The sequence below is a fragment of the Heloderma suspectum genome, chromosome Z, assembly GCF_057233095.1.
Source record: "Heloderma suspectum isolate Gila_16-S chromosome Z, 16-S_ref, whole genome shotgun sequence".
Classification (NCBI taxonomy): domain Eukaryota; kingdom Metazoa; phylum Chordata; class Lepidosauria; order Squamata; family Helodermatidae; genus Heloderma; species Heloderma suspectum.
The window spans coordinates 19,353,364-19,475,259 of NC_139476.1; the positions used below are offsets into that span (position 1 = coordinate 19,353,364).

Genomic DNA, 121,896 nt, shown 5'->3' on the forward strand with positions numbered 1-121,896 from the left:
TGTCAGAACTCTCTGCCATGACCTGTCCGTCTTGGGTGGCCCTGCACGGCATAGCTTATGGCTTCACTGAGTTACGCAAGCCCCTTCGCCACAACAAGGCAGTGATAAGTACAAAAAGTCTCTGCTACTGTCTACTCTCTTCCTAAACTCGCTCCAGGGAAATGGTGGCCAAGATGGGGAATCTTTTCCTTAGGAACTTCAGAATGAACTAATACAGCTTCTCCCAGACTCGCCATTTGCTTCCGGTACCTGATGGTAAAACCACTTCCAGTCCTGGTTGGTAAAAAATCAATCAGCTACTTCATGGAAGGGAACCAGTTCTGAAGGTGGATGTTACCTGCCACAGCTGGACATTCAGAATCCTCTTGCCTTCCCGCACCACTCATGTTCCGATTCAGATAAAGACACGGCACGTAACGCGTGTGCCACAGAATAGACGGCATTGTAGATACTGTAGCTGCAACTGGTCATGCTCATATCAAACATGGGGCCTGGCAGGTCCTCCCGTTTCTCTTCCCCTGTACACCTCTTGTGTCCCCAATAGAAGGGTCTGTGGCCTACAGAAATTCACCTCCCGCCTCAGTCAGAAAAGGTACGAAATGCCTTTTTCATATAACACTCCCTTATATCAGACTCATGCTCAATAGTGTGCACTGAAGGAAAACCCAAATTGTGCAAGCAGAAATGGAAATCTGGGAACTGTACCACATATCTACATGCCTACATATCTACATACATTGTTAGTACAGAAGTACAATAGGTCTCTGCTACTGTCTACCCTCTTCCTAAACTCTCTTCCTGGTGCTCTCTCAGGGAAATGGAGGCCCTGAAAGAATATGTATGGGGAATCGTTTCCTTAGGAACTTTAGGATCAACTAATACAACTTCTCCCAGACTCGCCATTTGCTTCCAGTCCCTGATGGTAAAAAATCAACCAGGCACTTTATATGAGAGAACCAGTTCTGAAGGAGGATGTTACCTGCCATGGTTGGACGTTCAGAAGCCTCCTGCCATCCCCCATCCATGCATGTTGAGATTGAGATGAAGACACGGCATGTAACGCGTTTGCCACGGAATGGACCGCATTGTAGATACTGTAGCTGCGACCGGTCATGCTCGGGTCAAACATGGGGTCTGGCAGGTCCTCCCATTTCTCTTCCCCTGTACACCTCTTGTCTCCCCAATTGAAGGGTTGGCCTGGTTTCAGGAACCGACAGTCAAATAAATACTCCCACCATTTTTGGAGAAAGACGTCTCCTTGTGGTCGGAGTGGATCTAAAGCCGAGAATAAATGTTGGAACACTGGCACATTCCTTCTGTGGACCATGAAGTGCAAAGCACCATGGAAAGGTGTCAGAACAAGACGGCCGAAGCTGGATTCTCTTCCAGCAATTTCCAAATGTGGTGTGAAGATCCAAACCTTCCTAAATGAGGTCTTGGTAAAATATTCATCATCTGCAATTGCCACTGCAACATTTTCAAAGATCTTGGAGTCCCCGAAGACAATAAACACTTGCAACTCAGCCCAAGTATCGAAATCCATCAGTTCTGATAGAGGAACAAAATATGCCACATGGATTGTACGGGTGAAGGCCACACCGATGTCATTCTGCTTGAGCAGTGGTGTCAGTGTCTGGATGAAATGTTCTCCATGGTCATACTCGGGGGCAAACAGCCCAATCCAGTTCCAATGGAAATGCAGGAGCAGCCTGACGATGCCCTCAACTTGAGGCATTTCATTGGGATCAATGCGGAAGAAGGAAGGAAAGACCGTTTTCTCCCTCTGGATAGGTTCAAAGATGCCAAACGTGAGCTGTAGGAAGGAATGTCCAGGAGGGTGGCCGAGTTAGTCCATAGCAGCAAAAACAACGAAGAGGTTTGTGGCATTTCGAGGACTAGGCCTTTCTAACTGTTTAAGATTGCATGGACTATTGCCTACGTCAGAGGCCTGAAGTGTTACCTTGGAGGAAGACGGTCATTTCAAAAATGGACTACTCAAGGTAAGCTGGAGCTCTGCGATCCCTCTAAGACTCCCCCGGGTGTGGTTTTCATCCAAATGTCAGGGCTGCCAACACACTTCTTACCATTGCAATGAATGGGCCTTGGTGAATATAGCAAAAATAAAGATCCTTCACAAGCAACTTGGGGGTCTTTTGAGCACCTCCCAAATCCCTCAGAATTATCTCAGGAGGCACAACTCAAGTATATCAACACATGGCAGCTGTGTGGGTCAGTTGCACCCAGAGCAACAAAGCGACCTGGAAACGTTGTTCATGAAATGGTTCTGGACACACAAAATAAAACACGTGGAACAATGTTTGTGGGGCTGAATCAGACACCTTCAAAGTGCCCCCACTCCAAAACCCTTCTGCTAACAGCCTAAGGCACATGGCTGAAAATAGTTGAATTGTGTATGGAAATGTGTCCCCATACCTAAAACACTGACTGGTTTGAGATGGTGTGTGTGTGGGCGGTCTGTGTGTGCCGAGTTGGTCTTGGCAGCCAGAGCAACACAGAGGTTTGGAAACCTTGTTCATTTCCGAGTCTTTAAGGGGTCACCACACCCTTTGTGTCTCCCAATCCAAATCGTATTGTTCTAAAGAAATCCCAGTGCTGGCTGGGATTAGCCATGTCACAGTGACCTAAGATGAATGGCTTCCGCCAAGGGTACTATATGGCAGGTGGACCGAAGTTGGAAGGTCACCTCCTCCTGCCAGGAAACACAGCGGCGCCACACACCCACTGCATGGGCAAGAGACTGTTGTCAGAGACCGGGTTTTGCATCTCTGTGTTCCTGAGTTCTGCAGAACCCGCTTACCAGAGGGATCTTGAAGATGCCCATTAGAGACGCCATCTGCCGTGAGGATGTGGGTTCGAGACCCCCAATAACAGAGAGCAGTTTATCCCCTCTGTTGCATTTATAATTCGGGACAGCTTGGCCCCGTGTGGAGAGCAGGGACAGGATGTTCATGTAGATCCATCTCCCATTGTCGCTGTGGTCATAGATGCGGAAGCTGAGGGTCACATTGGGTAGGAGAGCTGGGTTCTCGTTGAGCTCCTGGATGGCAAATGCCAAGGCAAGGTACTGCAGGTTGTTAGTGCTTACTGGCCTGCAGTGAGAGGGACAATGAGTGTCGGTGGGCTCCCAATGGCACTTGTGAGAGCAGAAGGAGATAAAGTCGTCCTGGTTCCACCATCTCTGAATAAAGACCAAGGCTTCAGGCCAAAATCCAACAATTCACAATCTCTCTCTCTCTCTCTCTCTCTGTCTCTCTCTCTCTCTCTCACACACACACACACACGTCTTTGTCGCTGCCAGATCCTTCACACGGAACCAGATTATTGCCTAGCTCTGCCTGCCCCCCTTACACCAAACGCCCTCGAGAGGCAAGTCAGTTGTTCTCCAGGTTGGCGAAGATGTGGATCTGGACTGGCAAAGTCTCCCCAAGTCCGCAGCCCAGCCTGACTCCGCAGAGGACTCTGCAAAGCAGGTTTGTGGCCCCTGAAAGAGAAGCAGGCAGACATCTGCCCCAGATTCATCTTGTTGAAACTCACAGTGGATGATTGACCACCTGCGATGGCCCTAGAATCAATACTTCCCCTGTGACGATAGGATAAACCACGCCAAGCGGTGGATTCCCACCAACAATGAAGTCTCCTGGCTGGTAATAGTCTTCTTGCACTTCTAAGGCCTGGCCAAGAGGCAGGCGGTCCTCAGCATCGCCTGCGTGGCCTGAGTCCGGTTCCAAAACAGCAGCAGCAGCAGCAGCTGAACCATCCTCGGTAGGAAGAGGCTTTTCCTCCCAGGCCAGCGTCCAAGCAGAACCTGAAGGAGAGCCGGCTAGACAGGCTCCAGCAGGGGAATGAGGTCTTGGCAAGCAATGAGAGGATGCTGAGTGGTCCGACTTCAACCCAGGCCCCCATGGAAGGGCTCAGGGCGTATTCATGTGAAGCAAGTGTTGGCCTGGAGTTCTCTGTTGTTGACGTGCTGGATGGAAATCCATGGGGGCTTCCTGCAGAATTACTGTCATTACCCTGGTAACACCAGGGGAGAGGAAGAAGCAGGGCCCCGCAGCGCTGGGCTCCCTTTGCACCTCGAACGGTGAAAAACATGTTTGCATCCCTCTTTGGCTCTCTGTGTGGCAGGTGGAGTTCACGTTAGTCATCAGGTTCTGCCCTTCTGTCTGGGTAAAGTTGAGCACCGGAATCCAAGATGGAGCCCAGGCACGTGCGAAGTTCTTTCCCCAGACAGATGGCTGGGGAATTGCGGTGGCAGAGTTGTATCCCGTGCATAAGTCTGCATGATTCCGTTGCCCACACTGCCACCATGCTGCTCCGCTCCTTGTTCTGCCCTGAGAGTTGTGTTTTCCTCGGTCGTGGGGGGTTCAGGGACGCAGTCTCCATAAAAACTATGATGGAGACCCTCTCTGGGCTCTTCCTCAGCCAGGCCATGGGCTCACAGTGTGTCTCGGGAGAATCATGGCCTCGTCCAGCTGATCTGGAAGAGTACAGGCAGGTAGCACAGAATTGCAGGGGTGGCGTCAGGAAGGCTGAAGCTGAGAATGAGCTGAGGTTAGCACGGGATGCTAAAAGCAACAACAAGGCTTTCTTCAGCTACGTGCATCGTAAAAGGCAGAGGAAAGAAATGGTGGTGTTATAGAAATTTCAGTTGTAGTATGTCTGTTATCCCATGATTTTATAAGCTAGGCTATGTCTGTTTTACCTCAGTGTGAGACTGCCATGCTAAACAAAGACACAGCGTCTTATCAGAGACTCAGGAATGCCAAGAATGTGTTTACTAGAGTACAAGGCTACCTCTCTGCGCATGCCTAGATATGTCAAAGGTGCTGCCTGTCTTCTGTTTCCCTCTCAGCTAGACAAAGAGATTAGTACAGCGCAAGCGTAAGACAGCCCCAAAGGTCTTGCCTATATAAACTTTTGAATCACATCACTTGATTGTAACCTTTGATGGAGCGTTAGCCCCAAGGGTTGCCTTATTCTGCAGAATAAAATCGTGTTGGACCAGATCTCTGCCTCCTCTCGTTCTTGGTAAACTAATTGGAAGGTCTACCAGGGAAAAGAACACAATTTTTGTAACAAATTTGGCGACCGCGAAGGACAGCCCTGTGTGACCTGGGAGCTAGGCGAGCGCTGGATCAACCCAAGCGGAGGGCGCCCTGGACCTTGTTTGGTTCACCGTGAGGTTTGAGGCAGCTGTTGCCTGGCAACCCAGCTAGCAAAGGACTCCTGAAGAGACGAGGCGAGTGGCGGTCTTTGGAGGACAGGACGAAACGCTGTCCGACTCTGGGGTCGTTTGGAGGCTGAGCTACGAGGTAAGTTGGATCGCACTGTCTGGGCCGTCTGGGGAGTGCAAATCTCCCATTCTTGTCTAACTGAGCCTTGCTTAAGCAGCAGTTGGGAAAGAAAAAATAAAAAAAATTGGCCAACAGGATAGGATCAAAACTTTCGTAGGAGAAAATAGCCAAGACCCACTGGGATGCATGCTTAAGAATTTTAAGTTGTTTAATGACAAAAGATGAGCTCATAAAGTTTTGTAATGGGGAATGGGTGACATTTAGTGTTGGCTGGCCAACTGGGGGAAGCTGAAAAAAAAAATGTTGGGTCCAAGGTATATAATAAAGTGATTGTTGATAACCATGGGGATCAGCTGCCTTATATTGATGCTTGGCAAATGTGGATATTGAAAAATCCTGACTGAATAAGAAAACATAAAGGTCAATATTGTAAAGTCATGATGGTATGCTCCGAGATGAAGCCCAAAGCCCCTGTTCTCCCTGACTCAAGCCCCACGGAAAGAGCTTGGAGATTAAGAGATCCTGCCCAAGGCTCCCTGGGTTTCCCCTGCCCTAATCGGCCTGTTAGGTTGGGAGGAGAGGTTGCTGGGGGGAGGAGGGAGAGAAGCCCCCCCCACGGAGAACCCATCTGTTACATCCCCACGTCTCGCTCGGTCTAGCTCCTTCTAAGTTGAAACATCTTCCAGTGTATTCAAGTTTGTTAGAGGAAGCAAGAACAGCTACAACAACAACAACAAAGTTGTAAACTCTGAAGAAAGAGATTTGTTCGAAGTCTGAAAGACTGTGGCAAAATTAAAGGAACAAAGACAGAGCAATGTCTGGGTCTGTGTAAGCTTATCTCTGCCAGTCTATTGAGAGCAGAGCTAAGGGGGGGTTGCCCGGCCCCACCAGAAGATGTCTGTGAGGACCTAATAGAAACAGTAAGATTTGCAAAAGAATTGCCCAAGTTGAAGCATCACAGCTGGAAAGCTGAGCAGACCTTGCTCTTATCTGTCGAAGAATCTAAAAGAGGTGTAAGGTTACACCTTCCACTCTTAAATTAAAGAAAAGACAGACAGCCTTTGCTAACATCCCAGTTTTATTGCCCAAAGCTTTTTGTTTGGATCCATTATTGTTTGGATTTTTGAGAGGCACTCTGCACATGGATTAGAACTTTAGACTGTTAGAGATTTGCCATGAACAGTACTGTGAGGCTTGTCATAGCCATAAACTCCGGTTGTTGTAAATTGTGTGTTTGTTTGTGATCAGCTCAGTGCACAGTTTGATTTGTAACTTCAACACTCAGATAAAAAGCTGTATTTCCAAGGCTTTGAGAGATTCACAGACTACAAAGGAAGCAGCCTTCAAAACGTTCAAAGAGAAACTACGAAAGTTAGTTTCCGTTTAGAAAAAAGGGGGCCAATAAATTGTATTAAAAAGTGAGAGAGGAAAATTCCCCCTCCCCTTCTCCTGTGGCATCTCTAAGCCCAGCTGTGCTTCTAAGGCCTGAGAACGTTCCTGCCCCACGTGTTCCAGCTCTTTCTCAAAATCTGAACTGTCTGGACACTCTAAATGCTCAGAGGCAAGCTTGTCACTCTGTCAAAATTCATAAAGTGTGGAGTTGCCGATGCAAAAATGGTGGCTTAAAACTTTTTGCATATATAAAAATGCCCTTCCCTTGATCTTAATGGGCCCTGGCTGTGTAGCCAGAAGAACAGTATGATTGCCAGATCTGCTCCACCATGCCCTGCAATGAAAAAAAAATGTTTTTCAGTCACGCTGTTAGATTTCAATGGTGTAAAGCAGAAAAGGCAAGGAAAAAAAAAGAGAAAGTTGCAGAAGACTGATGGGGCAGTAGCAATGTCTCTGCCCCAGTTGATGGAGATTGCTTATAAGGTGTTTGTGAATCGTGAGAAAGTAGAGAAGAAGGAAGCAGATAAGAAGGGCAGACAGAACGCAGCTTTGATTGCAATGGCAATCACAGGGCAAGTCCCTGATTGGGCAGATAAAGTTTTAAAGAAAGATTTTGGGAATCAGAGAAAGCTGCATTTGGGAAGAGATGAATGCGCTTACTATAAAGAGAAGGGACATTGGCGAAAAGACTGCCCAAAGCGAAAGGGGAAGAAGAGGGGGGCGATGGTGGCCATAAAAGGGAAAGAGGACCAGCTGTGGGTGTCCTTGCTTCAATATTCAAATGACCTTCTTTTGGCCATCAAGACAGAGGACTCATGTGCTAAAGCTACTATCTCCCTCTTGCAAGAATTAAACTTGAAAGGCTATAAAGTGTCAAGAGAAAAGGCTCAGATTTGCCAGACCCATGTCACCTTCTTGGGCTACCTGATTCGAAAGGGAACCAGAGACCTGAGCACTGCTTGTTTGGACGTCATACAGAAGACACAGAGGCCTACAGACCCTCGAGAGTTGCAAGCCTTCCTTGGGCTCACCGGGTTTGTTTTTTTTTTTACAATGTGGATACCTGATTATGGAGGGAAAGCGAAACCCCTGTATGAAGCTTTGACAAAAAAAAAAATATAATCCACTGAAAACGGACAAATAAAATGGAAAAGGCTTTTCTTAAGCTGAAGCAAGCCTTGGTGTCGCCACCTGCTCTGGCCTTACCAGATCCCGACAAACCGTACCGGCTCTATGTACATGAAAATAAAGGAGTGGCATCAGGGGTTTTGACCCAAAGGACAGGTCCTTCCTGGAGACCTGTAGGATACTACTCGAAGACTCTGGATCCAACCGCAAAGAGATGGCCTGCTTGCTTAAGGGCTGTGGCAGCAACTGTGCTTTTATCGGTCACGCCAGTCACGCTATGAGATCTCCCTGCTTTCAAGCCCAGGCCTCATCCTGCCACCTTGCTCCCTAAGCCAGATCTAAATTGTCATGACTGTTTAAAAATTTTGAGTCAGGTGACTCTGATCAGGCCTGACCTCACTGATTCCTTGTTACCAAAGCCAAACCTTGAGGTGTTTGTAGATACACAAGATGTGCAGTAGTTACTCTAGAAAAAGCGCATGGAAAGAGTGCCAATCCCGAAAAAAGAAGAGGCAATGCTTTGGCAGATAAGGCTGCAAAAGAAGCCGCACAAATGAGAAGTGAGGAGGTGCATTATGAAAGAGACCTAATCCCATATTTGAGTACAGATTTGGTTCCAATCTACTCTCCAGCTGAGCATGAGAGAGCTCTTGAATACAAGGCAAAGCAAACTAAAGATGGATGGTAGATAGTCCCAAGAGGCAAAGTGTTCATATCCAGGCCTCTTCTGAGCTTTATAGTGAGAGACTTGCACCAGGCTACACATCTAAGAAAAATTGCAATAGAAGATCTACTCGTGAGATGGCCACAGGCCTTGCCAATCGCCTTAACTCGAATACAGTGCACCCCCAGGGGAAGTATTAAATTGACACCGTTTAAAATGTTATATGGGCGCCCACCTCAGATGTTACCTATGGCTGATAGCTTAAATATAAACTTAAAAGTAAGGGCTTTAAAGATCCATGAATATGTTACTGCCTTGCAGTCTGTTTTGTCTTGTCTTCACAGGTTCCTAGCACCATACGAATCCTTGCCTTTAGATGCTCCAGTGCATAATTTCAGTCCTGGTAATTAGGTGCTGATCCAGTCCTGGAAAGATGAACCACTTACTGAAAAATGAAAGGGTCCATTCCAGGTTCTACTCACCACTCACACGGCTATAAAAGTCGCTAGAAGAAAGAAGTGGATCCATCACACCCACATAAAAGCATCACCTGCACCAGAGGGGGTCACACCGGAAGCTGACCCACCTGAAGGCCACCGTTAAAGTAGCAAACCACTAGAAAAATAGGGCAACTTATAAAACAAATGAATAAAAACTGTGATGACACTGTAATAACAACTGTCAGATTCAGAACCAAACAAGGTAGGGGGTGAACTAGTTACAGGATTGCTTACCCTGGGTTTATACCCAGAAATTATTGCAGAAAAAGTATCCTAGGCCTCACTTGCCATTTAGAAGAGACCATCAGTGCCACAGCCATAATGGTAAGGGCGATGCAATTTGAAATTGAAGATCTCAGCCAGCTAGTGGCCCAGTATCAGTTTGTTTTAGATTATCTCTTAGCACGCCAAGGTGGCTCCTGCACCCTAGTGAAGCAAGGGTGTAGAGTAAAGTTCCATGATTTAAACAAAACCATAGAAGATGAAATTGCCAAACTACAAGATATGATTGGACAGAATTATTCAGGAGCAAGTGATCTTTGGTTATAGTTGACTTCCTGGCTCCCTGATTTTGCATGGTTAAAACAACTTGTAATCAATGCAGTCTTGTTTGTTATGATACTATTGATGCTGGTTTGTGCCTTTAAGTGTGTAGTCCACTGCTGGACCAAAGAGAGGTATGAGATTTAAGAAAAGCCTTTTGAGGGGGGACTGTTATAGAAATTTCAGTTGTAGTATGTCTGTTATCCCATGATTTTATAAGCTAGGCTATGTCTGTTTTACCTCAGTGTGAGACTGCCATGCTAAACAAAGACACAGCGTCTTATCAGAGACTCAGGAATGCCAAGAATGTGTTTACTAGAGTACAAGGCTACCTCTCTGCGCATGCCTAGATATGTCAAAGGTGCTGCCTGTCTTCTGTTTCCCTCTCAGCTAGACAAAGAGATTAGTACAGCGCAAGCGTAAGACAGCCCCAAAGGTCTTGCCTATATAAACTTTTGAATCACATCACTTGATTGTAACCTTTGATGGAGCGTTAGCCCCAAGGGTTGCCTTATTCTGCAGAATAAAATCGTGTTGGACCAGATCTCTGCCTCCTCTCATTCTTGGTAAACTAATTGGAAGGTCTACCAAGGAAAAGAACACAATTTTTGGAACAGTGGTTCACCTATTAAATAAGGAAGGCAACACGATAACACATGACAAAGAAAAGGCAGAGGTGCTCAGTTCCGACTGTGGCTCAGTCTTCTCCCAAAAGAGGGTCTATGACCCCGCTGGCAAAGGCGAAGTAGGGGCTGAAGGGGCAGGATTGCAGCTTGAGATCGACAGGCATATGGTCAAGGAACACCGAATGACTTGGAATGAGTTCAAACCTCCAGGGCCAGATGAACTGCATCCTAGAGTCATAAAGGAACTGGCAGAAGAACTCTCAGAACCGCTGTCTATTCTCTTTGAGAAACCATGGAGGACGGGGGAAGTGCCAGATGACTGGAGGAGGGCTAACGTTGTCCCCATCTTCAAAAAGGGTAAAAAGGAGGAACCTGGGAACTACAGAGCAGTCAGTCTGACATCAATCCCGGGGAAAATTCTGGAGCAGATGATGAAGGAATCCATCTGGAAGCACCTTGACAACAATGCCGTGATGACTCGAAGCAAGAATAGCTTCTGCTTAATTATGGGAAATGGGGGTGGTGGTGGTTGTTCAGTCGCTCAGTCGTGCCCGACTCTTCGTGACCCCGTGGACCACGGCACGCCAGGCCTTCCAGTCCTGCGCTCTCTCCCGGAGCGTGCTCAAGTCCCTATTCATTGCATCAGTGATGCTATCCAGCCATCTCATCCTCTGCCGTCCCCTTCTCTGTTCGCCGTCAGTCTTTCCCAGCATCGGGGTCTTTCCCAGAGAGTTTTCTCTTCTCAAAATATGGGTTAGCTCCATATTTACGGGGTGGCAGTGCCAAATGGATAAGTACGCTATCGTGACAAAACGGGATAATTAGGTGGAGGGGAGAGGCAAGAGTATAACAGATCCCCCCTCCCCCAAAAAAGCTTGGGTACTTTTATTATTATTATTTTGGCGGGGGAACAAATTAATCGTATCCATGTCTACTCAGAAGTGAATCCCATTGAGTTTCCTGTGACGTACTGCCAAGAAAGTGGGCATACGATTGTAGCTTAAGTCTCATTCTTCAACTAAACATATAAGACATGTAATGTTGCTGTTGTTCAGTGGTTCAGCCATGTCCGACTCTTCGTGACCCCGTGGCCCACGGCACGCCAGGCCTTCCTGTCCTGCGCTCCCTCCCAGAGCATGCTCAAGTCCCTACTCATTGCATCGGTGATGCTATCTAGCCATCTCATCCTCCGCCAATGCATGTAATACGCTGGGATTATTCTGACTTGTGTCTGATAAATAAAATAGCTCAATACTTCTCATATTCCCTTTGCATTAGATGCACTCTTCGTCTCAATGGCCAGAAACAAACTTCGTGCCTTTGCTTTTTTCGAGTCCTTCCCTCCTGCCCCAGCTTTTCCGTGTTGGCTTTGCCGTGCCGTTTGGCCGCTAAACGGCAATGGGAAAGCAGAAGCTGAAACGTGGCAGCAGTTGCATCTTCTCTCTCGTAAGACTCGCGCCTTTAAATGTTGTTTGCGTAAAGAGGCTGTGGCGACAGAAACCGGCCAGCGAGACACAGCATGGCAACGGAGTTCCGAGTCACCGTCAACTGTTTGGAAACGGGTGGCCGGAAATAACGGGCAGTTCGCAGTCCTCGTGCGGTGGGTTGCAGGGAGCAGTGGACACTTTTTCCAGGAGCGTCATGCCATGCAAAAGGGTTGGTCCTTTGGGCTCAGAGAAGCGCTTGGGGGCCACATTCCTGTAGCGGATGGGACCAAAGGAGAAACGTGTGTAGAAGCATAGAATCATAGAAGAGTAGGGTTGGAAGGGGCCTGCAAGGCCATCAAGTCCAACCCCCTGCTCAGTGCAGGAATCCAAGTCAGAGCATCCCTGTATGTATGTATGTGTATGTGTGTGTTGGGCGGGAGGGGGGACGGGAGACCCCACCCTCGCCCCCCAAACAGCCACCCAGCCTTTGTAGCTTCGCGTTCTTCCTGCAGTGAACTCAGGGGCATTTCAGCTTTTTAGAATGGGGAGAAAGGTGCCCATCCGGCCAGCCCCCAAACCATCCGTGGGCCAGGGGAAGGGGGCAGAGGCGATCGGGGGGACCCCGGATCGGGACCCCAGGCGGGCCGGATTGGGACCCAGGCCTGAGGCTCCCCACCCCTGTGCAGGGGCAGAGGGAGCGAGGGGAAATGGGGTGCCCACTCTGAAAGAAGAGACGTCCCCTGAGCGCGTGCAGCATTGCATTTGACGAGTCATTAAAGCATGGCGCCATCGCCGTGAGGGAAGCGAGCTGGAGCCTGCGCTCCCTGCCGTGACGGGAAGAGCGCTTTCCTTGGGAAGGAGCGCCGTGTGGTTGCAGGACAGTAGCAACGATGCCGTGGGCACCTGCACCCACGTGGCGCCCGCCCTCCGCTTCCCGGCTTTGGAATCCCTTCACAACTCGGAAGAAAACGGGACTATGGTGAGCCCCAGCCAGGCTCACGCTGGCCCAGGCATTGGGGCTCTTTGTGCTGCCCTGGTCACCGGTCGCGCTCTGGATGGCCACTTTGGGACCCCAGAGCCGCTGGGCCCTGGGCCTTGGCCCTGCAGCCCCCCATGTACGTGTCTTCGAGGTGCGGACAGGAAACAGTGGGGTTCGGACTCAGTCTGAACATGGTTTGGCCGGAGGCAGATGGGAAGAGTGTAAATCGGAACGTGCTTCCCCCTCGTACTTCCCCATTCAGGATCACGGCCACGACCGCCGGCGCTCAGCTCTCTTGCCCGACAAAGGCAGCTCGACACAGCAAGCCGGGGGGGGGGCGTCAGGTCCAGCTGCGGAAACCTCCACCCAGTGGACCCACGCTTCCCCCGCCCCACCTCCTCCACGGTGGCCTGCCGAAGCCGCTTGGGGGCGAGAGGTGGAGAACTCGCTGGAGTTCCGGCGGCACTCCCGGCCTTCCGCTCGCCCCTGCTGCCGGCCCGCCTGCGGGGACGTGGGGGCCTCTTCCGGAGCCGGACCGATGGGGGCGGCCTCCTTCCGGAGGCGGGGTTGGCTGCGTCTTTCCAGGGAGGGAGAGGAATCTCATTGAAAGCCAACTGCCTTTCAGGGGTCTTTCTGGTTTGGATGCCACGGGGACCCCCTTTCCTGCCCAAGCAGAAGTGCCGTATCTAAAGCGACCCTCCAAAGCTCTTTAAAAGTACCGTGGCAGGCTCTGCAGGATGCATTCGTTCTGGGAGGGGGGAGAGGCACTCTGAACAGCCCCCCGTCCATCAACCTGGAGAGCAAAAGGGAGAAGAGGATGACAGCCTGCCTAGGGGTGCACGAAAGCCACTTATCTGGTCTCGCAGCTTGCTTCGCGGTGGGGGGGAGGTGCTTCGCTGCTCCCCCCGAAGTTCAGGCCGGGGGGGGAGGCTTCCCTCCTCGCCCGGCCGAAATTCAGGCCGGGGAGGAGGCGCCTCGCCTCGCCCAGCCGCAAAATAAAAAGTTTAAAAAAAAACAACGCCCCCGTGATAGGCTACATGACGATTAACGTAGCCTATCACGGCTATATCTGCAAAGTCAGCCGTAATAGGCTACGTTAATCGTCACATAGCCTATCACGGGTGACTTTAAATTTTTTTTTTTAAAGCGCGTACGCAAATGGCGGCACCCATAGGGAGCCGCCATTCGCGTTCCTTATTTGGTCGCTGTAGTCTACGTAAATCTTTACATAGACTACGGTGAAAATAAGGGCAACGCAAATAGCGTTGCCCTTATTTTCACCGTAGTCTACGTAATCCTTACGTAGACTACAGAGACCAAATAAGGAACACGAATGGCGGCTCCCTATGGGGGCTGCCATTAGCCGTACGCGTTTTGTTTTGTTTTTAAAGTCGTCCGTGATAGGCTACGTGACGATTTATGTAGCCTATCGCGGCTGACTTTGCAAATCTAGTCATGATAGGCTACGTTAATCATCACGTAGCCTATCACAGGAGCCATATAACATCCGGCACCCTAACATCGCCTCTCTTACAAGGAGCAAACGGAGGCTGATCTCTCCAAAAAGTTAACACCAGTATCCCACCACCCATCTGACTTGGAGTCCTGCATTGAGCAGGGGGTTGGACTCGACGGCCTTGTAGGCCCCTCCCAACCCTTCTAGTCTATGATTCTATGACTCTATGATTCTACCACCCCTGTCCTCCACCACTGTCACAGACTGGAGTCTGCTGGGTCACATTCAGCCCTGGCCCAGGCCCTCTGCTCCCTTGTGGCCCCCCGAGTGGTTCCCCCAAGTTGCAAGCCTCTCAGGGTGGACCGAAAGCCCTGTGACCTTTCTCGCAGGGAGGTGTAGGGCCTCCCTCTCCGGCTGATGGCTACCACAGAATCATTGAATAGAATCATAGAATAGTAGGGTTGGAAGGGGCCTACAAGGCCATAGACTCCAACTGCCTGCTCAGTGCAAGGATCCAAGTCAGAGCATCCCTGTCCAGCCTCGTCTTGAAGGCCTCCAGTGTGGGAGAGCCCACCACCTCCCTAGGTCATGGGTGCCATTGTCGTATTGCTCTAACAAAGGTAGTTTGTTGCTAACTGACTAATCCTACGAACCTGGTAGGACCAGGTTGGTCTCCCCCCGTGATGATGTTCTTCCCGGGAGGCTGGGGGTGCAGCCTCCCCGTGGCCCTCAGTTCTCCAGCCAATGGGTGAGTCCCAGGGAACTGTCGGTTGCAGCTGACCTCACCCCACTTTCATGATTCCAGGGTAAAGTGCCCTCACCCCGCCCCCGGCTTGCCCCGGTGGGGGGCAAGGGCAGGACGAGGCCGAAGGCCATCGGCCTTTGCTCGCGACGTCCCGTTGGGGCAGGGGTGAGCAGGCTGATTTTTAGGCCTCAACGCCCCCCTTTCCTCCTTCATTCCGGTTTTTCTAGCTCCCTCCCTGCCGCCCAACATGCAGCGTGGGCTGTATTAGTCGCCCTATTGGGGGCCGAGTAGGAATTTCGGTTCTTAGCCAGCTTGGCCGGGCTATGGGTTTTTTTGCCTACTTCACACTGCAAGTGGGATGGGGAGCAGCGTCGCTTAAAGAGCATCATCTGATTTCTCCTTTTGCCCAGTCACATACCCGTACCGGGTACTTATCACAATTCGCAGATTGTAATGAGTTAATAAATGTGGCCCTGTTTTATCCCAAACCTGTTTGTGTCGTCTCCTCGTTTCTCCCCCATTCGTCCACAATGCCATTTGGAGAAAGGCTCCATTATGATCTATCTGACCCAGCCGGATCTCCCTTTACCAAAGCACTGCGAGGAAACTGGGAAATACAGCTCCAACTCCGGGTATCAAACCCGCAGCAGAATGTATGTCTATAGTGCGATCAAACTGATCGGGTCCACGTATATTTTCTTTGTAATCATGGTATGTTTCGCATTGTACTCCTGCATATGATGTTCCTCCGCATGGGATTTTCTGTATAAACCATTCCGATCTTCAGACTTCCCCGGTGGCATGATTTCATTTGTCGAACCACTTAAAAGGGTGTTCACTGTTTTCCTGCTCCAGTTTTAAACTGTATCTTCAAACACATTGAACGTTTAGATAGCTTCTTAGATAGCAGGGATCTGTAATGGGACCAATGCTTTTCGATGTGTGGATACAGACAGTGTGGTGTAGGGGTCAGAGTGCTGGACTGGATCCTGGGAGATGTGCATCCCAGTCCCCACTCAGCCATGGACCTCACTGGGTGGCTTCGGGCCGCTCACTGACTCTGTGCCTAGCCTACCTCACACGGTTGTGGTGAGGATGAAATGGAGGAGGAGATAGATGCCCGTGGAAGCTGCCTTGGATTGCTTGCAAGAGGAAAAAGGGCAGGACAGAAATGCAATAATCACAAATGTAGTCGTAGTAATAGTCAGAGGATGCTGACCGTAATAATCCAAAATACCTGGGACTAGGACTAAGCAGCAAGATGACCAGGCTTGCTGATTATGCCAAACTATTTAGTATAATAAGTTGGTATCATTAAACGATTTGGTGCCGGGGAAACAAAGAGGGATTGCGAAGAGATCCAGAAGCGTCCCTCCGTAGTGGGAAAATGGACATCAACATGGCAAATGCAGCAAGTGTAACGTGATGCACATTGGGGTGGGGATGTGGGGGGCAAGCCCAGCTTCACTTGCATGCTCATGACTGGCCAAGGCAGAGATCTTGGGCATGTGGTCGACAGTTCGATGACAAGGTCAGCCCAGAGTGCAGCTGCTACGGAAAAAGGCACATCCCACATTTTCCAAGGCATAAATAGGAAAGGGATCGACTTGGCTATGGGGATGGGAAAATGCGGCAGGGCACCGCTGTTTCAACACACGCAAAGTGTCCCGTCCCCCCGCCCCGATCCATGGCTTTCTGGTTCAAGTCAGGCCAATACTGTATAAGGACAGGAATTCCACATCTTCTCGGGACCATTTCTGAACCAGAAAAAGCATGGCTCTCCCACTCACGGGTGCAGCCAAGGTCCAAAAACAGGAATCCTTGGCAGGGATCCTCTTGATTTGGTTCCATTTCTGCAGAGCACATCCCCCAAACTGCCATCCAGCCGTAGAGTAGATCTGCCTCCACAGACTGAACCGGAGAAGTCACAGATCTGCCACTTGTGGGCACAGCCATGGCATGAAAACGGGGAAAAATGGCTCCCCGCATTCCCCAGAACAAGACAGGTGCTGGCTAGAACTCTCTGCACACCCCAGTCCAGGTTGGCCACTGGCCACTCCCGGGCAGGAAGGAGTATTCAGGACTTGCTCTTCCAGCTGCGCCTTGCTGGAGTAACACGGTCTCCTTCAGCTCACACATTTATTGACTTCTTCTCGTTTCAGCATCTGTCTCTGTCCTGTGATCCTTACTGCTCTTCTGCCTAACTCCTGCCTTGTTCTCTGCCCCTTTCTTCTCATTTGCCCTCAGACCCTGACGGCTTTTTGGGCCTGGCTCCCCATTCGTGCCCTTCCAGACGATGCCCCATGCCCCAGTCCTGACATCTGGCAAACCCAACACAGGCCCTGCACCCCTTTCATTGGTAAAGGGATCAAGAGGGCAGTTCAAAGGGAGCAAAGGATTCTGGGGATTCTGGAAAGGAACATGTCATGGCAGGCAGCGTGTCAGCCCCAGTTGGCCCACAGATGGCTTGGACTGCATGTCCCATCATTCCCAGAGAATACATCTGAAGGGCGGCTGGTCGATATCACCAGGTGACCTTCCACAGTCTCATGTTCAAGGCGTAGTTCTAGTGCTCAGTGGGACCATCCAGGTGAGGAGGAGAAGACAAGGTGTGTACCGACTTGTCTCCCGACTCCCTCGGGAGGGTGCGGCACCGCTGAGAAGCAGATCCCTTGGCTTGAAATATTCATTTCCTGCCATTGCCCATCCAACATTTTTTAAGATCTTGGAGTCCCCAAAGAGAATCATCACTTGCGACTCATCCCAAGTATCAGAATCGATCAGTTCTGTAAAAAGAGGAGCGTACGTCATAGGGACCGTACCGGTGAAGGCCACACAGATGTCATTCTGCTTGAGCAGTGGTGTCAGTGTCTGGAGGAAATGTTCACCACGGTCATCCTCGGAAGCAAACACTGATTCAGTGTGGGGCTGAATCAGACACCTTCAAAGTGCCCCCACTCCAAAACCCTTCTGCTAACAGCCTAAGGCACCTGGCTGAAAATAATGCTATTGTGTAGGGAAATGTGTCCCCATACCTAAAACACTGACCGGTTTTAGATGGGATGTGTGTGGGCGGTCTGTGTGTGGCGAGTTGGTCTTGGCAGCCAGAGCAACAGAGGTTTGGAAACCTTGTTCATTTGCGAGTCTTTAAGGGGTGTCAGAGAATTTCTCCACGAATCTCCGGGAGGCTGAATGCCAACGCATTCGGCCCCCTGAAATTGGTGGAGAAACGGTTGTGCCTTATAGCGTTGCCCTTATTTTCGCCATAGTCTACGTAAATATTTACGTAGACTACCCGTGCCAAACTAAGGAATGCAAATGGCGGCGCCCATTTCTCCACCAATTTCGGGGGGCCGAATGCACTGGCATTCGGCCTCCTGGAGATTCGTGGAGAAATTCTCTGACATCCCTACTGCACACACTTCACAAAGGGGGGCCGCAATTCTCCCTTTCCCTGGCCATCTGTCTGGGGACAGAACTTCACACGGGCCTGGGCTCCATCTTGGATTCCAGTGATCAACTTCACGCAGACCGAAGGGCCGAACCTGATGACTAACATGAACTCCACCTGCCCCACAGAGAGCCTAAGAGGGATGCAAACATGTTTTTCACCGTTCGAGGTGCAAAGGGAGCCCAGCGCCATGGGGCCCTGCTTCTTCCTCTCCCCTGGTGTTACCAGGGTAATGGCAGTAATTCTGCAGGAAGCCCCCATGGATTTCCATCCAGCACGTCAACAACAGAGAACTCCAGGCCAACACTTGCTTCACATGAATACGCCCTGAGCCCTTCCATGGGGGCCTGGGTTGAAGTCGGACCACTCAGCATCCTCTCATTGCTTGCCAAGACCTCATTCCCCTGCTGGAGCCTGTCTAGCCGGCTCTCCTTCAGGTTCTGCTTGGACGCTGGCCTGGGAGGAAAAGCCTCTTCCTACCGAGGATGGTTCAGCTGCTGCTGCTGCTGCTGTTTTGGAACAGGACTCAGGCCACGCAGGCGATGCTGAGGACCGCCTGCCTCTTGGCCAGGCCTTATGAAGTGCAAGAAGACTATTACCAGCCAGGAGACTTCATTGCTGGTGGGAATCTACCGCTTAGCGTGCTTTATCCTATCGACACAGGGAAAGAATTGATTCTAAGGCCATCGCAGAAGGTCATTCGTCCAGTGTGAGTTTCTACAAGATGAATCTGCGGCAGACGTCTGCTTGCTTCTTTCAGGGGCCACAAACCTGCTTTGCAGAGTCCTCTGCGGAGTCAGGCTGGGCTGGGGACCTGGGGAGACTTTGCCAGTCCAGATCCACATCTTCGCAAACCTGGAGAACAACTGACTTGCCTCTTGAGGGCGTCTGGTGTAAGGGGGGCAGGCAGAGCTAGGCAATAATCTGGTTCCGTGTGAAGGATCTGGCAGTGACAAAGATGTGTGTGTGTGTGTGTGTGAGAGAGAGAGAGACAGACAGAGACAGAGACAGAGACAGAGAGATTGTGAATTCTTGGATTTTGGCCTGAAGCCTTGGTCTTTATTCAGAGATGGTGGAACCAGGAGTACTTTATCTCCTTCTGCTCTCACAAGTGCCATTGGGAGCCCACCGACACTCATTGTCCCTCTCACTGCAGGCCAGTAAGCACTAACAACCTGCAGTACCTTGCCTTGGCATTTGCCATCCAGGAGCTCAACGAGAACCCAGCTCTCCTACCCAACGCGACCCTCGGCTTCCGCATCTATGACCACAGCAACGTTGGAAGATGGATCTACGTGAACACCCTGTCCCTGCTCTCCACCCGGGGCCAAGCTGTCCCGAATTATAAATGCAACAGAGGGGATAAACTGCTCTCTGTTATTGCGGGTCTCGAACCCACATCCTCACGGCAGATGGCGTCTCTAATGGGCATCTTCAAGATCCCTCAGGTAAGCGGGTTCTGCAGAACTCAGGAACACAGAGATGCAAAACCCGGTCTCTGACAACAGTCTCTTGCCCATGCAGTGGGCGTGTGGCGCCGCTGTGTTTCCTGATAGGAAGAGGTGACCTTCCAACTTCGGTCCACCTGCCATATAGTACTAGGGATGTACAAAAGGGACTTACCTTGTTCCGCACCTTTTTTCGCGGTGGGGGGGAGGCGCTTTGCTTCTCCCCCCGAAGTTCAAGCGAGGGGGGAGGCGTCCTGCCTCGCCTGGCCGAAATTCAGGCCGGGGGGGGGAGGCGCCCCGCCTTGCCCGGCCAAAATTCAGGCCGGGGAGAAGCGCCTCATCTCCCCAGCCGTGAAAAAAAAGTAAAAAAAAAAACCGTGATAGGCTACTTAACCTATGGGTGACTTTGGGGGGGAGGAAAAGCGCATATGCAAATGGCGGCGGCCCATGGGCGCCGCCATTTGCGTTCCTTATTTTGGCATGTCTAGTCTACGTAAAGATTTACGTAGACTATGGCGAAAATAAGGGAACGCCATTTGCGTACGTGCTTTTTTTTTTCCCCAGTCACCCGTGATAGGCTATGTGACGATTTACGTAGCCTATCATGGCTGACTTTGGAAATCTAGCCGTGATAGGCTACGTAAATCATCACGTAGCCTATCACGGGTCTGAGTGTGTTGTTGTTTTTTTACTTTTTTATTTTGTAATGGCGGCGGCGGCAGCCGGTCGGGAGACCAGCCGCCGCCCCCGCCCCCGCCGAACCGCCGCCGAACCGCCACCGGAACCCGCCGCCGAGAGGGACATTCGCTGAAGGTAGGTCCCATCCCGGGGGGGGCGGGGGGCCGGCGGAGAATTTCCCCAACACTTTCGGGGGGCCGAATGCCTCGGCGCTCGGCCTCCCGAAGATTCGTGGAGAAATTCTCCGCCATCCCTATATAGTAGACTTGGCGGTAGCCATTCATCTTAGGTCACTGTGACATGGCTAATCCCAGCCAGCACTGGGATTTCTTTAGAACAATACGATTTGGATTGGGAGATACAAAGAGTGTGGTGACCCCTTAAAGACTCGGAAATGAACAAGGTTTCCAACACTCTGTGTTGCTCTGGCTGCCAAGACAAACTCAGCACACACAGACTGCCCACACACACACCATCTAAAATCGGTCAGTGTTTTAGGTATGGGGACACATTTCCATACACAATACAACTATTTTCAGCCATGTGCCCTAGGCTGTTAGCAGAAGGGTTTTGGAGTGGGGACATTTTGAAGGTGTCTGATTCAGCCCCACAAACATTGTGTCACATGTTGTATTCTGTGTCCCCCCCCAACCATTTCATGAGCTGGGTTTCCAGGTCGCTTTGTTGCTCTGGGTGCGACTGACCCACACAGCTGCCATGTGTTGATATACTTGAGTTGTGCCTCCTGAGATAATTCAGAGGAATTTGGGAGGTGCTCAAAAGACCCCAAGTTGCTTTTGAAGGATCTTTATTTTTGCTATACGCACCAAGGCCCATTCATTGCAATGGTAAGAAGTGATCTCTTCTTGATCATCCCAGAGTGCAGGACACGGAATAATGGGCTCAAGTTACAGGAAGCCAGATTCCGGCTGAACATCAGGAAAAACCTCCTGACTGTAAGAGCAATACGACAATGGAACACATTACCTGGGGAGGTGGTGGGCTCTCCCACACTGGAGGCCTTCAAGACGAGGCTGGACAGCCATTTGTCAGGGATACTCTGACTTGGATTCCTGCATTGAGCAGGGGGTTGGACTCGATGGCCTTGTAGGCCCCTTCCAACCCTACTATTCTATGATTCTATGATTCTATGATTCTATGATTCTATGATTCTATGATTCTATGATTCTATGATTCTATGATTCTATGTTTCTATGAAGTGTGTTGGGCCTACCTCCACAGCAGCCCTGACATTTGGATGAAAACCACACCCGGGGGAGTCTTAGAGGGATCGCAGAGCTCCAGCTTACCTTGAGAGGTCCATTTTTGAAATGACCGTCTTCCTCCAAGGTAACACTTCAGGCCTCTGACGTAGGCAATAGACCATGCAATCTTAAACAGTTAGAAAGGCCTAGTCCTCGAAATGCGACAAACCTCTTCGTTGTTTTTGCTGCTATGGACTAACTCGGCCACCCTCCTGGACATTCCTTCCTACAGCTCACGTTTGGCATCTTTGAACCTATCCAGAGGGAGAAAACGGTCTTCCCTTCCTTCTTCCGCATTGATCCCAATGAAGTGCCGCAATCTGAGGGCATCGTCAGGCTGCTCCTGCATTTCCATTGGAACTGGATTGGGCTGCTTGCTCCCGAGGATGACCGTGGTGAACGTTTCATCCAGACACTGACACCACTGCTCAAGCAGAATGACGTCTGTGTGGCCTTCGCCCGTATTATCCACGCATTGGGTATTCCTTTTCTATTAGACCTGATCCGTTCTGATGCTTGGGCTGAGTCGCAAGTGGTGATTCTCTTCGGGGACTCCAAGATCTTTCAAAACGTTGGATCGGTAATGGCAGGAGATGAATATTTTACCAAGACCTCAAATAGGAAGGTTTGGATCTTCACACCACATTTGGAAATTCCTGGAAGATCAAACCGCTTGCGCCTTCTTAATCTGAGACCTTTCCATGGTGCTTTGCACTTCATGGTCCACAGAAGGAATGTGCCAGCTTTCAAACATTTCTTCTTGGATTTAGATCCCCTCCGACCACAAGGAGACGTCTTTCTCCATAAATGGTGGGAATATGAATTTAACTGTATATTCCGGAAACAAGGCCAAACCTCCTACTGGGGACGCAATAACTGTACAGGGAAAGAGAAATGGGAGGACCTGCCAGGCCCCATGTTTGATATGAGCATGACCGGTCACAGCTACAGTATCTACAACGCCGTCTATTCCGTGGCACACGCGTTGCATGCCAGGTCTTCATCTGAATCTCAACATGCATGGATGGGGGATGGCAGGAGGCTTCTGAAGGTCCAGCCATGGCAGGTAACATCCTCCTTCAGAACTGGATCTCTCATATAAAGTGCCTGGTTGATTTTTTACCATCCGGGACTGGAAGTGGTTTTACCATCAGGTACCGGCAGCAAATGGCCAGTCTGGGAGAAGCTGTATTAGTTCATACTAAAGTTCCTAAGGAAAAGATTCCCCATAGATATCCTTGCAGGGACACCATTTCCCTGGAGCGAGTTTAGGAAGAGAGTAGACAGTAGCAGAGACTTTTTGTACTTCTGTACCAAGAATGTGTGTAGGTATTTGGGAACAAGGAGGGAGGATTCAAGCAAGCCCCCACGACACACAGCGCTGGTCTCTAAAGCAGTACTGATCCCGCTCCCAAACTTTGCAGTATCAGACAGCAGGATTCCCCCCCACACACACACACACACACACTCCTTTTTGCCAGACAGCAGCTGAAACTCAGATGTTGTTGTCTTGGCTGATAAGAGCCCTGCTCCTTCTCGTGCCCACACAGAGCTATTAGGATGTGTTGAAGCAAGCAGACACGAGCCAAAAAGCTCCAAGGGCTATAGAAGAATTTAATTTCTACTTACAAAACATGAAAAAATGCCCTGCTCACCAGCCCAAATGGGAGTGTGAGCAGGAGAACGTGCTCTCCCAAAACATTTGCAACTTCTCGAACTGGTGCTCGCTTTCGAAAATACATGTTTTTGGAAGAGACAACAGTTTGCAATTGCGCAACGTTGAAAATGCACCATTTCACCCTTTAGTCTACGGAGGAAATTTGTGCAACTTTAGAAATGTATGCAAATGCGAGATTCATCCTTTTTTTTGCACAACTTTCCGATTCATGCCAAATCAAAGGCGAGCACAAACCAAGGAGAGGCAAATATCAGGCTTATGCTGGTGAATTCCCACATCACTTGTTTCCCCATCCCTACACTGGACATGTATATTTTACAGTTAGTGGCCTAGAAAGGGTGCGTTGGAGCAAGAAGGAACCAAGCAAGCCCCCGAAAACACTGGGTAAGCAGCTTCTCGCAGCTAGTGCCCAGTGAAGAAGCATCTTTAGCATTAAACCCCACAACAGAATACAGAACCAAGCAATCCCCAAGCTGAATGGCAGGCACAGTACGTTAGAAGACTTCAGACCCCCCTCACCGTCCCGAGAACCAGTCAGCCCATTTTCCAAGGACCTCTTACATTTCAGATTCTTGGCTCTTTGAAGACCGTCCGCTTTAACAACAGCGCTGGAGATGAAGTCTATTTCACCGATAATTCTGAGATGTCCTCTAGTTACGATATTGTGAACTGGATTTTCCTTCCAAATCACACTTTTGCCCCTGCGAAAGTCGGATGGCTGCATCCAGACGCTCCCCCAGGACAAGACTTCACCATTAACTCTGACGCAATCATCTGGCCTGCAGAGGTGGAGTTGAATCTTCTGGGGTCATGGGAGAAGTAAGGAATGTTGCAGTCTGTCCTTTGAGAACAGAAGTCTTTCTAGATGAGACCAACGTCTTTTTGAGTCCAGGGTGCAGGGTGCCGGTATCGCCCAATGGTCAAACACGATCTTTGGAGGCAGGAAGTTCCAGCTTTAGTCCCCAAATCTCCACATAGGCTGGAGAAAGGCCTCTGTCTAAAACCCTGGAGAGCTGCTGGAATTCATGCAGACTATGCCAGACTAGGTGGACCAAGTGTCTGACTCGCTAGAAAGCAGCTTCCAACTTAGATGGGTGTGTGTATGCATGTATGCATACATGCATACATCTCTCTCTCTCTCTCTCTCTCTCTCTGTGAATATATATAATCAGCCTTGAATACGAGAGTTCTAAGTCACTTCAACCCTCCTCAACTGGTGAAATATCTGTCATGTAATGGGAACTTGAGTCATTCTGAATCTAGCTTGGTGCAATTTCTGTCATCTGGATATCCTGAATTATTTGTCTTCTGCTTTTTAGGAGCCCCCCTTTGCGAGGTGTGTGCAAAGGTGCCGTCCAGGACACTGGCAAAAAGATCCAGAGGAGAAGCCGGTTTGCTGCTACAGATGTGATCGTTGCCCAGAAGGGACGATTTCTACCTGGACAGGTAGCTCAAAGTCTGGGAGCCATGTAGGATGTACTGGGGCAAGAGCCATGTAGGATATACAGGATGTACTGGGGCAAGAGTGGAGCTGGGAGAAGAGCGTAACCTAGACAAGGAGTCTGCCATTTCCCCAGGAATGGATTTTTTTCGGTTAATTCCATTCCAGGTTGCATATTTCTGTGGTTTCCTTGTTTGCAAAGTATTCAGAATTTCTTGAAGAAATCTTCTATTTCTATGTCTACTAATGCTCGCAAAAACAGTATCTGGAACTTCCTCATTGCCATTGGCTCACCTTTCCAGGGGTACGTTGTTTTGGCATCAGGCCTGAAGCTGTTTGGGCGGCACACTGATCCGGGCAGAGGGCTGGTCATCCTTTTAACAACTGGAGCTCGTAACCCCAGTGTCAGACAGATAGCCCCTTTTTCTGTAGTGTTTTCCAGAACCTGCTTCCCATCTTCTACCCCAACTCATGTCCTCAGCCCTCAATCTAAAGAAAATGACAGATGTTGGTTGGTTTTGTTGGTTGGTTGGTTGGTTGATTGGTGCATTCAGAAGGCGCTGCAGGTGACAGATTGTGGCTCAGTTGTTCGTTCCCAGATTTTCATCTCTGCTTACAGAATTTGGGTTTTCCTTCATTGCACGCTATTAAGCATGCGTCTGATATCAGGGAGTGTCATATGAAAAGAAGGCATTTTGCACCTTTTCTGACTCGGTTCTTATAAAATATGTTGCCAAAGCTTACAGAGAGGGCAAGGAAAGGGAGTTTCTGCACTTTGGGGTACAATAAACTTCCGAAAGGAGAATTGCATCGACTCCCTTGTTGGCTGATCTGGCACCAGCATCTGTGTCATGTTCACGGTGCTTCACTAATTGTTATTCATTGCAGATGCAGTTCACTGTACTCAGTGCCCAGAAGATCAACACCCTAATGAGAACCAAGACCAGTGTATCCCCAGAACTATGCACTTCCTTTCGTATCAAGAGACACTCGGATTCATTTTAGCAACTCTTGCTGCTTTCCTCGCTCTGATCACTGTCCTAGTGCTGGCAACGTTCATGAAACATCACGACACACCGATCGTCAAAGCAAACAACCGAGACCTCACCTATGTCCTCCTCATCTCCCTCCTGCTCTGCTTCCTCTGCTCCTTCTTGTTCATCGGTCAACCCACAAACATCACTTGTCTTTTCCAACAAGCAGCTTTCGGCATAATTTTCTCTTTGGCCGTTTCTTCCATGTTGGCCAAAACTGTCACCGTGGTTCTGGCCTTCATGGCCACCAAGCCAGGAAACGTGGCAAGGAAACTCTTGGGGAGACAATGGACCAACTCCATTGTCCTGTTCTGCCCCCTTGTGCAAGGTGGGATCTGTGCTGTGTGGCTGGCAACCTCTCCCCCGTTCCCAAACCTGGACTTCCATTCCCTGGCTGGAGAGATCATCGTGGAATGTCAGGAAGGCTCGGTCACCATGTTTATCAGTGTCTTGGCTTACATGGGTTTCCTGGCTCTCATCAGCTTCACAGTGGCTTTCCTAGCAAGGAAATTGCCAGACAGCTTTAATGAAGCCCAGTTGATCACCTTCAGCATGCTGGTGTTTTGCAGCGTGTGGGTCACCTTCGTGCCAACTTACCTGAGCACCAAGGGGAAGTCCATGGTGGCCGTGGAGATCTTCTCCATCTTGGCCTCTGCGGCTGGTCTCCTGGGTTGCATCTTTCTCCCCAAATGCTACATTATTCTCCTGAGGCCCCATCTCAATTCCAAGGATCATCTAATAAGGAGAAAGATTCTGTGATTTTTACTACTGCAGAGAAGTCACGGTGAATTCATTGTCCAGTCCCTCCGTCACATTTCCCCATGCTATGTATCCTTACAGGAGTCATTGTACTTTATTTTATTTAAAAATACATCTTTCCAATCAAGTCCATTATTTCTGTACATGGTTTATTTACTGGTCATATATTTGTTTGTTTGTTTCAAGTGTGGTGTAGTGGTTAGAGCACTGGACTGGAACCTGGGAGATGTGGGTTCCAGTCCCCACTTGGTCATGAAGCTCCCTGGGTGGCTTTGGGCCACTCACTGACTCTGCGCCTAAGCTACCTCACACGGTTGTTGTGAAGATGAAATGGAGGAGGAGATAGATGCCCATGGAAGCTGCTCTGGGTTACCCGCAAGAGGAAAAAGTGCAGGATATAAATGTAAGAATAACAAATGTAATAGTAGTAGTAGTAGTAGGAACAGTAGGAGGAATACTGACAGTAATAATCCAAATATCTGGGACTAGGACTAAGCAGCAAGGTGGCCAAGCTTGCTGATTATACCAAATTATTTAGTATAATAAGTTAATTTTTGTGAACCGCCCAGAGAGCTTCAGCTATTGGGCGGTATAGAAATGAAATGAATGAATGAATGAATGAATGAATAAATAAATACGTTGGTATCATTAAACAATCTGGTATAGTTGAAACAAGGAGGGATTGCGAAGAGCTCCAGAAGGGTCACTCTATAGTGGGAAAATGGACATCAACATGGCAAATGCAGTTCTATGTAAGGAAGTGTAAAGTGATGCACATTGGGGTGGGATGTGGGGGGCAATCCCAACATCACTTGTATGCTCCTGACTGGCCAAGACAGAGAACTTGGGCTTCTGGTCGACAGTTCAATGACAATGTCAACCCAGTGTGCAGCAGAAAGAAGGCACATCCCACGTTTTCCAAGGCATAATTAGGAATGGGATCGACTTGGCTATGGGGATGGGAAAATGCTGCAGGGCATTGATGCTTCAACACACTCAACCCCCCCCCCCGCCCTTATCCATGACTTTCTGGTTCAAGTCAGGCCAATAGTGTATAAGGCCAGTAATTCCACATCTTCTCAGGCAATTTCTGCCGATTCAAACAAAAAGGAAAGTGCAAACTTCCCAGTTACACAAGATTCTTTGCGAAACTGGATCAGAAGTATGCCTTATCACGCACTCAGGAATTTCCTTTAATTCTTTTTTTTATCACAGAAGCTTCCACACTGCCATACTTTCTCCTGAGCAGTCCAGTCCTTACTTCCTACAAGTAAGCTATGCATTATCTGGGCCCTGTCTACGTGGCACCGCTTTCAGCCTTCACTCCGTCACAACTAGGGGTGCACGAAAGCCACTTACCTGGTCTCGCAGCTTGCTTCGCGGTGGGGGGGAGGCACTTCGCTGCTCCCCCCGAAGTTCAGGCCGGGGGGGGAGGCTTCCCTCCTCACCCAGCCAAAATTCAGGCCGGGGGGAGGCTTCCCGCCTCGCCCGGCTGAAATTTAGGCCGGGGAGGAGGTGCCTCGCCTCGCCCGGCCGCAAAATAAAAAGTTAACACCCCCCCCCCCCCGTGATAGGCTTCGTTAATCGTCACGTAGCCTATCACGGCTAGATCTGCAAAGTCAGCCGTGATAGGCTACGTTAATCATCGCGTAGCCTATCACGGGTGACTTTGAAGAAAAAAAGAAAAGCAAATACACAAATGGCGGCCCCCATAGTGAGCCGCCATTCGCGTTCCTTATTTGGTCGCTGTAGTCTACGTAAATCTTTACGTAGACTATGGCGAAAATAAGGGCAACGCTATTTGCGTTGCCCTTATTTTCGCCGTAGTCTATGTAAATCTTTACGTAGACTACAGGGACCAAATAAGGAACGCGAATGGCGGCTCCCTAAGGGGGCCGCCATTTGCGTATGCGCTTTTTTTTTTTTTTTCAAAGTCACCCGTGATAGGCTACGTGACGATTAATGTAGCCTATCACGGCTGACTTTGCAGATCTAGCTGTGATAGGCTACGTTAATCGCTACGTAGCCTATCACAGGGGCGTTTTTGTTTTGTTTTTTTTCTTTTGAAGTTCGCGGCCGGGGAGATGGGGCGCTTCTCCCCGGCCCGAATTTCGGCCGGGCAAGGCGGGAAGCCTCCCCCCCGGCCTGAATTTCGGCTGGGCGAGGAGGGAAGCCTCCCCCCCCCGGCCTGAACTTCGGGGGGAGCAGCGACGCGCCTCCCCCCCACCGCGAAGCAAGCTGCGAGACCAGGTAAGTGACTTTCGTGCACCCCTACGCAAAATGCGACGTCGGTTTGGGGAAGGGACAGATGGCTCGCAACCGCGGGGAACCCGCAGCAGATTGGAAACATCACAGCAAAGCGCTTCCATGGAAATCCGCATTTCCCAGGAGAAAACCACCGATGGCTGTGAAGTGGCGGCTGCGCTGTCTGTCCCGAGGCACCTCGATTTGCAGCTGCCCCGGAGTAAAATCCTTGTGTAGATGGGGCCTTGGAGAGCTTCGGCTATTGGGCAGGACAGAAATAAATACATACATGCATACAAACATACTTACATGTCTACTGTGCTGCTTCTAAGTAGGCCTGCTGTGGTGGATGCTTTGTGGATGCCCCTCCCTTTGTGGATGCCCCCTCCTAGGTAGGCTTTCACGCATAGCCAACCTGGTGGAGCATCTGAGCTCTGCCCCGAACTTTGCCCCCTTCACTCTGCGATGGACCCTAGCATCTCTCAAATCATGCTCCGCACCCTCCTCTTCCCCCGAAACCTGGGCTTTTATGGAGGAGGAAAGTGGCAGGAGGGGGCGTTCAGGCTGAGCCATCTGCGAGTCAAGGTCTCGGGGAGAAGGCCTTGCCGCAGCTGAGCTCACTAGGGAGGGAGCCTCCCCCTGTTCTGACTGTTCCCATGCTGAATCCAAGCTACTAAACATCTCCAGCTCCACATGCTCAGATTCATTCCTGACAGTTATTAATCCCAGATTTTAGAGGAAAGAAGATCACTTTGAATTTTGATCACTATCCAGATCACTTTGAATTTTGTTTCTGTCTTCCCAAGTATTAGCTGTCCCGCCCAATTTTGTGTCATCTGCACATGTGATCAGCATTCCCTGCACCTCCTCCTCCCAGTCATTCATACAAATGTGGAAGAGCACTGGGCCCAGGACTGAGCCCTGTGGTACCCCACTCGTTCCCTCTCCCCAGTTTGAGAAGGTCCCATTGAGAAGCACTCTTGGAGTCCAATTCTGTAGCCAACTGTGGATCCACCGCATCGTTGTTTCATCTAGCCCACGTTGAGCTAGTTTGCTCATCAGGATATCATGGGGCACTTTGTCAAAAGCTTTGCTGACGTCGAGGTACAGCATCCCCACGGTCCACAAGGGAGGTGACTTGATCAAAAAGTGAGATCAGATTCATTTGGCAGGACTTGTTCTTGACAAATCCATGTTGGCCTCGAGTCATCACGGCATTGTTTTCAAGGTGCTTCCAGATGGATTGCTTGATCATCTGCTCCAGAATGTTCCCAGGGATTGATGTCAGACTGACTGCTCTGTAGTTCCCAGGTTCCTCCTTTTTACCCTTTTTGAAGATGGGGACAACGTTAGCCCTCCTCCAGTTTGCTGTTTTTACTCATGAGAGGACTTTGTGCACAGAAATGGAGACGTGTTTACGGGAAATTGAATACTTAGCTTTTCCTGTCTCTCCTTGCTATTCTCTGGAACTCTGCATTCAGTTGGATATATCTTCCCCTTTCTCCCTTGCTTTTCACTTCCCTTCTTTCCTCAGCTACTTGTAAAGCCTCCTCAGACAGCCACTTGGCTTTCTTGCATTTCTTTTTCTTTGGGATGGATTGAGTTGCTGCCTCCTGAACAATGTTACGGACCTCCATCCATAGTTCCTCAGGCACTCTGTCTATCAGGTCTAATCCCTGAAATCTATTCCTCACCTCCACTGTCTATTCATAAGGGATATGATTGAGGTCATACCTGAACGGTTTAGTGGTTTTCCCGACGTTCTTCAATTTCAGCTGAAATTTTGCAAGAAGCAGCTCATGATCTGAGCTAGTCAGCTCCAGGTCTTGTTTTGACTGACTGTATAGAGCTTCTCCATCTTTGGCTGCAAAGGACATAATCAATCTGATTTCGATATTGACCATCTGGTGATGTCCATGTGTAGAGTCGCCTCTTGTGCTGTTGGAAAAGAGTGTTTGCTATGATCAGCGTGTTCTCTTGGCAAAACTCTATTAGCCTTTGTCCTGCTTCATTTTGTACACCAAGGCCATGCTTGCCTGTTATCCCGGTGATTTCTTGACTTCCTACTTTAGCATTCCAATCCCCTATGATGAAGAGGACATCTTTTTTTGGTGTTAGTTCTAGAAGGTGTTGTAGGTCTTCATAGAACCGATCAACCTCAGCTTCTTCAGCATCGGTGGTTGGGGCATAGACTTGAATTACTGTGATGTTGAATGGTTTGCCTTGGATTCGTACTGAGATCATTCTATCGTTTCTGAGATTGTACCCCAGTACTGCTTTTCCCACCCATTTTGTCAGAACTCTCTGCCATGACCTGTCTGTCTTGGGTGGCCCTGCACGGCATAGCTTATGGCTTCACTGAGTTACGCAAGCCCCTTCGCCACAACAAGGCAGTGATCCATAATTTTCAAAAGTTTGCTGTTTTTACTCATGAGAGGACATTGTGCACAGAAATGGAGATGTGTTTACGGGAAATTGAATACTGAGCTTTTCTTTCTTTCTTTCTTTCTTTCTTTCTTTCTTTCTTTCTTTCTTTCTTTCCTTCTTACCTTCCTAGGGAGGTTGTGGGCTCTCCCACACTAGAGGTGTTCAAGATGAGGCTGGACAGCCATCTGTCAGGGATGCTCTGACTTGGATTCCTGCACTGAGCAGGGGGTTGGACTCGATGGCCTTGTAGGCCCCTTCCAACCCTACTATTCTATGATTCTCTTCTCTTCTCTTCCCTTCTCTTCTCTTTCTTCCTTCCTTCCTTTCCTTCTTACCTTCCTAGGGAGGTAGTGGGCTCTCCCACACTGGAGGCGTTCAAGACGAGGCTGGACAGCCATCTGTCAGGGATGCTCTGACTTGGATTCCTGCACTGAGCAGGGGGTTGGACTCGATGGCCTTGTAGGCCCCTTCCAACCCTACTATTCTATGATTCTCTTCTCTTCTCTTCCTTCCTCCCTTCCTTCCTTCCTTCCTTCCTTCCTTCCTTCCTTTCCTTCTTACCTTCCAGTGTGGGAGACGTTCAAGACGAGGCTGGACAGCCATCTGTCAGGGATGCTCTGACTTGGATTCCTGCACTGAGCAGGGGGTTGGACTCGATGGCCTTGTAGGCCCCTTCCAACCCTACTATTCTATGATTCTATGATTCTCTTTCTTTCTTTCTTTGTTTCTTTCTCTTCTCTTCTCTTCTCCCTTACTGAGTTTTTTCTTTTCTCTTTTCTTTTCTTGGAGACGAGAACTAGTATGTCTTTGTTGAAAGTCATGTTGATTTCGATATGTTTGCAGTCCTTTCCGAAAGCTTATTCCTTCAAATACACAGAGTGCTGCCTGTTAATAATTTCGGCCTTTCGGTATCTGAGCCCTTATTTCTATGGCTACGGAAATGACACGATTGCATCCAGCAGACTCCCCTCCCCACATGCAAAATGACTGAATCAGACAGCCGTGGGGATGCTTTCAATGTTTCCCAAGCTGAATCCCCAGCACGTCTCCTATTTTCCCTGGCATTTGGCCATGGATGATGGGAACTGAACTCCCAAATCTGGGAATTCAAGGTTGGGAAGCAGATCTGGAATGGGCAGACATCAGGTTGCCCACTCCAGGCTTCCGGGATGTACTTTTTTTTTAATTTCATTTTTTTACTGGCACCCTGAAATCCCCCCGCTGGAGCCTGAAGCCAGAAAGACACAGACACTTAGAATTAAAGCATACCGAGTGCAAGGTTTTGTTCTGAGTCCAAGAACTGAAGAACAGGCCTTGGACGCAAAACCCGATTCTTGTCAAATCGTCTTCCGTTCAGCTGTATATTTTAGGGTGGGAGGGAGGGATTTGTTGCTGCTGTTATTATACAGTTGGGAGCCAGAATTGCGTGCTGACCCAGAGATCTACCAGCTGATCGAGACCTACGTTCCCCACCCCTGCCTGAGATGGATTCTGCTTGGGCCACTGGGTGGGTCAGTGGGGTGGGGATTTCTTCATCATTACCAGGCGGCCCCACTCCCAGATACTGGAAGACCAAAACGATGAACAGTCATCATGGAACGAAATTGTCGGTTTCTGCCTCTGCTCCGTGCAGAAGACCCCTCCAAACGAAGCAACCCAAGAACCCTCAGGTCTCCGACTGCCATTCTAGGTTGAAGCCAGTCTTGACAAGCCCCTCAGACTCCTGAACCAAATCGGGGAATTTGAGCATCAGCTGTTGCCTCTCCTCGGAAGGAGCCCTCTGGTCCGAAAGCAAAGCGGGTGAACCGTGGGCCCCTCGCCCCGAACCCTCTTGTGTCAACTTACAATGGAACAGCAGAGAACTTTGATGTGCCAAAACTATGGAAGTCAAGTCTTCTGACTTTGTATAGTAATAATTGCCGAGGGGCAAATTCCCCCCGACAGTAAGGTCTCCCGGCCTGTAATAGTCTCTTCCCTGGATATACAGCGAGGCCGAGCGGCACTTGTTCCTTAGCATCCTCCGGGTGGCCTGAGGCAGGATCCAGAACAGCAGCAGCCAAATCATCAGTGGCAGACCCGGCATTCCCCCCGTAGGTCAGAGCCAGGAAGAACCTGCAGGAGAGCTGCCTATACAGGCCCCAGCAGGGGAATTATTAATTCTCAGCCAGGAATGACCAGGTGCCCAGTGACCAGACACCACCCCAGCCCCACATGGAAGGGCTCGCGGTGTCTTTGTAGTCATCCTGTTTTCTTCAGGCTGCCTTTGTTATTGACCTTCTGGATGGAGGTCCATGGGGGATTCCTCAGAGATTACTGTCATCTGATCTGGGGGTTGGACTTGATGGCCCTGTAGGCCTCTTCCAACCCTACTATTGTATGATTCTACTATTCCATGATTCTATCCGATAATCCCAGGCTACAGGAAGGATGGCAGGCTCCGAGCGCTGGGCTCCCTTTGCACTTTGGAGGGGGAAAGCAGGCTTGCGCCACTCTCTGCTTCTCCATGGGCCAGTTGGACTTGACATTAGTCGTCTGGTCCTGCCCGTGGACCCGCGCACATTCCAAGATGGAGTCTTGGCTTGTGCCAAAGCTGATGGCTGGGAAAGGGAGGCGCTTGCACCTGATTATAGCAGTGGAGGGCTGGGTAGTAACACACTGCTGGATGACAGGCCTGGTCTGTCCTGGTCTGTCGGCCATTACAGCACCTTGTAGGGGCAGAGCACCTCTTCGGATGGCCCACCCACAAAGACCTATGCAACTTGAGGGAGTCCGGAATGGTTTTGGCTGGTCTGGCAGGCGCCCCTGCTGAAACCCTACTCTTGCTGTAGCATCTAAGCATCCTTTCTGGCCCTGTGGAGCTTGGATGGCTCCTTGGATTTCAAGGGAGCTTTGGGCAATGAGGCAGGCTGGATAACAGCTGGCGCCCAAGTGGTGCAGGGATCAGAACAAATGCGACTGAGCGGAGGTGAGAACACATCATCACACCTGCCATGTGGTGGTGGTGGTGGCAGTGAAAGAGGACGATTTCTTGGCCATCGTGGCACCAGGATGGCGATGGAGTTGACTTTAGTTGCCAGGGTTTGCCCTTGGGCCTGCGTGAAGCTGAGCACCTAAATCCATGGTTCACAGCTCAGGAGTCATGGCATCATGGACCTTCCCTGGCCACCCCCAGACAGATGTTCTGGATGAATGCTAGAACGGCAGCCTGAATTTGATCCTGCGGACAGTTTACCTAGAAGATCCCTCAGACTGAGGACAACATGTTGCCTTAACCCTGGCTCAGGTGACTCACCTCTGCATCATCACTGACACCTGGCATTCAGTTTCTTGGTGATCTCTCATGCTACAGATAACTTTGCCGATACCTGTCCTTCCCAATCCTCCAGATGTTTTCAACGGGAGCTCCTACCATTCCTAACCAGTATGGCCAGTGGCTATGGTGTCTGGGAAAGATGGGAGTTGCAGTCTGACACATCTGGAGAGCACCAGGTAGAGGGAAGCTGGCTGATTCCAATTACGCCAGGGATGCAAAACATCTCCAAGCATCACTGCGTTGTGGCCTCAGAAAGTCCTGGACCTTGTCACCTCCACTGTATATTCATCAGGGATATGATTTAGGTCATACCTGAACGGTTTAGTGGTTTTCCCGACGTTCTTCAATGTAAGCCAAAATTTTGCAAGAAGCACCTCATGATCTGAGCCACAGTCAGCTCCAGGTCTTGTTTTTACTGACTGTATGGAGCTTCTCCAACTTTGGCTGCAAAGGACATAATCAATCTGATTTCGATATTGACCATCTGGTGATGTCCATGTGTAGAGTCGCCTCTTGTGCTGTTGGAAAAGAGTGTTTGCTATGATCAGCGTGTTCTCTTGGCAAAACTCTATTAGCTTTTGTCCTGCTTCATTTTGTACACCAAGGCCATGCCTGCCTGTTATCCCGGTGATTTCTTGACTTCCTACTTTAGCATTCCAATCCCCTATGATGAAGAGGACATCTTTTTTGGTGTTAGTTCTAGAAGGTGTTGTAGGTCTTCATAGAACCGATCAACCTCAGCTTCTTCGGCCTCAGTGGTTGGGGCATAGACTTGAATTACTGTGATGTTGAATGGTTTGCCTTGGATTCGTACTGAGATCATTCTATCATTTTTAAGATTGTACCCCAGTACTGCTTTTCCCACCCTTTTGTTGACTATGAGTGCTACTCCATTTCTTCTAAGGGATTCTTGCCCACAATAGTAGATATGATGGTCACCTGAATTAAATTCGCCCATGCCTGTCCATTTCAGTTCGCTGATTCCCAAGATGTCGATGTTCAATCTTGCCATCTCATGTTTGACCACCTCCAGCTTACCTTGATTCATTGATCTGACATTCCAGGTTCCTAAACAATATTGTTCTTTACAGCATCGGATTTTCTTTTCACCACCAGACACATCCACAGCTGAGTGTCCTTTCGGCTTTGGCCCAGCCGCTTCACTCTTTCTGGCGCTACTTGGAAATACCCTCTGCTCTTCCCCAGTAGCATATTGGACACCTTCCGACCTGAGGGGCTCTTCTTCCGGCGTCATCTCTTTTTGCCTTGTGATATGTTCCATGGGGTTTTCTTGGCAAGAATACTGGAGTGGGTTGCCATTTCCTTCTCCAGCGGACCACATTTTGTCAGAACTCTCCGCCATGACCTGTCCGTCTTGGGTGGCCCTGCACGGCATAGCTTATGGCTTCACTGAGTTACGCAAGCCCCTTCGCCACAACAAGGCAGTGATCCATGAAGGGGACCTCCAGGATTATGTTGTTGTTATTATTTCATTTATAAAAATGAAATAAAAATAGATTCCAAAAAAGGGGGGGGGAAGAGAAGGACACCAGAGAAGGAAGGTCCGGCAGAACACACAGGGAGGCACTCCCCCTGGCCAGGCCCTGGTGTAGATCGCCCACCCAGGGCCCCAAAGCGGGGCTGGACTGGATGGCCTTGTAGGCCCCTTCCAGCCCTCCTATTCTATGGTTCTGTGATTCCACAAGCTTCTTAATGATTTCTTTTACCTCAGGCCAAATTCCCTAAACCTTCACCCTAGCCAAATACACCCACAACCAGGTCCAGCTCCTGGGCGGAATCTTTTTCTGTCTCCCAACACTTGTATTTATATTGTCACCAGTCACGCATGTTTTCCCCACACAGAAGGTATAGTTTAATATTCAGGCCTTGGCTGTGCACTACACACTCTGACTCCCAGAGCTTGTATTTATGTTGTATTTATGACCACTGGGACAATTTATCTGGGTTCTGTGCTGCCTGCTTGTGTCACCTCCTTCTGGTAAGATTTTAGGGCAGCCTCCTGGTATAACACAGCCGCCCTACACCTGATCGTCACTAGCCACGTATGGCTGCCCCACAGAGAAGGAATAGTTCAATATTCAGGCCTTAGCTATGCACTGTCTCCTCAGCGTTCCCCTAGTCCTTCTAAAACACCACCCACCAAACAGCAGATCGTCTCCCTCACTGACTACCACAGGCTGACTAGCTCCAGCTGACTTTCCCGCTCTTTTCCACCGGGCTACACTCCCCAGCCCCTCAGAATCGACTTTACCCGCTCCCGATGAGATTTCCTCTCCCCAGCACTGCCACCACCTGTGGGTTAACAAGTTAATGTATTGAAGGGAAATTTTGTACACGAGGGAATGCTAGTATTTACTCGGGTTTTCAAAAGACTGCTTAGTGACAATTCTGGAGGACTCAAGAGACACTGTAGCTCCCACAAGTCTCTTAATGACTTCTTTTACCTCAGGCCAAATTCCCTAAACCTTCACACTAGCTAATTACACCCACAACCAGGTCCAGCTCTTGGGTGCCGTCTTTCTCTGGCTCCCAGAGCTTCTATTTACGTTGTATTTATGACTGCTTGGACAGTTTCTCTGGGTAAATTGTACAGTGTTTTACTGCCTGCTTTTATCACCTTCTGGGAAAATCATAGGGCAGCCTCCGGGCATAACACATTTACTACAGCTTTCCCCTAGTCCTTCTAAAACGCCACCCGCCAAACACCAGACCTTCTCCCTCACTGACTACCACAGACTAACTCCAAGGGTAGGATCCCATGGGGGCCTATCCAGCCCCTACTGCTGGTGGGCATGATGTAGCGCTTCCAGGGGCATCCCCTAAACCAGTGGAGACGAGTTTCTACTCTCACCCAGCTGTCTTTTTGCCACAGGATACACAACAAGCCAGGGAGTTTCAGAAAAACATCTATTTCTGTTTTATTGACTATTCTAAAGCCTTTGACTGTGCGGATCGTAACAAATTGTGGCAAGTTCTTGGTGGTATCCACCAAGTTGTCTTGTCTGCCTCCTGAGGAATCTGTATAACGACCAAGTAGCAACGGTAAGAACAGACCACGGAACAACAGACTGGTTTAAGATTGGGAAAGGAGTACCGCAGGGTTGTATACCCTCACCCTACCTAGTCAACCTGTACGCAGAACACATCATGCGACGTGCTGGGCTTGATGAATCCACGGCTGGAGATAAAATCGCTGGAAGAAGCATTAACAATCTCAGATATGCAGTGAGGAGGAATCATAGAATCATAGAATAGTAGGGCTGGAAGGGGCCTACAAGGCCATCGAGTCCAACCCCCTGCTCAGTGCAGGAATCCAAGTCAGAGCATCCCTGACAGGTGGCTGCCAGCCTCGTCTTGAATGCCTCCAGTGTGGGAGAGCCCACCGCCTCCCTAGGGAATGGGTTCCATTGTCGTATTGCTCTGACAGTCTGGACGTTTTTCCTGATGTTCAGCCGGAATCTGGCTTCCTGTCACTTCAGCCCATTATTCCGTGTCCTGTACTCTGGGATGATTGAGATCCTGGCCTTCCTCTCTGTGACAACCTTTCAATTACTTGAAGAGCGCTACCCTATCTCCCCTCAGTCTTCTCTTCTCAAGGCTAAACATGCCCAGTTCTTTCAGTCTCTCCTCACAGGGCTTTGTTTCCAGTCCCCTGATCCTCTTTGTTGCCCTCCTCTGAACCCTCTCCACTTTGTCTGCATCCTTCTTCAAGTGTGGTGCCCAGAACTGGACACAGTACTCCAGATGAGGCCTAACCAGTGCTGAGTAGAGGGGAACTAGTACTTCCCGGGACTTGGAAGCTATGCTTCTATGAATGAAGCCCAAAGGAGGATTTGCCTTTTTTGCAGCCACATCACATTGTTGGCTCATATTCAGCTTTTGATCTACAACAATTCCAAGATCCTTCTCGCTTGTAGTGTTGTTGAGCCACAGATCCCCCATCTTGTAACTGTGCATTTGGTTTCTTTTTCCTAGGTGCAGAACTTGGCATTTACCCCTATTCAATGTCATGCTGTTGTTTTCTGCCCAGCGCTCCAGTCTATCCAGATCACTTTGAATTTTGTTTCTGTCTTCCAAGGTATTAGCTATCCCGCCCAATTTTGTGACATCTGCAAATGTGATCAGCGTTCCCTGCACCTCCTCCTCCAAGTCATTCATAACAATGTTGAAGAGCACTGGGCCCAGGACTGAGCCCTGTAGTACCCCACTCGTTCCCTCTCCCCATTTTGAGAAGTTCCCACTAATAAGCACTCTTTGAATCCGATTCTGTAGCCAACTGTGGATCCACCGGATCGTTGTTCCATCTCGCCCACTTTGAGCTAGTTTGCTCATCAGGATATCATGGGGCACTTGGTCGAAAGCTTTGCCAAAGTCGAGGTATATGATGTCTACAGTACTCCCACGGTCTACAAGGGAGGTTACTTGATCAAAAAATGAGATCAGATTTGTCTGGCAGGACTTGTTCTTGACAAATCCATGTTGGTTTCGAGTAATCTGCATTGTTGTCAAGGTGCTTCCAGACAGATTGCTTTATCATCTGCTCCAGAATTTTCCCAGGGACTGATGTCAGACTGACTGGTCTGTAGTTCCCAGGTTCCTCCTTTTTATCCTTTTTGAAGATAGGGACAACATTAGCCCTCCACCAGTCATCTGGCACTTCCCCCGTCCTCCATGATTTCTCAAAGAGAATAGACAGTGGTTCTGAGAGTTCTTCTGCCAGTTCCTTTCTTAGTCTAGGATGCAGTTCATCTGGCCCTGGAGATTTGAACTCATTCCAAGTCATTCGGTGTTCCTTGACCATATGCCTGTCAATCTCAAGATGCAATCCTGCCCCTTCAGCTTGCACTTCGCCTTTGCCAGGGGGCTCATAGACCCTCTTTTGGGAGAAGACTGAGCCAAAGTAGGAATTGAGCACCTCTGCCTTTTCTTTGTCATCTGTTATCATGTTGCCATCCTTATTTAATAGCTGAACCACCATTTCTTTCCTCTGCCTTTTACTATGCACATAGCTGAAGAAAGCCTTTTTGTTGTTTTTAGCATCCCTCGCTAACTTCAGCTCATTCTCAGCTTTAGCATTTCTGACACCATCCCTGCAATTCTGTGCTACCTGCCTGTACTCTTCCTTTGTTACTTGGCCTTCTTTCCACTTCCTATATGTGTCCTTTTTTGTTTTCAGCTCATCTCTAAGCTTTTTGAGAAGCCACATTGGCTTCTGTTGTCTTCCTCCTTTTCTTCTTGTTGGAATGGTTTGTAATTGTACCCTGAGAATTTCCTTTTTTAAAAGCTCCCACCCATCTTGGACTCCTTTTCTCATTAGCGTCGCTTGCCATGGGACCTTCCTGATCATTGTTCTGAGTTTATGAAAATCAGCTTTCCTAAATCCAGAGTACGCATTTGGCTACACTCAGCTTTTGCTTCCCTTAGAACCAAGAACTCAAGTACAACATGGTCGCTTCCCCCTAGAGTTCCTGTAACTGCTACTTTATCCACTAAGTCATCTCTGTTGGTTAGGATCAAGTCAAGGATAGCCGATCCTCTAGTTCCTTCTAGCTCCTACTTTCTGTAGGAGGAAGTTATCCGCCACACAAGTCAGGAATTTCCTGGAGGGGCCATGTTTTGCAGAATTTGTCTCCCAACAAATATCGGGGAAATTGAAGTCCCCCATTACTACTACATCATGCTTCCTTAAAACATTGGCTATTTGCTTTTCAAAAGTTTCATCCTCGTCTTCTCCTTGATTGGGTGGCCAGTAGTAGACTCCAACCACCAGGTTCCTTTTATTCTTTGCTCCATTTATTTTGATCCAGATGCTCTCGATGGGGCTACCAAGCTCCTCCTCCTGTATTTCTGTGCAGAGATATGTATTTTTCACATACAGCGCAACCGCACCTCCCTTTCTGTTCCTCCTGTTCTTTTGGAACAAGTTATATCCTTCAGTTGCTGTATTCCAGTCATGAGAGTCATCCCACCAAGGCTCAGTTCCCCCTATCAAGTCATAATTTCCCTCCTGTATTAAGAGTTCAAGTTCGTTCCGTTTGTTTCCCATCCTCTGGGCATTAGTGTATCGGCATTGAAGACCACGTGCTTTGTAGTCTGGCTTCCTTCCTACATGTGTCTGAAGACTATTATTGGGCACTATCAGAGCTGTTCTCTCCGTTGCAGTGCATGCTCCTACGTCCATTGTTACCCCCAACATTACATCTCCCTTCCCCGTAGGATTCAGTTTAAAGCCCTCCTGATGACATTCTTCATGCTGTGGCCAAACACATTCTTCCCATCCTTTGTGAGGTGCAACCCGTCCCTTGCCAACAGTCGATCTTCCAGGAAGTGTAGCCTGTGGTCCCAGAATCCAAATATCTCTTGTCGGCACCACCTTTGTAGCCAGTCATTCACCCGGAGTATTTTTCGTTCCCTTTCTAGCCCTCTTCTACCTACTGGAAGGATGGGTGAGAAAACTATCTGGGCCCCAGAGTTCTTGAGTTTCCTTCCCAGAGCTTCCAAGTCTGACGTGATCTTTTTGTAGCTCCGCTTGGCAGTATGATTTCTTCCCACATGGATGAGAAGAAAGGGATACCTGTCAGTGGGCTTTATGAGTGCAGGCAACCTTTCAGTCACGTCTCTAATCTGTCCGCCTGGGAGACAACATACCGGGCGAGTCCACGGGTCTTCGCGACATACTTGGGTCTCACGATCCCATGCAGCAAGGAGTCTCCCACTACTCCCACTCTTCTTCTTGTAGGCCTGGGTTTCATCGCCTCTGTTTGACTGACCTTCAGCCTCTTGCTCACGCTCATGCAGGTTCCCCTGTGATTCTTCCTCTGCAGGCTGTCCTCCAGTCTCATCCGCAAGTACCTGGAATCGGTTCCACAGCTCCACTGCTTCCACCGGTGCAGAGTGGCGTCTAGTTCTTCTTCTCCTAACTGTCACCCTTTTCCACGGAGTATCCTCTACTCCATTTTTCTTCACCTCAGCATTTCCCACTTCTGCCTCCTCTTGCTGTTGCTCTTCAAGCTTCGGTCTGCCCTTTGCTGCTGTAGTTCCCCCATTCTGTCCAAGAACGCTTCGTGTTCTCTTATTCCCCGGAGGGTCGACAGTCGCCGCTCCAGTCTGCTTACTTTTTCTTCCAGCAGCGTCATCAACTTGCACTTGTTGCAGGCCTGGGCCATGCTGATCTCAGGCAAGAAAACAAACATGGCACAGGCCTTGCAGGCCACCACCACTGGAGAGTCCTGTCCTTTTCCCTTTTTGTGTCTAGCTTTGTGATTGTTCTAGACTAGCTTGTGCCTGCTCAGTATAGGTTAAAAGCAGAGTCCCACTGGTGTGGAAGTGTGTGTCACAAGACAAATAAATGAAAAAAGTTAGTTAAAAAAATAATTTGAAAAAATGAAAAAAAAATAAAAAAATGTTAGGGGCCTCCCCCTGGACCTCCCCTGCCGAACTTCCCCGGGAAGGCTTCCCTGCCCCTGGCAGCACGTCCCATGGTCCTTCTCTCATCCTACGCATTCTCCTCTTGCAATCCTGCCTCTGTCCCCAGGGCCACAGAGTGGAAAGGGGACAACAGGGTCAGCGCCGCTCAGCTTAAGTGGAGGAAAGGAACAGTGCCAGAACAGCAGCCCGGCAACGGACAGGCTAGCTGTGCTTCCTTCGGAGCCAGCCACGGGAAGAAGGCGGTCGTGCCGGAGGAGAGCCCCAGCCTTCCCGTTCCTCCTCCGTTCAGTCGTTCTCAAACCCCCCTCCCGCGGGAGGAAAGCGGCTACCGAGGGGTCGCTTCGACGTGGGGAAAACAGGAGAATGGGAAAGCACCTCCAGATTGGGGGGGGGGGAGACTACGCCCCAGGACAAGCCCCGAAAGCCAGGGAGCCGCAGTTCTCCGGAGACCCGGCAGGAGGCGCCAGCCGCGCCGCGGCGCCCTCGGCTGGCCTCGCCTCCGCCGCCGGCTCCCCCCCGCGCTGCTTCCGCGGCCGCGGCGCTTCCGCCCGCCCCGCCCGCCAATGGCAGGGCCTGCGCACGGCTCGCAGGCCGCGGCCCAGAGGCGGGGCGGAGGGAAGCGCCCGCGCGCGCCGCGCTCCCCGTTCGCGGGACGGGCGCTCGGCGCAGGCTCCGCTCTGCCTGCGGATCTCTGCGGCGCGGCAGCTGCCCTCCGCTTTCCGCTCGGGGCGCAGCCGCGGCCGAAGCTCGCCGGCGGATCGGGGGGAAGCAGCAGGTGGAGCGGGGGCGGCCGGCGCCCGCCGGGGAGGAGCCGGCTCTTCCGCGGCCCGGCTTTGCGGGGAGGGCGGAGCGGCCCGCTCCTGCGCGCATCCAGCGCGGGCGACCGGGAGCCCTTCCGGGGGCGAGCGTGCGGGGCGCCGCCGCCTCTGAGCCGCGCCGGTCGCCGACCGCGTGCCGCGACTTGCGCGGGCTGCGCCCGCCTTCGGCAGCCGCTTTGCCGCGGGGCTGCTCATGCTGCGGTCCCGCGCTAGGCGACTTGAGAGGGAGCAACGCCGGATGTGGTTTTCTTTGAAGACAGCAGCCCGAAAGGCTCCAATCTCACACGTTCTTGCCCAGAATTCCCGCAAGATTTGCAGCGGTTTGACCGATACAGATCAGATGTGTGGGATGCGATGCTCGGCTCCGTGCGCTGAAGCGCGTCAGCGTCCGGAGCGGGGAGGGGGCGTCTAGCCAGTCGTTAAGTCTGATAGGGATTGTTCTATATGTAGCTTATACACATGTAAGCTGTTCCACGGTTTGCATTCCCGAAATGTTTCTTTCGAACTTCAGCATTAAGATGCACACTCCAATCTTGTATAAGTTGGTTCTGAAGGCTACATCTAAGGATTCAAGCTGGCTTAATCATTCAGACACGTCTGCAAATGGTGAGCTGTTTTTACACCTTCCGCGCTTAGTTTCCTCAAGGCCTCCATCTCCTCACACCTGTATCCTCACCATTAAAGTGATTATTAAGGCAATTAAAATTGTGTTTTTTAAATTCAGACAGCTAACAAGGGGTCAGCTATTTTTTTAAACTACACAGTACACATGCCCATACTTTGTAAGGTGGTCAGATACTTCTGCACTTTTAAGAATGAATTTCTGCAACTATATGTTGTTGAAGGGTAAGAAGTTTTGCCTGCTGCCCCTCTTCCCTAACCACTAAATGGGGGGAGGGGACAGGATATGGCTAGAAGCAAAGAAAGAGTGCCGAGGGGGGAGAGATAATTTTGTAGGGTGTGGCCCTCTGCCAAAGCCGTTCATCTGTTCAGAAAAAGAAGCTGACTCCTGTCACTTTATTCAGAGGCTGCAGAGTCACAACATGATTGGCAGAACAGAGCAATAAAAAGCCCCCTCTCTTCAAGGCTCCATTTCTCCAATACCTGCCAGTGGTAAAAATGCCAAAGTTTTCCTGAGGTCAGCCCCCATCAGTGTAATGAGCGAATGAGGTAACACTGAGCTACCTCCCAAGGTCGTTGTGAGGGCTACCGAGATAATACTTAGGGAGATCAGGACATGACTTGGCATTTATATCTATGGTGGGAGGCAGTAACTATCGGGTGGGGGGCTCCTGCATTTTCATGCAGATCGTTCATGCTCGGTTTCCCTCATCCGTCCCACAGACTACGTAGGGGTGGCCCCTAAGGACGCCCACTACCACAGCCAGGGGTGTTGCCAGGTCATTACAAGATCCAGGGCACAGGCCCATAACACAAATTTGCACGCACATATATATATATATATATAGTCTATCTGAGCCTAAGCGTACTTCTAATATATCTATATCTATATCTATATATCTGCATATATCCTAATATATCTATACAGGTGTGGGTGTGGTGTGCGCAGGTGCTGTGCTTCCATGTGTGTATAAATTACATACATACATACATACAAAGTGTGCACTGACCCCCACCCCACTTCAACTCAGACCCCGATTCAACATTTGGGGAAACATCCTGCTTCTGCTCAGGCCAGTTTGTAGTCAGACCACCTCAGCTCAGCACCAAACCCGAGTCAAGGTTTGGCAAAACGAGTCTTTATGCTTCCTGCTGACTACCATGGGAAATAACTTTTTTCTCTTGGTCAGAGCTGGATGATAATTTCAGGCATGGTAGCCCCCTAGAAGGGGATTGCACCTGCCCAATGTCAGGAAAATAGGTGTGGGGTTTATACTTTGATTTTCTTTTAAAGGGAACTGCCAATAACATCTGTGTTACTTGGAAGAACTGGATAAATGTTTCAGGATTCATTGCTACATCAGAGATGATGTCTGCCTAATTTCAGAATGATGGCTACAAGGGTTTTTGTGCAAAGGCAGCCTTGACTTTTTGAGGTCTCCAAAAGAGGACACACGTATCTCCCCGTTTTCCTTGTAGACCGTTCTGAAAATTACAGACCCCCCTAGAGTTGTCCCGAAGTAAGAAACCAGCAAAGTTTCAGAAGGACAGGTGCAGCAGTTGATGTGGAAGGGGCGTTCTCCAATTTGGGGGAGGGAGGGATTTGCTTTCCCTTCCCTTCCCCAATAGTCTTTGAGTAAATTTGTCTGAAAATGCACAGGTCATTAGAGGTGTCCCCCAGGCAAGGAACCTGAAAAGTTTCAGAAGTACATGCATGCATGCAAATTTAGAATGGCTAGAATGTATTTACATTGCACCAACATTGGCAGCAGGGGAACATGGGTGGGAAGGTGCCGTTGCACTCATGTCCTGCTTGCGGGTTTCCCATAGGCATCTGGTTGGCCACTGTGTGAGCGGAATGCTGGAGAAGATGGACCTTGGTCTGAGGCAGCACGACTCTTAGGTTCTTAAATATGAAGTGCCTCTGCCCATGTGCAGAATGCTTTCCTTTCACCATGGAGCACTGAGATTCTCCCCCTACCAATGCTGTTTCCCTCCATGCAACCATCCCTCCTCAGCCTGCCATCCTCCAGCAACTCTTCACAGAAACAGATGTCCTTTTTGTGTAACTCTCCTCCACCTCCTCCTTGTTCTGCACAAGCTCTCGTTGTATCTTCCTCCCAGAACCATATCAATATGGTGTATCAGCATGGTGATACAATGAGAACTAGAGCATGCAGGACAAGGAGGAGGCGCCAGCAGAGGAGCGGCAGCAGCACTAGCACTGAAACCGCAGAACAGTGATGACTTGATGACAATCAGAGAATCAGAACAGGAGGTTGGGAGGGGCCTGCAAGGCCATCCAGTCCAACCCCCGGCTCAGCACAGGAATCCAAGTCGGGGCATCCCTGACAGGTGGCTGTTCAGCCTCGTCTTGAAGGCCTCCAGGGTGGGAGAGCCCACTGCCGCCCTAGGTCATGGGTTCCATTGTCGTATTGCTCTGACAGGAGGTTTCTCCTGATGTCCAGCTGGAATCTGGCTTCCTGTCACTGGAGCCCATGATTCCGTGTCCTGCACTCTGGGGTGATCGAGAAGAGATCCTGGCCTTCCTTTCTGGGACAACCTTTCAGGTCCTTGAAGAGCGCTCTCCTACCTCCCCTCAGTTTTCTCTTCTCAGGGCTCAACATGCCCAGTTCTTTCCATCTCTCCTCACAGGGCTTTGTTTCCAGTCCTCTGATCATCTTTGTTGCCCTCCTCTGAACCTTTTCCAGCTTGCCTGCATCCTTCTTCAAGTGCGGTGCCCAGAACTGGACACAGTACTCCAGATGAGGCCTAACCAGAGCTGAGTGGAAGGGAATTAGTACCTCCCGGGATTTGGAAGCTATGCTTCTATGAATGCAGCCCAAAAGAGCATTGGCCCTTTTTGCAGCCACATCACATTGTGGGCTCATCTTCAGCCTGTGATCAATGTAGGTGTCCATGAAAAGAGAATAAACTAAGAGGGGCAATTCCAGAGTAAATCCTAGTGTGGAAGCATCAAAGGAGTCCCATAGAGTAGAAGTGGGAGAAAAAATACACAGGGTTTAGGTAAAGGTGGGTATTTATTCATGATGATTGGTGAGAAGGAAGGGCTCTATATTACGGTTGACTTCAAAATAGTCAGGCAAGTCTTTGGCTGCAAGTTGAACTAGTTTTATTTTTTATTTTAAACTGAAAGCTTAAAGCTTTCCCCCCCTATCATAGGTGACAGGACACAATAGCAGTTACATCCGTCTTGTGTCGAAATTGACCAGTGCTTTTACCATAGATCACTGGGAATGATCATCTTCTTAGGAGATACCCACAGTGGCATGATGGGCAACCAAGCCTGGTTTAAATCTGTAGTGCCAGCTGTGCTATACTATTCCTACGATATACACTACAGCCTCTATAATGTTGGAGCCAGACAAGAACATTCTTTTCCAGGGAACTGGAGGGGGTATGATAGGGGCATTGTCAAACGCTTGTCCCAAGATTGTTTCTGGGCTGTGCAACATTTTGGCCATATATGATAAAAGACGCAAACATGCAAAGCATATTCTTCGGGCATGCCAAGCTTGCCACCTTCCCTTCGCTTAAGAACTATTGCCTCCCTCCAATGTATGATGGAAAAGCTATTAGGCTTCTAACAACTAGCATCAAGGATAGAGGTTTTACGTGTAAATCTGGGCCAATTTTTGTGGAGAAAAAGGACTGAGCCAGAAGCTTCTTTCCAGTCATGTCACACATATGGAGTGGCTTCTTCTTCTTCAGATGGCTTGCCAGGAACATCGGGCGGGGTTCGGAGGCCTTTGAGCTCGTGGCAGCCTCCATGATTAATGTATGAGGTCTCAATGCCAGAAAGCTCTATCACATCCAGCTTGCACTCCAGTTTCTACAAGAAACAAAGGTAAATGGGGGAAATATAGTTACAAATGTTTTGCATTATAATGTGTATTGGATGCAGGAGGTCCCAGGCTCAATCCCTAGCATCTTCAGGTAGGGTTGGGACAGATTTTACTTGAAATGCCTGAGGCTCTGGGGAACCTCTGACAGTAAGCTAATGTTCCTATAGCGCTGCAACAATTTTGTCTTGCTCCAGCTATCACTTAAACGAGAGAGACATCCATGAAATGAAAGAGGCATCCATGGGATTTAAAAGTGTGGAATCATCGAATCCCACAATAGTAGGGTTGGAAGGGGCCTGTAAGGCTATTGAGTCCAACCCCCCTTTTCAAGCATCTTCCTATTTTTCTCTCTCTCGGGGAGCCAGATGCAAGGGTGGACAGTGCTGCATTAATACTTCCATGAAGGTGGGAACATTGGTAGACGCAGCTTGTTAGGCGTGGATGAGGAAAGCTGCTCCTTCTAACACAAGCTTCTCTGGAAGAACCTCCCTCTGCCCATAAAAATATCTGCGGCCTATGGCCCAGGAACCATAAGATTGTGCCCTAAAGACAATGGGAGACCTACTGCATGTTAAGACCTTTATTCTGGTTAATTTTTAGAGCCCGTAATTATAGCAAGAGCTTCTAACATAGGCCAAATACTTTCTCCACCTCCCGCCTTTTTTTTTTAACAACAGAAGGGGTATGGTCCTTAAAATGATTTATCCAGCCACAAATCTCATTTTTTTTCTTTTTAAGCCATCTAACTTAGTGACCACATCACCAACATTAAATGGGAGACACTCCACCTCTGGGTGTTTTTTGCTTCCCCCCCACAGCTGAAATAAAAAATGACCCTTACTCAGACCCTTACCGTGTGGCAACGTGGCCTACGTGTAGTATGGGCCATGCCAGCGACCCACTTCACCAAGCCACCGCAAAATGGGAACAGTCGGGAGCTGATCTCACAGGGCTCTGCGTGTGCCACAGTCTCCAGAGTCAACTATCACGCTGCAAGTTTTGCTTTACCTGGGGGCGGGGGGCGCACACCTCCAAGACTCACACCCTTCCCTTATCTTCATCAGACCCATCGTAAAAACTTGAAATAGAGGCCTCTTTTCTCACCAGTGACTCAGGTGGTATCTCGCAGTCCTCGAGATTCACAGCCGTGTGGTTATCAGGGCATTTGGCATTCACCACCACTGTATTGATGTGGTACATACGCCCATATATTGTCTGAAAAGCAATCAGATTAATTCTTAAATGGGCTTGTTTCTACCCATAAGGGGTTATTTTGTGTGCTCTTGACCATGTCCTCTTCTGGCTCCAGAACTTGGCAGTGTCATGGAATTGCCGGACCGTCCCATGTAAAATTCACAGCCAGAATAATACCTGCAATTTTTCCTCTAAACCATTTAAAGCAAATGATCTTGTCTTTAGCATCCTCTAGCTAGTATCACCCCAGTCTTACCTGCACCATGATGTGGGTAATCTCTCCTGGTACCTTGTAGTACGTAGCGTTGTTTTTCTGGTTCAGGTAATTCAGTGCCATCTGGTGAGCTTGGACAGCCTGTTTGTGCAAAATGCTAAACTGCTTTTCCCACATTTGATGGGCTGTTTGCCTGAGACGCTCGTTCAGGCTTGGTGGGGGAGACCTAAACAGCACATTCCCTTGAGCTGGCTGCCCTAGGAGCAGCTCTGAACCAAGGAGCAGAAGACCACACACCCAGGAGTAAGACATGGTCTTTGGAACCACTGGGATCCAGAGTGTCTAGCAGGAGTGGTGGGCAGGCACAGATATAAGGGATGAAGCCCTGCCCTGGAAAGGGAGTATCTCAGGGGCTCTGCTAAGAACGAAAGGGAATGCCACCTGCAACAGCAAGGCCCGCCCACGTATGGCGAAGGAAGCAGAAGGAAGGCTCTTCCCTGTTGTGCCTGCCAATGCACAATTTTGTTTTATAACAGGCTGAGAGCACAAGATGTAGCTACTTTTGGAGAGGGCTCTCATGTGTTCATAATTCGAATGGGTCGTGCACGTGCCAGAAGCTCGGTTTGTCCTTTATCTGTATTTTCTGCATCCATTTCTTTGAAAACATATTTCAGTCATAAAACTTAAAAAAATGTGTTCGAGAGGGAAATCGGGGTGCAGACTTCTGCTTGAAGAATGTAAGCCACCTTCAATGCCATCCACAAGCCACACCACCTGATGCTTTCCAGATTTAGCCAAGTCATGTCCAGTACTTTCTAGAATAAGAGCCTTCTAAAAACAGTATCTAAGGGTGCATTCCTGGGGCTGTCAGTCAGTGGCTAGATGGCCAAAGGACTGGTCAGCTCCTGGGAACTGCCCTCAGAGCTGGCACCCCGAGGTCGGTTCCTGGAGTACCGACCTCCATCCTTCCCATACCGCCTCGTAGGCAGGGCGGATTGGCCCTGTGCTCAGGAGAGCAATGTGGAGTGGGGGAAAAGGGGGTTTCCTGGGGGCGGGGAGGTCGGAAGTGCTGGTATGACACTCCCTACTTGTCGTCCGGCCACCCCGCCGAGGTCCCACTGCTAGACAGCCAATTTCGGCTGTCTAGCCACGACAGCAGGGCAGTGGGAGCGTGGCGGAGATGTGCTCCTCACCACTCCTCCCACCCTGCAGTGCGTTCAGAGGCGAATGAAAGGAAGCAGCACCCTCCTTGTAATACGAACACTACTGGAGGCTCCGAACAGCAAGGATGCTATAAAAAACTCTAATGATTTGAAGCTGTATTTTCAGGAGGGATAAAAACTAATCAATACCGTTCTTTTTGGCTAGCGTATTTTACATGTCTAAGAAAGAACCTTGCGGGTCAGGTGAACAATGTGGTTTTGTTGCATGCCAGGATGGACGGTCCTCAAGGGAGAGCTGCTGATGGAGCCATCCGCACAACGCACACGGCTCGTGGCTTCAGAGGCTATGGGAACTGCTCACACAGTAGATGGTGGTGCAGTGATCCTGTGGCATGACAACTACTGGTGGGAGGAAAGCTACTTCATTTAGGTGACAGCACACGAGTGAAGATGCTTGTGAATCACCTTGCTCCTTCAAAACAGACACAGCCAACAGGATGAGGTTGTAAGCTTATCAAGCTTCCCTCGCCAGCTCTAAAATGACGACTCTCAAGGCCCATCTAACCTCCCTTGTCAATAGCAGCAGCCAGCCAGATGCTGCTGGGACGCTCCGGAGCAGAGGAAGTTCGCGTCCTGTTCGCCACCCAGCATCCACCACTCCTGGTCTCTGAGCTAGAGCTGCTCATAAGTCTGAAAATCTCAGGCCTGGACATCTTTTTCTGGAGTTTTGTAATGCTCACCTGAAAGAAGAGGCCCCAAGTTTAGACACCCCAAACTCATCTCTAGTTAAACTCCCAGAGGTTGCGTTCGGATGTCCCTTTAAGCCATAGTGGCTTAATGAACTACTCAGTAGCTTATTTGTGAAATAGTCCATCACGACTGAACGACAACAACAACCATGATGCCCCATCACACGACCGGGCTAACAAGTTACTGTAATTAAGCTACTGTGAGTAATCTGAGTCATCCCGTCCCATAGAATCATAGAATAGTAGGGTTGGAAGGGGCCTACAAGGCCATCCCGCTGCAGTCCTCCCGCCCAAGCTGTTTCACCCATTGACAACATTGCCACAGCCTGTTTCAACCTTCCACAATATCTCAGCGAGGTGTGGGGTGAAGTACAGGGGCTTAATTCAGTGCTTCCAGCATCACCCTGACAAGCTGTGTTTGTGTGTGGGGGGGTGGCTCTAAAGTGCAGGACGTTTCCAGGATTGGGACCAAACTTCATATACAGCCTCTCCAATTGGGAGGCACCCAATACACCATCAGAAACCTGCACAATTACCCCAAAGGAGGGAAAATCCTGGGTGCACCATAAACGGGGTAGCAACTATGACACCTTGGAGGTTTGCAGGATAGGGACAAAACCTGCAATTGTGCATTTCCCCCCATAGCCATTGCTGGCATAGTTGCCTTTAATGTCATCAAAATTGGCCAGGTAAGTCTGGGGGTAGAACCTGCGTGCCATTGCTATGCCCTCCCCCTCACTTGACCACCCAACGTCAGGACACATCCCTGACTCTGTGCTGTTTCCCCACAGGCTCTGCTCTTCCTTTCTGTTGCTGTGGGAAAGCGGGGCAGGTGGGCAGTGTACAGTGGTGCCACAGTTTCTCTGTACGTTCTCAAGGCACAGGCTCTCTAGCCCCGCAGGATGCAAGCATACAAGTATAGGACTCTGGATCACGTTAAAGTGCAAATGCGATATCCGGAAGAAGTGTGTTCGTGCTTTAACAGCAGACATACCTAGAACAACGAAAACTTAATTTGGGGGACGTGGGGCTTCGTATACAGGCAATATCGATTCAGATACTGTGAATCCACGGCGGGATTCATAGGCATCTAGCCCCATTGAAAGGGACTCTGGACAATGCTTGCCCGAAAAAATGGGGGTAGCTCTTTTGCATTCGATTGCTAATGTGCAATTTCGCCTTAGCATGGAATAAGAGAAAATTGTCTATTATGCCTGCAGCGGGGTTTTCCGGGTCCACCGCTGCATTTAAGGTCAATAGCATTTCCAAAAAAAGAAAGGAACAATGAAAGAAAGGCAACCAAAACCACCTCTTAAATTTTGCTTGTTTTTTAAAAAAAGAATCTAGAGAGAAAGAAACAAAGAACAAGGAAGGTTGGCTGAATAATTCAGAAGGGCGGCGGGGGGGGGCGGGAGGTAGCCTAAGAACAAGGCAAGGCAAAGAGGAAACTAACAATGTTGGGTTTTTTAATAAATTACCTAGAACAGAAACAAGGGGAATAGTTGAAATGAAAAGGGCTGGGTGGGAAAGAATAAGAACAAAGCCGCAGTGCAACACGCCCCATAGATGTAGCCAACTAACCCACACAGCTCTCGAACTGTAACCACCAGTTCTCTCTCACGCAATGAAACAAACAGAGGCTGATCTCCAATATATCCAGTATCCCCCCCCCCCTCCCGCTGTCACTGATTGGAGACTGCTGGGTTAAGTTCAGCCCTAATTTGGCAACTAGAGTCGCCATTCGCCAAAGGTCCCTCCCTCCCTCCCCCCACCCCCTCCCCTCCCTCCCCCTCCCCAATCTTTCCCAAGTTGATGCATTTTGGAGACGGGCTGTCTGGGCTTCAGAAGGCATCAGACCAGCTCCGAATCTCCAAGGCAGACCGGGGCGCTTCGGCGGTGACCAGCCTCACGTTGAGCACCCTGGTGCTGGTCGGATTTGCTTCGGATTGCGCTGAGCCAGCCCTGAAGCGCCCCAATTCACGTCAGGATTCAGATTCAGCGCATTCAGATGCATAGCCCTGGTTTAAGGCACCCCTTCCGGAGGGTCCATGCACAGTCATGGAGACCATGAAATCCTGCGCCACTCCAGACGAGGGGCCCTCCGCGTGAAAGCAGACATCCCCCAGGATCAACCATCTGGCGACGTCAACAGCGCCCCCGAGGCCAGCTGTGACAGGGAGTCTGTTGAGCAGCAGGGTGGGCAGTGCACCAACAGAATCCCCAACCCATCCCCTGGCCTAACACAAGGTGAAAACCCTCCGGACCAGTAGTCGGAATGAAGGGAGCCTGCAGAGGGAGTTGGAGCGCCTACACACCACAGCAACTCCCTCTCCAGCCCTCGGGTCGCCCCTGACGCCGAAGCAAGCACCCCGGTGGGCAGAGCTGGGAGAGACTGGCTCCTCCCTGCGCGCCCACCAGGTCCGGTTACACGTGCCAGATCGGCTGCCTCAGCCACTATTAAGTCATGGATGAGGGAGGTCTTACTTTGAACCGATCTGGCATTTCAAAGCAGCATCAGGAGACCCGAGGGCAGGCTGAGAGGGCAACCACCAAACCTGCCAGTGGGCGGAGGGCTGGACATGTACACCAATGCCCTATTCTCAGGTTCTTCTAGTAATCACATGGCTGCATGCGCACCAAATTCAGCTTTCTGGAGAACTGTTTTGAATTCTGAGAGTAAAACTTCTATTTTTCCAGTGAACAGGGAATGTTGGGGTGCACACAGACCAGATTTCATAAGGAAGCAACTGAAAAATGTTGATACTCCCCGCGATTCAGGAAGAGAGCTCTTAATGGATGTATTGTTCACCTATCCAAATTTGGGTTCACCCACCCATAAGTGGATGCTAAGTGCCAAATAAAACTTCCCATGCCACCATCATCCAAAGTAAATGCAAATCTTGTTTTCAACTTGAACTTTTCAAAAAGGCCAAAAGCCGTTAGGAACAGTCATTAGACTGATACCAAGTTTCCTTATTTATTTCAGAAACGGTAACTTTCAAGCTGCAAAAGAGCCAAAGTCCCAAGGCATCGTCTGAAGGCACATGAGGCAGCCACCGTGCTGAAGCTAAGCGGGTTTGGGTCTGGTCAGTGCTTGGAGGGGAGACCCCTGGGAACCACATGCAGCCACCTTGAGTTCCATGATGGAAGAAAGGTGGGAATACAAATGTAATAAATAAATAAATAAATAAATAAATAATCATAAAGTAAGATTAAACTGCACTGTTTGCCAACAGTGGCCAATCCGGGTGACCGGTGGGCACTACATTTGCTCCATGTATGGGGAGGAGCTGAGGGTGCCCCAGGATATTTGCAGTCACTGGGGTGTAAGATACGAAGTACACGTCCTCCTCCGCCATTTCAATGTCACCATGGCTGGCACAGTGCCAATGTCCCGTCTGCATGATGGGCTGGTTGCTCTGGATTCATTCCTGCCAAGGGTTCTTATCAGTTTAAACACTAAACAAACACACGGGTGTAGTTATCTTAATCGCCAGTAACATTACTGACATCAGTTTAAGGCAGGTAAATAACAGACGTGACGAGGGAGAAGCCACATCACACTGTTGGCTCATATTCAGCTTGTGATCAACAACAAACTGGGGAGGGGTAACGAGTGGGGTACTGCAGGGCTCAGTCCTGGGCCCAGCGCTCTTCCACATTTGTATTAATGACTTGGAGGAGGAGGTGCAGGGAATGCTGATCACATTTGCAGATGACACAAAATTGGGCGGGATAGCTAATACTTTGCAAGACGCGGGCGGCCGTTCCTGCGGGGCGGGAGGCCCTGCAGGGAGAATCCTAGAATCCTAGGATAGTGGGGTTGGAAGGGGCCTGCAAGGCCATCGAGTCCAACCCCCTGCTCAATGCAGGGATCCAAGTCACAGCGTCCCCGACAGGTGGCTGCCCAGCCTCGTCTTGAACGCCTCCAGTGTGGGAGAGCCCCTCCACCTCCCTAGGTAAATATCCTCCTTAGGATATTGTAGAGTTGTGAAAAGTGCAGGAAAGGGCAACTAAAACGATGGTGGTGCTAGAGCAACCCCCCAGTGAGGAAAGGTTACATCTGGGACTGATTAGCGTAGAAAAAAGGCGGTTGAGACATGGCAGATACAAAAAAATCTATGCCTAGTGTGGAGAAAGTGGGTAGCGAGACATTTTTCTTCCTCTCCCATAATACTAGGACCCAATGGGGTCCTCCTATGAAGCTGGATGGTGGGAGATTCAGGGCAGATTAAAGGAAGGACTTCCTCACACAGCTAGGGATGGCAGAGAATTCCGCCACGGATCTCGGTGAGGCCAAATGCCAGTGCATTCGGCCCCCCGAACTCCGTGGTGGAAAGGCCTGCCACCCCCCCGCAGATCCCCCCCGGGACGAGACTTACCTGGGGCGGATCTTCCAGGCGGCGGCGGCTCCGGCGGTGGCTCCGGCCGGTCTTCTGACCGGCTGCCGCCACCGCCATTTCCAGTGTTAAAAAAAAAGAAGACATGATAGGCTACGTAAAGATTTACGTAGCCTACCATGGCTAGATTAAAAAAACACACACGCACACGACGTGATAGAGATTTACGTAGCCTATCATGTCTGACTTAAAAAAACACACACGTCCGTGTATGCAAATGGCGGCGGCATACATTTGCATATGTGCATTGTTGTTTTTTAAGTCAGACGTGATGGGCTATGTAAAGATTTACGTAGCCTATCACGGCTGACTACAGGGACGCAAATGGTGGCGGCTACGGCCGCCGCCATTTGCGTCACTGCTAGCCAGCGGCCAGATGTCCGGCTGCTGGCGGAGCCGGCTGGTGGCTCTGTGGAATCCCTGCGGAGCGGAGCCAGCTGGCCAGGATTCCGGGGGGAGAGACGGAGCACCTCCCGCCCCCAACGGAACCCGGCGGAGCCAGGTAAGGCCAATTTCGTACATCCCTACACACAGCAAAGTTAAACTCTGCAAGCTGCTCTGGCTGGTCCAGGGACTACAGAAGCAAGCAAGCTCCCAGAGAGCGAGCGACCAGAGCGAGCGGACAGGGGGAGCAAACAGGAGTTGGCCAGGGGAGTTCGGCAGGGGAGGTCAAGGGGGAGGCCCCTAACATTTTTTGGTCTTTTTGAACTAACTTTTTTTCTCCATTTATTTGTCTTGTGACACACACTTCCACACCAGTGGGACTCTGCTTTTAACCTCTACTGAGTAGAGGAACAGGCGCAGGCTAGTCTAGAACAATCACAAAGCTAGACACAAAAAGGGAAAAGAGGCAACGGAAGGACAGGACTCTCCAGTGGTGGTGGCCTGCAAGGCCTGTGCCATGCTTGCTTTCTTGCCTGAGAACAACATGGCCCACGCCTGCAACAAGTGCAAGTTGATGACGCTGCTGGAAGAAAAAGTAAGCGGACTGGAGCAGTGACTGTCAACCCTCCGGGGAATAAGAGAACACGAAGCGTTCTTGGACAGGATGGGGGAACTACAGCAGCAAAGGGCAGACCGAAGCTTGAAGAACAACAGCAGAGGAGGCAGAAGTGGGAAATGCTGAGGTGAAGAAAAATGGAGTAGCGGATACTCCGTGGAAAAGGGTGACGGTTAGGAGAAGAAGAACTCGACGCCACTCTGCACCAGTGGAAGCAGTGGAGCTGTGGAAGCGATTCCAGGCACTTGCGGAGGAGACTGGAGGACAGCCTGCAGAGGAAGAATCACAGGGGAACCTGCATGAGAGCGAGCAAGAGGCTGAAGGTCAGTCAAACAGAGGCGATGAAACTCAGGCCTACAACAAGAAGAAGAAAAGAGTGGGAGCAGTGGGAGACTGCTTGCTGCGTGCGATCGAGACCCAAGCATGTCGCGAAGACCGTGGGCTCGCCAGGTGGCTGGGATCCCTGCATTGAGCAGGGGCTGGGCTCGATGGCCTTGCAGGCCCCTTCCGACCCCCTGTCCTGGGATTCTAGGATGCTCCCTGCAGGGCCCGCGCCAGCCCACCGACTGAGGGCGCCGCCTGCGCCGCGCCGCGCCCCCGCCGTCCCCGCGGCCTCCGCGGCTGGCGCTGCCGGGGCGCGACGGGATCAGCGCCGCGCTCGGGCTCGCTGGCGCGGGGCGAGACGCGGCTCAAGGCCGGGCCCGCCGCGGGAGGCCCCCCCGCCCCGCCGGGGAGGGCCCGGTGCGCCCCCGCCGGCCCAGCCGCGAAGCGCAGCCGCCTCCCTCGGCCGGCGGGGGCGGCGGCCCGCTCTGCACGCGCTCAGGGGCACGCGGGCGCCCTCTGGCGTGGAGCGCCTCTTGTCGAGCCCCGCCCCTGAAGCCACACGGGGCGGCCACCGCAGAGGCGGCGGCGCCGCGCGCCTTCCTCGGACGTCTCCGGCTCGGGGTGGCTGCCCGCCGCAGCGCTCTGCTCCCGCGGCCCCGGGCGCGGCGGCCTGCTCGCGGGCCCGTCTTGTCCTCCGCCCCGCGGGGCCCTTGTTGCACAGGCGGCGGGGGCTTCAGGAATTGGACAGCGCGGCATCCCCGCGTCCAGGCCGCCCATCGCGCTGGGGAGAGCTGGCTTCTTTCCAGGCAAGAGACCTGTTCCGGGGGGGCCCCTGCCCACCTGAGATCTGCCCCAGCACCCGCGTGTGTGAGCCTCACGATGAGCTGCTGCTTCAATCCAGGGGTCTCGCCCGCATCTAGCCTGACCCTGCATGGAGCAGGGGGTTGGACTGGATGGCCTTGTAGGCCCCTTCCAGCCCTGCTCTATGACCCATTGTCCAGCTAGACACTACTACTCTCATGTCCCCCGCTGCGCCCCCCCGGAACCGGTGGAGACCCCACGGCCCCGACCTCGCCTGGGGACCATTCCCCATGGCGACAGCAGCCCTAACCCTCCCTCGTCCCCCTCTAGCCACGCCCGCGCAGCGCAGCAAGAAGTCTCCAGCACTCTCACTCAAGATGCGGAATAAAGTTCAATTTATTTCAAACAGACTCGCAGGCAAGACAGACAATGACCTTTTGCGGGCATGACAGCAGGAGAGCGGGTGGGTCGGGGGGCAGTGCCGGTCTCATGCCTTCGAACCAATTTCTGCGGGTGACCCCCCCCGCCACCCCAGCAACGGCACTGCGTTTTTCACACAGAACCTTGTAAGTGCAACCGCAGAAAATCCGCTGCCCACAGCAGCCCATCCACAAAATGCGGAGTGCCGTCAGCCCGTGCAGGGGAGGGGGCTGTGACAAACCGCTCCACACACGGAGGCCGTTGTGTTCCCAAACTCGTCCGTGTTTTTTAGAGTCCGCTTTTCGAAAGCAAAAGAATCCCTTGCCCTCCCATCAGCTGCAGCAGCAACACCAGCCCGCCCCAGCTGGGCACTATCGACGAACAGGGCGGCACTCCAGAACACGTGCATCCTTTGGGGCCTCCGTTCTGGATCTGAATTTCTTCGCAAAAGAGCTCGGCCCGCTCGATAAAGCTGGCTTTCGGGACGAACTTCAAGCTGGGATTCGCTGGGATTCCCTTGCATCGGCAGCAGGCATTTCTCCAGCGAGAGGAGCTCACCCGGCACGCGCAAAGCTTCAGAGAGCAGGCGCAGAGGTGTGCCTGGGCTGCTGGAACACAGAAATAAGACTGGCCAGGTTTTCCCTGAGGCCGGTTCCTGGCCTCCTCTCAGGGCAACAGCGACTCCTAACATGAACAACACTGAACAGGGCACAGAGGGAAGGGCAGAAAAGACACATTCACAGGCTCTGCTGGGCGTGGCCTGACCCCCTCCGGCCAGACCCCCAGGCCCAGACGTGGTCCTCGGCTGGAAGAGGCACAGCTGCCGTGGCCGTGGCAGCTGGGTCGGCGTTACTGCGTCCGCAGTTGATAATCTAGGACAGACAAGGCGGTGAGTGAGTGACGTGGCCAGGAAATGGCTCTTCCATGCTGAAAGCGCCCCGCCCCAATCCCTGGCCAAGCAGGAGTTCCCCCGGGGCACTGCCCGGCACCCAGCCCCAACAGCTATTCCAGGGAGGGGCGCACACCAAGACCCCCACTGCTCACACTGATGCAGCCGCTTTTTTTTCCTCCCCCCCCCCTTTGTTTCCTTTTGTTGAAATTGTACAATACGTTGCTTTAAAGGACCCCCGTTCTCTGGCTACACAGCCAAGCTGAGTCTGCCCCGGCACCCAGCCACGTGGGAACCACCTGCCCGCCGGGGCGCCTGGGAGGGGCGACAGAGGCTGGCGAGGGGCCTCCTCACCCACCTCCATTCTGGGTGATGTAGCGCACCCAGGGCAAGGCTTGATAGCCGCTCTTCTCGATTATCTTCAAGTAGCGGACCTGGAAAAGGGACAAATGCAGAGAAACGGCCACGATGTGGGCTGAAGACTGGCTGCCTAGGCCTTTCCTTGCATTCGAAGGTGCGTGTGCGTGTCCCTGTGGGAGCCCCTTGTTAACTCAGAAGTATTTCAAGATGTCTTTTTCTTTAAACTGGAGGCCTCGGAGGAAGGTAAAAGTCATGAGGGGTGGGGGACTGCCCTGGAGCTCCCTGCCCCATGCGATTTCTCCTGTAGTTGCATTTTCCACCCAATTATTATTTTCTCCCCCCTTTATTTTTCCAGGGTTACAGCCTGGTGTCTTGGGGGCGGGGTTGTCCCAGAAGCTATTTTCCCTGTTCTTTTCCTACTGTGGCCAGTGACAAAACACTCATTTCACAGAAAGGTAAACTGGGAGGGTCAAAGAGAAGGAATCTGCCCAAGGTCCTGGCTGCAAGGCGACGGCGCTAGGAGCAGGGCCCCCAACACAAAACCACTAGTTCGAACCCAGGGCCTTCTGCTCCACTGGAACCCCATTTCGCAACAAAGCAAATGAGTGAGGCTAGAAGACAAATCACTTGCCCGAGCATCTGAATTCGTAGCCGAAGCGGGAGCACAGCTGCAAACACAAGCCCACCCCTCCCAATGCACAGTTCTCTCTCACTCGGAATCGCCTTCCCTCTCTCTCTCTCTCTCGCACGCACACACACACGCATTAAGGGGTGAGGACATTTTTCCTAATGTAAGGAGCCATTGGGAGAAAGGCAGATGCATTTTGGTTGGCTGTGAAGCCAGTGTGGCGTAGTGGCGAGAGTGCCGGGCTGGGCGCTGGGAGATCTGGGTTCGAGTCCCCACTCGGCCGCGGAAGCTCCCTGGCTGACTTTGGGCCAGTCATGGCCTCTCAGCCCAGCCTCCCTCGCAGGGTTGCTGTTGTGAAGATAAAACGGAGGAGTGGGAGGATTATGTACGCCGCCTTGAGTTCCTTGGAGGAAAAAAGGCGGGACATAAATGTGATAAACAAATAAACGAAACCCAGCAGGGCGAAGCACACACAGACGCACGCACAGGTGAAGTGCTGACTCACCTGGATACCAGAGGTGGTGAAGTACGGGATCTCGAACTTCACGCTGATGGGCGGCTTCCCCTCCTTATCCTCAGCTTCCACGCTGGGGAGCCCAAAGTGGGCCCGCATCAGGTACTCCTTCCCACCCTGCAGGGAGCAGCAGGTCAGAACTCACACCCCATCAGAGCAGCAGTTCCCCGGCCTCACCAAGACCACCCACCCAGCGGGACCCTGGCTGGGCGCAAGGCTCGAGGGGATCTGTGCCAGCTGGCCACACCACCTGGGCAAGGCAAAGCACGGCCTCAGCCAGGCCAGCAACCAAAGCCCATGGCCTGCTTTGGAGGGGCCGGCCGGCCTAACAAAGAGCGGCCCAAAAGGTTTCCGCAGAAGCCCCCCCAACCGCACAGAGACCCCCTTCTCTGTGTGCCCGGCCCTTTCGAGGCGCCCTGGCAGCCACGAAGGCTCACCGGGAAGGACTTGACCGACCACACGATGGCGCTGTTTTCCGGCACCCACTTGACGCTCCCGACAGTTGTTTTGAACTTGGGCGAGTCGGCGTCGTTCGGAACCGGGATGTGGATCTCCACGTTGTTGGCCGTGGATCTGCGCTTGAACTGGCTCTTGGCCTAAGGAGATCCAAGCCCCGGTTGGCAGCCTGTCAGTTGGTCCCCGTCTCTCCACAGCTCAGTGTGCAAACATATTAAGAACACCGCTAGTGTGCAGGAGGGCCTTGTCAGCAATACAACGATGACATTTGAAAGCGGAGCCTCAGACTGAAATGGGCACATTGTAAAACGTCACAGCTTTATTCCTTGGCCAGGCGCTTGAGAGTGGTTCCATGGGGCTCCGGAGCAGGGCAGGGCAGGCTTAGTGTGAACAGCATCAGGTACCCTCCGGGCCAGGCTCCAAGAACAGCACAATTCATTACCAGTGTTTACTGGGCCCGGAGGCAGAGCGCAGCGCTTACTGGGTACCCTGAGCCCTCGGAAACCAGTGGGGCTTCAGAGCAGCTTCGGTGGGCTGTAAGCCAACAGAACCCATTCCCTAGGACGGTGGGGGGCTCTCCCACACTGGGGGCCTTCAAGACGAGGCTGGACAGCCTGCTGTCAGGGATGCTCAGACTTGGATTCCTGCATTGAGTAGGGGGCTGGACTCGATGGCCTGGTAGGCCCCTTCCAACCCGACTACTCTATGATTCCAAGAGACCTCCGCCCACCACGCCCCCAGTGAACAGGAGCCACCAGCATCCAAGAGGTCTTTGAAGGGACCCATTTGAACGTCCTTGCTGCAGGCAGGAGAGGATGGGAGAGGTGGAAAGCCCTCCCTGGGCACCACTGACCTTGATCATGTACTCGATGCGACTGTGGGAATGCTTTTCGATGACCGACTCAATCCAGATCAGGGGCTTTACCTGCAGGGGAAAAGAGATAGACGTGATGCTGCACTGGTGCCAGGCTGGCGGGAGGAAGTGTGGCCTCTCCATTGATTCTAGAGAAGAGGGAAGGTCCTGCCAGCAGAACGCGAGAAACACCAGCAGAGCCGATCTGGTAAGTGCAGAGACACTTGCTTTGCAAGATGAGGCCCGACAGCCATCTGTCGGGGATGCTCTGACTTGGGTTCCTGCACTGAGCAAAGGGGGTTGGACTCTTATGGCCTTGTAGGCCCCGCCCAACCCGACTATTCTCGGATTCTATGATTCTATGAGGGAGGGAGGCCCCAGAGAGGCTCAAAAGCAGCCCCGTGGCTCCAAAGGATGTCTGCACCGCTCCACGCCTAGGACTACCATTCTTCACGGCAACAATCCGACACAGACAAGTCCCTGCTCCGTTTCCCGCAATCCATTCTGCCGGTCAGGCTGATGGCAGCTGTCCGCCCATCTGGCCCGAGTGAGCACGGGAAGGCACTTGGACGACATGAAGCACACAGAGCACGCCAAGGCAGGCCTCGGCTTGGACCTCCAGGTCACCAAACTCACGTGAGTATTGAGGCGGTAGGACATGAGTTCAAACTCCCCATCAGGTGGGATGAAAGAAATGGTCCGGTCATTTTCAAAGCGAGAGAGACGGACACATTGGTGGAATTTCACATCTTCCAGTTCCACGGATTTGCTTTTGCCACCTGCCAGGAAAACAGAGAAGGTCCTGTCACAGTATCGGCAGCAGACGGAACCAAGCGGAAGGCGTTCCCCAGAACAACAAGCAACTGTGCCAACGCCTTCTCTGTTCCTGGCAACACATTCACACCCCCTCTTTACCCCACTGGGAGGCTCATGCCTGGCCACATGTCTCCCATGATGCCCTGCGTGCAAACACACCTCTCCACACAAAAGAAGTGGGCACCTACTCTTGGAGAGAATACTGGGGAGGGACAGAGGGGACCAGTCTGGGCTCATTCCCCCAGGGGAGCAAGAGCAGCATTCTCTCCCCCTGCCCTCCCCGCAACGGTGAGCTTTTGTGATTAAGGGAATAACAGAAGGCAGAACGACGCTGGCCGAGACAGGGCACTTCTGGAAGGATCCTGCTCCTGGCGGGGGGGGGGGGGGCACATGAGAGCCCCACAAGGCCCCCACAGTAGCGCTGTTCAATGACTGGACAGCCGTCTGTCGGGGATGCGCTGACTTGGATTCCTGCACTGAGCAGGGGGTTGGACTCGATGGCCTCGTGGGCCCCTTCCAACCTGACTATCCTAGGATTCTACGAGGGACACTGACCTTTTACAGCCGAGGGACACTGACCTTTTACAGCCCAGGGGCAGAACCTCTGCCAGCCCGGGGGCCGAATTCCATATTGGAGAAACTCTCCCGAGCGGCTGTGTCTCAAAGGTGGGAGGGGCCACAGGGAAGAGGGGCGGGGCCAAAATACCCACACACTTCAACTCGGCACTCTGCCCGCCACTCAGGCCCAGGAGAAGCATGTCAACCTTTGAGAGGGGGCTGGGGAGGAGCGGTGCAAAAGCCAGTGTGGAGGTGGGCCTGACTAGGCCGGTAAGTAGTTTGGCTCAGGCGAGGTGCCTGATGGGATTGAGAGAGTGTGCATGTGTCTGACCATGAGACGGTAACTGTAACTTGCTCATTATAAGCAGGAAATCCCTATCCGTCAAAGTAGCTCATCCCTGAAGAGAAGGCGGCAGCTGTTCTGATGAGGCTGTTGCTCAGCGAAATGAGCTCCTGAGCATGTGTAGTGTATTTCCTTTGTTCTCCAACTAACAGTCCATATAACAGTCCACATAAATGGCTGTTTCTTGTATTTGAGGACAGCCAGTTTCGACTGACTCACCCACAGCTGTGATGGACTTTGACCAATTCCTAACCTGTTCAACTGAACCAGGAAAACATGCAATAATTGGTGGTGGCGGAAAGGGGGTGGGGCCAGGGGACGGGGTGGACTTCCTGGGGACCCTCAGAGGGCTGGAATGGGACCCCAGGTAGGCCAGATTTAGCTCCTAGGGCTCAGGTCCTGCACCCCTGATTTACAGGGACCTAACTGCGAATGACATGAACCAGTTCAGGGCTGGTTTGGGACGGGGACGGGGGCGGGGAGAAGAGGCTAGTTCTCATCCACCCTCGAAGTGCTTCTGGAGTCACTAGCCAGGATCCATTTCCCCCCAAAGAGCCCTTCACCCCAGAGGAGCTCCTGCAAAGAACCCACAACACAGAGAGCTGCTGCAGACATACTCACGGCCAGTGTTATCAAAGAGGACTTTGTCATTCAAGCCCAGGCGAAGCTCTGGCATTCCAGACAGGAACACCCTCATCTTGATGGACCCCACGATCTCGCTGCGCAGAACATTCCCATTGGCACTCACCTGGAGGGAGGAGGGGGAGAGGAGTCACGGAACAGCGACTGGGACTCTGGTGCCGAGAGGCAGAGGGGCTCATTCCCACGGACTCAGTGGCTATCAACAAGCAAGAGAACTTGTCACAGGAGCCCCAAAGACGGTTCTGGGGGGGACTTCTGAATGGCCAGTTTAGTTCTTTCGTGTTCTCCCTGTCGAAGTGCTACAGAGCTTAACGCAAAATGCACAAACAATACAACCACACAGAGCTTTGGCTATTGGGCAGTTTAGAAATGTAATAAATAAAAGGTTATTTCGCTGGTTGGGAAAGTGATGGACTTGGGGGGGGGGAAGCACGGTTAATGTTTTTACTACGAAAAGTTTGCTTTCATGGATCATAGAATCATAGAATAGCAAGGTTGGAAGGGGCCTACAAGACCATCGAGTCCAACCCCCTGCTCCATGCAGGAATCCAAGTCAAAGCATCCTTACAGAATCACAGAATAGCAGGGTTGGAAGGGGCCTCTAAGACCATCTAGTCCAACCCCCTGCTCAATGTAGGACTCCGAGTCAGAGCATCCCTATAGAATCATAGAATAGTACGGTTAGCCTACAAGACCATAGAGTCCAACACCCTGCTCAAGGCAGGGATCCAAGTCAAAGCATCCCTGACAGATCAAAGAATTAGGAGCTCCGGGCAGGAGACGAAGGGAGGGCTAAAGGCAGCAGACAGGCAGAACGGCACCAAGACGGGGAAGGATGTGATTGGCGGGAATCTTGCAAGGCTGACAAGGCAGGGCTTTGGACTACATCCTACAGGGAGGGAGGATGTGTGTGCACCCAGAGCTAAATGCTGAGCCAAGGATATGGGAGCAGCACAGATGTGATCAAGGTAACAGTGGTGCCCAGTAATTTGCAGATCAATACAGTAGTGAAAACAGGAAGGACTTGAGGGAAATGGGTTTCAAAGAGTTCCAGGAACCACTGGGCAGGATCCCATGGCTAGGAAGTCTGAAGGTGAAAAGATCTCAAGAGGGATAGGAGCGTCTGAAAAGGGCCATGCTAAGGCACAATTGCAGAAGGAAAAATGAGAGCCGGTGCTCTCTGACAAGCGGGGACTTCAAAGCGACATGTATAGGAGATGGAAGGGCGAGTACAGCGGAGTAGCCAGAACCTGTAAGGAAGGTGAAAGCTAAAAGAATAACAAGGAAGGAGCTGATGCTTGGGGAAAAGAGTCAAATGTTAACAGGTGTCAGGATGGAACCCAGGCTTCCTGGTTTGGTTTCAGATCCTGAGTCAGATTCAGAGCTGGAAGAAGCCCAATTGAGATCAAGAATGGGGGAGGACATTCCCCAAGACCCTCCAGGAGTCAGGGATGAATATTGCCAGGAGCTTATCAAACAGGAAGCCCAGGTTCGGAGACCACTGTCCCCCTCCCCACACCCCCGTAGGAACTCAGCCTTTGTCGGAGGGGGCGGAGCACCAGAATTGGCAGATCCAAGTTTAAGCGGGTGGAAATGGGAGGTGGTGGGGAATTGGCTGCATGTCAGAAGTTGGGTCAAGAGGACCCTCCCTGAAGGAGGACTCCAGTAAAAGCCCGCCAGGCAGGGCAGGAAACTGTCCATTTAGGCAATAGGCAATTGCCTTGCTTCATTTTGTCAATTAGAAGAACGTCGGGAAAACCACTAAACCGTTCAGGTATGACCTAAATCATATCCCTGATGAATATACAGTGGAGGTGAGGAATAGATTTCAGGGATTAGACCTGATAGACAGAGTGCCTGAGGAACTATGGACGGAGGTCCGTAACATTGTTCAGGAGGCAGCAACGAAATCCATCCCAAAGAAAAAGAAATGCAAGAAAGCAAAGTGGCTGTCTGATGAGGCTTTACAAGTAGCTCACGAAAGAAGGGAAGCGAAAAGCAAGGGAGAAAGGGGAAGATATACCCAACTGAACGCAGAGTTCCAGAGAATAGCAAGGAGAGACAAGAAGGCCTTCTTAAATGAACAATGCAAAGAAATCGAGGAAAACAACAGAATGGGAAAGACTAGAGATCTCTTCAAGAAAATTGGAGATCTCAAGGGAACGTTTTGTGCAAAGACGGGCATGATAAAGGACAAAGAAGGCAGGGACCTAACAGAAGCAGATGAGATTAAGAAGAGGTGGCAAGAATACACAGAAGAACTATACAGGAAAGATCTGAATGTCCCTGATAGCCATGATAGTGCGGTCACTGAACTTGAGCCGGACATCCTAGAGAGTGAAGTCAAGTGGGCCTTAGGAAGCATTAGTAACAACAAAGCTAGCGGAGTTGACAGTATTCCAGCCGAGCTATTTAAAATCCTAAAAGATGATGCTGTTAAAGTGCTGCATTCAATATGCCAACAAATCTGGAACACTCAACAGTGGCCACAAGACTGGAAAAGGTCAGTTTACATTCCAATTCCAAAGAAGGGCAATGCCAAAGAGTGTTCAAACTACCGCACAATTGCGCTCATTTCACACGCCAGCAAGGTGATGCTCAAAATCCTACAAGCTAGGCTTCAGCAGTATGTGAACCGAGAACTACCGGAAGTACAAGCTGGGTTTCGAAGAGGCAGAGGAACTAGAGATCAAATCGCCAACATTCGCTGCATCATGGAGAAAGCAAGAGAATTCCAGAAAAACGTCTATTTCTGCTTCATTGACTACGCTAAAGCCTTTGATTGTGTGGATCACAACAAACTGTGGCAAATTCTTAAAGTGATGGGAGTACCAGACCACCTTACCTGTCTCCTGAGAAACCTGTACGAGGGTCAAGAAGCAACAGTCAGAACCAGACATGGAACAACCGATTGGTTCAAAATTGGGAAAGGAGTACGACAAGGCTGCATATTGTCACCCTGCTTATTTAACTTATATGCAGAGTACATCATGAGAAATGCCGGGTTGGATGAATCAGAGGTCGGAATTATGATTGCTGGGAGAATTATCAACAACCTCCGATATGCAGATGATACCACCCTAATGGCAGAAAGCGAAGAGGATCTAAAGAGCCTCTTGTTGAGGGTGAAAGAGGAGAGTGCAAAAGCTGGTTTGAAACTCAACATTAAAAAAACTAAGATCATGGCATCTGGCCCCATCACTTCCTGGCATATAGAAGGGGAAGAAATGGAAGCAGTGACAGATTTTACTTTCTTGGGCTCCAAGATCGCCGCAGACGGTGACTGTAGCCATGAAATTAAAAGACGCTTGCTCCTTGGGAGGAAAGCTATGGCCAACCTAGACAGCATAGTAAGAAGCAGAGACATCACCTTGCCGACAAAGGTCCGTCTAATCAAAGCTATGGTTTTCCCAGTAGTAATGTATGGCTGTGAGAGCTGGACTATAAGGAAGGCTGAGCGCCGAAGAATTGATGCTTTCGAACTGTGGCGCTGGAGAAGACTCTTACGAGTCCCCAGGACTGCAAGGAGGTCAAATCAGTCCATCCTAAAGGAAATCAACCCTGACTGCTCATTGGAAGGACAGATAATGAAGCTGAAGCTCCAATATTTTGGCCACCTAATGCGAAGAGAAAACTCCCTGGAAAAGACCCTGATGCTGGGAAAGACTGAAGGCAAAAGGAGAAGGGGACGGCAGAGGATGAGATGGCTAGATAGCATCACGGATGCAATGAATATGAACTTGAGCATGCTCCGGGAGAGAGCGCAGGACAGGAAGGCCTGGCGTGCTATGGTCCATGGGGTCACGAAGAGTCAGACACGACTGAACGACTGAACAACAACACAGCTCCTAGCCTTCACAGACACTACAGGTGTGAAGACGTGTTTTAACCGAATAAAGACTTTGTGGACTGCACAGCGTTGCCTCGCTATTTGTTGGGAGGGCTTGAAATCCTGACAACAGGTGACAGAAAGAAGGCAGAATGACTCAAAACCTATTTTGCCTCCGTCTTCTCCTACAATGGGACCTGGACTGGTGCTTGACCTGGGAAAGATAGGACAAAGGACATGCAGTGGGACTTGCTATCCAGAGTATGACAGTCAGACAAGCTGACAGTCAGACAAGCTGACAGTCAGAGAAGACCTGGCTATTTTTAAGGAGTTCCAAGTCTCCAGGGCCAGATCAATTACATCCCAGGGTGCCAAAGGAGTTTATGGACATTTACCTAGGGAGGCAGTGGGCTCTCCCACACTGGAGGCATTCAAGACGAGGCTGGACAGCCATCTGTCAGGGATGCTCTGACTTGGAGTCCTGCATGGAGCAGGGGGTTGGACTCGATGGTCTTGTAGGCTCCTTCCAACCCTACTACTTCCAACCCTTCCAATCCTACAGTGTGGGAGAGCCCACCCATTGCCTAGGGAGATGGTGGGCTCTCCCACACTGGGGGCATTCAAGATGAGCCTGGACAGCCACTTGTCAAGGATGCTTTGCCTTGGATTCCTGCACTGAGCAGTGGGTTGGACTCGATGGTCTTCCAACCCTACTATTCTGTGACACTGATACTAGAAAAAAAATCTAGGAGAGATTAAGGAGTTGGTCTGTCATCCAGAAAAGAAGGGCCCACCATGGGTTTGTCCAGAATAAGTCAGGACAAGCCAAACTTACCTCCTTTTCTGATAGTTACTAGTTTGGCAGATTACAAGAACGCCACGGACACAGAGTGCCTTGATTTCAATGAAGCATTTGACCAGGCCTCCCATGCTAACTCTCTTGACAAGACGGCAAAATGTGGGTCACAGAATCATAGAATAGTAGGGTTGGAAGGGTGCTACAAGGCCATCGAGTCCAACCCCCTGCTCAATGCAGGAATCCAAGTCAGAGCATCCCTGACAGATGGCTGTCCAGCCTCGTCTTGAACGCCTCCAGTGTGGGAGAGCCCACCGCCTCCCTAGATAATTGGTTCCATTGTCGTATTGCTCTTACAGTCAGGAAGCTTTTCCTGATGTTCAGCTGGAATCTGGCTTCCTGTCACTTCAGCCCATTATTCCGTGTCCTGCACTCTGGGATGATCGAGAAGAGATCCTGGCCTTCTTCTCTGTGACAACCTTTCAAGGACTTGAAGAGCGCCATCCCATCTCCCCTCAGCCTTCTCTTCTCAAGGCTAAACATGCCCAGTTCTTGCAGTCTCTCTTCATAGGGGCTTGTTTCCAGTCCCCTGATCATCTTTGTTGCCCTCCTCTGAACCCTCTCCAGTTTGTCTGTATCCTTCTTAAAGTGTGGTGCCCAGAACTGGACACAGTACTCCAGATGAGGCCTAACCAGTGCTAAGTACAGAGGAACTAGTACTTCCCGGGATTTGGAAGCGATGCTTCTATTCATGCAGCCCAAAAGAGCATTGGCCTTTTTTGCAGCCACATCACATTGTGGGCTCATATTCAGCTTGTGATCGACAACAATGCCAAGATCCTTCTCGCTTGTCGTGTTGTTGAGCCACATATCCCCCATCTTGTAACTGTGCATTTGGTTTCTTTTTCCTAGGTGCAGAACTTGGCATTTATCCCTGTTAAATGTCATGCTGTTGTTTTCTGCCCAGCGCTCCAGTCTATCCAGATCACTTTGAATTTTGTTTCTGTCTTCCCAAGTATTAGCTATCCCACCCAATTTTGTGTCATCTGCAAATTGGATCAGAATTCCCTGCACCTCCTCCTCCAAGTCATTCATAAAAATGTTGAAGAGCACTGGGCCCAGGACTGAGGCCTGTGGTACCCCACTCGTTCCCTCTCCCCAGTTTGAGAAGGTCCCATTGATAAGCACTCTTTGAGTCCAATTCTGTAGCCAACTGTGGATCCACCGGATCGTTGTTTCATCTCGCCCACTTTGAGCTAGTTTGCTCCTCAGGATATCATGGGGCACAGGATATCATGGGTCGGACGATACTACAAGTAGATAGATCCACAGCTGGCTGGGCAGCTGTACTCAGCGAGTGGTCGCGAAGGGCTCCATGCCCATCGGGAGGGAGGTCTCAAGCGGGGTGCCACGGAGCTCTGTCCGAGGCGTCACACCACTCAACATTTTTACGAACGACCTGGACCATGGCATAGCGTGGCTGCTTACCAAATTTGCAGATGACACGATGTTGGGAGAATAGTCAACGGAACACTGGACTGAAACGAGCCAAATGAAATGCAACAGAGATCAATGTCAGGCCTTTCATTTAGGGACGAAAAGCCCTAAAGCACACATGTAGGATGCCAGAGAGCTGGCTTGGTAGCTGTACATGGGAGAAAGGCCCAGGGTGGGTCACAAGCTGAACATGAGCCAGCTAAAAAGGCGAAGTCAGTCTTAGGCGGCATCAAGTCTGGCCACATTTGAGTACTGTGTCCAGTTCCGGGCACCCCGTTTTAAGGACAATGACAAGTTGGAGCATGCCCAGAGAAGAGCAACCAGGACGGTGGGGAGCCTGGGACGTGAGTCCTCTGAGGAACGGTTGGAAGAGGAGTTGGGTCTGTTTAGCCTGGAGGAGACAATTAAGGGCAGGCACGACAGCAGTCCTCAAATATCTGAAAGGCCACTGCACAGAGGAGGGAGCGGACTTGCTCTCTGTGGCTCCCAAGGGCCGAGGGGTGGAAGTTGCAGGGAAGCAGATTTCAGCTAATCGTCAGGAGAAATTTGCGGTGAGCCCTATTTGACAGCAGGATTGACTGCCTTGGGAGGTGGTGAGCTTTTTTGGCAGGAGGCATTTTAGCAGCGAGTGGACAGCAGCCTGTCAGGGGCGCTGCAGGATTCGTCATGAGCACGGAGTCAGGCTAGATGCCCAAGGCCCCGTCTATGAGAATTTGCCTTTTATAATTTCTCAGTGTTTCACTCCACACATGCAGCCACAAAGATTGTAGATGAAGAGCATTGCATGTTGCTGTCCTGCAACACATGCAACAAACACTTGGCACGTGACAGGATCCACTCCGAGTATCTCCACAACCCTCTTGCCTGCTTTTCCCCTGGAGTCTTCCCCCACTTTTGTCTGGCCTCCTGCAGTACAGAACAGCCACGTGACCCATCTGTGGCCCGGTTTCATGAGCGAAGTATCTGACCATTTTTGCCCTGTAAGGGGGGAACTGGAATTCACTGTAATAAACGCAATGAATAAAGACCAGCGACTGTCCAAAGAGCCTTCCCAAGGAAAGGATCCCATCATGGTGGACCTGATTCTGAAAGCTGGCAGACAGCATGGCAATTAGAGAGGCCCCCGAGCATGTTGTTTACCCGAGTACAGCGACTGGCGCTGGGCCGGGGAACAGAGCCTCTCTCAGCCTGAGCGCTGATGCCACTCAGAACACACGAGACATGGGGCCACGGGTACCTCAGACAAGGCCAGACGATGCATTCACATTCATGCTTTAAGGGCCTGCAATTAAAAAAAAACCTGCACACACCAAGAGATTCACAGATTCTATGACGTCCAGGAAGACCTCATTTTTCCGGTACTTGATCCCTTCAGACCGCCACGACACGGCGTTTGTCACAGTGGCAGGAGGGCGCGGCGCTCCAGTTTCTAGTTTGTGGCCTTCTTGCGTTATGTACCTTTACAAGCACAGGCAAGAAGTTCAAAATGTGAATATCTGGACAGTTTGGCCCTAGAGACACATTTAAACTAGACTGATACACGAGCCAGAAAATGACAGAGATCCCAGTTGAGTCAATCTCGGCCACGTGTCCACATTTCTGGTCAGGTGAACGTGTCTGTGCCAGGCAGACACACCAGTCAAGTGGAAACTGCTGACGCTGTCTGACAACAGTATCCTTCCTGCTCCCAAGCTCCTCTGCTATGGGTAAGGACTCACCAATTCCCCACTAAACATCACCGACACAGCAGAAACAAGGCACTTCCAACTCTCACATGCTCACCGGTTCATGGAGAGAAATACCCTCCGTTTCATGGAGACGACACCCCCAAATACCATCCACCTGCCCTCTCCTACTGTGGAGCCAAGATCCGTGCTTCAGCTATCCTGTCCCGCCTCCCACCCTACCCTCAGTCACTTAACACTTACCCTCTGTCCCAGACTTTCATCTTCCAGTGAGCCATGTAAGTCTCTCTGGCTGCTACCCTTGAGGATCCAAACCAGATACTTACTCTTGTAAAATTTTGCTGTCAGTGGTCTGGGGATATCCAAAATCCATCAGCTCATCTAAGAGTTCATAAATGATCACAAAGTTGTCCCTAATGCTCTCTTCTTCCAGTTCTTTGAAATATTCAGAAAACACCTGAAACAAGGTCAGAAAAGAGCGTAAGTTTTCCAAGACCCATATATTCAAAGTGGCAGTGCTCAAAGAGCTTACAGCAAACTCTTCCCAGAAGAAGAGTTTTGTCAAGGAAACGACAGTTGCCCAGCCGCTTCTTGAAACGTGCTTCCACGCTGAGCACTGTCGCAAAGGGAGAAATACACTTGACCCCCCCATTCCTTCTCCAGACGGCAACCCCCCACCCCGCCGTTGAGACCGTTTCCTGCATTATACCTCGGCAACCAGGCACATGACAGATTCCACAGAGAAAACAAGAACAAAGCGCCACACACCTCTCTTAGTCAGGGAGCCTGAACAAACTCACCTGAACAACCTTGTATAGAAATGAGAACACCAAAGAGACACAGGCATTCTTCTTAGAGGTAGCAACCACTGGAACAGGTTCAGGAGCTTGCAGACATTTTCAAGTCATCATTTCTTATCTCTATTGTAAATGTTGCCACCTTGTTTTTAAACTGACTTGGATTCCTGCACTGAGCAGGGGGTTGGACTCGATAGTCTTGTAGGCCCCTTCCAACCCTACTATTCTATGATTCTATGAAACATCCCACAAACTGTTTAAAGATGTCACGTCTCAAGATCCTACTGGCAGATGCACTTAGTTCAACGGCATGAAAGCGGCTATGCCAGTTTTAGTAGAACACAAGCGAATGCAATTCTAGGCTGTATCAACAGAAGTACAGTGTCTTATCACAAGATATGATGTTTGTGATCTAGTCTGCTTTGGTCAGACTTCCCCTGGAGTACTGGGTCCAGTTATGGGCACCAGCTTAAGAAGGCTATAGACGAACTGCAACATGTTCAAAGAAGAGTGCTAACGTTGGTGAAGGGCCTGGAAATCCAGTCCTAGGAGGAAAGGTGGAAGGAGCTGGGTATGTCTGGCCTAGAGAAAAGACAATTGAGAGAAGACGTCATAGCCATCTTCAAATGTCTGAGGGCTGTCTGTCACAGGGATGAGGAAGCAAATTTATTTTCGTTTGCTCCAGAGGCAGGACCTGAACCAACGGGTTCAAAGTAAAAGAAAGGGGATTTTGACTAAAGGCTAGGAAGAACTTCCCGATTGTGCGAGCTGTTCAACAATAGGCTGTCTGGAAGGTGACAAACTCTTTTGCTATAGGGTTCTTAAGCAGAGGCTGGGTGGTCACTTGTTGGGGATGTTGTCATTGCAACGGAGTTCCTCCCTTGGCAGGGGGCTGGACTGCATGACCCTCGAGGTCCCTTCCAACTCGCAGGCACTAGAGACAATCCACACTTGTCTCAATGTTTTCCTGACACTGGATTTAACTGAAGGTGACGAGCGGAAACCTTTGCAACTTCTTCTCTGCTGGAACCTATCCCTCCAACAAATGCCTATGTCTGACTAGGTCGAAGCAAACCTCTCAGATGAATGGGCGAGTGATGCACAAGAGTTGTATGGAAGCTGAGCATGGACGGCCAAGCAGGCGTGGGGAACTGGGCTGTCCATCTCTTGATTAGAGCAGGCATCTTATGTTTGATATGTTTTCGCAGGCATGCAAAAACTTTTTTGTTCCAGCAGGCCTTTGGACTAGTCTGGACCTGGAAAATGCGACGTATGGATACCATTTTTGTTGTTCTGGTTGTCTTTTAATGTTTTAATATCTTTACAATGTTAATATTGATGATTTAATTATATTTTTAACTTTTATACAGTTGTATTTATATTTCTATTTATAGGTTTTAATTGTAGCAGTTTTAACGTTGTAAGGCCGCCTTGAGTCCCAGTATTGGGAAAAAGGCGGGATATAAATAAATATAATCATCATCATCGTCTTATGCAGCCATTTCTTGAGCAACACAACCCTAAAAAGTCTGCTTAAGAGGAAGGCTAAAAATGGTCACTCAGAAGTTGCCTCCTTCAGTTGTCTGTACCCAGATTCCTGCTCATCATTTCTGCTCTGATCACCACAAAGTCAGGCCTGTACCCTCATCCCGCTGCCTCAAAACTTTAACGGCCTCTTATTTTGACAAAGGATACAATATAAATTGTTGTGTTTAATCCACATAAAGCGAACACCTCCGTGAGCTAGAATGGGCGAAAGGGTCCCCTCTTCCTCCTTCTCCATAAGGATGGGCATGAAATGCTCCACTTCTGACATGTCCACATCTCCACGGTAATTTCTACAGATGAGAACCTAAAAACAAAGCAGGGCAGGATGGAGAGACAAGGCTGTTAGCTGCTTGAAGAGAAGTAAAGTGATGTTCTCCACCAACAGGTCAGCTCGTGCCCCTTCCAGTGATAGGCAGAGACCAAAAGCCAGCAGCCCATCCTCCCCTCTGGGCTCCTTGGGACTCAAAGAGGACCTTCCAGCCTTAGCCAGCCTTCTTGCTTCGGGGGGGGGGGGGGGGAGAGTCAGAGCCAAAAACCTGCAGGCATCTTTAGGGGTACTGCCCATAAAAAATGCATTCTCTTTCCAAGAAAAGTACGGGGCTTTCAGCCTCAAGCCGCTCCAAGGGACAAAGGATTTGGGTTCTTACCTCTGTGCTCTGCTCTCAACTGACCCACTTGTCACCAAGATCAGAATGTGTGGAAAAGCAGCCCCAAAGTGTAAGCTCCAGGATCTCGTGGGCAAGCAAAACATAGGGAGCAATGTCCATCGGACAGCCACGTGACTGTTGCCACAAAAATAACAAAACGTGTCGTGGGGCACCTTAACGATGAACACACATATTCTGGCAGAAGCTTTCATGGAAGCTTTTGTCAGATGCAACTCAGCTGTCTGAGGGCAGAACCGTGTGGCGGCAGGAGCAGTCTGACCCTGCTGCCTGGATGTTACTTGTCCTTCTCAAATTTGGCCTTGGGGAGAGGAGTGGGTGGAAATGGGGGCTTCCTGGGCAGGGTTCCTCTCTAAGACAGCCAGAACCTCCGTAGAGACTCGGGCATCCTGCTGAGATGATGGTAAACCACTTCATTGGGACATGCTTGGATGCCACCTTTTACTATATCAACTGCTTTTGGGAACTCTTTGTGGTGGAAAAGCAGCATAAAAATACAGACTCCAGGCCACAAAAGCTCAGGACCCGGTCTCCACTTTCTGCTTTCCCTGTTTTTTCCCTACTCCCAACAGCTGATGAAGCCTCCTGAGCCCTGAGCGGAGCTGACTGCTAACAAGGTTTATGCAGTCCTAGAAGCTCTACGGAGCTTTGCACTGTTCTGCTCAACATCCCTCCATCCCTGCCAGCTGTCGGAGGAGGCACCAGGAGGCGGGGGGGAACGGGGCGGGGGGAGAAACAGAGACGAGGAACAGAGAAAAGCAGAGAAAGAGAGTGAGAGTGGAGCAAAAAAGCAGACTAAGGGTGGACTCAAAGTATGTTAGAAATAGCGACTAGTGGGCGGGGGACAGGGAGAGGGAAAGGTGCCAACGTTTGTGGGGATCGGCCCGAAGAAAAACCTGCAGCTTGGGCTCCCCCACCCAGGGCATGCAGCGCCTGACATGTTTCCTCAGAGGCCATGTGGGACCCTTATTGGGGGCAAAGATGGCTCCCTACACCTGGCTTTGGCTGTAACACACAGGAAGCAGAGCAATACAATGGAGCCAATGACGTAGGGATGTGGTGGGCTCTCCCATTCTGGAGGCATTCAAGCTGAGGCTAGACAGCCATCTGTCAGGGATGCTTTGTCTTGGGTTCCTGCATTGAGCAGGGGGTTGGACTAGATGGTCTCCCAGGCCCCTTCCAGCCCTACTATTCTATGATTCTGTAGGGATGCTCTGACTTGGATTCCTGAATTGAGCAGGGGGTTGGACTGGATGGTCTCACAGGCCCCTTCCAGCACTCCTGTGATTTTATGAGAACGCCAAGCAGAATCTCCTCAGCACAGCATGGCTCGCAGGAGAGTGACTGGACCCCACCCAGGCAGTGGTATTTGACCTCCTGGCGGCCAGGGCAGGCACCCTTTTTGCCCCCAAGAGCCTCCCCCACCCCCTCTCAAACACTCCCACACACAGCTTCCGCTCCCTGTGCGCCCAGATCCCCTTGCCTCTTCCCCCAGCACCAACCGGCCGGGTGGGGAGAGAGAGGGCAGCCTGGGCAGGGAAGTCCGAGGGCAAAGAGGACCCCCCCGCGCGCCGCCGCTGCCTCCCCACGGAGGCCCCGCTCCTCACAGAGCGGGACACAGCTACTCGGGGGCCTGTGAGGAGGGCGGCCGGCTGCAGACGACGCGCCCCGCGCCCTCGCAGCAGCCGGGTGGAGGACGCCGGGGATGGGGCAGCCGCTTCGGGCCCGGGGCACGACCACAACGCCCTCCCAGGGCTCGGCCTCTAAGAAAAGGCGCCGCTGAGGAGCCGCAGCGCTGCTTCTGGCGCTGGCACGGGGGGCCGCGGCCGGGAGGAGCCGGCGCGGCATGCCAGGAAGGCTCCGCGCCCGCTCCGGGCCCCGGCAGCGAGCGGGCGCGGGGCCTCCCCCGGCGCAGAGGCCAGCTCGCGCTGCCCGGCGGCGGAGGCGGGAGGGCGGCTCCGAAGCGCCCGAGGAGCCCCGCGCCGAGGCTCCGCGCAGCCCTGTGGGGCCGGCGGCCCGCGCCGGCCTTCCTGCGGGCTCCCCCAGGCCGCGGGGGGCGCGGGCCCGCCCGGCCCGAGGCGCCCCGCCGCCGGCCGCGAGCCGGCCCGCCCTCACCTTCCCCTTGAGGTCCAGCACGTAGACGGCGCTGGCGGACATGATGGCGGCGACCGCAGCGAGCGCCGCGCAGGAGCCGCCGCCCCCTCCCGGGCCGCTGGGCGCGCTCGCATCCGCTTCCGCCGGCTGGCGCGCACTTCCGGCGCGGCCGAGGAGGCCCGGCCATAGAGGCGGGAAGTGGGCGAGAGCGGCTGCCGCCCTGGCCTCCCAGGCTCTGCGGCTGCCGGGGAGGCCTGCGCTTCCGTCCGCTCTGCCGCGGCGGAGCTCCGCGGCGCCGGCCAGCCAATGGCGCGCTTCGGCGCAGACGTGGCGGGCCGCCGACCTATGGGGTTCTCCGTCCCGGCTCTTCCTGCGGGCGGCGGGGGAGGGCGGGCGCCGCGCGGCGGCCAATGGGCGCTGGGCGCCGCGCGGACGAGCAGGGCCGGCGGCCAGTCGGAAGCCGCCGTGCCGCGCCGCTCGGCCGAGGAACATGGCGAAGACCTACGACTACCTCTTCAAGCTGCTGCTCATCGGCGACTCCGGCGTGGGCAAGACGTGCGCGCTCTTCCGCTTCAGCGAGGACGCCTTCAACGCCACCTTCATCTCCACCATCGGTGCGTCGTCGCCCGGCACCGCCAGGGCCCGCCCCGGCGCGGTCGCCATGGCGACGCCTCGGCCCCGGCCCCGGCCCCGGCCCCGGCCCCGGCCGCAACGCCGCCGGGCCTCCGCGCGGGGAAGGTGGCGCCCGCCCAGCGCCACGCGCGAGGGGCCCCGGAGGCCCCCGCTCGCGGCTCCCCGGGCCGGGCGGCGGGCAGGCCGCGGCGGCGCAGAGAGCGCCGGCCCCGCGGCTCTCCGGCCCGCCGCGCTGACGGGCGGGCGCCCTCTTTTGCAGGCATCGACTTCAAGATCCGGACGATAGAGCTCGATGGGAAGAGAATCAAGCTGCAGATCTGGTAGGGGCCGGCTGGGCCGAAGCCTCCGGCGGGAGACAGGCCTGGGGCGGGCCTCCGGAGCGGGGCCTCGCGGGCGTCCTGAGGCCACCAGGAGCCGGGGCTTCCGGGCGCTGGAGCCGACCCGCGTGCGCAGCGCGGGAACCCGAGCCAGGGCATCCCCGTGCAATCACGGGGCAGCGGAGTTGGCAGGGGCCTGTGGGACCACCGAGTCCAGCCCCTGCGCAACGCAGGAACCCGAGCCAGGGCCACCCCGTGTGGCTCCAGCTCCGTTAGGAACAACTTCGCCTTTTGTAGAAGGGCCTGCCCGCGTGCGTGAGGAGGCAAGAGGGGGGAGGATCCCTCGGAGCGCCTGCCGATGTTCACGCCTGGCCCTTCCCCCTGGGGTGGTGCCGGGGCGGTGTGTGCGCAGTGACTGCTGGCTCTGCTCCGTGCAGCCTGGCCGTGCACCTGCGAGGCCAAAGTGCTCCTGAGGGCTGGTCCAGCAGTAGCAATGGGTGGGGAGGAGGGCCTGGCCTTGGCCAGGTGTGGGGGGGGGCAGGGGCCGCCATTGGCGTCGGGGCGGCTTTTCTGTAAGCCTACCCGACATGAGTGGGAGGGAAATCCTTTGGGCTGGCCAGGTCCAGAACTGGCTGTGTTGTCGAGAGGGGTGAGACCGTGGTTTGGAGGCTGTGGCGAAAGCATGCTCCTCCTGTGCCCCGCTCCTCCAGAGCACCTTCTAACAGGACAGCCTGGCTTCTGCCGAATGCTCGAACCCCTCAGCCAGCATGACTCGAGGAGAGGGTCGCAGCATCCGTGTCAGACGTCAGCTCTTGCTTGGCTCTTGTCACAGTGTCTTGTCCAATTCCTCTAGGGACACAGCTGGGCAAGAACGGTTTCGAACGATCACGACCGCTTACTACAGAGGAGCGATGGTGGGTTCCATTCTCTCTCGACTTGGCTGAGCCCTCCCCCCTCTTGAGACATGCTGCTACTCCAACGTTAATTCAAGCCACCCTGTCCGTGTTCCGTGCTAAAAGCATCATACCTGCCGGGAGCTTATTTGCGTCTTCCCCTCCCTCCTTCCTCTCCAGCTGCTTCCGATTTGAGCTCCCTTTCTTCACCCATCGTGTTGCCCGTTCCTTCTCTGCTACTTTCCACATGGCTTCCCTGTAGCTTTTTGGATTTAAAACTCCGAGTTGATGGCTTTCGACACAGCTCCCTCTCCCTGACCCCCACGTCACTCCTTCCACGCAGTCAGCCTCCTCTGTTCCCTTCTGCGAAGCTGCTCTCGAGAAAAGCTCTTCTACTCTCAGCTCAGCAACCACCATCAGCACAACAGCAGTCCTCATGAGATCCCACAAGAGCAGCAGAAGCGGCAACCGTTGACTTGGTCTTGCTTGTCGTTTCTGCCTCTTTAGGGAATCATGCTGGTGTACGACATCACCAACGAGAAGTCATTTGAGAACATTCGGAACTGGGTCAGAAACATCGAGGAGGTATGTTCCCGCAGTCGTTGTGCGCAAGAGGGCCCCTCTCTTTAAAAGGCCAGGGTCTCCAAGTCACTTCCTTCACACTGAGGACTAGTTCTCACAGACTGCAAATGAGGGGCGCGGGGTGCAAATATGCACAAAGGGTTCCCTGCGTATAGAAAGCCAGCTGTCTGGGAGAGGCCCTTGCTCGATCTCAGTGGTTGAACGGTGCATGCCTTGCATGGAGAAGACACCAGCTTCAGTCCTGGGCCTCGCTCTCTCTTTGCCTGAGGCTGCTGCCAAGCAGACGGTTCTGGCCTAGAGGGACCAAGGCACAGGGCAACTTCCTGGGTCCCCCCCCCCCACATTTCCACATCACCTTCTCCCTGATACACCGGTTTTGCATGTGCAAGGGAGAACCTCTGTCACATGCTGTCTGAAATGGTCCCACCAAGGTGCAGCTGTAGCACCTCATCCTGTGAGAAGCCAGACCAAGTGCAAAGGCATTCCTCAGTCAGACCTCTTTGATTCCTGCTGCGGCATAGAGGAGGGGATGTGGAGGGGCAGCGGAGCTTCTCAAGGGTTCCTTTTCCTTGCTCCACAAAGTATTTCTCCATCCTGACAGAAGAAACTCCTCAGAGGTGCTAGAGGACTTCTCGGTTTCTTGCAGAAGGCCCTTTGGGAGAGGGAAACTGCCAGTCAGTCATGCTGCTTGCCTGCCTCTTTGGGTAAAACCCTACAGAAAATGCATCTCGTGGATGGCACATGCCAAAATGTGTTTGCTGGGACGGCCGAGTCCTGCGACTAACCCCTAAATGCTTTTGCTTTGTTGACTTGTCTTTGATTTAGTGGCATTGCTTTGTTTTGTACATGTCTGAAGTGCAGTGAAGTTTCCAGAACATTCCTCCTCTGCATTTATAAAACCATACTTTCAAAGTAATGGAAATGCTCCACATTCCACACTAGTGAGACCTCATCGCGAGGGCCGTACCCACTTCTGGGTGCTGAACTTTATAGATTAATTTGAACAGGTTCATAGGAATCATAGAATAGTAGGGTTGGAAGGGGCCTACAAGACCATTAAGTCCAACCCCCTGCTCAAGGCAGGACTCCAAGCCAGAGCATCCCTGACAGGTGGCTGGCCAGCCTCATCTTGAACGCCTCCAGTGTGGGAGAGCCCACCACCTCCCTAGGGAATTGGTTCCATTGTCGACTTGCTCTGACAGTCAGGACGTTTTTCCTGATGTTCAGCTGGAATCTGGCTTCCTGTCACTTGAGCCCATTATTCCGTGTCCTGCACTCTGGGTTGATCAAGAGATCCTGGCCTTCCTCTCTGGGATGACCTTTCAAGTCCGTGAAGAGCGCTATCCTCAATCTTCTCTTCTGAAGGCGAAACATGCCCCATTCTTTCAGTCTCTCCTCATAGGGCTTTGTTTCCAGTCCCCTGATCATCCTCGTTGCCCTCCTCTGAACCCTCTCCAGCTTGCCTGCATCCTTCTTAAAGTGCGGTGCCCAGAACTGGACACAGCACTCCAGATGAGGCCTAACCAGTGCTGAGTAGAGGGGAACTAGGACTTCCTGAGGTTTGGAAGTGATGCTTCTGTTCATGCAGCCCAAAATAGCATTTGCCTTTTTTGGAGCCAACAAAGAAGCTCAGCAGTGTGGAAAAGACATCTTGTGAGGAAAGACTGAGGGAACGGGAGAAGAGAGTGATAGCACTCTTCCAGGGTCTGAAGGTCTGCCACATAGAAGAGGGCAAAAACCTGTCCTGCCCTACTGGTGAACAGTAGGAGAAACTTCTTATCAGTAGGAGCAGTTCGACAGTGGAGCCTATGGCCTAGGTGGGTGGTGGCCTCTTCCTCCTTGGAGGTCTTCAAGCAGATGCTTTTCAACTTTCTTGGGCCGAGGGGCAGGGTAGAGGGGCTCTAGTGCTAGATTTCCAGCCTTCAGACTGTGGCCTTCAAGGCTCCCTCCAGCTCTGTGTCTTGTGGCAGGGAGTTTGCCATGCTTATGAAATAGCTGCAGCAGCCCTGAAGTGGCTTCTCCCTCAAACTGCGGGAGGGAAACGTCGTGTGACAAGTTAGTCAGCTTTCCGCACCAACCAGGCTGTGGTAGTTTCTCACAAACTAGGCTGAGTTCTCTTCTTCTCCCAGCATGCGTCTCCAGATGTAGAAAAAATGATCCTGGGAAACAAATGTGACATGAATCACAAGCGGCAAGTTTCCCGAGAGCAAGGAGAGAAGGTGAGGGCAGACCCAGCATCCAAATACGGGGGGCGAGGGGGGAATGTAAAAGGCAGCTTGTGACCACCCAGGTCACTGCTGTGAGGCTCGGGTCTTCCCTGCTTGTCTTGGGGTTCATACAGCACTTGCAAAAGTTTGACCAGTGGGCTGTGACTAGGGCAGCCACACCTAGGCGGTGTGAATGGGCCCTTTTGACCTAGGGGTTGTGGGGGGTTTGCCTTCATGGGGTCACTTGGTTTCTCAAGGGGCTGTGCTGCAGGAGGGCGAGGCACACACCACTTTGGACCCCGTAACTGACCTGAGATGTCTCCTCTTTGTTCAGCTGGCCGTTAGCTTTGGAGTTAAGTTTATGGAGACCAGTGCAAAGGCAAACATTAATATCGAAAATGTAAGTACCGCCCTTTCATCTTGCCAAACATCTTCCTCTTTATTGTTCCAACCATAAGTCGCAACAGAAAGCAAAGACAAAAAAGCATAATAAGTACAACAACACACAATATTCACAACAATAAGTGGTGTAACTTCTACTGCTTAGAAAACTGGCTGGAACTTCGAAGCCAATGAGGTGAACCCAGCCACTGCTCTTTTATGAGACGCCAGCAGAAAGTCAATTTTCCTCCATTCAGAACAAATGACTTTCCTCTCAATAGCGGAATTTAAAACATTTAGAATCATAGAATAGTAGGGTTGGAAGGGGCCTGTAAGACCCTCGAGTCCAACCCCCCACTCAGTGCAGGAATCCAAGTCAGAGCATCCCCGACAGATGGCTGTTGAGCCTCATCTTGCAGTTCATTTGTATGAACTGCAAAAGAAACAGGGCAATCAAACCAATAAGCAGGCACATCACAGAACCATAAGGGGCAGAGTCTAGAATCAGAAGCTCTTTCTCAAAACAGTCTTCTAAAATGGCAGTTGCATCCCTCAACAACACAGTTCGGACAGTAGGCTTAGGAATAAGCTTCACATGGTCTTCATATTCAAGCGTGAATTAAATGTCACATACCAAGGGATTACTTGCAATCGCACGTCAGTCAGATTGGACAGAAGCACCATAAACCCATGCTCCAAAAATGTGTTGGATGGCAAGGAGGTTAAGATAAGACAAACGTAATGCTGGTTTTGATGAGCTAATCTTTGGAGCCAAGTGAAATGTTTTACTAACTTGACCCTCATTTTCTCCAAAAGACACAGTGTGGGTAATCTAGTATTTGAAAGGAGGCCTCCATTGTGTTTGGGCTGTCATTCTTCAGACAAAGCTTCTGGGGCTTCAGAAGCAACGGGAGCATTTTTGCATCCTGTCATAACCCTCCTGTATATCTTGCTTTAATTTTAGGCATTTTTTACTCTTGCCAGAGACATCAAAGCCAAAATGGACAAGAAACTGGTGAGTAGCTTGACCATAAGGGAGCCCCCTTGGGCCGGGAATATCAGTCACGGCCCGTTAATATGCTGCGCAGATGAAGCCAGACTGCTAGTCGTGTGGCTCTTTGCATTCTCCTTGGTGCGCTGCCAGTGTCTGACAAGGCCTGTTTTCAGTCATCCGAGCCGCTGGCTTCCAGCCCCAGTCGACCTGACTGGGGCTGGAAGCCAGCGGCTCAGATGACTGAAAACAGGCCTTGTCAGATACTGGCAGCGCACCGAGGAGACTTGCCAAGATCCCTTGGGTTGCACAAGGAGGCATAGCCTGGGGGTACAGATCAGGTGTCAGTGGCGGCGGGTCCCTGACGCAGTCCCATTCTCACAACACACAGTAATTGCATCTGGCGAAAAGAGACAGCAGTTGTAGCCCCCCCCCCCCCAAATGCCAGTCCCCATAGCCGCTTCCCCCTGCTCCTTGGCCCTCCCAGGGTGCTGGCATGGAGGGTGCTGCTCGGTGTTTGTGCCTGGAGTCCTGAGGCAGGGTAGCTGCGATGGTGTGACGTGGACAAGATCCCGCATGTGTTCAGGAGGCAAACGGGTTGCAAAATACCCCCCCCGCGCGCGCGCCGTGCAGAACGTTCCCACGTTGTGAGAAGAGCGCTTCCCCCAGGAACACATCAGCACCAGTTCCTCCGTGGGGGTCTCTATGTGTGCGACGTGAGGCCAGGGAGAGAGCAGCTCACGCCACCTTCCCTGTCGGGGGCTGATACCCTGCCCGAGGCATGCTGTGAGACCAAAGGAGGGACAGCCCCCCATCCCCCTTCGTGCCATGGGAAGGGGGGCAGTTTTGCTTGCTTTTTGAAGAAGTGCTTTCCCCAGCACCTTGCCGGGTGCAAAGTCCTGCCGTTGCCACCATGGCGGCTGTGTCCGGGAAGCGAAGCAGCTTAAGGCGTGATGTAGCGACACGTCTGCACCCATCCGCTCGGGGCGCTCCGCGGCATGGCTGCGCTGGCAGAACAGCTCCACCATGGGGCAGCGCAGTGGCAGGCTTTGGCCTTCTCCCCGTCGCCTGCCCGTTGGCGGAAGGCGAGCAAAACATCGTTGCCTAAGTTCCAGGGTAACGGGCTCCTGCTGTCCTGCTTCCCCTCTGTAGGAAGGCAACAGCCCCCAAGGGAGCGGCCAGGGCATCAAGATCAGCCCAGACCTGCAGAAGAAAAGCAGCTTTTTCCGATGTGCTCTTCTCTGAGGGGCATGGCCTTGGTGTGAGCCCAGCCTGCTCCCCCTTCCTGGACTGTGCCTGCTTGCAAGGGGGCCTTCTCTCTCTCTGGATCCAGCCCTCTGCAGCACTCCCATCAAAATGAAACGGAGAACGTGGCTTCTTTTCACGATTGACTCTTTGTGCCGGAGAAACACGGCCGCTCCCTGTTGCTTCTGCCAGGTGGGAAATGTGTCATCTAGCCTGGGTGGTGGGAGTCTCAGGGGAAATGTGTGGGGCAAGAGATCAGGTGCTGGAAATTTCCTATCAGGTTTCTCTCCGGGATGTCTTTTGTTAACTGTGTGGACTCTAGTAGAAAAAGCAAGTTATGATCAGAATAACTCTAAAATGATTTCCCACTGAATTCCCGGTCGAGGAATGGTCTGAGCGTGGGGCATAGACAGGTTTCTAGGGCTGAACTGTACAGCCAGCTGAAAGCACTGAATTTTGTAGCCGCTCTCCTACCCGCCCCCTTACTCTGGGGCCAGAAAACATGCTTCCCGTTATCAGAGCATGGCATTCTAGTCTGCTCATGGCAATCATTCTGCACGCCCTTGTGGTAGAAGTTGCACAAGGCCTGGATATAAAAATAAATCTATTTTTTTAGAGAAACCAAAGTCTGCTCTTCAGTGGTGCGCCAAACGCTGGAGAAAAGGGCAGGGTTTTGGACGTGTCCAGGGGGTTGATGCACGCCATTAACGCCTGCCCCGATGAAGGCGCATCTGGCCTCATTTAGAGGGGAAGGGCGGCTGTGAGTGGCAGTCTCCATGCAACCGTCCCTAGAGAAGCAGATTCCATGGTGGCGACGGGACCTCGTTCTGTCTCTGCTGCTCACCCCGCACGTCTTCTTTGGCATTAAAAAAACATAACTAATACAGAGCTCTACGTTGCAAAGCAACACAAAGGACCATGGGCATCCCGTGTAAAAATCGATAGATTTAAAAATGTGTAGATCGGAAATGTCTAATATAAAGGTTTTAAAATGTGAACTGTTTCAGTATCAAATGCCAGCCTCAGTCACAATCAGCGTTCAACAGCCAATCAAGCCACATGAATGAATGTCAGGGATTGTTTCATCTCATCCTTTCCACGGATGTCAGGTTTCACTGTATCAATAAACGTTGGCGCCTTAATCACAGAATCATAGAAAAGGGGTTGGAAGGGGCCTCAAGACCATCGATCCAACCCCCTGCTCAATGCAGGAATCCAAGTCAGAGCATCCCTGACAGGTGGCTGTCCAGCTTCATCTTGAATGCCTCCGGTGTGCCCACCACATCCCCAGGTCATGGGTTCCATTGTCATATTGCTCTAACAGGAAGTTTTTTCCTGCTGGTCAGCCGGAATCTGGCTTCCTGTCACTTCAGCCCATTATTCCGTGTCCTGCACTCTGGGATGATCGAGAAGAGATCCTGGCCTTCCTCTCTGTGACAGCCTTTCAAGTACTTGAAAATCCCCTCAGTCTTCTCAAGGTTAAACATGCCCAGTTCTTGAATCTGGCTTCCTGTCACTTCAGCCCATTATTCCGTGTCCTGCACTCTGGGATGATCGAGAAGAGATCCTGGCCTTCCTCTCTGTGACAACTACTTGAAGAGCGCTGTCCTATCTCCCCTCAGTCTTCTCAAGGCTGAACATGCCCAGTTCTTTCCATCTCTCCTCATAGGGCTTTGTTTCCAGGCCCCTGATCATCTTTGTTGCCCTCCTCTGAACCCTCTCCAGCTTGCCTGCATCCTTCTTCAAGTGCAGTGCCCAGAACTGGACACAGATGAGGCCTAACCAGTGCTGAACAGAGGGGAACTAGGACTTCCCGGGACTTGGAAGCTATGCTTCTATTAATGCAGCCCAAAATAGCATTTGCCTTTTTTGCGGCCACATCACATTGTGGGCTCATATCCACTTGTGCTCGACAACAGTGCCAAGATCCTTCCTGCTAGTAGTGTTGTTGAGCCAAGTCTCCCCCATCTTGTAACTGTGCATTTGGTTTCTTTTTCCTAGATGCAGAACTTGGCATTTATCCCTATTCAATGTCATGCTGTTGTTTTCTGCCCAGCGCTCCAGTCTGTCCAGATCACTTTGAATTTTGTTTCTGTCTTCCAAAGTATTAGCTCTCCCGCCCCATTTTGTGTCATCTGCAAATTGGATCAGCATTCCCTGCACCTCCTCCTCTTAAGTCATTAATAAAAATGTTGAAGAGCACTGGACCCAAGACTGAGCCCTGCGGTGCCCCACTCATTCCCTCTCCCCAGTTTGAGAAGATCCCGTTGATAAGCACTCTGAGTCCGATTCTGTAGCCAACTGTGGATCCACCTGACAGTTGTTTCATCTAGCCCACTCTGAACTAGTTTGTTCATCAGGATATCTTGGGGCACTTTGTCAGAAGCTTTGCTGAAGTCGAGGTATACGATGTCCACAGCATTACGATGTCCAGAGCATTCCCACAGTCCACATGGGAGGTGACCTGATCCAAAAATGAGATCAGATTCGTCTGGCAGGATTTGTTCTTGACAAATCCATGACGGCTTCGAGTAATCTGCATTGTTGTCAAGGTGCTTACAGATGGATTGCTTTATCTGCTCCAGAATTTTCCCAGGGATGGATGTCAGACTGAGTGGTCTGTAGTTCCCAGGTTTCTCCTTTTTGTCTTTTTAGAAGATAGGGACAACATTAGCCCTCCTCCAGTCATCTGGCACTTCCCCTGTCCTCCATGATTTCCCAAAGATAATAGACAGTGGTTCCGAGAGTTCTTCTGCCAGTTCTTTTCTTAGAGTGCAGTTCATTTGGCCCTGGAGATTTGAACTCACTCAGATTAGGTGTTCCTTGACCATATGCGTATCAATCTCAAGCTGCAATCCTGTCCCTTCAGCCTGTACTTTGCCTTTCCAAGGGGGCTTATAGACCCTCTTTGGGGAAAAGACTGAGCCAAAGTAGGAATTGAGCACTTCTGCCTTTTCCTTGTCATCTGTTATCATTTTGCCATCCTTATTTAATAACTGAACCACCATTTCTTTCCTCTGTCTTTTACTATGCTCATATCTGAAGAAAGCCTTTTCGTTGCTTTTAGCATCCCCGCTAACCTCAGCTCATTCTCTGCTATAGCCTTCCTGACGCCATCCCTGCAATCCTGTGCTACCTGCCTGTACTCTTCCTTTGTAGCTTGGCCTTCCTTCCATTTCCTGTATGTGTCCTTTTTTGTTTTCAGGTCATCTCTACGCTTTTTGAGAAGCCACATTGGCTTCTTCTGTTGTCTTCCGCCTTTTTTTCTTGTTGGAATTGTTTGTAATTGTGCCTTGAGAATTTCCTTTTTTAAAAACTCCCACCCATCTCGGACTCCTTTTCTCGTTAGAGTCGCTTGCCACGGGACCTTACTGATCATTGTTCTGAGTTTATTAAAATTGGATTTCCTAAAATCCAGGGTACGTGTTTGGCTACACTCGGCTTTTGCTTCCTTTAGAACCAAGAACTCAAGTATAACATGGTCGCTTTCCCCCAGAGTTCCTGTAACTGCTACTTTATCCACTAAGTCATCTCTGTTGGTTAGGATCAAGTCAAGGATAGCCGATCCTCTAGTTCCTTCCTCCACTTTCTGTAGGAGGAAATTATCAGCAACACAAGCCAGGAATTTCCTGAAGGGGCCATGTTTTGCAGAATTTGTCTCCCAACAAATATCAGGGAAATTGTAGTCCCCCATTACTACTACGTCATGCTTCCTTGAAACACTGGCTGTTTGCTTTTCAAAAGTTTCATCCTTGTCTTCTCTTTGATTGGGTGGCCGGTAGTAGACTCTGACCACCATGTTCCTTTTATTCTTTGCTCCATTTATTTTAACCCAGATGCTCTCGATGGGGCTACCAAGCTCATCCTCCTGTATTTCTGTGCAGAGATACGTATTTTTCACATAGTGCAACCCCACTTCCCTTTCTTTTCCTCCTATTCTTTTTGAACAAGCTATATTCTTCAGTTGCTGTATTCCAGTCAAGAGAATCATCCCACTAATTCTCAGTTACACCTATCAAGTTATAATTTTCTCCCTGTGTTAAGAGTTCAAGTTCGTTTTGTTTCCCGTACGCTGGGCATTAGTGTATAGACATTGGAGACCATGGGCTTTATAGTCCGGCTTTCTTTCTACATGTTTCTGAAGACTGTTATTGGGCGCTATTAGAGCTGTTCTCTCCATTGTGGTACATGAGCCTTCATCCATTGTTAGCCCCAGCTTCACGTCTTCCTCCCTCGTAGCATTGAGTTTAATCTTTCTCATTTCTCCAAACAACAACCGCTACAAAAACAGCGAAGAAGGGGTGTGGAGCCATGCAGTTACTGTCAAATCTACGCCTGCCTGCCTGCTGGACAGGAGCCGTGGGTGTGTGCTTAGTGCAATAGCTCAAGTTCCCCAGCCAGGTACTGGAGGTAATATACAGTAGCCATCATGACCAGGAGCTGGGGAACATGGGTTGTTGCACTCATGTCCTGCTTGTGGGCTTCCCATTGGGGCATGCGGCCTGGCTCAGCCTTGGAAGGTTGGTTGCTCTTTTGGAGGAGATACTTGCTGTCACCCTCTTCTGTGGGACTGGGCCCCTGGAATTTCCAGGCACGGCGTCTAACTTGTTCCTGTGTCAGGCTGACTCCCCCCCTCCCCCCCCAGTGGGGAAGATTGCTGGGTGCAGTGTGGATTGTTGCTTTGGAGTGCCAGTTCCTCATGTGCTCCTGTCAGCACAAGAGACAGCATGCCTAATACACAGCTTAGACCTGATCTACTGACAACACTCCATCTTGGAAACGGGAATGGCCTTCCACTCATGGAATTGCTACAGCTGGGTCCCAGGGAAGGAGGGAAAGCGCAGCTCTCACAGAGGGGAGAGACACTGGGCACCACCATGTGCCTTGCCCCTACGCAGGTAGCGATTGGGAATGCTGAAGCTTGGACTCATCCCTCAGAATTAGGCCCATGGAATCCTAGAACTGTAGGGCTGGAAGGGGCCTACAAGGCCATCGGGTCCACCCCCGCTCAATGCAGGAATCCAAGCCAGAGCATCCCTGACAGATGGCTGGCCAGCCTTGTCTTGGATGCCTCCAGTGTGGGAGAGCCCACCACCTCCCCAGGTATTTGGTTCCATTGTCGTATTGCTCTGTCAGCAATTTTTTCCTGATGTTCAGCCAGAATCTGGCTTCTTGTCACTGGAGCCCACGATTCTGTGTCCTGCACTCTGGGATGATCAAGAAGAGATCCTGGCCTTCCTCTCTGTGACAACCTTTCAAGGAGTTGAAGAGTGCTATCCTATCTCCCCTCAGTCTTCTCTTCTCAAGGCTAAACATGCCCAGTTCTTTCAGTCTCTCCTCACAGGGCTTTGTTTCCAGTCCCCTGATCATCTTCGTTGCCCTCCTCTGACCCCTCTCCAGCTTGTCTGCATCCTTCTTCAAGTGTGGTGCCCAGAACTGGGCACAGTACTCCAGATGATGCCTAACCAGGGCTGAGTAGAGGGGAACTGGTGCTTCATGGGATTTGGAAGCCATGCTTCTGTGAATGCAGCCCAAAAGAGCATTGGCCTTTTTTGCAGCCACATCACGTGGTTGGCTCATCTTCAGCTTGTGATCGACAACAATGCCAAGATCCTTCTTGCTTGTAGTGTTGTCGAGCCACAGATCGTGTAACTGTGAAGCCTTTGAATGGTCTTCCATTCTGCAAATGAACAGATTGGATGGGGAAAGGGCACCTTGATCCCCGGCAGCTCTGAGCCCAAAACAAAGTCGCTTGGGGGGTGGGGGTGCGTGGGGCTCATACGTGGGGGCTGGCTTGAGAAGGTGGGCTTCTTTGCCTGGGAGGAGAGTAACCAAGATGCTGCAGCCAATGCGCTAAGCTTCTTCCTGAGAGGGAGAAGAGCCTGGCCACGCTCGAGGTTTAGCCCGCGCCCCAAGAGCTCGCCCCCTGCCCGCCTGCTTCATAACAAGGCCTTGGACGACGTGACCCCTTCAGCTGGGCCCCCTTCTGGAGCTGCCCGGAAACAGCAGCCGGGACCGAAGGGATGCTGCGGCGCCCAGGAGAGGTTCCCCAGGCCGACGCGAGGCCGCCGCGCCGAGCGGGGCTGGGCTCGGCGGCCTCGCGGCCCTCCCGCCCGGCTCTCCCGTGGCTGGGGGGCGCGCCGGCTCGGCAGCCTCGTCCTGCGGCGGCAGCCGCGGCCTCGCCGGCGCGGGAGCCCGGGGGCGCCTGCTCCCGCCGGCCGCGCGGTGGCGCCCGGCCGCGGGGAGGCCGGCCCGGAAGCGCGGCCGCCCGGGCGATGGCGGCGTACGAGGCGGCCCAGCGCGGCCCTCTGCGGCTCAAGGGCGGCGCCGGAGGGGCGCCCGCGGGGAAGCGGTGAGGGCGCGGCGGCTCCTCCGCGGGCGGCCGGCGCGGAGGCCTCAGCCCGCTGGCCGGGGGCGCCGCCCTCTCGCGCGGCGCCGGGCGCGGCGCCCCGGGAGGAGGCCCCGGCTCGTGCCGCGCGAGCCCCAGCCGCCCGGCCGAAAGCGAGCCCGCGCGCTCCGGCGGTGCGCGCGCCCTTGCCTCAGGGAGGGGCGCGGGGAGCGCCGCGGGGGCGGGGGCGCGGCTCGCTGCCGAGCCCCCGCGTCGCTGCGTCAGGCCGGGGTCGCGCCGGCGGGCCCTGCCTGGCCCCGCGGCGCGCTGCCGCCGGGGGGGGCGGCCTTGCCTTCGAGGCAGCTTTGTGGGGTCCTTCGGTGTCCCCCCGGCCCCATCTTCGTGGCCCGATCGCGAAGGGCCGCTCTTCCCAGCGCCCTCGAGATGAGGGGATGCCCCGGCTGGAGCCCTGCCCTGAGCAGCGGGTTGGGCTGGATGGGCTTGCAGGCCCCGGCCAGCCGGGCCGTTCCATGATTCTGTGCTGCCGGCCACGTTGCAGGAAGAAGAAGAAAGACAAGGAAAGGAGCAAGATTGTGGACCAGATTGTGAGCAGCAAGAAGCAGGAGGAGGCGGAGGAGGAGGAGAAACGGGCCCTGGACAAGCGGACCCCCGCCCAGTTGGCCTATGAGAAGATGCAGGAGAAGCGGGTAGGCCTGTGGGAGGGAAGCGGGGGCCAGGTCTGGGGAGGGAGGCTGGGCGGCCTGGGCCAGGCCGGCTGGCCCTTCCCTTCTCCCAGGGGGAGGGAACGTGGTCTGGGCCTGCACAGGGGGCCTTGGAGGAATAAGAGCTGTCCATCCTCTCTTTCTGTCATGTAGAAAATAGAACGGATCCTGAAGAAAGCCTCCAAGACCCACAAACAGAGGGTTGAGGTAGGTTGCTACGTGGAGGGCGCAAGCTTCCTGCCCCATGGTAGGGGAGCCTTGCCCAACATCCTGCGGGGGGGGGGGGGGATTTTGCAGAAGGCCCGAGGGAATCCCCACATCTTGGCCATTCCCTTCGGCACTTTCACTGTGCGAAGCCCCGTGGCGAGAGGAGGGTGGGGAGGGGATCGGCCCCAGCCGCTAGAGAAGTCATAGAAGCGTAGAATCATAGAATAGTAGGGTTGGAAGGGTTGGCCTTGTGGGCAAGGCCATCGAGTACTTTATTCATTAAGTCATCTCTGTAGGCTAGGATCAAGTCAAGGATAGCCGATCGTCTAGTTCCTTCCTCTACTTTCTGTAGGAGGAAGTTATCCGCCACCCAAGCCAGGAATTTCCTGGAGGGGCCATGTTTTGCAGAATTTGTCTCCCAACAAATATCAGGGAAATTGAAGTCCCCCATTACTACTACGGGGGCCGTGGTGGCTTAGCGGTTAAGACGCTGAACTGCAGACCGGAAGGTCGGCAGGACAGCAGTTCGAGACCCGAGTGCCGCGTGACGGAGTGAGCTCCCGTCTTCAGTCCCAGCTTCTGCCAACCTAGCAGTTCGAAAGCAAGAAATTGCAAGTAGATAAATAGGTACCGCTTTGGCAGGAAAGGTAACGGCGTTCCATGCATCTCGGTGTTCAGTCATCCCGGCCACATGACCACAGAAGCGTCTTCGGACAGCGCTGGCTCTTTGGCTTAGAAATGGAGATGAGCACCACACCCTAGAGTCAGACACGACTGGTTGGGGACACCTTTACCTTGTTTTTATTACTACTACGTCATGCTTCCTTAAAACATTGGCTATTTGCTTTTCAAAAGTGTCATCCTCGTCTTCTCCTTGGTTGGGTGGCCGGTAGTAGACTCCGACCACCAGGTTCCTTTTATTCTTTGCTCCATTTATTTTGATCCAGATGCTCTCGATGGGGCTCCCAAGCTCATCCTCCTGTATTTCTGTGCAGAGATATGTATTTTTCACATACAGCGCAACCCCACCTCCCTTTTTGTTCCTCCTGTTCTTTTTGAACAAGTTATATCCTTCAATTGCTGTATTCCAGTCATGAGAGTCATCCCACCAAGTCTCAGTTATACCTATCAAGTCATAATTTCCCTCATGTATTAAGAGTTCAAGTTCGTTCTGTTTCCCATCCTCTGGGCATTAGTATATAGACATCGAAGACCACATGCTTCATAGTCTGGCTTCCTTCCTACATGTGTCTGAAGACTATTATTGGGCTCTATCAGAGCTGTTCTCTCCGTTGCAGTGCATGCTCCTACGTCCATTGTTACCCCCAACATTACATCTCCCTTCCCCGTAGGATTCAGTTTAAAGCCCTCCTGATGAAGTTCTTCATGCTGTGGCCAAACACATTCTTCCCAGCCTTTGTGAGGTGCAACCCATCTCTTGCCAACAGTCGATCTTCCAGGAAGTATAGCCCGTGGTCCCAGAATCCAAATCTCTCTCATCAGCACCACCTTCGTAGCCAGTCATTCATCCGGAGTATTTTTCGTTCCCTTTCTAGCCCTCTTCTACCTACTGGAAGGATGGGTGAGAAAACTATCTGGGCCCCAAAGTTCTTGAGTTTCCTTCCCAGAGCTTCAAAGTCTGACGTGATCTTTTCGTAGCTCCGCTTGGCAGTATCATTTTTTCCCACATGGATGAGAAGACAGGGATACCTGTCAGTGGGCTTACTGAGTGCAGGCACCCTTTCAGTCACGTCTCTAATCCGTCCGCCTGGGAGACAACATACCTGGCGAGTCCACGGGTCTTCGCAACATACTTGGGTCTCGATCCCACGCAGCAAGGAGTCTCCCACTACTCCCACTCTTCTTCTTGTTGTAGGCCTGGGTTTCATCGCCTCTGTTTGACTGACCTTCAGCCTCTTGCTCACGCTCATGCAGGTTCCCCTGTGATTCTTCCTCTGCAGGCTGTCCTCCAGTCTCATCCACAAGTACCTGGAATCGGTTCCACAGCTCCACTGCTTCCACTGGCACAGAGTGGTGTCTAGTTCTTCTTCTCCTAACTGTCACCCTTTTCCACGGAGTATCCTCTACTCCATTTTTCTTCACCTCAGCATTTCCCACTTCTGCCTCCTCTTGCTGTTGCTCTTCAAGCTTTGGTCTTCTCTTTGCTGCTGTAGTTCCCCCATTCTGTCCAAGAACGCTTCGTGTTCTCTTATTCCCCGGAGGGTTGACAGTCACTGCTCCAGTCCGCTTACTTTTTCTTCCAGCAGCGTCATCAACTTGCACTTGTTGCAGGCGTGGGCCATGTTGTTCTTAGGCAAGAAAACAAACATGGCACAGGCCTTGCAGGCCACCACCACTGGAGAGTCCTGTCCTTCCATTGCCTCTTTTCCCTTTTTGTGTCTAGCTTTGTGATTGTTCTAGACTAGCCTGCGCCTGTTCCTCTACTCAGTAGAGGTTAAAAGCAGAGTCCCACTGGTGTGGAAGTGTGTGTTACAAGACAAATAAATGAAAAAAAAGTTAGTTCAAAAAGACCAAAAAATGTTAGGGGCCTCCCCCTTGACCTCCCCTGCTGAACTCCCCTGGCCAACTCCTGTTTGCTCCCCCTGTCTGCTCGCTCTGGTCGCTCGCAGTCTGGGAGCTTGCTTGCTTCTGTAGTCCCTGGACTAGCTGGAGCAGCTTGCTCTGCTCTGCTCAGCTGGGAGGCAGGAAAGAACAGCCTGGGGGAATGGGCCGGGGCCGGGGGGGGGGTACTGCAAGAAGCCTGGCAGGGAGGGAAGAACGTGGAAGAGAACTTTGGGGAACTCTTTACACCCGTCCGGGCTACAAACCGTCCTCTCTAGTGCTCTAAATTGCTGTTAACACTGAACTGTTTTGCTAGTTTCTGTGGGGACTTGACTGTTCTGCTTGCAGAGAAAAGCTCCCCTATGCTTCAGTTTCCCTCAGCCTCTGGATGCACCTGATCTTGTCTGATCTCGGAAGCTGAGCAGGGTCAGCCCTGGTTAGTGCTTGGATGGGAGACCGCTTGGGAACCCGGCTTCCTGCACTGAGCAGGGGGTTGGACTTGATGGTCTTGGAGGCCCCTTCCCACCCTCCGATTCCATGAGTCTCCACATATCCTTCTCCATCACCAGACATCCTGCACAGCGTGTCTTTCTTGCCTCGGGTGACTGGTTGTCATGAGGCGCCAACATGCTTTTTGCTAGTCCTGAAATAGCAGAGTGTCAAAGGGAGGGGATGCAATCTCTGCTCTGGGAAACGACACTGGGGTGCCCAGGTACTGTCAGTTATTGTTGGGCGGTGGAGCTGTTCAGGTCTGACAGGCAGAACGGTGTGGATTACAACGCATTCGGCATCCCCGTCAGATGTCAAGAGCGGGATGATTCCCCCCCCCCCCAATGATTCCTTGAGGCAGTTTGTTCACTAGTAAAAGGTAGAATTGGGTCACAGTCAAGAAACGGGTTAGTGGAGTGAGGATGGTCACAAGCAAACGGAAGCTACAGTCAAGCCAATGGGCCTGTGTGTGTGTTTGGACTGCCTTGGCGTGAGCAACTTCACCTGCCCTCCTGCACCCGTTTACTTGGGAGAATGCCCCAGCGAGCTCAGTATGTCTTACTTCAACTAACCATGTACAGGATCCAGCTGTCAGAAAAGCAGTTTCTGATGTATTGTTACTTTTGATATATATTTCACATAATGTAAGTATGCATCAATACGTTATGCTCTTGTATATTCTGAGATGAATAACCCGTTGTGCACAATCTGTATTTTTCTTCTGTCCTCTCCTAGGATTTTAATCGGCACCTGGACACTTTAACAGAACATTACGACATCCCCAAAGTCAGCTGGACTAAATGAGTGTGCATTTCCTTTTTCCCCCCTTGTCTGATGCAGAATTCAGCCAGTGTGATGTATGCTGGACTGGAGGTCTTATTTGGCACCATTTCTTGTTTCTTTTCTGCATCTTCTCGATTAAACTCTTGTTTTTAGAAAGAGATGTGAGCTTTGCCTCCTGTCTGTGGTACGAAAGTCGGCCCGACTAGGCCTCGTGAGTAGTCTGGTTCTAGCAGCCAACCAAGGTGCCTGATGGGATTGAAAGGATGGATACATGTCTGACCTTGAGAAGGTAATTGTAACTTGCTCATTATAGGCAGGAAATTCCGTTTTCAGGGAGTGGTTTAGGACTTTAGAAGGGAAAATAACACAGCTGTGCTGATAAGACCATTGCTGAGCGAAATTAGCTCTTGAGCATGCGTGGTGTGTTTTGTTTGTTCTCCGACTGTCAGTCTGTATGAAAGCATCCTCCTTTGGGGGCCGGGAGTGAGACACAGCATCCTCCCTCTCTCTCTCTCTCTCAGCTGTGATGTGCTTTAACCCCGACTGTTCAACCTAACCTGCCTCGGATATTCCCTTAACAGCGGCTTAACTTGCTTTTTGTACATGGAAGCTGCTTGGCCACCCCACACAGGCTGTTTCAGCTGCAATTTCACCTGCTTTAAGAAGTTGTCTTTGAATAGCTAGTTATAAACAAAGGACAACTATGAAATGTCTGGCTTGTGCAGGAGGTTGTTGCTGAAAACCAAACACGAGGATGAAGAGTCCCTTTTACCTCTCTGTTTTCTAGCCTGACTGCTGCAATGCGTGTGTGCGAGAGGATTGCATGTGTGTGTGTGTGGTTTTAACTTGAGCTGCTGGCAGGAGCTGCTTCCATGCAGCAGGTATTGCTTGGTGAACACCGTCCTGGCTGTCCAGTATCTGCGTTTAACTTTGCACACCTCAAGCCTTTTGCAAACAAAAGGGAACTACGATACTAGCCCAGCCATACCGCTCCATTTTCCAAACTCGGTTTACAACACGAAAACTATTTGTGCCACATTCTGGTTTTGTGGCTTTTGCTCGTTCTAGAATCACAGAGTCATAGAATAGTAGGGTTGGAAGGGGCCTGTAAGACCATCGAGTCCAACCCCCTGCTCCTTGCAGGAATCCAAGTCAGAGCATCCCCGACAGATGGCTGTCCAGCCTCGTCTTGGATGCCTCCAGTGTGGGAGAGCCCACCGCCTCCCTAGGTCATGAGTTCCGTTGTCGTATTGCTCTAACAGGACGTTTTTCCTGATGTTCAGCCGGAATCTGGCTTCCTGTCACTTGAGCCCTTTATTCCGTGTCCTGCACTCTGGGGTGATCGAGAAGAGATCCTGGCCTTCCTCCCTGTTAGCATTCATCCTCCTTGCTATAATTTCTCTTTCTCAGTCTTGGACAGCTGGGCCCAAATCCAACTGGAAGCCAGGCTGAGTGGCTTCATTCTTTTCATTTCTGTGGGCTTGGCCTTCTAGACATGCTAAGGGTCTCTCAAAGCAGCAACCTTGCTGGACCTAAGGTTGGTGGGTCTGGCCCATGCCTGGATGGGAAACTAACCCAAGAGCCTTCTGCGCAGGACCTGGAGGTCCATGGAAGAGAGGCAAAGTATAGAGCAAACAAAATATGTCTCCCTGGGGCCTTGAAAGTGTGTAGTCCAAAATGCCAGGAGGGGCCCATATGGGGGAAGCCTGATTTTGATCATTTTTGTTTGGGCTTTCAGGACAGAAACGTTGTCACTGTGGTAAAGAGCCCCTGTAATGATATTCATAATTTTCCAGCTCAGTTCAGGCAACATCTTCTTACTGCCACAATGCCTCTTTCATCCTTGGGTTTCATTCTGGAATTAAACTCACTATTTGTGAATTAAGGACACCCCACTGCCTGGAATGTGTACACTAAAAATTACTACTATAATTATAGCAAAGGCTATAATATACAGGAGGCACTCACCTGGATCAGAAGCTTTAATAAGAATTCATTTTGGTCATTTTTCTGCACCTTGCAAAATGTAATAAATACAGAAGCTTAAAACACACGCACGCACGCAGCTGTTTCCCCATCAGAACACAATAGTTCTTTATGAAGTTGGCCATGGGAAGTGACTGCTGGTTTTGGGGGGTCTGTTTCTCAATCTTCAAGGAGTTGAACCGAGAAGAAGGTTGTCACAGAGAAGAAGGCCAGGATCTCTTCTTGATCATCCCAGAGTGCAGGACACGGAATAATGGGCTCAAGTGACAGGAAGCCAGATTCCGGCTGAAAATCAGGAAAAACTTCCTGACTGTAAGAGCAATACGACAATGGAACCAATTACCTGGGGAGGTGGTGGGATCTCCCACACTGGAGGCCTTCAAGACGAGGCTGGACAGCCATTTGTCAGGGATGCTCTGACTTGGATTCCTGCATTGAGCAGGGGGTTGGACTCGATGGCCTTGTAGGTCCCTTCTAATCCTACTATTCTATGATTCTATGAACCAACAGACAGTATTTGGCACATTTCTGTAACTAGGAAACCAGATGTACGCATGAGAACATTTAGGACATCTAGCCCGCCTATGGAATGTGTAGGTTACTTTATAAATGATACACTTCCACAAGAAAATATTCCTCCCAGTTCAGTTTCACATGCAGGAACACAAGGCAGAGAAGACGCGCTGCCACGGCCTACTCAGACCAAGGAGAAGAGGCACACGATCGGGAGCCCATCCAGGCTGTGACTGGGCAAAAGGGTATCATGGACCAATGCCGCCGCAGGAAGCCACAACTTGCCTTTCATCTTTCAGTTTTGCGTTGCACACTTCACATGGGATGTTTGGGTTTTCCAGAGAGCCTAGCACCTTTGGAATGACCCTCCTATAAACAAGGCATGGCTGCAGCTTTTCTAGTTTCACAACATTCTGCTCTACAGGGCAGGAAAAGAACAAAAAGTGACATTTTATTTGTGCCCAAAAGAAGGAGGGGGGAGAGAACAAAGTATGTGGTCTTGGAGTCAATAAACATGTAGCTGGGTAATCCGGTAGACATTACTTACTTGGACTCCCAAAAGGCTTTTGACAAAGCCCCTCACCAAAGACTCCTGAGCAAACTTGGCAGTCTTGGAATAAGAGGAGAGGCCCTCTTATGGATCAGTAACTGGTTAAAGAACAGAAAGCAGAGAGCAGGAACAAATGGTAAATTTCCCCAAAGGAGGGATGTAAATGGTGGGGTCCCATAGGAATCTGTATTGGGACCAGTGCTTTTCATCTTATTCATAAATGATCTGGAATTAGGTGATGCTCTGACTTGGATTGATGCACTGACTTGGATTCCTGCATTGAGCAGGGGGTTGGACTCCATGGCCTTGTAGGCCCCTTCCAACCCTACTATTCTATGATTCTTTGATAGGAGTGAGCACTGAAGTGGCCAAGTTTGCCAACGACACCAAATTATTCTGGGTGGTTACAACAAAAAGGGATTATGAGGAACTCCCAAAGGATCTCTCCAAACTAGAAGATTCATAGAGTATTAGAATCAGAATAGTAGGGTTGGAGGGGGCCTGTAAGACCATCGAGTCCAATGAATGGGCATCCAAATGGCAAATGCGGTTCAATGTAAGCAAGGGTACAGTGGTGCATGTTGGGGCAGCAAATCCCAACTTCAAGAATAGCCTGATGAGATCTCAGCTAGTGGGGACCACCGGAGAGATCTTGGGACTTGTGGTGGATGAAAACGTAAACCTACTGTGCAGCTGCTGTAAAAAAAGCAAGCTCTATGTTAGGCACGTGAAGGAAATATCCAAGGCAGGTTAGGTTGAACAGTCAGAAATTTATTAAAGCACATCACAGCGGTGGGAGAGACAAGACAAAGCCTTGTCTCTCCCCCCAAAAGAAAACAGGATGCATTTATACAGACTGAAAGTTGGAGAACAAAGAAAAACACACTACGCATGCTCAGAAACCAATTAGTACGCAGCACAGTCTTATCAGCACAGCGGCCTTGTTAGAGCAATATGACCATGGAACCAATTTCCTAGAGAGGTGGGGGGCTCTCCCACACTGGAGGCCTTCAAGACGAGGCTGGCCATCCATCTGTCAGGGATGCTCTGACCTGGATTCCTGCACTGAGCGGGGGGTTGGACTGGATAGCCTTGCAGGCCCCTTCCAACCCTGCTATTCTGTGATTCTATGAGTTACTTAGGAATTTCTTGCTTATGAGCAAATTATAACTACCTTCTCATGGTCATGCGCGCATGAGCGCGCGCACACACATACATACACACTCAATCCCATCAGGCACCTCGCCTGAACCAAGTTTTGTTCTAAGTTTGAGTCGGTATCAACGTTGCTGTTTGGGGGGTGAGACACGGCGTCGACTGACTCCCTCAGCTGTGATGTGCTTTCATAAATTTCCGACTGTTCAACCTAACCCGCCCGGGATAATTCCTTAACACATTGCACATCTTGCTGGGGGGCTGTTTCTGGTAGATCTAGGTAACGGGTTTAGTCATTTCAGTCTCATTTTGTGGAACTGGGATCACTGGTGTTCCTCCATGAGCATGGACTGGCACATGGCTGCAGATCTAGCAGTTGGATACATTCAAGCGTACTTGAATCTGGTTCACTACTTTCAGGAAAGTGTTCTTTGATTTCACTCAACGAAAGACGTCGATCAGGAGCAGGATGCAGGATGCAGGCGGGCCTCAACATGAGAACATGCCTCTGGTGGAGCGCGAGACAACTCTTTCTTCACCCGCAGGTGCTAGGCTCACTGCTAGGCTTATGCTCACCTCACCAGCGAGTGCATGGCTCACTACTGGTCCTTCAGAGGTGGCTATTTTGTAATCCAGAGGAGGCCAAAGTCCGAAAGTAGAAGATCTCACACGATAGCAGGAGAAAGGGCAACAAGCCAGGACCACAATGGCAGACAGAGATGTTCTCTTCGAGGCCCCAAATGACTCCCAAGAGCTGATGAACTCTGTTAGGGCACATCCAGCGTTGGCTGGTTCTGGGGAGCATTGGCTTCAGGGGGCGACACTTCCTTGCAGTGGCATGCAGGGATCCAGGTAAGCTGTCTTTGCAGCTTCACGGCAGCGTGGGTGGTCAACAGCCCCTGATGGGGTCCTTCCCAGTGAGGCTCAAGGAAAGACTCATTCTGATGGACTTCGATGGAGACTCAGTCTCTAGGGTACAGGCTGTGACACTGTATCGCAGGAACGACTGGAAGCCCTTTTGGAGCAGGGGGCTGGACTCGATGGTCTTGCAGGCCCCTTCCAACCCTACTATTCTAAGATTCTAGGATTCACCTGTGAATGGAAAGCCTTCACACACTTCATTAATGCTTGGCAAGAGTTCAACACAGCCTCCGCTGAAAGACACATTAGTAAGATGTTCTTTAGTAGGTGCTGAAGACGGGAGTCTCGTGGGTCTTCCTATACGGATCTTATGTGGGCAGAGTGGCATGCATGCTGAGCAGCACCGAAGGGAGAGCATCAGGATATTTAAGTCCAGTTTGAGCACAGATTTTGGCTAATTTGTTCTTTAAGTCCTTTGGGGATAACTAGTCTGGACCTGGGAAAATGTGACATGGATACCATTTTTGTTGTTCTGGTTGTCTTTTAATGTTTTAATAGTTTTACAATTTTAATATTGATGATTTAATTATATTTTTAACTTTTGAACAGTTGTATTTATATTTCTATTTATAGGTTTTAATTGTAGCAGTTTTAACGTAAGGCCGCCTTGAGTCCCAGTATTGGGGAAAAGGCGGGATATAAATAAATATAATAATAAGATACCATTCTTTCTTTCTACCAGCCCTGTTGGCTGGGGATGGTAGGGGCACTGAAAATGCTGTTGGATTTGCAGAGTTTGTATACACAACTAGTAATGCATATTTAAAAGACCAACATTTTTTCTTCATCTGAATGAAATCTACTCGCCTGTTAAAAGAAAGCTTACAGGGCTCTTAACTCTTGGTTCAGTCACACTGGTTTCCAGAGGAGTGATGGGGGGCCGTACTTCAGGGATGTTTATCTGAGCAGGTGGTGCACATTCCTTCTCTCAGACAAGGACAGGTAACAGGCCAATTGGGTGGGATAGCGAATACTTTGGAAGACAGAAACAAAATTCAAAGTGATCTGGATAGACTGGAGTGCTGGGCAGAAAGCAACAGAATGACATTGAATAGGGATCAATGCCAAGTTCTGCACCTAGGAAAAAGAAACCAAATGCACAGTTACAAGATGGGGGATATGTGGCTCAACAACACGACAAGCGAGAAGGATCTTGGCATTGTTGTCGATCACAAGCTGAATATGAGCCCACAATGTGATGTGGCTGCAAAAAAGGCAAATGCTCTTTTGGGCTGCATTAATAGAGGCATAGCTTCCAAATCCCGGGAAGTCCTAGTTCCCCTCTAGTCAGCACTGGTTAGGCCTCATCTGGAGTACTGTGTCCAGTTCTGGGCACCACACTTGAAGAAGGATGCAGACAAGCTGGAGAGGGTTCAGAGGAGGGCAACAAAGATGATCAGGGGACTGGAAACAAAGCCCTATGAAGAGAGACTGAAAGAACTGGGCATGTTTAGCCTTGAGAAGAGAAGACTGAGGGGAGATATGATAGCGCTCATCAAGTCCTTGAAAGGCTGTCCCAGAAAGGAAGGCCAGGATCTCTTCTCGATCATCCCAGAGTGCAGGACACGGAATAATGGGCTCCAGTGACAGGAAGCCAAATTGCAGCTGAACATCAGGAAAAACATCCTGACTGTTAGAGCAATATGACAACAGAACCCATGACCTAGGGAGGTGGGGAGCTCTCCCACACTGGAGGCATTCAAGCCGAGGCTGGACAGCCACCTGTCAGGGCTGCTCTGACTTGGATTCCTGCACTGAGCAGGGGGTTGGACTCGATGGCCTTTTGGCCCCTTCCAACCCCACTTTTCTATGATTGTATGCTTCTATGAATTCACTCCGGATTTTTTAGAGCAAGTCCCACTAAGTGAGAAAACTGTCAGAAAGTAACTGTCAGTAACTGCTGCCCCCCTTAAGAACATACGAGCCCTGCTGGATCAGACCGAGGGTCCATCTAGTCCAGCATTCTGTTCACAGTGGCCAACCAGCTGTCGACCAGGGACCCACAAGCAGGGCATGAGCACAACAGCACCCTCCCACCCATGTTCCCCAGCAACTGGTGTACAGAGGCTCACTGCCTCTGGTACTGGAGGTACCACATAGCCATCAAGACCAGTGGCCTTTTCCTCCAGGAATTTGTCCGACCCCCTTTTAAAGCCACCCAAACTGGTGGCCATCACTACTTCCTGTGCTAGCCAATTCCAGAGCTTCACTCTGTGCTGTGTGAAGAAATGCTTCCTTGGATCTGTCCTGAATCGCCCACCAATCAGTTTCATGGGATGACCCCGGGTTCTCTCTAGTAGAGAGCTTCGGCTGTTGGGCAGTATAGAGATGCAATGCAATAAAGCATAATTAGAAAAGGGATTGAGAATAAAACTGCCAACATCACACTGCCCCTATACAAATCGATGGTGCGACCACACTTGGAACACTGTGTCCAGTTCTGGTCACCACGACTCAAAGAAAATACTGTAGAGCTGAAAAAGGTGCAGAAGAGGGCGCCTGAAATGCTCAAGGGGCTGGAGCGTCTCCCCTGTGAGGGAAGGTTGCAACGGCTGGGCTTGCTTAGCTTGGGGAAAAGGAGGGTGAGGGGAGACATGATCGGGGTCTACAACGTGATGCATGGTGTGGAGAATGGAGAGGGAGACATTTTTCTCCCTAAGAACACTAGAACCCGGGGTCATCCCATGAAGCAGATTGGTAGGAGATTCAGGACAGATAAAGTGCTTCTTCACACAGTGCGTAGTTAAGCTGTGGTGATGGCCACCAATTTGGATGGCTTTAAAAGGGGGTTAAGTACCTGGAGAAGGCTATCAATGGTTAGTAGTCCTGATGGCTATGTGCTGCTTCCAGTACCAGAGGCAGTAAGTTTATGTAAACCATTGAGCAGGGGGTTGGACTTGATGGTCTCACAGGCCCCTTCCCACCCTACTATTCTATGATTCTGTGACTATTCTATGACCAGTCGCTGGGGACCATGGGCAGGAGGGTGTCCTGCTTGAGGGTTCCTGGTCGACGGTTGGCCACTGTGTGAACAGAATGCTGGACTAGACGAACCCTGGATCTGATCCAGCATCAGGGCTCTTCTTATGTCCTTACGGCCACTTATTTGAGTTTTGCATGACTTGAGAGACACAGAGAGGTGGGTTCAAAGAGAAAGCTGCTCTTCCAAGCACAACAGATGGGTTTTCTGGGCCTTCCAAAGTCTGGATGCTTCCCCACAGATTTAGATGCTGCCAAGTCCTCTGAGAGAGCTCCAGGAGAGAGCGCAGGACAGGAAGGCCTGGCGTGCTATGGTCCATGGGGTCACGAAGAGTCGGACACGACTGAACGACTGAACAACAAGTCCTCTGAGGCATTTGGTGCAAAGCCAAGTTCTTTTCTTTTGCGTGAGCAACTTTTTCTGGTGAGAATTAGTGGGAGCTAGTTTCTTTAAAGAAAACTGATTTCAAAAAACGTATCCCACTATGGCCTGTCTGTTTCACATTCCTCGCTGTACCTGTTTAAAAAATAGCCCCCTTCTCTAGATTAGTGTTGTTTGCACCCGATGCATTACTTCAAAGAGACAGTGGGAGGACAGACTTTTGTGCTGGGATTCCATTAAGAGGCTCAACGGGGAATGCAGACATCCAAAGCAGCGGATACTGGAGAGGCCTTCCCTGGCCTGGTGGCCTCCAGGTGTGTGGGAGTGCATGCCACATCTGGAGGGCACAAGGTTAGAGAAGGCTGGGCTGGGGAGAGAGTCACTTCGATGGAGACTCAGTCTCTAGGGTACAGGTTGTGACACTGTATCGCAGGAGAGAGTCAACTCTGCAAAGAGCCAAACTGGTGAGGCAGGTCAAGAATGTGAAAATGTGAGGTGGGCGTTATTGCTGGTAAAAAACGACAATGCAACACGGTGCAACAGTAACACATAGGGGACGTACTAACAACTACAACAGTTTTATTGAAGACAACAGCTACTGCCATTACACCCCAGACTCAGTTTCCTTAAGAACTTTATTATACTTCTAGCATTACAGCTTCGGTTTTTGTACAAGTCCAGCCTGGCATGTTTTTTGGCTATCGCATTCTTACAGAGGTCTCTTGCATTATTGTTGCACTCTCATTTTTTACCATAATAACACTCACCTTATATCTTCATATATATGGATATATCTTCATATGAATATATATAACACTCACCTTCATCTCTTCCTTTTGACTCAGTCTGTGGCTTGTTATGTTTGGGGGACCTTCTCCTTTGTGTTAGCTGTTCCTGCTGTCCATTCTGCCACAACTTCTGGCCTTCTCTCTGTCCCATCAGCCAGGGCTGGTGAGGACGAGGGAGAGGGCCTTCTCTGTGGTGGCCCCCGCTCTGTGCCACTCCCTCCCTAGGGAACTCCACCATGCCCCCTCTTTAATGAGCTTTCGCCCATTAAAAACGTGGTTGTTCAGGCAGGCATTTGGGGTAGGTTAGGGTCAAATCAGTCAATCCTAAAGGAAATCAACCCTGAGTGCTCATTGGAAGGACAGATACTGAAGCTGAAGCTCAAATATTTTGGCCAACTAATGCGAAGAGAAAACTCCCTGGAAAAGACCCTGATGCTGGGAAAGACTGAAGGCAAAAGGAGAAGGGGACGGCAGAGGATGAGATGGCTGGATAGCATCACCGATGCAATGGATATGGACTTGAGCACGCTCCGGGAGAGAGCGCAGGACAGGAAGGCCTGGCGTGCTGTGGTCCATGGGGTCACGAAGAGTCGGACACAACTTGACGACTGAACAACAAAGGGTATTTTTAGAAATACAATGTTTTAATGTGACATTTTGTTGTTTTAAACTGTTGTCTTATTGTACATCGCCCAGAGTGGCTGGGTGACCGGCCAGATGGGTGATTAAGAAATGAATGAATGAATGAATGAATGAATGAATGAATGAATGAATGACTGGTCTGGCTTCACTGGTGGGGGTTATGGGCAGGGTCAAGTGGAAACAAAGCCCCTCTCTCCTTGGGGAGAAGCAGCTATTAAATGTAAAAAACAGCTCTCTTCAGCTCAGCTAAGATGAAGGTCTACGGGTAAGCAAGGGGAAGACACCATGTGAAGAGAAATAGAGAGCAATAGGAGAAGAAATCAAAGCAGAGCCAGTGAATTTTAATTGAAGACCGTTTTCAAAGAGAAAGACAGAGAAACGGCAGGCAATGCGTGAAGGCAACACAAGGCAGAGCGCTCTGCAGCGTCTGGGGAGGAAAGGAGGGCCGAGCCGGGCGGACCCCGTCTACAGGGAAGTCATGTCGTTGAGAGCGTGGTCCAGCTCCTCGCTAATGGCTTTGTACTTCAGCTTTTGCGCATACAGCTCGTCTGCAGGGCAGAGAGAGGAGGCCACAGGAGCACAGCAGAGATGGCACAGAGCGAGGAAACGTGGAAGAGAACAGGGGTGGCGGGGAGAAATAGAAAAAAGGAATGTTAAGCACGACACAAACGTTTCCCACAGAATGCAAGAAGAAAGGTTTCCAAATGATTCTGGCCACCAATTGAGCTCTAGAGCATTCAAAGGACGGCACTTAACGTGGCTCCAGGGCTCCGTAGCACAGCCCTGTACAGGAAGCCACATATTATCTGCATGCTGCAGGTGAAGCCATGGCCGCTCGCATAAGACCTGAGTGCCTGGCTCAGACAAGGGGTTCGAACCACCAAGTCCTGGCTCCCAGCAGTCACTCTCAGCCACGCCACACTCCGCCAAGTGCGACGGGTGAGCGTCCTGCCAGAGGCCTCTGAAAGGCCTCCTGGAAACAACTACAAGCAAACGCAACAGCACAGACATCAACATGGTCACAGAATCATAGAATAGTAGAGTCGGAAGGGGCCTGTAGGACCATCCAGTCCAACCCCCTGCTCAGTGCAGGACTCCAAGCCAGAGCATCCCTATAGAATCATAGAATTGGAGGGTTGGAAGGGGCCTGCGAGGCCATCAAGCCCAACCCCTGGCTCAATGCAGGAATCTAATGTTGACCTGCAAGGACCTCTGGCACCAGAACATTTGACCCCCAAACCTTCAAGAGTTTATCCCGTACCTTCCAGATCATCGATCGTCTTTTCCAGTTTCGCAACTGTCCTCTCTGCAAACTCGGCCCGTGTTTCAGCCTAAACAGAGAGGTTCAAGCGAGATGGGGGCTGTTGCCGCAGATCGGACACCCCGCTCCCCCCCGACCAGTGCCGCAGACCGGTCGCCTCACCTCCTTCAGCTTGTCAGTCAGAAGCTTGATTTCCTCTTCATACTTGTCCTCTTTTTCAGAGTACTGCGAAACAGGGTCAAAGCAGGTTATTTTATGGATGGGGGGAAATCAGGAAGAAACCAGCCACCGAGCCAAGGGCTGTGCAGCCTGCCACCAGCCCCTCATCCTGAGCATACAGACTTGCTAATGCAGGGGTCCCCACCCTTGTTGGACCTGTGGGCACATCTGGGAATTTGAGAAACTGCTGTGGGCACCAGCACAAAATGGCTGCCACAAAGGCTGCTGGCTGGCCACCGCGTCGGGGACCCCTGTGCTCATCCATCCTTCTCATCCTGTCCGGGATATTCTCCTGGCACCCCACGATAAGTGTCACAGCAGAGCCCCAAACCCTTCAGCACGGGGGGCAGGCAGCATGCTGTTCTCCCTCGCCTGGGTCTGGCGTGAGGCTAGGAGCCCTTCTGACACGGGCGGCCAGCTTGTGGCAGTTGTCAGCTGGGCCAGCAGCAGCCTTGGCTAAACCAGCTTCCTCCTGCTGTGTCCCCGCACTGCGAGAGAAAAGGCTCCCATCCGCCTCAGACCGGCCACCTCAAAGGTTACCGAGGGAGGCATTTTGCCAGCCTCCAGGCCTTGGCAACACCAGCAGCACTAGAGCATGGAGCAGGGGGCTGGACTGGATGGCCTTGCAGGCCCCTTCCCAACCCACTATCCTACGAGTCTGTGATTCTAGACTGGACAGTGGCAGCTGAGTGCGGCTTGGGGTGGGGGGGAGGCAGAGGAACTGCCATGGTGGGAGACCCAGCGCCCTGCCGCTGTCCCAGCCAGTCCGGCAAAGGCTGCCCCCCCCCATGGCAAGGAAGAGCCACCAACCTTCTCCGACTGAGCCTCAAGAGACTTCAGGTTGTTAGTAACGTTCTTCAGTTCTTCTTCCAGGTCGCCGCACTTCCTGCACACAGGGACAGGAGGCTGTGAGGCCGCTGCCACTGCTCCTCCTCACGAGGAGGCTTCGCTACTCACGCATAGGGGATGGGCTGGCAGAGGCTTTGGCTCCCCGCAGCCTAGTGGGCTCTGCACAGACCTGTCACCCCAGCGCCCGGAGCGCCAGCTCCTGCCTTCGCAGACGCGGAGCCCCCTCTTATGGAGGACTCCCCAGGCCGATCCAGCGCAGGAGCTGGTCTCCCTCGCCGAAGAGGCTTTCGATCCCACCTGCAGTGAGGGATGCTCAAGCCAGACGGCTGGTGGAGCCACCCGTTCAAGCAGGCCCCGAGGCCGGGCGAGGCATGCAAATTGCCCAGGGAGACCTCCACAACAGTGCCCGGATCTCGCTTACCCAAACAAGGACCCACGATCTTGGGTTTGGAGGGGAGTTGATAGGATAGGATAGGATAGGATAGGATAGGATAGGATAGGATAGGATAGGACAGGATAGGACAGGACAGGACAGAATAGAAGTAGGGGTGGAAGGGGCCCACAAGGCCATCAAGTCCAACCCCCTGCTCAATGCAGGAATCCAGGTCAGAGCATCCCTGACAGGTGGCTGTCCAGCCTCGTCTTGAATGCCTAGTTGGACTAAAGTCTTCTAGGCCCCTTCCAACCCTACTATTCTGTGACTATTCTATGATCTAGAAACACCAGACACCTTCCAGTCCCACTGAAAGGTACGAGACTCGAGCGGCAGTGAGATCCCGCCTAGACCCAACCACCCAGGTCTAGGGCCGTGAGATCCCAGCCACCCCGGAGATCGTGCCCAACTCTCTCTCTCTCTCTGCAGCTCGCAGAAGCGGCTCTGCGGGGAGCCTGGCTGGCTTCTCTGTCTCAGGCAGGCACTGCAGTGCACATCGGCGCATGGTGAGCGCTCACAGCTCAGACACTTCAGCGCGTTCTTCAGCTCTTTCCAGCTCTCCCTCCAGGATAACCAGTTTGCGGGCGACCTGCAACCAGAACAAAGACTTAGAGTGTAGCCCAGATCCAAGGGAGGCCCTGCCTGCCTCGTCCCGAATCAGGCCTGGGGTCCCTCTGGCTCAGTACTGCCGACACTGGCTGGTGGCCAGGGCTCTCCGGGGCTTCGGACAACCGGCCCTGCCTGGAGATGCTGCTGGGATTTGAACCCTTGCTTACGTGGAGGTCTGGGCCCTTTCCCAACATGCAGCATTTCAAAAACAGAGAAGGGGAAACGGTCGGAGGAAGCGCAAAGCACCCCAAAATGCCATCAGAGGGTTGGGGCGTTTGAGCGGAAGCCCGGTTCAAAGGTGGCCCGTTTGCCACACAGGCCGGGGATTCACCACCACGACCTGAGTTCAATCCCAGCGGAAGCTGGGTCTCAGGTAGCCGGCTCAGGTCAGCTCAGCCTTCCATCCTTCCGAGGTTGGTAAAACGAGTACCCAGCTTGCTGGGGGAAAGGTAGTCATGACTGGGGAAGGCAATGGCAAACCACCCCACTACAGTCTGCCAGGAAAACGCCAGCGAAAGTGGCGTCCTTCTAGGAGTCGGCAATGACTCGGTGCTTGCACAGGAGGAGCTTTTCCTTTTGCCAGGAAGGAAAACCCAGAAGAGGAGCTGCATTTGTAAAAGCACGAGTGGTGTGGAGGATGAGGACAGGGTCGTGCTCAGAGGGGAGCCATCAAGACAAGCTCCGACAGCAAGCAAGAGATCGCTTAAGGCAGCAACACAGAGAGGAAGGCCAGGACCTCTTCTCCATCATCCCAGAACACCGGACACGGAATCATGGGCTCCAGTGACAGGAAGCCGGATTGTGGCTGAACGTCAGGAGAAACATCCTGACTGCTGGAGCAATACAACGGAACCCATGACCTAGGGAGGCGGGGGGCTCTCCCACACTGGGGGCATTCAAGATGAGGCTGGACAGACATCTGTCAGGGATGCTCTGACTTGGACTCCTGCACTGAGCAGGGGGTTGGATTGGATGGCCTTGTAGGCCCCTTCCAACCCTGCTATTCTGTGATTCTATAGGGATGCTCTTCCTTGGATTCCTGCACTGAGCAGGGGGTTGGACTGGAGGCCTTGCAGGCCCCTTCCCACCCTACTTTTCTATGATTCTATAGGGATGCCCTGACTTGGATTCCTGCATTGAGCAGGGGGTTGGACTCGATGGCCTTGTGGGCCCCCTCCAACCCTACTCTTCTAGGATTCTATGACCCTAAGAGGGCGCCTATCCGAGGCTGGGGCAGGCAGCACAGGACGGCCCGTTCCTCCAGGGCCCCTGGTCGAGTAAAACCTTTTCCCGCCTTCTTAACCGAGGCCCTTTCAAGCTGGAGAAGAGGGCAATCGAACCTGAGACTGTCTACCTGCAAAGCAGGTATCGTCCACCTGTCCCTCCCGAAAGGACACCGGGGCCTTTTGCTTGGATGCCTGATCCTGCCCAGGCCCCTGTTCCCGCGCCACCGCACCCCACCCCACAGCTGCCTCGCCTCCTCGTATTTGCGGTCTGCCTCCTCGGCAATGTGCTTGGCTTCCTTCAGCTGCATCTCCTGGATCTCCATCTTCTCCTCGTCCTTCATGGCCCGGTTCTCGATGACTTTCATGCCCCTGCAAGAGGACACGGAAGAGGCCCAGTCAAAGCCCCGGTGGAAGCCCTCCTGGGCCACCTGCCATTCAGCCTTGGGGGCCTTGGCTGAGGCTCTGACTGGATCGCCCCGGGCCAGAACCAGCTCCACATCAGGGAGATGTGAGGGGTGGAAGGCCCAGCCCAGCCACCACCACCCGGATATTGTCCATCCAGCTGTGTGTCCTGCAGCCTGCCTCTCGCTCTCGTCGGCGGCCTTCTCGGCCTCCTCCAGCTTCTGCAGGGCTGTGGCCAGGCGCTCCTGGGCTCGGTCCAGCTCCTCTTCCACCAGCTGGATGCGGCGATTCAGCGCGGCCACCTCCGCTTCGGCCTGCACCACAGGGAGGGAGGAAAGGAGGAGATGGCAGGCCGGCTGGAAAGCAGGCCGGCACCTCTGCACAGGCCCGGCCCCTCCCCGGCCCGGGTGAAGCTCTCGGTTTCCGTCCACACAGCCATGTGGGAAAGGCGCTCTCCGGCCCACAGGGAGGGCCCTGAGGCAGAGGCCACCCCCTCCGCCTAAGGGCGGCCCAGCCCTTCGGGGGGGCGGCGGTCCGGCCTGGCAGCCCCAGAAAGAGCCCGCCAGAGGAGCCGCGACCCTGTGGGGACTGGCCTCCCAGCCTCAGTGGCCCACGGGGGGCCTCCTCAAGACATCACGCGGGCCGCACATTCCGTGGCTGGCACCTTCTGGGGCCTCTTCCTCGCCCCTGCTTCTGCCCTGTGGGAGCCCGTGTGCTTCCTGGGCCCTCCGCCTCTGCGCAGCTGCCACCCCCAGGAACAGCGGCCTGTGGCCAGGCCCCCCCCCCGTGCGGGCAGCCCCCGCCCCCCCGAGCTCCGTCCGTACGTCCGTGGCTTTCTTCTCGGCCTGCTCCAGCTTCTCCTGGGCGTCCTTCAGTGCTTCGGAGTACTTGTCCAGCTCGTCCTCTGTCCCCTTCAGCTTCTTCTGCAGCGCCACCAGCTCGTCCTCCAGCTGCGTGGGGAAGAGAGCAGCGCAGGCCTGAGTAGGCCGGGCCCCGGCCGCCGCCGCGGGGGCTATGGCAGCCCGGCGGCCCACCTGGGCAGGGCAGCGGGGGCCTCCCGGCTCGCCTGCCCTCCCGCCAGCCCAGTGCCGCCGTGCCGTCCACCTGAGCCCCCCTTCTCGGGAGCTCCGCCAAGGCTTCCCTTCTCTGTGGCGCTGGGGACGGCAGGGCAGGATCCGTGGCATTCTTCAAGAAGAGCCGGCTCAGTTCATCAGCCTTGAGCCACACCAGACTCCCACTGGGGGGGGGCTGCTTCTTGGGGGAGTTGGCGAGTGATGCCTCCCTGCGCCTGATGCCATGCGCGCTTATGCAGTAGTGGGGCCTGGTTCTGAGGCCACATGCACCGGGGGGGGGGGGCATGTTCATGCCTTCCCCTTCACGTGCCCACCAGGGTCCTCCTTTCCTTCTCTCTCTCTCCCTCCCTCCGGTCCTGGAGCTCAGCTGCCCCGTCCCCCCCACACACACTCCAGGAGGGTGGGGGTCTGCCAGGAGGGTTCGCAGCCACACCACTGGGGAGGGGAAGGGGCAACCGCAGCCTCCTCCTGCCTAGGAAATGGATTCCACAGATGTGAGCAGCCAAGGACGTGGGGGGGGGGTCCTAAGTGCTCCCTACAGGTGGGGGGCCTATCTCAGCCTGCTTCAGTGCTCTCCAGGCTCCACGGGCTCTGAGGCGTCCCATGAGCCACTTGGGGAGTCCCCCCCCAGCCCGTGCCCTGCATGCTCTTGCCCCCTGGACCCGCCTGGGCTCCATTCCGCCTCCCCAGCCTGGAGCCCCCAGATGCGTTGGGCTTCAACTCCCCCCCCCCCCGTTCCCAGCAAGCACGGGGCCGTCCAGACAACGCCACCTCCCTTTGGGAGCCCCTCCCGCCCCCGTGTCCCCCCCACTATTTCCGTCTTTCCTCTTGCCACCCCAAACCCAAAAGCTGGGAGGGCCGCCCCAGCCCCCCTGCGCCTCCAGGGTGCCCCACGGCTGCCAGGAAGGAGCCGATCCGTCCCAGGGGCCATTCTGTGGGAGGCCCTGCAGCCACCGCCCCCCTTGCGAAAGACGAGCGATGTTCCTCCCAGTCAAGCCCCCCAGGGTGTTAACTGGCCCGCCTGGTCCTCCAGCCAGGCCAGTTCCCAGGTCAGCCTCCCAGGGCAGAGAGCAGCCCGCTCAGCTGTGGCCGCCTGGTGTGGCAGGGGGCAGGTGTGGCTGGCCACGGCCGCCAAACCCTCTCCCCGACCCCCTTCCCATATGGCTCCCCGCCGCTTTGGGAAAGCAGCTATTTATATCGCTCTGCGCCGGGCGCTGCCTGCCCCTCTCCTGCAGGGAATTCTGCTTATCTCACGGCCGTGGGTGATAAGAAGCCGTGGCGGGAAAGAATGTGCCGCACTCCTGCTCTTGGTCGCATGCCGCCCTGGGCAAATCTCTCCCCGCCCTCTGCTCAGGGGAGGCCGAGGGCCCCGCCCCACCGCTCGCGGCTGCAGTGCGCGGGGCAAGCCCCGGCCCCCCAGGCTCGCCAGCTGCCCGTGGCCTCGCATCCTTCCCACAACCGGGGGGGGGCTTGGGCAGGATAGTGCGCCCCTTGTTGGTGCTGCCCTGCCCCGAGCTACAGCTGGGGGTGCGTCCTGCAAGGAACCAGTGTGCCCGCTCACAGCCCGCGCTTGTGCATGCAGCCATGCCCCCGCCCGTGAATCCCCGCTTGTCCTCTGTGCGGGCGAGAGTCTGTGCTCCACCAGTGGTCCGAGGAGCCCCCCGCTTGTGGCACAGCTGTGGCCACAGAAAGGGCAGCCTGCTTGGGCCCGCTGCACTGCGGAGGGGAAGCGACCTGGCCCACGCCCAGGCGGAGCCAGTGGCTCGGCCCAGAGGCCAGCGCTGGGCCCAGTAGCGAGCGGTCCGGTCCGTGCTCTGCCTTTGGCGTGGAGGGCTGCGAAGAAGCCCCCCTAATCCCCCGTGTCCAGCCATGACCTCGGCTGCCTCCGCGGGAAACAGGCGGCCACCGCCGCCTCTCCCCTCGGTCCTTCTTTCCAGGGAACGCGGCTTGGTGGGATGAGGGCGCTCAGAGGGACTCCCCGTTTCCTCTTCTGTCGGAAGCATGTGGCCCCCCAAAATGATGAGGGGGTGCTTCTCGGGGGCCGGAGTGCCAGAGAAGGTGCGCGGCGGCCTCATGCTGGCCGCTTCCGAGTGAGCATGCCCGGGGTGCGCCGGGGGCGTCTTTCGGCAGCAAGCCCTCGGCCTCTGTGCTCTGCGCCATGGGCAAGATGAGGGGACTCAGGGACTGGGCTGCGTGAAGGCCAGGGGAGAAGCACGGTGGGCAGACAGCCCCGCGACTCCTTCCCGGGGCGGGAGCAGCGGGCCAGGCAAGCGTCCCAGCACAGCAGTGGCGGCACTGGCCCGCTCCCCGCTCCCCAGTGCCGCCGCCACCCGTCACCTGCTTGCACTTGTCCTCGGCGGCCTTCTTGTCGGCCTCGGCCTGCTCGGCGCGGTCGATGGCGTTCTCCTTGTCCAGCTTGAGCATCTGCATCTTCTTCTTGATGGCCTCCATCGCGGCGCTGGGGGTCTGCCCTCCCTGGAGGCGCTTCTGCGGAGGGGAGAGGAGCAAAGGCTGGCCAACGGAGACCGTTTTAAGCCCTCCTGGAACTGCCTGGCTGGGCTGGGCACTGCTCACGTCCCTGGTGGCCTCCTGGCCGTGCGCAGGCAACCTTTCCAAGAGATAAGCTGGAACGCGCTCAGTGGAGGGATCTTCAGCGCTCGGTCATCCCCTTATTTGGGGCTGGGCTTCTTTAAAGAAAGAAAAGCACCGTTTCCATTTTTAACCTTCCAGCAGGGGCAAAAGCAAGGGCCTGGGCTGGAGACAGCAGTGGCCTGCTGGCCATCACCCAGCTGTGCAGCCAAGCTGTGGTGGGCGCCCCCAGGCCAGAGGGAAGCAAAGGGATCCTCCTGGGATGGGGATTTTGCGGCCAGGGCGTGATCCTGAGCCAAAAGCAGGGGAACGGCTGCAGATCGGGAGACAACGAGCCTCCCTGACCCAGGCTCCTCCGTGGCGTGGCCTGTGTTTGAGCAGCCACCAGAGGGTCCCAACAACGAGGCCGTGGCAGGGCGGCTTCCCCGCTTCGAAAGGTCACCGGTGCCACCCGATGCCGAGAGGGAGCTCCTGAAGCATTTTGCTGCAGCCGAGGCCCAACTGGGGGGTGGCTCTTGGGCGGCCCCCAGATCCTCCGAGCTGCGGGGTGTCCTGGGCCATGCATGTCCCGAGACCAAAGGGTCCCCTTCTTGCCCCAGGACTGTTCCAATGGCCCAACACCACACATGGTGTGTGGCAAACCTCTGGCTGGGCCCAATGGACCCTTGGGGACCCTGGATCTTTGGTCCTGTCCTGCAGGGTGGCCCTTTCTGTGTTCCTCGGGGAGGCCTTTGGAGCCTGCAGCACAGCTGAGCTTGGATTCTCTTGCGGATCTTTCCCTTTAGGGACCAGCCTGTGCGACAGGGAGGCCTGTCAACAATGCCTGTCCAAGCTGGCTGGGCCTAGTCCCACGGAAGCATTCCTCTCCCTTGAGAGAGAGACGTCCTAGGGTTGACCTCCCCATCCCACAGGGTGTCTCCACAGTGCTGGCACAGCAACGCAAAACTGGGTTTGTTTTTGGCCGCCTCTGCACAGAAAGTAGTTAGAAACTGAAGTGTGCCCGTGAGCATGTGCGAAGCGCCCTTGTACCAGGGAACAAGCAGCCCAACCCGATCTCGGGTTCCGAGGAAGGGCGAGCTCCAGCCCCTCCCCTCCGAGGGACTCGGCCCCTTGCACGGTGCGGGCTGGGGTCCAGGCGTTCTTGGGCACCTGCCCGTCGCCAGCGGTTGTCCCTGAACCGGTTGAGCCCGGGCGGCACTCCTCCAATCTCCACTTTGGGGGAGATCTTCTGTGCTGCTCGACAGTTGCGGCCAGGCCAAACAACAGAAGCGGAAATTCTGGTTGGAAGCCCTGTGGAAATTGGATCCGTCCCCCAGGAAGTGGTGAGACGGTGGCCCTCGCCTTGTATGGCAACATTTGAAGGGACATGGAGGGAAGCGCGCGAGGCCCGGCGTGGAAGGCAGAGGTGAGTTGGAGGGGCCTCCGGAAGAGCGGGATGAGGATCGTTTGCTGGACCCACCTTCCGGGAAGCCCCACACTGGGGAGGAAGACGGTGGCCTTTGCCTCTGGTTGTCCCCGGCCTCCAGCCGGGCAGGTTCTGCTCAGCCACCACAGCTAAGGGCTTCTGGGAGAGAAATGTATGGCGCCCAGGAGCATCAGGACAATGTCAGCTGCTGATGCAGCCCCGCGGGCTGGGGCTCCACCCCGCCGGGAAAGCCCCCCTTCTCAAAATGCTTATGAACCCATAAAGAGCCCTGTAAAAGGGAAGTCAGCAGAGACTGGAGGCGCTGCGGGGCAGAGACCTGACGTCTGATCACGTTGCCCTGTAAGGCGCCTGGGACGTGATGGACGAGGAATACTGGAGAAGCAAGCCCATCCGACGCCTGCCACAGCCTTTTTAAAGTGGCGGTTTGGATGAGCTGGGAATACCCACGGGAACGTTTCCGGCTTGTCGGGCTTTGTTTCAATTCCACTCTGCATGTGGCCAGAGACACACTCTCTTATGAAGTCCCCTATTTCAAGGATGAGCTCTGAGTAGCTAAACCCTGAAGCAGAACTAGACGCTAGGGGCAAGAAAAGGGGCGGACAAGTCTTTTCATCTGGGCACAGCAGATGGTTGGAAGGGTTTGGCAGGGAAATGGCTCTTTGCTGCCTCCTTGCGTGGAATGTGGTGGGGTAGTTTACCTTGTCACTTTGTGGCCATGCAGCTTCCATCAGGGAAAAGCAGCAGCCCGCTTGTAACCCTGTTAATTCTGCTCCATCTCTCATTGGCTTTTGATCCCATTGACCATGGTGTCCTCTTGGATCAACTCCGTAGGATGGGTATTGGATGCACTGGGCTACAGTGGAGGGCGGGTGACGTGCCAGATGCCTGGTGGAGGGCTTATGTTGCCCCATCTTCAAAAAGGGCAAAAAGGAGGAGCCTGGGAACTACAGACAAGCCAGTCTGACATCCATCCCTGGGAAAATTGTGGAGCAGATTCTAAAGCAATCCATCTGTAAGCACCTTGAAAACAAGGCAGTGATGACTCGAAGCCAACAGGGATTTGTCAAAAACAAGTCCTGCCAGATGAATCCGATCTCATTTTTTGATCAAGTCACCTCCCTTGTAGACCGTGGGAATGCTGTAGACATCATATACCTCGACTTCAGCAAAGCTTTCGACAAAGTGCCCCATGATATCCTGATCAGCAACCTAGCTCAAAGTGGGCTAGATGAAGCAATGATCCGGTGGAGCCACAGTTGGCTGCAGAATCGGACTCAAAGAGTGCTTCTCAATGGGACCTTCTCAAGCTGGGGAGAGGGAACGAGTGGGGCACCGCAGGGCTCAGTCCTGGGCCCAGTGCTGTTCCACATTTTGATGAATGACTTGGAGGAGGAGGAGGTGCAAGGAATGCTGATTCAATTTGCAGATGACACCAAATTGGGTGGGATAGTTAATACTTGGGAAGACAGAAACAAAATTCAAAGTGATCTGGATAGACTGGGCAGAAAACCACAGAACAACATTGAATAGGGATAAATGCCAAGTTCTGCACCTAGGAAAAAGAAACCAAATGCACAGTTACAAGATGGGGGATACGTGGCTCAACCACACTACAAGCGAGAAGGATCTTGGCATTGTTGTCGATCACAAGCTGAATATGAGCCCACAATGTGATGTGGCTGCAAAAAAGGCAAATGCTATTTTGGGCTGCATTAATAGAAGCATAGCTTCCAAGTCCCGGGAAGTCCTAGTTCCCCTCTGCTCAGCACTGGTTAGGCCTCATCTGTGTCCAGTTCTGGGCACCTCACTTGAAGGATGCAGGCAAGCTGGAGAGGGTTCAGAGGAGGGCAACAAAGATGATCAGGGGACTGGAAACAAAGCCCTATGAGGAGAGATGGAAAGAACTGGGCATGTTGAGCCTTGAGAAGAGAAGACTGAGGGGAGATAGGAGAGTGCTCTTCAAGTAGTTGTCACAGAGAGGAAGGCCAGGATCTCTTCTCGATCATCCCAGAGTGCAGGACACGGAATAATGGGCTCAAGTTCCAGGAAGCCAGATTCCGGCTGAACATCAGGAGGAACTTCCTGACTGTGAGAGCAATACGACAATGGAACCAATTGCCTGGGGAGGCGGTGGGCTCTCCCACACTGGAGGCGTTCAAGACGAGGCTGGAGAGCCATCTATCAGGGATGCTCGGACTTGGATTCCTGCATTGAGCAGGGGGTTGGACTTGATGGTCTCATAGGCCCTTTCCAACCCTACTATTCTATGATTCTATGATTCTAGGTCAGAAGGGAATAAAATGCCCCCCCAATGGCACAGCCAACAGCAACCCCCCCTTGCCCCACCCTGTTCTAGGGGCTTTGACACCGTTAGCTGAACTGGGGCTTGCAAGGATGCAGGAGCCTGCCTGGGAAATCTGGGCTGGCCACCCCACAGCAGGGATCATCCTGGCCATGGGGTGGGCCTCCCTGGGGCTGCATGGCACTGGGTGTGGGGTAGGCAGGACCAGCACCTGAGGCAGCATGGCCTGTGGACGGCCAAGGGAGATGGGGGAGAGCGCCACAGGGGACTAGCAACAGCCAGGCGTGGAAGCTCAGGTGTTTGGGAGGGAAAGCAGGGGACCGTCTCCCCCCATCCTCTGGCTCCAGGCATTTGCCCCCCCACCCCAGTCTGTACTGCAATCCTGCAAGGCAAACAAAGGCTGCTCTGTGTTTGGCCAGCAGCGCCAGCGGTCGGAGCGGGTCGCCTGGCTGTTGCCCACAGAGAGCGCTGCCACGTTGTGGAGTGCCCGCCACATGCCTGAATGGGGCAAGAGCGTTCCCCATCAGGTGAGCCTTGGTGGCCACAGGTAGCCATGAAGGTGAGGCCAGGAGACTGGGGATGGGGCAGCAGCTGGAATGGGGCTGTTTTGCCCGGCTGCCCCCTGTGCCGGGGACTCCCAGCCCTGGGAGTGGAGGGGGGGCTTGCTGCAGTTGGGGGCTTGTCCCCGGAGGCCTGAGGCAAGCTCCCTGCTGGGGTTCCAGGCAGGGAAGCGTTCGCCCTGGTGTCCCAAGGACCCCCCACCCCGAGCTCCTGCCTTCTCGGGGCACGTGTGCAAAACGCCCCTCTCCACCTGCGGGCGAGCGAGCCTCCCCATCTCCCCCCCTCGGCTCTCAGTGTGGGGGAGCCCCGGATGCGCGACTGGCCCCGCGCTCCGGCCCCGGACTCCTGGCCGCCCCTGCCTCCCCCCCGCGTCCCGTCGAAACGCGTCCAGCCGATCGCCACCCTCCCGGCCAGGGCGCGAGGCCGTCCCTCGCCCCGGCCCGAGGTTGGGGGGTCGCATCGAAGCGTCGAACCGGGGGGCTGGAAGGGGCCCGCAAGACCCTCGAGCCCACCGCCCCGCTCGGCGCAGGAATCCAAGCCAGAGCATCCCTGACAGACGCCCGGCGGCGACGCGCGAACTCCAGCGGGGCACGAGGGGCAGCGGCGGGGCCCCAAGGAGGCACCCCGGCGGGAGCAGTGACGGGGAGTTGCGCGGGGGGGACGGCCCCTCCCCGGACGCGTGGAGCCCTTTCCTGACAGCCGCGGTGCCCCCAGAGGGGTTGGGCTACACCCCCCGGGCGGCTCAGTCCCACGCGTCGCGAGTGCGCCCGGCTTCTGCGGTTGATCGCGCCCGCCTTGCGCAAGGCTCCCGGAGTCTGACCGAGGGGCGACAGCCGCCCGCCCCGGGCACCCCCGAGGGACGCCCCCAGCTCCGCTCAAGCGGAGAGCTGGGCACGTGTCGCCTCGAGAAGGCCGCCGGGGGGCAGCAGACGCAGCGCCTAGCCCGGCGTGGAGGGGCGCCGCCTCCCCCGGCGCAGACCCGGCCTCGCTCGGCGGTTGGGGCGCTGCTGGGTCGTTTCCCTTCTTGATCGGCTGGTTGCGCCTTGCCTCGCTGCAGCCTGGCCCTTGTTTCTCACCCCCTGCTCTTCGGCAAGCAGAAATCCGTGCAGCTGACCACGCAAATTAAAAGCCAGCGACAACCGCAGCATCAGACTACATGCGATAAAACAAAAGAAGCACAGAAATAAACAGCCAGGCAGCAAAACATGGGCCAGCAGAACCAGCGGCGCAAGGTCTCACTGAAAAGCAGGGCCTGAACTTGGGGCCCGAGCATGTAGGGTGCTGGAGCTCGGCGGCTTTTCCCAAGGTTGGGGCCACCGCCAGCAAGGCCCCGCTCCATAGAGGCACTTCGCTTGGAGGGGGAAGCTAAGCACAGCCTCAGATGAGGAGAGCAGCGTTTGCAGAGCAGTGGGGAAGAGAGCAGGCATCAGGCCCGCAAAGGGCTGGATGTGCCTCATCTCGGAAGCTGAGCAGGGTCAGCCCTGGTTAGTCCTTGGATGGGAGGCAGCCTGGGAAGCAGGCTTCCTGCATGGAGCAGGGGGCTGGACTGGATGGCCCCGTAGGCCCATTCCCACCCTACGATTCAATGAGATGTTTTCGTAAATTCCCACAACTGGAGCCCTGTGTCGCTCTTACTTCCCTAGGGCAGGAACTCAGGTGTGCGCATGTTTGATATCTGGCCACGGTGGAGGGAGGCACAGAGGCGCAGAGGAGGCTAAGAATGGAAGATGTCTCCTCCCCCTTTTGTGAATTTTCCTGCGGAGCAAGTGTCATGCAGTGAGACCGCCGCTGAAATGAAATCATTGGCTTTAAAACTGTTCAGTAACTGTGTCACAACTGAGGAAACGATGCTTTCTTATAGATCCGCATGTTGCGGGGTCACAGGGTTTGTCACTCTACCTCGGGCAGCCAGACGGGCTGGGCCAGAGCTCTCCAGCCACGAGCTGGGGAGCCATTCTGCTGTGGGGAACAACGGTCGCCCTGTCTCTGCCCCCTGCCCAAGCCAGAGCGGCCAGGAGGGCTGCAGGCTGCGTCACTGTCCGAGCGGTGGGGCGGGCAGATTGCCCAACCATGGCTTGCCGCTGCCCTTCACACTATCAACAGGAAACATCTTTCGCGGGGCAGGAAGTGTCCCTTTCTCATTGGCGGGCAAGAATGTGACAGCATTCGCTCACCCTATCGGGGCAGAGATATTTTAGGAGCCTTATATAAAGCAGCCAGGGGCACCCAGAAAGGCAGGGAGCCTCCTTGCTCTGGGCTGCGAGCTTGAGAAAGCTGGTTCAAAAAGCCCCTCCTTCCCTTGGCCAATTCAGCAATGGTGGGGCGAGCACGTCGCCTTCTCCACATGCTCAGAGGCACCCATGCTCAGCATCGATTCATTTCGTCCTGTGGCACCAGAAAAGAATGCCATGGCAATCTGGCACTGAGCCCCCGGCTCAGGTGACACGAGGCTTGCCTTGCGGGAGCAAGAGCTGTTGGCCAGTGACAACTGCGGCCTTCAGAGAGGCAGAATGTGTCCGGTAGCCCCAAGGCCAGGGAAACTTGCGTGCCTTTTTCTAGCCCATCCTGTGGCAGAGACCAGTTTGCTCCAGCGCAAGGAGAGCAGGAGCTGGGGTGCCTCCTTGCCCGCCTCCCTCTCCCCTCACCCGCTTCCCTACCTGTGAATAATTTCTTTCTCTTTGGAAGCAAAACAGCCATTTAAAATACAGATGCTGCCCCAAATGCAAAGCAAGCGTTTGGGATCCAGCATGCAGGACGAAAACATTGAATAGGGAGAAATGCCAAGTTCTGCACCTAGGAAAAAGAAACCAAATGCACGCTTACAAGATGGGGGTACGTGGCTCAACAACACGACAAGCGAGAAGGATCTTGGCATTGTTGTCGTTCACAAGCTGAAGATGAGCCAACAATGTGATATGGCTGCAAAAAAGGCAAGTGCGATTTTGGGCTGCATGAATAGAAACATAGCTTCCAAATCCCGGGAAGTACTAGTTCCCCTCTAGTCAGCACTGGTTAGGCCTCAACTGGAGTACTGTGTCCAGTTCTGGGCACCACACTTTAAGGATGCAGACAAACTGGAGAGGGTTCAGAGGAGGGCAACAAAGATGATCAGAGGACTGGAAACAAGCCCCGAGGAAGAGAGACTGAACGAACTGGGCACGTATAGCCTTGAGAAGACTGAGGGGAGACAGGATAGCGCTCTTCAAGTCCTTGAAAGGTGGTCCCAGAGAGGAAGGCCAGGATCTCTTCTCAATCATCCCAGAGTGCAGGACACGGAAGAATGGGCTCAAGTGACAGGAAGCCAGATTCCGGCTGAACATCAGGAAAAACTTCCTGACTGTTAGAGCAATACGACAACGGAATCCATGGCCTAGGGAGGCGGTGGGCTCTGCCACACTGTGGGCATTCAAGACGAGGCTGGACAGCCACCTGTCAGGGCTGCTCTGACTTGGATTCCTGCATGGAGCAGGGGGTTGGACTCGATGGCCTTGTGGGCTCCTTCCAACCCTCCTATTCCATGATTCTATGAAAGCAGATCTGGCAAACAGGCCATCTCAAATGTTTTTTTCTCACCCATTTGAATGGATTTTCTGGGCGTAAAAAACACTTCCTGTGGGCAGAAGTGCCTTCGCTGAAACGTAAAAGTAAACCACAAAACAGTGCACTCAGAAACAGGCCCATCGAGTTCAATGGGGCTTGCACGCAAAATTGCTCCAGAATCAGCTGCCTCAAAATTGTGGCCCGTATTCCCCCCCCCCCCCGAGGCACAGCCCACGGCCTGCAAACGTTGCCTCTGTGCCACTGCAGAGGAAAGTGGAGGCTGGCTCTCTCTGCTAAACGTGGTTACCCCTCCAGGTTTAAGTCTCAGCAGGCTGCTGCGCTACAAGGCATTTTGGGAGTGCGCGCAAGTTTGGGCCAGTTCGATCAGGATACTCCACGGGGAAGAGTGGTCCACTCTCCTCTCCAGAAACAGCTCTTTGCTGAAATCATAGAATCATAGAATAGTAGGGCTGGAAGGGGCCTACAAGGCCATCCAGTCCAACCCCCTGCTCCATGCAGGACTCCAAGTCAGAGCATCCCTGACAGGTGGCTGTCCAGCTTCGTCTTGAACGCCTCCAGGGTGGGAGAGCCCACCGCCTCCCAAATAGGTCACTTTCGTGCTGTATGCTTCCAATGGAGGCACAATCT

General features: G+C 52.5%; 6 protein-coding genes across 12 annotated transcripts; 3 read left to right on the plus strand and 3 right to left on the minus strand.

Moving 5' to 3' along the window:
* Nucleotides 1-18,711: 18,711 nt before the first annotated feature.
* On the plus strand, nt 18,712-24,118 carry LOC146333852 (extracellular calcium-sensing receptor-like). Its single transcript, XM_084825748.1, has 4 exons — nt 18,712-18,935; nt 19,383-19,602; nt 21,850-22,683; nt 23,864-24,118. Exons 1-4 carry the CDS (start codon nt 18,712-18,714, stop codon nt 24,116-24,118), a joined length of 1,533 nt encoding a protein of 510 aa, XP_084681874.1.
* A 22,305-nt stretch (nt 24,119-46,423) lies between these two features.
* LOC146333853 (uncharacterized) lies at nt 46,424-49,143 on the minus strand. The gene is made up of 3 exons (XM_084826095.1): nt 48,718-49,143; nt 48,372-48,482; nt 46,424-47,254 (listed from the first exon to the last, which is right to left on the minus strand). Exons 1-3 carry the CDS (start codon nt 48,985-48,987, stop codon nt 47,102-47,104), a joined length of 534 nt encoding a protein of 177 aa, XP_084682221.1. The 5' UTR covers nt 48,988-49,143; the 3' UTR covers nt 46,424-47,101.
* An 8,341-nt stretch (nt 49,144-57,484) lies between these two features.
* Nucleotides 57,485-76,644, minus strand: LOC146333854 (AP-1 complex subunit mu-1). 2 transcript variants are annotated; one of them, XM_084826097.1, is made up of 12 exons: nt 76,524-76,644; nt 73,891-74,047; nt 72,199-72,266; nt 71,725-71,855; nt 70,854-70,995; nt 63,571-63,697; nt 61,869-62,011; nt 61,233-61,304; nt 60,361-60,519; nt 59,915-60,040; nt 58,780-58,855; nt 57,485-58,404 (listed from the first exon to the last, which is right to left on the minus strand). In XM_084826097.1, the coding sequence occupies exons 1-12, from the start codon at nt 76,563-76,565 to the stop codon at nt 58,382-58,384; spliced, it is 1,266 nt and encodes a 421-aa protein (XP_084682223.1). In that variant the 5' UTR covers nt 76,566-76,644; the 3' UTR covers nt 57,485-58,381. The 2 variants fall into 2 exon arrangements, with proteins under 2 accessions (XP_084682223.1, XP_084682222.1); XM_084826096.1 differs by lacking the exon at nt 70,854-70,995 and adding an exon at nt 71,024-71,171.
* A 337-nt stretch (nt 76,645-76,981) lies between these two features.
* LOC146333855 (ras-related protein Rab-8A) lies at nt 76,982-87,159 on the plus strand. 6 transcript variants are annotated; one of them, XM_084826100.1, is made up of 8 exons: nt 76,982-77,116; nt 77,395-77,455; nt 78,306-78,366; nt 78,853-78,930; nt 81,057-81,146; nt 81,469-81,534; nt 82,480-82,530; nt 83,659-87,159. In XM_084826100.1, the coding sequence occupies exons 1-8, from the start codon at nt 76,993-76,995 to the stop codon at nt 83,749-83,751; spliced, it is 624 nt and encodes a 207-aa protein (XP_084682226.1). In that variant the 5' UTR covers nt 76,982-76,992; the 3' UTR covers nt 83,752-87,159. The 6 variants fall into 6 exon arrangements, with proteins under 6 accessions (XP_084682226.1, XP_084682224.1, XP_084682227.1 ...); XM_084826098.1 differs by lacking the exon at nt 77,395-77,455 and adding an exon at nt 79,529-79,631 and having other exon boundaries at nt 83,659-84,897; XM_084826101.1 differs by having other exon boundaries at nt 82,500-82,530; nt 83,659-84,891.
* Nucleotides 87,160-90,011: 2,852 nt separating this feature from the next.
* Nucleotides 90,012-95,131, plus strand: LOC146333856 (protein FAM32A-like). The gene is made up of 4 exons (XM_084826105.1): nt 90,012-90,103; nt 90,639-90,786; nt 90,955-91,008; nt 94,795-95,131. Exons 1-4 carry the CDS (start codon nt 90,027-90,029, stop codon nt 94,861-94,863), a joined length of 348 nt encoding a protein of 115 aa, XP_084682231.1. The 5' UTR covers nt 90,012-90,026; the 3' UTR covers nt 94,864-95,131.
* Nucleotides 95,132-104,746: 9,615 nt separating this feature from the next.
* Nucleotides 104,747-113,517, minus strand: LOC146333857 (tropomyosin alpha-3 chain-like). Its single transcript, XM_084826106.1, has 9 exons — nt 113,168-113,517; nt 110,582-110,707; nt 109,938-110,071; nt 109,607-109,724; nt 108,039-108,109; nt 107,049-107,124; nt 106,182-106,244; nt 106,020-106,089; nt 104,747-105,306 (listed from the first exon to the last, which is right to left on the minus strand). Exons 1-9 carry the CDS (start codon nt 113,279-113,281, stop codon nt 105,224-105,226), a joined length of 855 nt encoding a protein of 284 aa, XP_084682232.1. The 5' UTR covers nt 113,282-113,517; the 3' UTR covers nt 104,747-105,223.
* Between the last annotated feature and the right edge of the window lie 8,379 nt (nt 113,518-121,896).

What these genes read in the sequence shown, in the direction of transcription:
- LOC146333852 (XM_084825748.1), top strand. Translation starts at nt 18,712, where the DNA reads ATGGTTCAGCTGCTGCTGCTGCTGCTGTTTTGGAACAGGACTCAGGCC. An exon ending in CAGAAGGTCATTCGTCCAGT is followed by an intron (nt 18,936 to 19,382) that starts GTGAGTTTCTAC and finishes CTCTCACTGCAG; the next exon opens with GCCAGTAAGCACTAACAACC. An exon ending in GAGGGGATAAACTGCTCTCT is followed by an intron (nt 19,603 to 21,849) that starts GTTATTGCGGGT and finishes TCCTTCCTACAG; the next exon opens with CTCACGTTTGGCATCTTTGA.
- LOC146333853 (XM_084826095.1), bottom strand. Translation starts at nt 48,987, where the DNA reads ATGTCTTACTCCTGGGTGTGTGGTCTTCTGCTCCTTGGTTCAGAGCTG. An exon ending in TTACCCACATCATGGTGCAG is followed by an intron (nt 48,483 to 48,717) that starts GTAAGACTGGGG and finishes ATTGCTTTTCAG; the next exon opens with ACAATATATGGGCGTATGTA. An exon ending in AGATACCACCTGAGTCACTG is followed by an intron (nt 47,255 to 48,371) that starts GTGAGAAAAGAG and finishes TGTTTCTTGTAG; the next exon opens with AAACTGGAGTGCAAGCTGGA.
- LOC146333855 (XM_084826098.1), top strand. Translation starts at nt 76,993, where the DNA reads ATGGCGAAGACCTACGACTACCTCTTCAAGCTGCTGCTCATCGGCGAC. An exon ending in CTGCTTGCCTGCCTCTTTGG is followed by an intron (nt 79,632 to 81,056) that starts GTAAAACCCTAC and finishes TTCTTCTCCCAG; the next exon opens with CATGCGTCTCCAGATGTAGA. An exon ending in CCCGAGAGCAAGGAGAGAAG is followed by an intron (nt 81,147 to 81,468) that starts GTGAGGGCAGAC and finishes CTCTTTGTTCAG; the next exon opens with CTGGCCGTTAGCTTTGGAGT.
- LOC146333856 (XM_084826105.1), top strand. Translation starts at nt 90,027, where the DNA reads ATGGCGGCGTACGAGGCGGCCCAGCGCGGCCCTCTGCGGCTCAAGGGC. An exon ending in GGGGCGCCCGCGGGGAAGCG is followed by an intron (nt 90,104 to 90,638) that starts GTGAGGGCGCGG and finishes GCCACGTTGCAG; the next exon opens with GAAGAAGAAGAAAGACAAGG. An exon ending in AGAAGATGCAGGAGAAGCGG is followed by an intron (nt 90,787 to 90,954) that starts GTAGGCCTGTGG and finishes TCTGTCATGTAG; the next exon opens with AAAATAGAACGGATCCTGAA.
- LOC146333854 (XM_084826096.1), bottom strand. Translation starts at nt 76,565, where the DNA reads ATGTCCGCCAGCGCCGTCTACGTGCTGGACCTCAAGGGGAAG. An exon ending in TAGAATCTGTGAATCTCTTG is followed by an intron (nt 63,698 to 71,023) that starts GTGTGTGCAGGT and finishes TCCTCCCTCCAG; the next exon opens with GTGAGTGCCAATGGGAATGT. An exon ending in CTACATCACCCAGAATGGAG is followed by an intron (nt 58,405 to 58,779) that starts GTGGGTGAGGAG and finishes TGTCTGTCCTAG; the next exon opens with ATTATCAACTGCGGACGCAG.
- LOC146333857 (XM_084826106.1), bottom strand. Translation starts at nt 113,281, where the DNA reads ATGGAGGCCATCAAGAAGAAGATGCAGATGCTCAAGCTGGACAAGGAG. An exon ending in CCGAGAAGAAAGCCACGGAC is followed by an intron (nt 110,072 to 110,581) that starts GTACGGACGGAG and finishes CCTGTGGTGCAG; the next exon opens with GCCGAAGCGGAGGTGGCCGC. An exon ending in CGCGCTGAAGTGTCTGAGCT is followed by an intron (nt 107,125 to 108,038) that starts GTGAGCGCTCAC and finishes CCCTGTGTGCAG; the next exon opens with GAAGTGCGGCGACCTGGAAG.